This window comes from Meriones unguiculatus, chromosome 3, assembly GCF_030254825.1.
Source record: "Meriones unguiculatus strain TT.TT164.6M chromosome 3, Bangor_MerUng_6.1, whole genome shotgun sequence".
Lineage (NCBI taxonomy): Eukaryota > Metazoa > Chordata > Mammalia > Rodentia > Muridae > Meriones > Meriones unguiculatus.
This window is the reverse complement of record NC_083351.1, coordinates 179598132-179742310: the sequence shown is the minus strand read 5'-3', so window position 1 is coordinate 179742310 and position 144179 is coordinate 179598132. Positions and strand designations below refer to the sequence as shown.

At 40.6% G+C, this 144179-nt stretch overlaps 1 protein-coding gene across 1 annotated transcript; it reads left to right on the top strand.

Moving 5' to 3' along the window:
* Nucleotides 1-66575: 66575 nt before the first annotated feature.
* On the top strand, nt 66576-143193 carry Shoc1 (shortage in chiasmata 1). Its single transcript, XM_060381134.1, has 27 exons — nt 66576-66641; nt 69372-69483; nt 72571-72652; nt 78681-78856; nt 82743-82896; nt 83080-83164; nt 84243-84387; nt 89166-89258; nt 91308-91416; nt 99603-99697; nt 101483-101725; nt 103153-103554; nt 108700-108825; nt 109735-109911; nt 112321-112425; nt 115214-115392; nt 116602-116674; nt 118974-119043; nt 120494-120672; nt 120882-120999; nt 121919-122030; nt 124801-124922; nt 130332-130425; nt 136313-136444; nt 136666-136815; nt 138194-139112; nt 143077-143193. Exons 1-27 carry the CDS (start codon nt 66576-66578, stop codon nt 143175-143177), a joined length of 4419 nt encoding a protein of 1472 aa, XP_060237117.1. The 3' UTR covers nt 143178-143193.
* Nucleotides 143194-144179: the final 986 nt, after the last annotated feature.

Sequence of the window (144179 nt, the reverse complement as noted above, 5' to 3'; positions counted from 1 at the left end):
TATTCCATTGTGTAGATGTACCACAGTTTCTGCATCCATTCTTCAGTTGAGGGGCATCTGGGCTGTTTCCAGCTTCTGGCTATTACAAATAAAGCTGCTACAAACATGGTTGAACAAATGTCCTTTTTGTGTACTTGAGCCTCTTTTGGATATATGCCTAGGAGCGGTATGGCTGGATCTTGAGGAAGCACTATTCCTAGTTGTCTGAGAAAGCACCAGATTGATTTCCAGAGTGGTTGTACGAGTTTACATTCCCACCAGCAGTGGAGGAGGGTTCCCTTTTCTCCACAACCTCTCCAGCATGTGTTGTCACTTGAGTTTTTGATCTTGGCCATTCTGATGGGTATAAGGTGAAATCTCAGGGTTGTTTTGATTTGCATTTCCCTAATGGCTAATGAGGTTGAGCATTTCTTTAAATGCTTCTCTGCCATTCGATATTCCTCTACAGAGAATTCTCTGTTTAGCTCTGTTCCCCATCTTTTAATTGGATTACTTGGTTTGCTGCTTTTCAGCTTCTTTAGTTCTTTATATATACTGGATATGAGTCCTCTGTCAGAAAAAGGGTTGGTGAAGATTCTTTCCCAATCTGTAGGCAGTCGCTTTGTTTTGATGACAGTATCCTTTGCTTTACAGCAGCTTTTCAGTTTCATGAGGTCCCATTTATTGATTGTTGCTCTCAGAGCCTGTGCTGTTGGTGTTCTGTTCAGGAAGTTTTCCCCTGTACCAATGAGTTCTAGGGTATTTCCCACTTTTTTTTCTAGCCGATTTAATGTGTCTGGTTTTATGTTGAGATCTTTGATCCACTTGGACTTCAGTTTTGTGCAGGGTGATAAGTATGGATCTATTTTCATTTTTCTACATGTAGACATCCAGTTAGACCAGCACCATTTGTTGAAGATGCTATCTTTTTTCCATTGTATGGTTTTGGCATCTTTGTCAAAAATCAGGTGTCCATAAGTGTGTGGGTTTATTCCTGGGTCTTCTGTTTAGTTCCATTGATCCACCATTCTGTTTCTATGCCGGTACCATGCAGTTTTTATAACTGTTGCTTTATAGTGCAGCTTGAGATCAGGGATGGAGACACCTCCAGAAGATCTTTTATTGTAGAGGATTGTTTTAGCAATTCTGGGTTTCTTAGTATTCCATACGAAGTTGAGAATTTTTCTTTCCAGGTCTGTAAAGAATTGTGTTGGCAATTTGATGGGAATTGCATTAAATCTGTAGATTGCTTTTGGTAAGATGGCCATTTTTACTATGTTAATCCTGCCAAGCCATGAGCATGGGAGATCTTTCCATCTTCTCATATCTTCTTCTAATTCTTTCTTCAGAGACTTGAAATTTTTTTCATACAAGTCTTTGACTTGCTTGGTTAGGGTTACACCAAGGTACTTTATGTCATTGTGGCTATTGTGAAGGGTGTTGTTTCCCTAATTTCTTTCTCAGCCCTTTTGTCTTTTGTATACAGGAGTGCTACTGATTTTTTTGAGTTAATTTTGTATCCGGCCACTTTGCTGAAGGTGTTTATCAGCTGTAGGAGTTCTCTGGTAAAGTTTTTGGGGTCACTCACGTATACTATCATATCATGTGCAAATAGTGATAATTTGACTTCTTCCTTTCCAATCTGTATCCCCTTGATCTCCTTCAACTGTTTTATTGCTCTAGCAAGGACTTCCAGCACTATGTTGAAGAGATATGGAGAGAGTGGGCAGCCTTGTCTTGTCCCTGATTTTAGTTGGATTGCTTTAAGTTTCTCTCCGTTCAGTTTGATGTTGGCTATAGGCTTGCTGTATATCGCCTTTACTATGTTTAGATATGTGCCTTGTATCCCTGATCTCTCCAATACTTTAAACATGAATGGATGTTGGATTTTGTCAAATGCTTTTTCAGCATCTAGGGAGATTATGAAATGGTTTTTTTCTTTAAGTTTGTTAATATGGTGGATCACATTGATGGATTTCCGTATATTGAACCACCCCTGCATACCTGGGATGAAGCCTACTTGGTCATAGTGGATAATATCTTTGATGTGTTCTTGGATTCGGTTTGCAAGTATTTTATTAAGTATTTTTGCTTCAATGTTCATAAGGGAGATTGGCCTGAAATTCTCTTTCTTTGTTGAGTCTTTGTGAGGTTTAGGTACCAAGGTGACTGTGGCTTCATAGAATGAGTTTGGTAATGTTCCTTCTGTTTCTATTTTGTGGAATAGTTTGAAGAGAATTGGTGTTAGCTCTTCTTTGAAGGTCTGGTAGAATTCTGCGCTGAAGCCATCTGGTCCTGGGCTTTTTTTGGATGGGAGACTTTTGATGACCGCTCCTATTTCTTTGGGGGATATAGGACTATTTAGTTGATTTACCTGGTCCTGATTCAGCTTTGGTAAGTCAAATCGATCAAGAAAATTGTCCATTTCATTTAGATTTTCAAATTTTGTGGCATATAGACTTTTGAAGTAAGTCCTAATGATTGTTTGGATTTCCTCAGTGTCTGTAGTTATGTCCCCCTTTTCAATTCTGATTTTGTTGATTTGGGTGGTGTCTCTCTGCCTTTTAGTTAGCTTGGCTAAGGGTTTGTCGATCTTGTTGATTTTCTCAAAGAACCAGCTCTTGGTTTCATTGATTCTTTGAATTGTTTATTTGTTTCCAATTGATTGATTTCAGCCCTGAGTTTGATTATTTCCAGCCGTCTACTCCTTCTTGGTGTGTCTGCTTCTTCTTTTTCTAGGGTTTTTAAGTGAGACATTAAGTTGCTTGAATGAACTGTCTCGAATTTCTTCTTGAAGGCACTTAGTGCTATGAACTTTCCTCTTAGCACTGTTTTCATTGTGTCTCACAAGTTTGGGTATGTTGTGTCTTCATTTTCATTGATTTCTAGAAAGACTTTAATTTCTTTCTTTATTTCTTCCCTGACCCAGCTGTCATTTAGTAACAAGTTGTTCAGTTTCCATGTGTGTGTATGCTTTTTGCTATTTCTGTTATTGTTGAGGTCCAGCTTTATTCCATGGTGATCAGACAAGATACAAGGGATTATTTCAATGTTCTTGTATCTGTTGAGGCTTGCTTTGTGACCAACTATATGGTCTATTTTGGAGAAGGTTCCATGAGGTGCTGAGAAGAAGGTAAATTCTTTTGTGTTTGGGTGTAAAGTTCTGTAAATGTCTGTTAGGTCCATTTGATTCATGACCTCTGTCAGAGACATTGTTTCTTTGTTTAATCTCTATTTTGTTGACCTGTCCTTTGTTGAGAGTGGGGTGTTGAAGTCTCCCACTATTAATGTGTGGGGATCTATATGTGGTTTAAATTTTATCAAAGTTTCTTTAACAAATGTGGGTGCTCTTGTATTTGGGGCATAGATGTTCAGGATTGTGATGTCTTCCTGGTGGAATTTTCCTTTGATGAGTATGAAGTGTCCTTCCCCATCTCTTTTTATTAATTTTGGTTGAAAGTCTATTTTATCAGATATTAGAATGGCTACTCCTGCTTGCTTCTTGGGTCCGTTTGCTTGGAAAGTCGTCTTCCAACCCTTTACCCTTAGGTAATGTCTATTTTTGTGCCTTAGGTATGTTTCTTGTATGCAACAGATTGCTGGGTTTTGTTTACGTATCCATTCTGTTAATCTGTGTCTTTTTATTGGAGAGTTGAGTCCATTGATGTTGAGAGAGATTAATGACCAGTGGCTGCTAGATCCCTTGATTTTGATGTTGGCTGTGGTCATCAGGTTGTGTGCTTGGTTGCTTTTTGTTTTACTGTAGTAAGGTTATTTCCTGTGTTTTCTTGAAAGAACCTAATTTTTTGGGGTTGTATTTTCCCTTCCAGTGTCTTCTGTAATGCTGAATTTGTGTGTAGGTATTGTTGAAATTTGTTTTTGTCATTGAATATCTTGTTTTCTTCGTCTATGAGGACTGAGAGCTTTGTAGGGTATAGTAGCCTGGGCTGACATCTATGTTCTCTTAGGGTCTGCATGATATCCGTCCAGGCCCTTCTGGCTTTCATAGTCTCTGTTGAAAAATCATAGTCTCTGTGATTCTAATGGGTTTGCCATTATATGTTACTCGGCCTTTTTCCCTTGCGGCTTTTAGTATTTTTTCTTTGTTCTGTATACTTACTGTTTTGATTATTATGTGGCGGGAGGATTTTCTTTTCTGGTCAAATTTGTTGGGTGTTCTGTAGGCCTCATGTATTCTTATTGGCCTCTCCTTTAACTTGAGGTAATTTTCTTCAATGATTTTGTTGAAAATATTTTCTGGGCCTTGGAGAAGGAAGTCTTCTTTTTCCTCTATACCTATTATTCTTAGGTTTTGTCTTTTCATATTGTCTTGGACTTCTTGGACGGTCTGTGTCAGGAATTTTTTGGATTTAACATTTTCTTTGACAGATACATCGATTTCTTCCAATGTATTTTCTACACCTGAGATTCTTTCTTCCATCTCTTGTAGTCTGTTGGTTATGCTTACCTCTGTAGTTCCTGTTTTCTTCCCTAGATTCTTCCTCTCCATTATTTCCTCCATTTGTGTTTTCTTTAATTTTTCCAATTCTATCTTCAGGTCTTGAGTTGTTTTGTTTACTTCCTTCACCTGTCTGATTGTACTTTCCTGTTTTTTTTTTCCTGTTTTTCTTTTAGTTCCTTCAACTCTGTTTCTTTTATTTCATTCAGTGCTTTAAGTATTTCCTTTCTAAAGGCCATAAACTGTTTGGCTGCAGCTTTCTCTATTTCTTTACGGATGGCAATATTCTGTTTGAGTTTATCTTCCTCTATGTCTTTACGTATCTTATTTGTTTCCTCTGTTATCATCTTCATGAGCATAGTTGTTAGGTCATCTTCTTGGATTTCAGTTATGCTGGGGTGTCCAGGGCTACTTGCCCCTGGGTAACTGGGTTCTGGAGATGCCATATTGCTCTGTCTTTTGTTGCTTGAGTTTTTATGCTGGCTTCTACCCATTGTGCTATCTTAGGTGTTTGGGGTTATTTTCTGGTGGTTCCTGGGGATCCTGTGGTGGAGAAAATCCCCTTGGCAGAAAGCTGGTTTTTCTTGAAGAAGGTCTTCTCAGCTTTTTGGGTATAGTCCCTGGATAGCTGGCATTTTTTCAGGAGTTGCTGCTGCTCACCACAGGGATAGAGACCTGAGTAGTAACTGTGGCCTTTGTTAGTCGAGAGGGTTCTCCTCTCACCCAGGGAAGTCCTGAAGACAGCTGCCCTGTTTCTGGGTTTCTTGCTGTAAATTTAATGATCAGCTGCTGTGACCCAGTTGGACATCTGGCGCACAGCAACTGTTTGTGCCTGTGTCTGGAGCACAGCTGAGTGATGGCGGCTCGGCTCTGCCGGTCTGCTAGACTTTTCCAGGGAAGGACTGGGTGATTTAAGTCAGTACAGTTTCCTTCCTTCCCTGTGGATTCTCTGGAGACAGGAACTCCCAGTCTCTTTTTTGCCCCGGTGTGCACTGCACAGACACTGGTTTGTGGCTCTGGGCTGGCGCTGGGGCTGGCGGCCGGCAGCCAAGTGTCTGGTGGAACAGGGATCTCTTCCTCGGTTTAGCCGGGTGAGTTAAAAGCTGATTGAATCCCCCACTGTGGGGTATCCTCTCACCTGGGAAACACAATCACTGTGTTTATGGCCAAGAGTTCTGATTGCTGGTCACTGTGCTGATCCTGCTGTACTGCTGGTCAGAATGAGAGTCCTCCCGGCACCGCCATCTTGCCCCCCCTCGAAAAGTCATGGTTTTACCACTGCCAGCCATTTTCAATACCTCCTTTACATCCCGTGTTCAGAGATGCAGTCTCTTGTAGACCCTGAAGAGTCACCACGCCCCTTCCTACCTCCACCCTAAAGCTGCCCGTCTCCGTCCCCTCCTGCAGATGGGGTCCTGTTACCAGAGTTCAGCCTTCTTCCTTGCCTTCTGGCTTCTACAAAAATTGCTGGTACCAAATGCTGACTCTTCTTGGGCTTAGCCAGGCTTAACCGATTAACAAACTGCTAAATGCTTGTGTCTGCCCCTGGTCCCCTCAGTCCGGGGACTCCCTCAACACTTAGGCTGCAGAAACGGTGAGTTCACGTTCTCTCCCACTGGATAAACCTCTGACCTCTACACCAAAATTTGACCTAAGGCTGCATTATTCAGTAACACTGAGAGGTTGATTAAAAAAAAAATAATAATTCCCTATTTCTCTTTTCTCAAAGTCCTGTCCGTTTCTCTACCATGTTATGTTATGTTCACAGAGGGTCAAACTATCAAAAATTGTTGTAATATGTGCATCTTCATCCTTATACTTTATTGTAACTCCAACTTCTTAATCATAATTAACAATTTTAGACTAAGAAAGCAACAAGTCTCATGTTAAATTGGTATAGATTTTTACAATGTAATGTATATTGCATCCTGGTTCAAAATGTTCTTTATATGATGATAAACTTTTAAGGCTTTAAAGGTAAAAAGTTCCCATTTTCTTTAGGGACTGTGTTTGTGGATTAAAAGCTCTATTTCAATGATAAATGAGCTCCAATTCAGAATTATTATTTCTAAGGCTCCAACTTGACAGGGATAGGACCTTAAGTCCTTGTCTTTAATTGGTGATTAACAAAAGCAACTTAGTAGTCAGTCATCTTAGTAGTCAGTCATCGAGTCCTCTAACGTGTCCAAAAATATATTTCTAGTCCTACAGATACAGACATGGTCTCACTGCCATCTTACCTACACAGGTGAGGCCAGCCCTGAGCCCCACACAGGAGTTGGTAAAGATGCTTTTTAAAGTCTAAAGCCTGAGAGGAGGCGGCCAAGTCTTCCCAGCAGGCTCAGCTATAGCAAAAACTATGCTCCAGGCCTCGGATGCTGCCCTGAGGCTGTGGGTGTTCCTGCAGAGGAAATAAGGTCTGTGATGCCCCTTCCTGGAGGTGTCCAGCCTAAGTCTACTCTGCCAGGGACCTGTTTCAAATGCAACCAGTAGGAGACTGGTCCCGCAGCTGCCTCCACAGGCCATGGAACTGGCCTCTGGAAGTCAAAATGCTCCCAAGCAGGCTTGTCCTCTGCCCAGCCAGGGAGGCTCAGCCAGTACAAGCTCTGCAGACACTTCCAGCCTTCTAGCTCCTTGGCCTGGCATAGAACAGATAGCCCTTAGAGTCACCGACCTCCACCACCCTCACCTAGCCCAGGGTAACGCTGCAGGTCTGCTCTAACCTCACACTTGGGTCCCACGGTCACACTGCCAACCTCTGCTGCGGGAGGGCTTCAGCTGCCTTCTCAGGTGTCCCTATATGCAGGGGACCAGACTTTAAGCCTCACTCTTAGAGCTGTTACTGTCAGGTCTAGACACAGTCTACCTTGTTACCAGACTCAAAAGGCACGGCTCAGATGTAACCTTTTACCATTCCTTCAGCTAAAGGAACAATTTCACAGCAACTTCACCTGTGCCCCATGGTAAATAACTGGATACAAGGCCTAAGGACACAGAAGTTTAAGTTAAGGTATCCAAATAAATAAATAAATGTTTCAGATTTCTTCCCGCTGCTATGCTACTCTGGCATTAAGACTGTTCAGAGCTTTGACATTAATCACTGGAATTTATTAACCTAACTCTGATTAAAAAAAAAAAAAAAAACATTCCACTATACAATCTACTATCATAGTTCCAAGCTCAAGATTTAAAATTCTTTTTAGTTTGTCTTTTAAGTTATAAACTTGAAAGTTGTTCACCATTGTGCTAGATTTATATCCATCCAGTCTTCTGGAGAGAGGGAAAAGCCCCTCTTTCCCAGAGCTCACCGTAAAGAGTGTTTTTGCTGTTAACGCAAAGATGACTATCTACTGCCTTTTCCTTTTTCTTGATTTTTGTTTGTTTTTATTGTTTGAGACAGGGTTTCTCTGTGTAGATTTTGCCGTCCTGGACTCTCTTTGTAGACCTGGCCTTGAACTCACAGTGATCACCTGCTTCTGCCTCCCAAGTGCTGGGATTACAGGTGTGAGCCACCACACCCGGTGCCTTTTTCTTTTCTTTCTTTGTCAGTGCCTTTTTCTTTTCTTTCTTTGTATTGTTTCTTTCTTTGTACTCTTTCTTTCTTTGTATTGTTTTCTTTTTTTTTTTTTTTTTTTTTTCTTCCCAAGCCAGGGATTCTGTCCTGATACAATTTATGTGTTGGCTGTCCTGGACTTACTTTGTAGACCAGGCTGGCCTTGAACTCACAAAGATTGGCCTGCCCCTGCCTCTGCCTCTGCCTCCCTGAGTGCTGGGACTGCAGGTGCACCACCACGCCCAGCTCTACTGCCTTTTCTACAATGTACATTTCACTGCAGATTACAATGGTGACACTAACCTGTTTAAAACTTCTTTGTAAAATTAAAAAAAAAAAATCTTGTAAGCTACAGGAAATTCCCCTGAATCCGCTTCTCAGGTCAAAAGAAATACAGATAAGTACTGCACCTATTGCCAATTTAAGAGGATGGGATTCCTCCCCCTTCCCCTAGTTTTGGGACTCTCCTTCTCAAACTACCAAAGCCTGGGTCCAAAAGTTTCAAATGTGCTGCCCACTCGTGGGTTGAAATCACACCACTGGGCCCTGTTCCTGGTCTGCTTCTGGCTACCTGATCTCTACATTCCTGTAGCCATCACCAGCTGATTGGTGAGTCTTCCCTTCTGGTTGGTGCAAATGCTTCCTTCTGCTCTCACCAACCTGCATCCAAACCCTTCCTCTAGGACTTTCTCCTTTCAGTGGGAGCTTCCCTCTACCAGCACAGTTTCATCTATCCCTCCCCATCTTGTACACTGCCAAAAATCCTAGCATTAGGTAATCTGTGTCTTCCCCGGGCTATGCCTGGATCTCTGACCAGTGCTGACCAGATGCTGGAACAGATTGTACCAATCTCCTCGAGTCAAACCTTGCCCTTGGGGCACTTTGGACGGGTCAACTGACTTCTATCTCCCCAGTAGGAACAGTCCATCCACCCATTTCCAGGTTTCTCTCTGGGATGCCTTCTGGAGAAATTCAGATTCTTATGCCTAGTGCCTGCTTTAAGAACTTCTAAACTTACACACCTCTGCGACCAAACTTGACCTCAATATCCCATAGATGACAGATCCAAAACAGGACCTTTTTAATTACTGCCAGCAATCGGGTAAATGGAAAGAGGTTCTCTATGTTCAAGCTTTTTCTCTTCTTTACTCCAAACCTTCCCTCTCTGCTCACTCTTCCAAAATATCTCAAATGTACACTTAAAAGAATTTTCTCCCTAACCTACTTAACTTTGTCTTCTGCCCATACATATGTTCCAGAATTCCCCCAGACTTCCTACACCCAAGACAGTGGCAAAGCACGTACCCACAGGGCTCCCGTCTAAGCTTACAGATTGTGCCAGCTGGACCTGTATTTTTCCTCCTAGACACAGATATTCTCACAGGCTGGTCAGCAAATACAATAGCCTGCTCTTCTCAGACCTGGGCAACATTTCGGCCTTTTGCTACCCCAATGTCAGCAGGAAGTAGGCAAAGATGATTGATTTCTTCACCCCTTATCCATTTATTATTTTTTTAAAAATGTTGGAATGGTGTACTTCAGACCCTGGAGACAAACAGATCCAAGTTCTCCCAGCATTCCTCGCTCCCTATCTGCTGCTCAGCGTGCTGACATACCCTGCCCTCTACCCCCAACTTTCCAGGTAAGGGGCTTCCCCTTCCCCATATAATCTGGATATTTGGTGCTCTTGCTTTCTCACTCCATCTTTCTCTCATTCCCTGGCATGTCGGCCAAGAGCTGCTTCCAATGAACCTACATTTATATACTTTAACTTGTCTTTCACGAGAAGCAGTCCGACATCCTCCTTCCCACCTTGCCGCCCCTCCCTAGTTCCTCATTTTTTAATTAAATAAGAAGGGAGTAATGTCTTGCAGGCAATTCAACTGGCTTGCCCTCAGGGGCCTTCAGGATCCTGACAGTGTCTTACATTACTCAGCTGGGTCCTATGTCACCGCCTGTGCCAGGTGTTCTGGACATAACCCACCTGCCACCTCACCGTCTCTCGTTTCTTCTCCCTTCCTCTTTTCTCTGCCTGTCCCTCTGATGCCCTGTCTGTCTCCCTCCACACTTTGTATGTTTGTCTCTAGAATGGCTCACTCAGTCTACATCTTCACTCCCCCTCTCTCCTGGCCTTCACAATAAACTTCCTTGTACCACACCTGTTGGGCACTGTGTAGAATTTATGTCATAACAACTTCTTTGGTAAAGGTCGTAAGATTCGTTCCCAAGGCCTGATTGCCAGTCTGTAAACACAATTAGGTATCAGCTTTTCAGCCACTTGTTTTCTGAGACAGTCTCTTGTAATCCAGGCTGGCCTCAAGCTCCATGTGTACCCAAGGGACTTGAATTCTAATCATTATCTTCCAGGGGCTGGAATTACTGCATGTGCTACCATGCCAGGCCCATTAGGCATCATTTCCCCCCTTGCTTAAACAGTTTGGAGGCCTTTCCTTCCCAAAGTATATTTAAGTCTTGCTGGGCTGTGGTGGCACACTCGGGAGGCAGAGGCAGGTGGACCTCTGTGAGTCTGAGGGCAGCCTGGTCTACAGAGTGAGTTCCAGGACACCCGAGAAAGCCTGTCTCGAAAGCCCAAAACCAAACTCCAAAACAAGCGTGTAAGTTATAAGCAGTGTAAGCAGTAAGCAGTGTTTTCTTTTGAAAAGTAAAATCCTCTCCTGAAACAAACATGAAAGCTTTGCCTTCCTCATTCAGAGCAAGCTCAGCCACTAACCCCCTTACTCACCCTCCACTGTGAACCGGAAACAAAAGAGAAGAAAGGGAAGGAAGAGTATGGGTAGAGCCGTTAAGAGATGCATCCAGAGGAAGCTGTTGCTCAAGCGTGGGAAGTTAAATAAAACTCAAGACAGGAAGTGTAAGTACAATGGTCCTCCTGCCAGGTGAGGCTTCTCTCCCCACTTCCTCCTGCCCCCACCGTGAGTGGCTCAGGCACCACCCGTGTTCCTCACATGCAGAATTTGGCCACTGGGAAAGTTCTGACCCAATCCTCATTTTCATCGTCAATTTGATTTTTTTCCATTATATTTTCATATTGCATGTTATAAAAATTTTATTGAGATCTAATTCACATTCTGTAAATCCCATATTTTTAAAGTACACAATTCTGTAGTTTTCAGTTTATTCCAAAGTTGTACAATCATTGTCACAAGGTAAATTTAAAGTAAGTCAGGCATAGGGGTGCAAGCCTTTAATCCCAGCACTCCAGAGGCAGAGACAGGCTGCTTTCTAAGAGCTCAAGGCCAGCCTGTGCACATAGGCATCAGAGCTTTGCAGTAAGACTCAAAACAAAACAAAAGTTTAAAACATGTTTATTCAGCCAGGCATGTTGGCACACGCCTGTAATCTCCGCACTGTGGGAGGTAGAGGCAGGCAGATTGCTATGAGTTCAAGACTAGCCTGGTCTACTAAGTAAGTCTAGGACAGCCAAGGCTACACAGAGAAATTCTTTCATGAAAAACCAAAACCAACCAAACAAACAAAAAACCATGTTTATTCTTCTGGAACATTAATTTTATTTGAAAAGGTGCATTAAATTTCATTCATGTTGATTACTAAGATTGTGGATATGTTTTTGTCTTCGTATGCGGAGGAAGGCAAAGGGACGGCAGATCCCCGGGAGCTGGAGATACAGGCTGTTAGTATTTAGATGAGGGACAGATATTAGATGAGGGAGATTTATTGGATGGAGGCGGAGAGATAGAGAGGAAACGGAAAGAGAGAGACGTGGTGGGTCCCCAGGAAAGAAAGCGAGGCTGAGAGAGAGAAAGACAGCAGAGGAAGAGAAGCGGAGCGGCGGGTCAGTCTTCTCAGAGCTTGTGCATGCGCAGTTGAACTGTGTCTACCATACGCCTGGTGGACAACGCATCACGACATCACAGGTTACTAGGCAACCCAGAAGCAGGCTGCCTATACACGAACACAGGCAGTTGTGAGTGGCCAGATGTGGGTGCTGGGAACTGAACTCGGGTCTCTTGCAAAAATGACCATCACTTCAACCCCAGAGGATTTTTAAATCCTATGCCTCAGGAAAGTACCTCACTCATTTTACCGTAGACTGTCCTGGACAGATGGTAGTTAGCACAATAGGTGAAAGATTTAAAAAAAAAAAAAAAACCCGCAGAAAAAGAAGGAGAACTCATTTTTGCTTCGTGTTTCCTCTGAACACATTTAGTATATACAGAGCATTTACTGGAGCTTGTACAGTATATACAGAGCATTTACTGGAGCTTGTATAGTAATCAATGTTTTACGTTTTATGAATGCAGAAATGAGAATCATTATTTTAGCAATTTGCCTGTTTCTTGATTTGTTTCGTAAATCATGTGTCCATTTTCATTGTTTGACTTATTTTTTTGAACAGTAGAAGAAGTGACCTTGTGATCAAAGAAAGCAGAAAGGAAATGACAGATAAATTATCTCTGAGATCTAAGTGAAGGCCTTGCAAGGGCTGAGGCCTGTTCCTGGGAGCAGGAAGGGGCAGTCATTCAAGGTCACTCTTAGTTGCATAGTAAGTTTGAGAACAGTCTGAGAAAAATGAGGGGTTTTTTGTTTTTGGCTTTTCTGGAACTTGATCTGTAGACCAGACCTATATACAGAGATTAGCCTGCCTCTGCCTCCTTAGTACTGAGATTAAAGGCATGTGCCACAAGTCTGATCTTTTTTATTTTTTAAAGAGAGGGCAGATTGCAGAGGCAAAGATGCTAGGCTGGTTAAGCTTAATCAACTTGACATGCAAACTAGAGTTATCTGAAAGGAAGAAAGCTCAATTGAGAAAATGTGAGAAATCCTAATTTCTATTTTCCTATTTCTTCTAGGGCCTCACTTCAATTTTGGATGATCAGAGCCTCTTTCTAGAACACATATGCTGCTTGAATAAATTTCTTTAAAAAATAACTTATTTAATTTTATTCTTTGTGCATTGGTATCAGAATCCATGGAACTGGAGTTATAGACAGCTGTGAGCTACCATGTGGGTTCTGGGAATTGAATCCAGGTCCTTTGGAAGAGTAGACAGACCTGTACTCTTAACCACTGAGCCATTTCTCCAGTGGACAAATTTCTTTATGAGCCACTTGGTTTTCTTTATGGATGGGTGTGTCAAAACCAGGACTCAGCATCTTTTGGTTCTTACTGAAACAGGCCCCGACCCCGCTCTCAACCAGAATCTCTACCACTCCACATTTCTTTTCTTCCACTAATGTATGAATGACTTGCCCCTCCTCTACATCATGCTGGGGCAGGTAATTACCTTTGTCTAATTAACCTTACAAAGAATGTTTACTCGGCTCTGATGCTATTTCAGGGTTGAACAAACTAAGCTGAAAAAAATTAAGTAACTGAAGACTATTAAGTCTATAGCTCAGCAAAGCTTAAGTTGGCAAAAACAACAACAACAAAAACAAACCAAGACAAAACAAAAACAAAGACAAAACCCCCTTACTGCATGATGTCATTTCATCTTGAATACAAAACTCATCCATTCTGGGTCTCAGTTTTGCATTCGTAGATAAGCAGGGTTTGGACTAGGCAGACATTCTCAGAGGAGTGACAAAGGTCACAGAAATGAACCAGTACGTGCCTTGAAACTCTGGAGGCAGAGGCAGACTCAGGTGAATCTCTGAGAATTTTTGGCCAGCTTAGTCTATATAGTGAGACTATTTCAAAAACCTCAAACAATTAAAAACAAACAAACAAAACTCCCAAACAAAACAACAAAAGGCCAGAAACGGTTCCTGCAACCTCGGTCACCCTCCCGTGCCTTTCCCAATCAAGATCTCGGACGGTCACAGTGACTGTCCCTCCTCCACAGCTCTCACGGAGAACCGCTGGACAGAGCACCTCAGCCTCTCCCAGTCCCCGCGCTCCACAAGGGAAGGAAATAGCACTATGTGTTGTTCTTGGAGATTTTGCATCATGTGGTTCAGACTTGGATACGACAAAAGCCACCACAAAACCATATGACGGTAACAGCATAAATTACCCTTTCACCTGGCTTTCCGCACAAAGAAAGCCATCGCCAGGATAAAACCAAGGGCCACTGAGTTAGACTCTCACTGCCCATGTTTTTCAGGCATGACTGAACAGTCCATTGTAAGCTAGAGGTCTTTTATTGATGCTTACCCTTAAAACAAACACACACAGGACTAGAAGGTCAGAAAGAAATCTGCACACAGGTGATTTGCCCGTCCTTCTTGTAGGATCCCGTGATCATTACTTCGGGGCCCACACAACACACACAGTTACCAGACACACTCACTTGTCTTCCACATGTGCATGTTGGTCCACCATCACCAATACGTCAGGGCTCCACGCTAACAGTCGTGCATGAGCCTGCATGCACCCTGCCCCGACTCTGTTCCTCATATCGTCCAGACATGATCATATAACTACACACAGAAAATGTTTTACAGAGCCTTCCTATAAATAGGCACATATGTCTCAATGCTAGCCCTCGATTGCTCACTTCTCTATACATCCATATACATACCACAATCAATTATAATTCATGTGATAAATGAATATGCCATATTCATTCAGATTTTCCTCAATGCTTTATTCATATCTCACACTTATCTGCTGCGAACAATTTATTACCCCAAAACACAAGCAAATTGATACTCAGTCCGTTTACACAGACTTACTTCTCTTCTATATTACACAGCATACTTACTTATAAACTCAGATTACATACATCATTGTGTTCACAACCAATGTTGACTTTACACAATCCATTATTATTCTTGTACATTCATACATGTATATGTTTTTACACAAGTACAAACCACACACAGAGAAAGAGAGAGAGAGAGAGTCAGTCTTCTAACATCCTGGGCTACCACAAGTTTCCGTCCTGGTCCTGTGACATCAGACTTGTATTATATGTGCTGCCCCCGCACCCCTTGAGGATTTATTTCTGCTCACCACGTGCACTGCTCTAACATGCATAAAACTCTACATGTCACTTCCCTTCATATAAAACAATGCTAAAAGAATGGTGTGTATATGGGATCCCGGGTTATTGGGGTGATGGCGCTCATCGCACCCACAGCTCTGTCTTTCTGTGTTAAAGGACTAGTTTGCACTCGACTGTAACTGCATTTTGTAACGTCTCCTCCACAGTCACCACACAGTTTCAACTGTTACACCATATTTGTTCTGAAAAGGCCAAGGAAAGCTTGGCCACACACAAAGAAACATATCAACTAAAGAAAACTGGAAAATTGAGACCTTTTACTTTACACCAACAGGAACCATTTTCTTGTTTTTGTGCTCTGTCTGGTGTGAAGCCAAGGTGGTTGGCACGTCATCAATATGTACACACATATACACATTTACATAGACACACACTGCATCCTTTGGAAGAGCAGGTCTGTGACATGCGCAGCGCGGAAGCCCAGGGAAGTAATAGTCATGCACCTTCATGACACCTAGGGGCAATCTAACAGTGGAGCCTTAGTGTGCCCAGTCTATTTGGTCAACATGATTTTCCTAGAAAGAAAGACAGAAAGAAAGAGAGAAAAAGAAACGAAAAGGAAATCAGGGAGCTGGAGGGATGGTTTAGCAAGGAACTAATTTGGATGGCGGGAAACCACGGGAAAATGCCAGCCGTGTAGTAGCACGTCCCGGTCTGTAATCACAGTGCTGGCGGTCAGCGATAGGATTCCCGGGGCTCTTTCATCAGCCAGCCTAGCTCCAGTGAGCTCCAGGCAACGGGAGACCTGCTACAAAGGAGGTGGATGGCATCGTAAGGCCGGCCTGAGGTAGTCCTCCAGCCTGCATACAATTGCACACACGTGTAACTCATCTCCTACACATTCACACACACGTGTGTAACAATCATTTTCCTAGAGTACTGATGTTAATGACCTTGGGCCTTTCATCTCTTTCCTGTGGAACCCAATAGAACTCTGTGATCCATCAATCCCAACAAACAGCCTAGAGGGTACTTTTTGATGATCTCATTCAACAATTGAACAACTCAGCTGAATGCCATCCGCTGTGGGGGGTACTTTGGATGTAAAGGGGGAGGGAAAGATAGACTCTGTTGCTAAATTTAGTAGCCATGATGTCAAAGCTGTCAAACCAAAATGACTTGGACCTAGGATTAGAATTATGAAAAAGAAATTGAGTAAATGGAAAGGATTGGCAATGTGAATTAGGGAAGAGACAAAAGTTGTCAGTCCACTCAGCATCTGCCAGCCATTCTCCTACCTTCTCAGAAGCTAAACTAGAGGGATGGTAGTACCAGCAGGATTTGATATTAGTGACTCTATGAGGAATAGATGCCAATAAGGCTATAAGGCAGGTATCTCTGGAGCGTTTGGGGTCCCTGTAATGCTGACTTCCCAAGATAAAGAATAGAAGTTCAAAACTGAATTTTTAGGCAAATAATTTTTAGTATAAATATGCAGCACAGAATATTTGTAATATGCTTAAAAACATTATCTATTGTTTATACCAGATTTAGATAAGACCTATTTACATATGAAAGTAACATGCTTTCAGGATGACAACGCTGGGTAAGAAAGGCAGCAGCCTCAAGTTTGTGTAATGGCTTCTTCAACTGTGTAGAAAATAAATATAAAGGAAGCGGAGTCACAGGAGAGAAGCTATATAGCCTCACAGATTCCCCAGTGAGTAAAGAGAAGCAGATGGAGGCCAGGGACAGGAAATGGACAAGAGCTGACTGACCAGTGAGTGACCGTGGCCCATTCCTTGCATGAATCCCATGCTATTGAGCCTATGTCCACACCAAAATCCAACTGTGTACATCCATTTTGGTGTGTGTGTATTGCACATACACGACAGAAGACAACCACGAAAGTCATTCTTTAGGAGCTATCCATCTTGTTTTCTCAGACAAAAGGTTTCTCACTGGCCTCTAGCTCACCAAATAGGCTAATTTGGCTGGCCAGTGACTCCTGTCTCTACTTTTCCAGCATGGGATTGGAAGTATGTGTCACCATAGCTGTGGATCTGGGGACTGAATTCAGGTAGTCATGCTGGTATCACACCAAGCTGTTTTTCCTACTGATCCATCTTCTTCTGCATAATCTTTTAAATTTTTTTAATTTAAAAATGATTTTATTTTTATTTTATGTATTGGTGTTTTGCCTCCATGTATGTCAGGTCTCCTGGAACTGGAGTTAAATACAGTTGTGAGCTGCCATATGGGTGCTAGGAATTGAACCTGGGTCCTCTAGACAAGCAGCCAGTGCTCTTAACCCCTGAGCCATCTCTCCAGCCATATATATATATAAATTTACTGTTTTAGAGGCTAAAGGTGACAGACGGGGTTGGGAAGATGGCTCAGCGGGTAAAGGTGTTTGCTGTACAAGTGTGAGGACTGAGTGAAACCCCAGAGCCCACGTACAAGCCAGACGTACATTGCAAGCATCTCCAGCAGCTGCTCTGGGGTCTTATATTAAACTAACAGTCTGTTAAAAAGCCACCATCCTAGTCCATATAGAAACTGAATTTCCTTAGATTCTTCTTGAGTGAGACATACTTCTTTGTACAGGAGTGTTGGTTTCAAAGCAGCATTCCACCCGGTTGAAATCATCTTGAAAACTGATTCTGTCATGCTAGGCATCTTCACTGGCTTTGAGTCACCTATAGACTTTGTAATTCTGCTACCTGTGTCTTCATCTATCTTCCTGTTCTTAAGATGCAAACCAGGGCAGGGCCAGGGACCTGCAGCCGGATGACACAGTGATTCCATCACTCCAGGTGTGCCTCTGGCTTGTCTAGGAATATGTTCGAAATCAGTAGGGGAAGTCACAACGTTTCCTGTGAAGTGAAAAACCTGGAGAATTATTTAAAACTGTTTCTAGGGTATATTTTACCTATCCGAATATGACTATCAGAAACATTTAAATCGACGTAATAAGTTAAGAAGAATAGTGGCACACTCTCACAAAAGATGGGCAGAGAGAGAAAGACGAAAAGAAAGTTCAGAAATCAAGAGAGATGGAGCAAGACTGGCGTTGGCATCTGCTCTGAAAGTCATGTGACCTTCTTTTAAGATTTATCACTTCCTGTCCCAGAATACAAAATGAGGCTAACGGCCAGGCCTTAAAGCGCCTTTCTTGTAACAAAAATAAAATGGCCTGAGGAGCCACATCAGATTGGAATTCTTTGAGGCTTGGTTTCTACTTGACACAACTGGCCACATTCCTTATTTTTGGGGAGAAAAATGAAAATAACTTCAGATTTGAATAAAATGCTCCCAAGAAAATCAGCTGAGGATAATCAAGAAATGATTCTCTTGACTATTCTGTTAAGAACTGCCCCCAGCAAATCACAAAAGTAACTACTAAAACAAACTATGGATAAACAATTTTCTTGAAGGTTTTTTTTTTTTTTCTTCCTGAACGTAGTACTAACATGCTTGTAGCTAAATGACATAGATTCTGGCTTTAGTCTCCTCAGCTTTTGAAACATTCTAAGACATTTAAAACTGAGGTATAATTTCACTTAGCTCAAAAGTTTTCAGATTGCACGACTACTGCTCTCTGTTTTCATACAGCGTCTTCCCACTGTGCAGTTCATTAACAGTTTTAGCAAGTTCTGTAGACTGTCTCTACTGCCTCAGTGCTCATTTGCCCTCCCCTGCTTGGGTAATTACTCATGGTTGAAGTAATGAGTTCAAGCATCTCCTCTGTAAAACTATTTTCCCAGTACCTGAATTAGAGCTAACAGGAGGACACGAGGGATCCTGGCTTCCTGAATGCCTACATGTTTCTGTAGTAGGCAGAGCCAAAGGCTGAAGTTAGTTCTTGTGACTTACTCTTTACAGAACCTGCTATACTGTGGGTGCTTAGAAAGGGTTTGTGCAGTCCGGAGGGAAAAGGAGAAGAGAGAAGAAAGGGAAGGGGATGGAAGTAGCTGCTAGTTAGTCGCCAGTCTCATAATTCTAGCCTATCTTTTTATTTATAGCTTTTCGTCTATTAAGGTTTTTTTTTATTACCTATGATTCAAGATCCAAATTTCTGTCTCTGTCTCTCTGTTCTTATCTCTCTGTCTTTCTGTCTCTGTCTCTCTCTTTCTCTTTGTTGGTTCTCCCAGACAGGATTTCTGTGTGTAACAGCCTTGGCTGTCCTGGATCTCCTTTGTAGTCTAGTTTGGCCTGAAACTCACAGATATCTGTGCCTCTGTGCCATCACACCCAGCTACTATCAAAGTATATTATGAAAAAAATATGTTGACTATGGCTTTAAAGTAATGTAAAATAATTTCAGTGTGTATAATGAATCTATTGTGCCTTATCAAGCAATTATCTATCCAAGAAATACGGGTCAATTTTATCAGAGAGGATTAAGAATATAATAAAAGTCCTAGAAGTCCTTTCACCCAAGGGCACACTACCCATGAATACACCGGCTTCTAGGTCTCCCTGTGACAAAGTGGCATGCACCTTGTGATAGGTGCCACTCAGAGAGAGAAGTGAAGCATCTATTGAACAAATTACTTTGTTTATGGAGAAATGATAAAGTAATTCTCTAACAAGACTTTAGGGAGCCTTTAAAAATACAGCTATGGTATCCAGGCAGTAGTGGCGCATACCTGTAATCTCAGTTGGGAGGTAGAGGCACGCGAATCTGTGAGTTTGAGGCCAGCGTGGTCTGGAAAGTGAGTCTAGGACAGCTAAGGCTGTACAGAGAAACCCTGTATCAAAACAACAAAACAAAACAAAAAGAAAAGAAAAGAGAAAAGCAGGGATATCCTACATAATGCCTGGTTACATGCTTATATCAGAATTCAACTGGATGAATGCTCAAGATTGACAGTGCTCCTAACATAGGTATATATCTTAGGACCTCCTTCTTGGCATTTCCACCTGTGAGGCCCTAGAAATCATGCATTTAAAAAGCCCATTCCCACTTCTTAATTATTATCTCTAAAATTCATTTCTCTTTTCTGGGTTTCTTTTGTCAATGGTGCTCTTGAAGAAATGCTCCAGGATCATACTTCCCAGGCATGGAGAAGGCCTTGTGAGCAGAGATTTGCCCAGCACCAAAGCTTCTGAAACATAAATCAAGAGAGAGAAATAAACAATAAAATAAATTAGTTAATGCCGTTGGACTCATGAGGAAAGACATAGGCAAGGACAAAACTTGGAGGGCAGAGGTTTAGATAAGTCTTTGTCTAGAAAGGAGGAAAGGATTTGAATGCATTAAGATAATTTCATATATCACTCTAGATGCTTGGTAGAGACTCACTGTCTTTCACAGGTTTTTTTTTGCTTCCTCTGTAAGTTACTAAATGAGGACATTTGTTTATTTATTTGTTTGTTTGTTTGGTAGGTTGGTTGGTTGATTGGTTGGTTTTTCGAGACAGGGTTTCTCTGTGTAGCATTGGCTGTCCTGGATTCAATCTGTAGACCGGGCTGTCCTTGAACTCACAGTGATCTGCCTGCTTCTGCTTCCATGAGTGCTGAGATTACAGGCCTGCACCACCATGCCAGGTTAAATGACAGCATTTGTATTAGGGCCAAGTTAAATGAGGACATTTGGTAATAGGAATTAAGATAAGCCACTGAACGAGGAACCTGGAATAAAAAAGAAAAGTTTCTAATAATTGCCATGGGACATTTAGACAGAGAGTGTCCAGTGATCTTTATGAAGGCCCAGATATGTTTGCAAATGGATTAGATGAAAGGGTAAGGTGAAAAAATAATAGTGTTTTGCCAATACTATAATTGGTATGAAGAGCTAGGAGTTCACACTGGATCAGGGAGAGACAAGTAGAGTGGAAGAAAATGAAAAACAACAACAACAAATACAAAGGTTGAAAAATGTTAAGATAAACAATCAGGTTTCAAAGGAAGAAAAAGTGAGAGACATAGAAGATTGAAGGCAGAGAAGAGGAGGCCACACTTTAAGCGTCTAGAGGTGAAGGCCTAGAAATGTCCAGGTATCCACCTGGACATTGTCATAGATCCTGGTGATTGTGAGGTTAGAAGTGAATCAGGGATTGGAGGGCCATTGGGGAGGGGCCAGTAAGAGGGCAGTCATCATAAAAGAATGTAGCAGTAGGCTGAATGTAACCCAGTGGCCTACAGTTCAGAGTGAAAGTACTTGCAGGCATAGGATCAGTGGTCTACAGAAGGAATCAGGATATTGAAAGAAAATACCTTTTTTGTGCATCTGTAGTAGATGGAATATGGAAGAATTAGTAGGTAAAGACTGTATGTCAGTTATGCAGGAAGGAAAGGCTGAAGCTGTAAAGGGCTCTAGTTATCACGGCCTGAGTAGCTTAGAAGGAAAGGGAAAGTAGGAAGCTGGCCTCAGGTGCAGGGGCGTATGGACCACTTGCTTCCCTTTCTTCTCTACTCTATCTGGTCTCTCTTTAGCTCTTTATTCTCATTTTATTCTAAAAATTAACATCTTCAAGTGCACAAACTGAATGGCATCCCTTGGTCAGACTGTCGGAGTCATAGTCGTGTGGTACCCTTCTGACATCATAGGGAGAGTTCAGGAAAGGCTCATGACTCTCTGACTTCAGCTGGTCCAGCGCGTTGGAAGAGAACAGGACTGGGCAGCGGTCGCATGCTCTGATGGCCGCGAAGCTTCAGTAATCCTAACTCCTTCTGACTTTTGCTTTCCCCTTTTCTTTTTCTTTGAGCATGACACGGTAACCCAAAGTCCATAGGAATCTTTGTAACAGATTCTCTGCTGTCCTCTCTGAGAACTCAAGCATTCAATACCAAAAGTTGAGTGTATTCCTGGGAATGCTAAAAAGGTTCACCTCCATTTCTGTCTCCCGTTTCCTGTATCAAACTTTGCATTCCTTTGGTGCTCCAATCTTTTCTTCTTCCTCCTCTTGTTTCTTCTTTTGGCAGAATGTTTTCATTTACTATCTCACAAAGCAAATAGGTGATATTAAGAAGTAAAAAGTCACTGCCATTTATCTCTAGCACAAAATCAATGTACCCAAATGTTTCCACGCACTTTTGTTGTAAACCGAATCTAAAGCTAAAGCTACTTGTACTCCAAGTTTAGTGCCTAGGATTTACGGCTGGGACTAGGACAGCTCTTTTACCTTCTCCTCTGAGACTTTCTTTCCACTAGGCACCCCACACCCCGGAAGATCTCATTTGCCGCTGAGTCAACCTTTATATACTCTCCACATCCACAGGTTGAGGCAAAAGACGGTGGTTTAGAGGTTATTGAGGAAGGCTGAGTCATGGCTATCCAGCCAGCAGAGCAAACATGGCTGACAATGAGAAACGGACTCCCTTTCTGAGCTTGCTCTGGTATCCATCAGGAAGAGAGGCCTGGGCCTTATGACATGATGAGGCAGATTAGTAGGCAGAATGCTGCCCTTGACAATGACTAGTCTATCCTCCACCTGCTGTCTAGGTGTCCTCCCATTTATGATGGATGCCGAGGTTTTTAGGATCAATAGCTGGATATACCTCAGAAATGAGCAACTTTCATTCTAGGTGCTGGTTCCTCTTTACCTACCCTGTTCTTCTGTGGTTAACTCTATATAGTTATTAAATCTTCAAAACAAACTCACCAAGTCGGTGGCATTTTTTCAAAATGAGAAAATGGAGACATTAGTTTACTTAGTATCACAAAGCTGGTAAACAGACAAGCCAGCCTGAATTTGAAGGCTTTGCTCCAAGAGTGTCTTTTACTGACATTTTTGCTTTACACTGACGGCAGTTTATGTTTGCTGCAGATTGTATTTCAGGAAGAGAAAACTTGCCACAGATGGAACAGTGCAGGTGGGACCTGGGGAAACAGCTTGTCAGGACAAGATAGAGCCTGTCAGTGAACACTGAAGGGACTTCCTAACACCCCTGAGGGGCACATTGTATGCTGGTCCCTTCCCTAGTCACACATGCAGGCTTATCAGATCCAGTGTAGCTGGAGGCCCTTACCACTTGAGAAGGTTTTTTTTTCATTCTGATGAGACATTGTTTTATATGAAACTCATAACGAAAGAATGTCAGATGTTTCAAACCACAGTCAGCTGGGTTCACGCTTGTGTCATGCCTGAGCCTGTGTCATTAGCCAGTTCATCCATTCCAGTGTGCAAAATGGTAATGGTTTCTACCGACCCGTATACGCACAGGCACGCTCTGCGCAGGCGAGGGAGGGAGCAGGAGGAAAGAAAGGGGATCAACATGATCAGCTGGGTCTGTTACTCCGTGCCTCTTAAACAGAATCTGAATTAATCCTCAACTCTATGACATAAGGGCCATCGCAAGTGCTGTGACCGCCTCTCTACAGATTAGGAGAATAAAAGCAACCTTATTACGAAGAAAAGAGTGAAACCAGGACTTCAAAACTGCTTTGCCCTGCGTACCCATGGAACAGGGAGGGATGGCAACTCCCACAAAGGCTTGAAGAACAGGAGAGGCTGTAGCTAAGGACGATAGTGTTCGGTATGCCAAGTCAATAACACCCTTGATAAACTTAGCAATAATAAACAGAGAGTGGCTCATCGAGCTCTTGGCCCTGGTTGGCTCAGCTGTGATGTTCCCAAACACAACTTTCTTCTAGATGCAGACGAAATGCTTCCAACCTCTGGAAACCAGGGGGGTATGATCCTGCCCAGATGAGAGGCCTTTTGGTACAGTCAAGAGAATAAAGCCCAGAGACATGTGAGGACTTATTTAGAGCAGATCAAGTCGATATCAAAATCAAACCTTGAACCTAGGCCTTCTTCCTCAGGCTGTTTTTCAGATGACAGGGTGGAGCCCAGGAAATCAGCATTTCCATGCCCCCCTCCTTAAGTGTTTAGTGTAGTGCTCCGGCTGTCTCTCTTGAGGTTCTCTAAGCATTTTCCACATGAAAATGTCAATGAGGATGAAGAAAGTAATGGAAGGCATCAGAAAAGCCTTAAAAACAAACATGATTTTGTTTCTAAGGAGACCTAGCATCGATGGCCATCTCCACCTTCTTCCTTTTTTTGACTCTTCTCAGCGTTTCCACTCTGCTTTGTAAATTCCCTGATCTGCTCTCTAAATTACCATTATCAGAGAACAGGGTTATGCTTCCCAGAACAGAAATGACCATTGAGGGAATAAGAACATTGCTCCTGTCCTCTGAGGCCTTAGCCTCATGGCAGCCTATGTTCTATGTTTTGCCCTGGCTCATCCCTTTGTGTGGCCCCCTGTACAACTGCAGTGACTCTTTTTACTTTTCTGTCGAAGAGCACAGTTAAACCAGGAGGACGTATCCATTTGCTGTGCTGTAACTCCCCATAGAAACCTATCGACCAAATCAGGTGCAGGAGAGACAATTGCTCAAGCAGATGCAGCTCTGCTTATTCAGTTTTAATTAGTATTTGTTCCACTTGCTCCTGTGGCAGAGTCTGATTAAAAAAAAAAACAAACCTTATCTTCTGCTGTTGGAGTCGTTCCTACGTTTAATATTGGCACAGATTCTTGACCTCTTTTTGGAACAGTGTTTGGCCCACAGAGCTTAAAGAGTGTCTGACAAGTAAAGGGAGGATAAATGGAAGACAAAAGAGAAGGAAGGGAAAGTGGAGCAATGCTAGAGAGCCCTTTGTGACAAGGACCATGTCTACAGAATAAAGTAGGGCTGCATTTATGCTGGTGACACACAATTAATTAGCTAAATGGTGTGTCTCAGTGCCATCGATTCCCATGTGTCAGCCACCAGCTTCAGGTCTGTAATCACCAGGAAATGCCAGGAAATCAGTGGACCTGTTTGACATCTGAGAGATAAGAGCGCATCATTTACTAACGGGTTTTCTGCACATGATGTTTTGCTTGACTCGTGAGTCTTTATAGCTTCCAGAGATGAGCACACACACACACACACACACACACACACGCACCCCGCCAACACACAGTTCATTCAACCACAGCACCATGACCAAGTGAGAAAGACCGGCTTGGGGCCACCAAGTCTGAAGATAGGGTCTCTACATCACCCTCTTTTGGAGACTGAAAGAGGTTGGCAAGTAACTGCAAGGCTGCCCTCAGCCGCCATGGGAGCTGGGAGTGGGGGTGCTCACACACCACCCTGCAGAAACCAGGGCGTCAGCGCCATAAGACTTCATTGCTTCTGCTGGTAGGGTGATGGAATGGGCTGCTCATATCTCCTCCTCCTCAGCAACAGCACCATCAGCAAATATGGACTGGATTCCTTCCCTACGTGTTTTCAATGAGATCTTTGAGTTAGACTCTGAAAAACCTCCTTCTCTTCAAAAATCCTTATCTGCAATTGACTTGCAAAGGAGAAATTTATTTTCTTCAATAGAGGCTTGCTGGGTATATTGACCACATTTAAGGGCAAACCCCAAACCCAGCAGCAGATGGCCAACACAAAATCAACTCGATGATATTTTGTCTTCTATTGCTTTGTTTGGGCATTTTTTGTCTTACTGGCCTTTTGCTTATATATTATGGTTTTCAATTTTTATAGGTACTGATTTTGTGTGTGTGTGTGTTTCTAGTGTTTTTTGTTTTTTTTTTTTTTTCATTCTGGGTTTTTTGGTTGTTTTTTTTTCCCCCTCAGGAGATTAAGAAAGGGTATGGAGTTGAATGGGTGGGGAGGTGAGAAGGATCTGGGAGGAACTGGAGGAGGAGAAGGTGTGATCAGAATATATTGTATGAAAACTAATTTTTTTTTCAATTAAAGAATTTTAAAGAAAGAACCTTAAACACTAGTGGTCTGTCCTTTCTGACTCAGGGGCAAGTAGTTCTTCAAGGAATTGTTGACTAAAAAATAAACCCTGTATCTCAAGTTTGCAAATTCCAAAGTACATAAAGATAAGCAAATCTCTGATAGCTCAGTCACACTCCTTCAAATTTAGGTATACTCTTTCTGGGAAACCCTGTCTAAAGGGAAGAACAGGGCTCTATCTGACCAATGGAAACACTTCCTAAAGTCTTTGCTGGCCATCTTACCTGTTTTTTTGGCCAAGCTTCTTCAAGTTCATGAATAAAACCTAGCCAGGCTCAGTGGTACATGCCTGTAATCCCAGCACTCTGGGAGGCAGAGGCAGGCAGAACTCTGTGAGTTCAAGGCCATCCTATCTACAAAGCAAGTTCAGGACAGCCAAGGCTTCACAGGGAAACCCTGTCTCAAAAAATTCAACATAGATAGATAGATAGATAGATAGATAGATAGATAGATAGATAGATAGATAGATAGATAAAAACCTAATGACTGCTCACTGCTGCCCCCTAGCAGGGGAACTGAAACGTAGCAGCACCAAGCAGGAGAGAAGGTCCTCCCTGTTAAAGCTGTAAGAATTATGGCCAACATTCCAGTGTCAAAGGTAATTTTTTTTAAGTTACAGAAATCCCATGGAGATGTAGCTCCTTCATTCCATACATACCCGGTAGTTCTGCCCGATGCCAGGGGCAGTTTCTTCAGGCTGCATGTGATCCTCCTAATGGGAAAATGAAAAGCAGTCTAAGCCCAAAGAGTAAGAGTCCTGCTATATTTAAATTTTATGTTAATTTTGTTTTCATGATGTCATCATGAGTATGCTAATTAAATAGTTCTGCATATGATAAGCACCGTTACCTCCCTACTTCATCCTAGTTTAGTCCTTTAAGGAAGAGTTCAATATTTCCTTCATGGTCTCTGCCATACATATTATCTTTTTTACTTATGAATTTTAGACATGTTAATTGACTTTCATTTATATTCATAGTAATTAGCCGCAGTTTCTTCTCCCTTCTGTTTTTACACTCTTCATTAACATATATATTTTGGAACTGGAAAAGATCATCCTGAGTGAGGTATCCCAGAAGCAGAAAGACACACAGGGTATATACTCAGTCATAAGTGGATATTAGACATATAATATAGGATAAACATACTAAAATCTGTACACCTAAGGAAGCTAATAAAGAAGGAGGACCCTGGGTAAGATGTTCAATCCCCACTCAGAAAGGCAAAGAGGATGGACATCAGAAAAGGGAGAAAACAGGGAACAGGACAGGAGCCTACCACAGAGGGCCTCTACCCTGCAGGGTATTGAGGCAGATGCTGAGACTTACAGCCAAACTTTGGGCAGAGTGCAGGGAATCTTATGAAAGAAGTGGGGATAGTAACTCCACAAGGAGAGCAACAGATACAAAAAGTCTGGGCCCAGGGGTCATTTCTGGAACTGACACTCCAGCCAAGGACCACTCATGGAAATGGCCTGGAACCCCTGCACAGATGTAGCCCATGGCAGTTCAGTGTCCAAGTGGGTTCATAGTAAGGGACTGTCTCTGACATGAACTCAGTGGCTGGCTCTTTAATCACCTCTCCCTGAGTGGGGAGCAGCCTTACCAGGCCACAGAGGAAGACAATGCAGCCAGTCCTGATGAGACCTGATCGACTAGGGTCAGAAGGAAGGGGAGGAGGACCTCCTTTATCAGTGGACTGGGAGAGGGACACAGGTGGGGAAGAGGGAGGAAAGGTAAGGTTGGGAGGGGATGGGGAGGGAGCTACAGGAGAGATACAAAGTGAATAAACTGTAATTAATAAAAAATAATTTTAAAAATATACACATTTTGCTTGCAACTGAGTGACAATCTTTGAACTGAAGTATGTTTTCCTTCTTTCCCTAAAACACTGCTAAAAGTCACAAGCCAATCAACATTATCATTAGTATAACCATATAAATATTGTCTAATGTTGAGCCAGGTGGCATGTTAGGATCATATTTTTCTCTCCAATGTCCCTAAGCTACATAAAAGAAATGGTTGCTAGTTTTATCATGGCCAAGGACATCGCCATCATGGTCAGTGGCGTGGAAGTTCTTTAAGTATCTTCAATTAAAGTGTCATATTTCAGTTGGTTGCTTTGTTCATTGTCCTGGCCAGTATTTAATAAAGTTTGCTTCAAATTTGGCTCAAAAATTGTGATAATAGTCTTATTCTCTCCTGGTAGAATTAACTTAACAGGTATAGCCAGTGTTTGCTACTTTGTGGGGTTTTGTTTTGTTGGTTTCTCTGTGTGTAGCTTGAATGCATACTGTAGACCAGTCTGGCCTCAAACTCAGAGATCCACTTGCCTCTGCCTCTCTCTGCCTCTCTGCCTCTGCCTCTGCCTCTGCCTCTGCCTCTGCCTCCAGGCTGCTGGGATTAAAAGGCCTGCACAGCCACCACCTGGCATGGGTTCTTTTTTCTTGCACCCTTTGACTCTCTAACAATAGATAGGAGAGAGAGGGAAAAAAAAGGATAAGAGGGAAAAGGGGGCAACGTTACTTAGACTACTTTCAGGTGCCAAGCTTCTTGGGGCAAATTTGATCTTCACTGGCAGGATATCTAATTTCTTCTTTTTCTTGCTTCTTTTTTTCAAATGACTACTTAACAACCCATAACCAATAGCAACTACCAACCAGCCAACAACCCAGTCTCTTCTCAGAGCCCTAGCATTTATCTACCATCTAAAAAGTACTCAATTCCAAAGGTCCCACAACTGCAGAAACTCCCTGCAGCTGGCAAAATCACACCCCTGCCGGAGCAGGTCATAGTCACCTGCTGTGAAGGAGCCCCATACCTCCACACCTGGGGTTTAAACAAAACATATTCCAACAATATTTCTGTGTTTTTTAAAGAAACTAAAATAAAAAAAAAATTCTCACAAAAAAGTGGCCTATCTCATTTACCAGCCTCTTACCTTTGCGAACAGTTTAGCCTTAGGCATGCCTCTCAGACACAAAGAATACATTTGAAAGAATCAATTTGACATCTTTTTGTTACTTTAAAGGTGGGTTGAACCCATTTATGTATTTTGTGATTGACATACTGCCACAATTCAAGTAACTTGATCGGTGTTACTTTTTCTCTATTTTTCTTGTTTTTCCAACTTGATATTTGATAAATTTTCTGCTGTTTGTCTTTTTCTATCAGTTAATAAAAATATGATTATTTCTACTCATGAACTTTTTATATGGCAAATTTTCTAATAGAGCTTGTAATTCAATGATAATGCTATACTTTTAATTTTGAAAATATTTTTATTTATGTGTGTGTATGTGTGCCTGCTTGTTTGTATGGGCATGGGATATGTGTAGGTGCACACAGAGGCCAGAGATGGCTTCAGATCACTGGAACTGGAGTCACAGGTGGCTGTGAGCCACCTAGGTAGACACTGGGAACCAAACCCAAGTCCTCCGCAAGAGCAGCAAGTGCTCCTAGCTGATGAGCTACATCTCCAGCTCCCAAGACTATACTTCTAACAGATCTTAAGATACTTGAATGACTTACTGAATGCCAAAATCCTTAATTAGAGTTATAGTCTTAACTCTATTTTAAAGTGCTTATTACCTAGTTAGCAGAGTTTGTTCTTTTGTTTTGCAGGAAATAGTTAAACTTAATGATAGTCTGATCTTGTTTATTTTTTAAATATATTTTTTATTTTTAATGATACATAATAACTATACATATTCATGAGACACAGTGTGATGGTCATATAACCTTTTTTTTTTTTTTTTGAGACAGCGTTTCAAAAAATATAGCCCTGGCTGTCCTAGAGCTTGCTGTGTAGACTAGGCCAGGCCTTGAAGTCACAGAAACCTGCCTGCCTCTGCCTCCTGAGTGCTGGGATTAAAGGTGCGTGCCACCATGTCTGGCTCATATGGATTCCTATCTGCATGTCATCATCATTTTTAAACTTGATAATAGCTTTGAGTAGTTCTTTGATTCTGTGGAATATTTTTTTTTTAAATCAGTCTGATGGTATCCTGTTCTCCTTATGCATCATTTATCTGCATAACCATTCTGGGCAGGTGGTTATTTTTCATCAACATTCACACCTTTATTGTTACTTTTGAACATGCACCACTGTTGTTGGTATTCAGTCTGCCACGGATCTGTGATTATTTGGCAGATAATTATCTACTTGCCTATGGCAGATTTTTTGTCCTTATCCTTAATGTTAGGGGCTTGAACTCGAATATTCTAATCTATATCCCCAGTTTCAACTTTTCTTTCTTCTTCTTTTGTTTTACTGAGAGGTCTAGCAGTGTATCCTTAGGTAATCTGGTACTTACTATGTAGCCCAGGCTGGCCATGAACACAGCAATCCTTCTGGCTTAACCCTCGAAGTTCTGAGAATACAGACATGTGCTGCCCTGTGCTAGCTGTTGAAGAGTGTATGTGTGTTCCTGTACCTATTCATATGAACATGAAGGTACAAGTTCATGTGTGTGCACGTGTGTAGAAGCCAGGGGCCGACGTCTGATGTCATCTGAATCACTCTCCACCTTAGTTTTCCAAACAGGGACCCTCACTGAGCCAGGGCTCGCCGACTGAAGTAGGCTGGCGGGCAGTGAGCTCCAGGGAGCGTCCATCTTCTCCTTCCTCCCTCAGCACTCTGGCTACATACACCCCGTGCCCAGCTCTGTGCACCATGCTGGGGCTCTGACCTTAGGTCCTCATGCCTGTGTGGCTGGCGCTTTACTGAGCCATCTTCTCGCAATCTTACATGTATTCGCTTTTTCGCATACCTGTGTGTATGTGCTGAGTGAACGTGCACCTGTTAATGTGTTAGGAGGTCTGAAGTTAATGGCGCATCCTTCTGCTGTCCTTCTCTTGTCCTTCTGGTAGGACAAGAGGACAAGGGCACTTGCTGCTCTTGCGGAGGACTTGGGTTTGGTTCCCAGTGTCTACCTAGGTGGCTCATAGCCACCTGTGACTCCAGTTCCAGTGATCTGAAGCCATCTCTGGCCTCTGTGTGCACCTACACATATCCCATGCCCATACAAACAAGCAGGCACACATACACACACATAAATAAAAATATTTTCAAAATTAAAAGTATAGCATTATCATTGAATTACAAGCTCTATTAGAAAATTTGCCATATAAAAAGTTCATGAGTAGAAATAATCATATTTTTATTAACTGATAGAAAAAGACAAACAGCAGAAAATTTATCAAATATCAAGTTGGAAAAACAAGAAAAATAGAGAAAAAGTAACACCGATCAAGTTACTTGAATTGTGGCAGTATGTCAATCACAAAATACATAAATGGGTTCAACCCACCTTTAAAGTAACAAAAAGATGTCAAATTGATTCTTTCAAATGTATTCTTTGTGTCTGAGAGGCATGCCTAAGGCTAAACTGTTCACAAAGGTAAGAGGCTGGTAAATGAGATAGGCCACTTTTATGTGAGAATTTTTTTTTATTTTAGTTTCTTTAAAAAACACAGAAATATTGTTGGAGGTGTGGAGGTATGGGGCTCCTTCACAGCAGGTGACTATGACAAGGGCCTCTTGTCCTACCAGAACTCACCACTCCTGGCCAGGTTAGCTAGCCAGCTTGCCCTAAGAATCTCATCGTCTGCCCCCAGAACACTGGGATTACAGGACGCTTGCTGCACACGCCTGGCTTTTATGTGGGTTCTGAATTCCAGTCTTCACACTCATCCAGCACTTTTCCCACGATGCCATCTCTCTAATCCTATTTTTCATGTATTTTAATGCTCTTTCATATTTATTCACTGACTTTCTGCATCAAGTTCCCTGTACGGTCTTCAATTTCTAATTTTAATTGTGTCCAATTTAGTATCTTAAATATAATTCTTGCATTCTAATGATACAATTTTAACATCATTTAAACTTTTAAAATTTAATTTTTAAAAATTAATTTTTTTCCTATGATTTTCTTTTTTTTCTTTATTAATTACACTTTATTCACTTTGTATCCCCCCTGTGGTTCTCTCCCTCCTCCCGTCCCAATCCCTCCCTTCCTCCACCCTCTGCATGCATGCCCCTCCCCAAGTCCACTGATAGGGGAGGACTTCTTTTCCTTTCTTCTGATCCTAGTCAATTAGGTCTCATCAGGAGTGGCTGCATTGTCTTCTTCTGTGGCCTGGTAATGCTGCTCCCCCCTCAGGGGGAGGTGATTAAAGAGCAGGCCAATCAGTTCATGTCAGAGACAGTCCCTGTTCCTATTACAATGGAACCCACTTGGATACTGAACTGCCATGGGCTACATCTGTGCAGGGGTCTTAGGTTATCTCCATGCATAGTTTAAAAATTAATTTATCCATATATTTTCTGTGGGGTTTTCTCTCAACTGGAAATCCCAGTCTCTGGTGTTGTGGGGCCCACAGTTCAGTCTGGGATGGTGATCAGAACACGCAGGCGTGTGGCTCTGGGCTGGCAACTGAGCTCCTGCCGGGACCCAGGAACTCTTCCGGGGTTTAGCTGAGTGGCCTGAACCAGATTGCTTCCCACACCATGGGGTTTCCTCTCAACTGGGAAACACAATCCCTGGTGTTTAAGAACCCGGAGTTCAATCTGTTGGTCGTTGTGCAGTCACTGCTGTCCTGCTCGACATAGTGTATGCCCAACGCCATCTTGGATCCCTCCCCATGTATTTTCTGTATATGAATTCTCTATCTTCATGCCCAACAGAGGGTGGACTCTGATCTCACTACATATGGTTGTGAGCCACTATGTGGTTTCTGGGAATTGAACTCAGGATCTCTGGACCAGCAGCTAGTGCTCTTAACTACTGACCTGTTTCTCCAGCCTCTAGACTTAATTTATATAGTACTTTCATGCCATAAGTTTACTTAATTTAGGGTTATAATTTGAATATTTTTAGTAAATTTATAAAATTGTGACCCCCACCCACAGTTCAGGTTTAGAATATCTCTAAATTTCCCAAAGATATCATGTTTAATTTCATCAAAAGTGGTTCGATTCCACAGGTTTATGAAATCACTAGCTTACTTGTATGTCTATAGATTTTCTCTTTGAGATAGTTCATATAAATAAACAATATGTTCTTACTTATAATAAATCTGTAATATTTTACAGTTTATTTTACAAATATGTGGTCTTTTTGAGCCCAATGTTTGAGGTCAGCCATGCTATAAAAGGTGTTCATTCATTTCTCAGATGATATTTGGGGGAGGGGAACAGGGTGCTTTGCTTTAGGCTATTTTTAATATTTATTTTGTTTTGCGTTGAGATAGGACCTCCTTATATAGCCCCGTCTGGCCTGGAACTCACAGAGATCTACCCGTGCCTGCCTCCTGAGTGCTGGGACTAAATGCACGCATCACCTTTCCCACTTATTTCTTATTTTTGAGACAAGAGTGTGGTCTAGGCTGACAGCTATGATCCTCCTGCATCAGTTTTCTGAGTGCTGGTTTTGGAGCATATCTACCTTGTACTTGTTATTTCCAGATTTTTGAGTTGTCTCTTTTTAGATATGTACCTGTTCTAGACCCATTTGTACCTATTTTATTTTTATTTATTCATTTTACATCCCAGTCACAGGTCCCTCTCTCCCTCCCTGTTTCCCCGATCCCCACTTCCTTACTCCTCAGAGAGGAGGAGCTCCCAACCCACCCACCCCAGCATATCAAATCACATCAGGACTGAGCTCATCCTCTTCCCCTGTGGCCTGGAGAGATAGCCACACCGGGGAAAAGTGATCAAAAATGGGAAGAGAGTCCATGCCAGAGTCAGCCTCTATTCCCTTTACTAGGCTGAAGAGGACACCCTCTAACTAGATGCAACTCCTAGTGGAGGGAGGGGAACACCAACCCGCCCACAAAAACCTTGACATAAAATTTACCCTGCTTACAAGATGGACAGGGACAAAACAAAGCAGAGATTACAGGAATGTCCAACCAAAGACTGGCCCAACTTGAGACTCACCCCCGTGGGAGACAGACAACCTCTGAGATGATTAATGATATTCTGCTATGCTTTTAGACAGGTGCCAAGCATAGCTGCCCTCTGAGTGGCTCCACCTGTTTTATCTTATATTTTAAAAAAAAAGTTATGTGCAAATTTATATATTTAAGTATCCTCGCTTTTGTCTGATCTTCTATATGAAATCACTCTGGGTGAATTGCTATTCTGGTGTTGTTACCTGTCTTGATTTGCGGTAAGTTTGTTTTTTGGAATTTAAGTGAAAACTTATTGTTTATTTTATAAATCTTTCTCTGCCCTCTTCACTCTTCCTTACCTATCTGCGTTTTTATTATATTCCCTACACACCCTGGGGTTCTACTTCAGAATTTGGTCCTACAGTAGTAGGCTCCGGATAATATTAAGGATAGGGAAGATCACTTCTGAAATTTATAAATGACTGATCAGCAAATAAAAAGGTACATAGTTAAATAATGCGTCCACTGAAGAACAAGGGCCTTCTAGGCAATTGAAAACTAGTTCGTTGCCCAGAGTGGTGATGCACACCTTTAACCCCAGCTTTAACTCAGGAGGCAGAGGCAGGCAGATCTCTGTGAGTTCGAGGCCGGCCTGGTCTACAGAGTAAGTTCCAGGGCAGCAAGGGCTATACAGAGAAACTCTGTCTCAAGCCCCCCCCCTCCAAAAAAAGGGGAAGGTCTAGATATAGCCAGTAGGTCTGCTGCCTCGTGTCCAGGTTGCAAGGCTGTGATCTGGACCTGACCCTGAGCTCTTTATGCCTACAGCTTGTTCGAATTTCTGAGCCCAAGCACACACTTTCATCTTTTCTTTACAGTGCTTGAAGGTACCCTCAGACTTTGCACTGTGCATTCGGCTCTGCTCTTCTGTCTCATACATGATATTTACAGCCTCTTTCATGATACAAAACCAAACGTCCAGCTTCTGAACTTCCAGCTTCAGCTTCAGCTCCAGTCGCTGGTTCAGTTCTCATTCCTTTATTGGATTTTGGATTTATGTATCTGGTGTTTGAGCATGGTTACATCTTTTTGTTTTCTCCATTTGTACTATATTTAAATGACTGCTGGGGACTGACGAAGCAGTGTGAAAATAAAGGGGAGACTGACCTTAACAGAAGCAGATTGTCCCTAATTAGAAAAATGGGCAGTATTTCCTTGGGAGAGGAAATTATATGCCAAGGGGTGTGTGTGTTGGCGGTTGGTTAAATGCCAGAAAAGGAAACAGCTCCTGGCCCCCATCCACACTTGTCAGAGTTGTAAATAGCCGTAGAGGTTTTGATACGTTGACTTTCTTTCAGAAGCTTGCCAGCTTCTAACTGCCTGCAGATAACCCTGTGCCAGCTTTCCTGTTTCTCCGCTTGCCTGAGGCTTTTGGGCCATTAACCCCTCAATGAATAGATACATAAGGACAAAAGTGATCTTTCTTGTAACTGCACTATGTGCCACCTCAACTTCAAAGTCTGCTTCCCATTGGCTTCTGACTTCACTTAAATACTTCTTAGTATAGTTTCTGGAATTTCTAATGGCTTTTATTGCCTTTGGGAAGTCATTTGCACTTTCCTCAAAATTTCCAGTTTTCAGACTTTCTATGGAAAGATATTTAAGATCAGAATGATCTTAGGTAAAATGCCTTAGGTATTTTGGGGGTCAGGTTTTATGTCTGGTTCAAAAGTCATCAGTGTGTGACAGTAGAAGGTGACAGGGAATGGGAACACACTTCCTTATGGGAAGTGGTCAAGATTTTGCATAAAATCTGCAGAGGTCGACAAGTAGAGTGTGGAGCATCTGACTATTGCTTGTATATTTGTTTCCAGCCTAGATTTAATTAGCTGTTCCTGAATTTTGCATTCCCTTGAGCCATGGTCAAATAACTGAGGCCATAATAGAGCTCAAGCTAAGGAGCTCTGCATTTGTTCTGTGTGAGACAGAACCAGTGTGCCTCATTTAGGGTGGGCCTGCTGAGATCTCTTTAGGGTGGGATAATGGGGAATAGAGACATGTTTCTATTTTTAATCTCCCTTGTTGGCAATGAGGCATCAGCTCATTGCCCGCTCAGCACTTGTAAGACAAAGACAAAGAAGTTAGGCAATCTTGCATCAGGAGAGGCAAGTGTCTAGGTTAATCTTACCTGTTTTATCATCATCTGACTTCAGGTTTCTAAGGTGATCTGTAAAGCCTAACTCTGAGTCCTCCATGAAACCATATGAAGGTCACAGTTACCTGGTATCTTTATGAAGAGGGTAGCCCCTAAACCATCTTTGCCTCTAGACAAAGCTTCCAATGGAAAGGAGTGGGATGATGGGAGGTTTACATCCTTTGAACCTTTGGGGGAAACAAGTTCACCTCCATGGCTGTCTTGAAGAAGAGAAATTCTAGTCTCCACTGCTTAAGAGGATCGTGAGTCAGCTCAGGAGAATGTCGTTTTGGATACCCTCACTCTGTGGTATTCTTTTCTGAACCCCAGCAATACTCAAAGTGAAGCTGCTAAATCATCTGCTGGGGCTAATTGAAGCGTTTGAGAACCTGCACTCGGAGATTTAGCCTCTCCCACATCAGACACACCGATGTCAGACTGAGAAAGCCCTGCTGATGGCTTCCTGCTCTGATGTGCCTGGCAGAGGCACCTCCTCCATGCCCTTCTTGGGACCTAACTAGAAAAATGCAAAGGATAAACACTACACCTGTACAACCAATCCTTTATGTCTTTTCCTGCCAAGAGGTGGACATTTTAATTCCCCTTGGCTGCACCGGATCACTCTTACCTCATTCCAGAGTCGGATAATTATGGTCTAAGCTCTATATTCAGATTTGGACTTAATATTTTCCTTCTTTCTTCTCTTTCTTTCTTTCCTTTCTTCCTTCCTTCCTTCCTTCCTTCTTTCCTTCCTTCCTTTCTTTCCTTCTTGCTTTGTTTTTTGAGACAGGGTTTCTCTTGTGCAGCTCTGGCTGTCCTGGACCTCACTCTGTAGACCAGGCTGGCCTTGAATTCACAGAGATCTGCCTGCCTCTGCCTTCCAGGCGCTGAGGTTAAAGGCCTGCACCACCACCTCCTGGAAAGCCAAGCTTCTTAACTTAAAAATTCATTCTCTTTCACACAACTGAATGATTGTGATCTAAGGTTTCTACTTTGAAGTCTACTGTCTGCAGTAAGTGTGAAGCGCCTATTTTAGAGCTCAAAGGCAAGAATCTGAGCGTTTGTTCTTGGGTGTATAGGCAGTACCTCTGGAGGTCTCTGGATCCTGCCTTGCTAATCTGGACAGGGTGGTTTATTCAAGAAGGTACAACAATCATAAGGTTTAAAATATCATACAGCTGGGCTGGAGAGATGGCAGAGTGGTTAAGAGGAGTGTCTGCTCTTGCAGAGGTCTTGAGTTCAATTCCCAGCAATCACATGGTGGTTCACAACTAACCATAAAGTGATCTGGTGCCCTCTTTTGACATGCAGGTGTACATGCAGATAGAATATTCATATTCAAAAATCTTTTTAAAAAATTATGTAGCTTCTGATTTGGGTATATTACCACTGATCATGAATAGAAAGTGTTTTAGTATTACTCACAGTAGATGGGCTTCAGATAGTTTCTCAAAACCACAATATAGGGGCTGGAGAGATGGCTCAATGGTTAAGAGCACTGGCTGCTCTTCCAGAGTTCCTGGACTCAAATTTCCAGCACCCATATGGTGGCTTACAATCATTGGTCCCAGGGGATCCAATAACCTTTTCTGGCCTCTGTGGGCACTAGGCATGCATGTGGTGTACAGATATACATGCAAGCAAAACACCAATATGAATAAAAATAATAAAACCACATTATATCTGAGGGCATCACAGAGCTCCAAGAGATGAGAAGGCAATAGGAAAAAAAATTTTTGAAACATGGTTTCTCTGTGTAGCCTTGTCTGCTTGGACTTTCTTTGTAGACCAGGCTGGCCTCCAATTCACAGAGATCCTCCTGCCTCTGCCAAGTGCTCGGATTACAGGTGTGTGTCACCAGAGCCCGGCTGGCAATAGGATCTTAATGAGTTATAACAGAGCACCATAAGCAAATGCCTGCCATGTGGTCACATTATCAGCAGTTAAGAGCTAGTATTGGGGCTGGCTTTGATGTGGGTTCTTGGGCTAGCTAACCTGAAAGGGTCAATACTAGTATAGCACTTGTAGCATGGATGAGACCCACCTTTCTCTCAGTGTTTCTAGTGCCCTTGTGTACAACGTCTACAAATTACTTCAAAGGGAGTGATAAGGGCCACACACTGTGACATAGTCATCCTTTGGTGATCAAAATGTAGTTATTGGTAGTCTCAAATACAATTCAAACTGGCAAAGTGAGAATGATTCTATTTGAGAGCTTAGGGATTGTACTTCATGTATTACGACACTATTCCAAGCAAGGCAGAGAAAGTTGGAAATTTTATGAACTATGGACTATTGAGAAGGAAGAGGAATAATATGATTGACAAAACCTCTAAACAATAGAAATATTCATGAAACAATGAGTGATCTCTTGCTATGCATCTTGAACTTCTGGGAATAATATAATTGTCTGGTCCTTCTAGTCATTCTAGGTCCCTGAGGTTATAGTGTAAAGGTGGCCAGAGTTCTTATTCCTAGATAGAAGCTGGAGTCATGTTCAAGTCTTGCTTCTTAATGTTTTTTTCCCTTAGTTTAGAGAAATGTTTTCATCAGTGTTTCTCCCTTCTTTTTAATACATCCACCCCCTTTTGATCATGATCTCTTTCAATGAAGAGCATTCTTGTTCAGTGTTTGGACTGGTTCCTTGGCACGAGAAAAGTCATTCCCAAGGAGTCATTATGTCCTACAGAGAAAAGAAAATGACTGTGGGTGGAGAGTTTCACATTTGAGTGAGAAGATGAGAGGGATGTAGAGGATGGTTCAGTGGTCATGCACACTGGCTGCTCTTCTAGAGGACTCTGGTTTGGTTCCCGGAAGCATGGCGGCTCACCACTATCTGTAAGTCCAGTTCCCGAGGATTCTACTCCCTCTTCTGGCCTCTGCAGGCAGCACAGGCACATGGTGTGCAGCATACATGCCTGCAAAGCACTCAGCCACGTAAAAAGAAAATAAGTATTTAAAAAGCGGGTTGTGGACAATGTCATGATGTTTTCCTTCGGAGGACCCCCTAGGAGGATGTGTGCACAGGCATCTGTGTAGTCATTATTTTGAAAGGAGAAATGGCTAAACCTTGATTTAAACAAAACAGCAGAAAGTGGGGCCCATGCTAAAAGTGCATTGAGCATGTACCTATGCTTAGGAAAAACCCACAAGACAAACTTCTTTCCAACCTGGGGGTCAGGATGGGATTCAGAATTCAAAGAGCCATTAGGTTGTATTAGATGTTGCTTAGTAAATGTTAGATCATGACTCTCAATTAGTTTCAAACCAATCAGAGAGAGCTTTTAAAGTTGTAGAGGTGAGTAGGAATGGGCAACACTCAGGTTATGTTGCTTGATTAATTTATTTTAGTATAATGACATTGTTTCTAACATAAGGGAGCCTTAACTTAAGGAAAGAAGCCTAACCTGGGACTGAACCTGAGAAATGGGAAAGGCATGTTTGTTTGTTTGTTTTTCAGTCCTAGAGGAGTTAAGAACAATATGGCTGCCAGTCATGATGGTGTGTGCCTTTAATCCCAGCACTTGGGAGGCAGAGAGAGTCTGGTCTACAAAGGAAGTCCAGGTCAGCCAGAGCTGCACAGAAAAACCCTGTCTTGAAAAACAAAAACAAAAGCAAGCAAACAAACAGCAATATGGCTGCCAGTCTTGGCAGCATACACCTTTAATCCCAGCACTTGGGAGGCAGAGGTCTCTTTGAGTTTATAAATGGCCAATACTGTCTCAAAATAACCAACCAAAACAAAAACAAACAAAAAACGTAAGGTTGCTTTTACATCAGTCACAATTCTACTAATCTTATTACCAATTATTAAACTTGTTTTCTCTAGAGTTTGTTGCAAAGATTGGGCAAGTCCCCTATAGTAGGGTTTTTGTTTGTTTTGTTGCAGTTTTGCAAGACAGGCTTTCTCTGTATAGTCTTGGCTGTACTGGACTTGCCCTATAGACCAGGCTGGCCTCGAACTCATAGAGCCTGACTCTGTCTCCCTGAATGCTGGGACAAGAGGTCTGCACCAAGGGTTGTTTATTAAAGCCCTACCTATTCTTGGCACTTTATAGAATCCATATGAAAATGGCCAATAGTTTCTTGTTGCTAGAGACTTTGAGTACCTTTTAAGATTTTGGTGTAATAGATAATTACTTTTTAAGGTTTGTGGGTTAAGTGATCTCATTATGATAGTCTAACTTCTACTGAAGCTTTTGAGAAAATGCTTGGGTCAGTTGCTCAGCTAGAGTAGATAACTCATGAGGCCTTTATCAGCCAAAGTCAGGGAAAAATGTTTAAGCAGTTCTCAGAAGATGGAATGGAAGAGGTTATTAATTTCACTTATTAGATGTTTAGAAGTTATCTCACGTCAGGCAGAAGAGTAAAAAAGGCATTTAGTCATCTGGCTATTGAATGCAGTGTTCAGTAGTGTGCTATTGAGACATTCCGGAAATAGACTAAGGACTTGTTTATAAAATCTGGGGTAAGTTTTGCGGTCCATTTTAGAAGTAGGCTATAAGATCCATTCTCGGTCCAAAACACCTCCAACAAACAGATTAATTTCTACTAATCTGAAAAGCTATACTGATGGGTTTTAGTTAAAAGATCAAGTTGCTTAGATGGGTGTAATAGTGCACACCTACAATCCTAGAACTTGGGAGGCTGAGGCAGAAGAGAAAAGTGAGAGGGGGGAAGGAAGGAAGAGGGGGAAGTGTTGGGTAAATTTAAGTTCTTTAACACTTCAGAAATGGCATACAATTTAGGCTTTGTCCAAAGGTCATGGTAAGTTTTAACATTATCTTCATTAGAATTTGTTTTCAAGAGGCCATTAAATAAAACAAATAGGGTCCCATTGATTAGGTTTTGGGAAAACTGAGTTTTACTATTATAAAGAAATAGAAGGAGAACGAAGCAGGAGAGGGGCAGTTTACTGAGCAAGAACTAGAAAGTGACAGACGTCACAAGACTGTTAAGACGGAAGCGCCCTGGGATAACTGACGTTTCCTAATGGTAGAGTTTTTAAAGTTAGTTGCCTAACAAACCCAATTTAAAGCATGCTTTTCAGTTGACTTGTTTAATTTTGTGAGCTTTTTCTATAACTGAACATTCAGATAAACCAGTTTTAAAAATATCAGGAGCAAGTCAAATGGACCAACATTGTTTCATTTCAGTCCGGCGTGACAGAAATTACGAAGAGCGCCCATAGGAAAAACAGAGTTGTGTAGATGATGGTTGCCTGCCAATCACACTTATAGAAAAAGAATGCCCCCAAATTGCCTGTGTTCAAAATGAAAGTTACTTTTCCAAACACTTGAGTACTTAAAGTACTTAAAGGAGCCTTCTATGCAGCCAGCAGCAAAAGGACACTTGAGCCAAGTTTCAAAACCCGGATAAAAAAGACAAGGTGTTTAGACACTGAGACTATCTCTAGTCTCAAATGTGTGGAGAGATGGTGGCCTACAAAAGTGCTCTGTTTGATCCACAGCAGCACCAAAAGTGGACACCACTTTGGATCCCACAAAGGATATTTGCTAACAACTATCATTACCCCTGACAGAGAAAATGAAAAGGTAGAAAAGATCAGTAGAGGTTTCAGGAGACATAACTGAGGAAATATAGAAACAATAAAAATGAGAACAATAGAAAAGATTAGAGTTTCTGTTAACTACTGTTCAGAACAAGGGTTACATGACTATTAGGAGATAAAGACTACATAAACAGAATTAAAATGTCCATCGACCAGGAGTCTGATAATCCCTCAACATGCAGCTTGAGTTCTGGATTTAATATAACTGTCAGGTGTTCTGGTTGTGTTACATGCCTTAAGTCAAAAGGGTTGTGACAACCAAGGTTCACATTTCTAGGCAAAAGCTGGAATTGGCAGTCTGGCCTCCAAAACAGTCCCCCAGTTCCAATTCAAGAGGTTCTTTCAATGTTGCCTTCATTGTGGTTTTCTTTTTACTTTCACAGCAGAGGGCCGTGTGTGACCTTGTGTGTGTGTCTCTGTGTGTATGAATATGCATGTCTGAAAATGTGTGTAATTTTAAAAAACTACTTTCTTTGCTTTGTTAATTATATAATACCAAGGGAAAACAAAACAAAATCTCTACTTCTGAACCCCACAAACACAAGCACAGAAAGAGTCTTAAAATTGGGGCCTGGAGAGATGGCTCAGATTAAGAGCATTGGCTATTCTTCCAAAGGTCCTGAGTTCAATTTCCAGCAACCACATGGTGGCTCACAACCATCTGTAATGAGATCTGGTGCCCTCTTCTGGTGTGCAGGCACACATGCAGACAGAATACTGTATAAATAAATTTTTAAAGAATCTTAAAATTATTAAAGACTACCAGGTGGTGGCCTTTAATCCTAGCATTCAGGAGGCAGAGGCAGGCAGATCTCTGTTCCAGGTCAGCCAGGGCTACGCAAAGAAAACCTGTCTCAAAACAACAACAAAAAGTGACTGAAAATTGACAAAAGTTTACTGACCAAGGTTTTATGATTTAGATTCAGGGTTTGCTGATTCTAGTCATTATCTCTGCCCTTGACTAGCTGTGGCTCTGATTGGGTCGTGGGTTTTCCTTCCCTGACAAAATCAGGCTTACACGGACCATCCTCAAGTGTAGATTGGTTTCCTGATTGTTTACTTATTGCTTAATGAGACTTTCAGCATAACCACCTGTACTCTATTTGTGATGGGTCAATTTACACTTATTGCATGGTTGACGTTTTTGGCAAAAGGAGCACTTTAATCAGCCTCATTCATGAGAAGTAAAGACTTCTGATGGTGCAGCTCAGGCATTTAGAGTCCTCTACATAAATGTTCTGAGAAAATGAAATTGTAATTCTCAGGACGCATAAGAGAAAGGCAAATTTGCTCTTGCTGGATTCTTCTTCATACATAAGTCTATGTCATCAGCAGCATATATATATATATATATATATATTTTTTTTTTTGAGACAGTGTTTCTCTGTGTAGCCTTGGCTGTTGGCTGTCCTGGAACTCACGCTGTAGACCAGGCTGGCCTTGAACTCACAGAGATCCACCTGCCTCTGCCTCCCAAGTGCTTGGATTAAAGGTGTGCACACTACGCTTGGCCACATCTTCTTTAAAATATGTTTTAGATTTATTTACCTATTGTATTGTGCATGCATACATGTGATTGTGACACAGCATGCCTGTGGAGGTCAGAGAATGAAGAGCTGGAGTCAGCTCTCTTCCTACACCATATGGGTTGTGCGGATGAAGCAGTGCTCATCAGTGGCAAGTACCCCTATTCAGAGTCATCTCAATGGCCCAGAAATACACAATCATCTTCCTCTCCTCCTCCCTCTGTCCTTCCATCTCTTCCTTCTTGAGATGAACTCCTGCTATGTAGCCTTGGTTCTGTACAGCAGACTGGCCTCAGACTCACAGAGATACACCCATTTCTGCCTCCCCAGTGCTGGGATTTAAGGGGTGTACCATCTCACCCAGTCTCGCTATCTTCTTAGAGTGAGCGGACATTCATGGGAATGTCTCCTATCATTTGATGACTACATGATGACCTCAGACTACCTCTGTCAAGTACTTAGCAATGTCCAATACCAGAGGAAAAGGACAAGTGTGTGCCTGTAACCCGCTGGTATCTGTGTACACCTGGTCCAATTTGTTTCTAGAAAAGGCTTAAAAGTATTTTACACTTGAAGAAATTTAAGTGATTAAGTTGCTTCTTCCTGTGACTTCGAAGTCATAAAGTGATGGAACCTGCACCAATTCAGGCCTGTAGGAGCTCACATAGAAACAGTCCCAGAGCATGTAAACCCACAGGGATTTTCATTGCTGGCCATTCTTTAAATCATTATTCCCTTATTCCCCCGTATGTCCCCTCCGACAGGGGTTCCTGTGTGACAAAGGTGGCAATACTATTTAAGGTTGATTTGTTTCCAGATACCATTTCCACAGAAGCTAGAGGACAAGAGTTTGTCTAAAGTGTAAAGACATACTCTACCTCACTGTAAAAGCCACTCTTTAAACGTTATTTGAAATCACATCTTTCCCCACCACACACCTCTTCCCTGACCTTTATGAGACTTTTTTTTTTTTCTCCTGAGATCTCTGGCACTGGGCCATCAGTTATAAGAACGTCTCTTTCTTTAGCCTTGGGAAGGCATGACTATGTCTTGTGACCGCATTGTGCCTGCATCTCAGGCATTCACCACAGATACACTAATTTGTGAATAAGGCAAATTTGTTCTCCTATTTGCTAGGGGAAGATATGAGAAGTCCTGTGAATGCCACGTAGACCCAGAACTAGCTTGTTGGTTTACGAGCCTCTCTGCAGCAAACCCCATTCAATGTCCAGTTAGCCGTACCCGGAAGAGGAAAGAACAGATCTTCTTTTTAAGCAGCAATGCTGAAGACCCGCCAACCACACTCTAGTCACTCTGGAATCATGCCCCACCCCGTGTTACCCAATGTTACTTGTTTGGCTCCTATGCATAGATATCAGCTGACATTTAAGTATATGTGAAATTCATTTTTAGTGTTTTATTTTTATGTTGCTTTCAGCTCACATTCTAATGGCTAAAAACAACCTTCTAAAACATAAAAATTTTTAAAAACATAAAATCTACTCCTGTGGGCCACATCAAAAATAAAAAATAAAATAAAATTTAAAAGGTGTCAAATAGATGTAGTCTATAAGTCACAGCTGACTGTGGGGCATCTGGATTAGTCCCTCAGAGAGCCCGCACTGCACTCAACTAACTCATCTGGAAAATACCAATGTCAGAGGCTTGAGGGAGGTTGATCTAAAGAGGGTTCTAAGCCAGAGCGCCTGAGTCACGTGCCTTGCTTTCTCAAGGCCTGGTGACTTTGAGATGGTCAGGCTTCTCTCGTGCCTCAGAGCTGTGTGCTCAGCCCCAGACACTCCACAGCATCGTTTTCTAGGCTGCTCTTATTAGAGAAATAGCATATTTGCCCACATCCACAGAGAAGCCGGTCACAGTGGTGGTGGGTTTTGAGTTTGAATCCTGCCTGTGCTATGTAGTGAAAACCTGTCTCGAAAACGGTAACAGCAACAACAAACAAGGGTGCACAGACGCTGCCCCACGTGAGGGATAATGAAGCATTTGGGGACAAGTTTTTAAGCTTTTGCAAAACCATTTCTAACCTATTTTTTTTTTTTTGGACTTGGTGGCCTCTGAGCATCCCAAACTCATTAACATCAGTTCATAGCTTTTCTGACAGCTTTTCACACTGCTGTGGCCAAACACCTGATTGAAGTAACTCACAGGAGGACTTAGTTTGGCTCACAGTTTGAGAGAGGACAGTCCATCATGGTAGAGACGGGAGTATCTCGGTGCGTGGTACATTTAGGATACTGTTTGATTAAAAACTATAGTTTTCTTTCTTATTTTTCTGCCTGTTAATAGTACAGTACTGAACGCTCTACTATGACTGCATCTTACTATTGTTGTCTGTTTCTCCCTTTAGTTCTAGGAATATTTAGGTCATTTAGGGACCTCCGTGCTCAGTGAATATGCATTTACTCTTATTATATTTACTGGATTATCTGTTCTCTTTATCATTCCATACTGACTCTTTCAACTGTTAGATTTGAATGATAATTTTTGTGTGTGTGATGAGATAGTCACCCTGCTCTTGTTTGGTTATTGCTTGCAGCTATCATCCTTGATGATGTGTTGTTGTTGGTTTGGTTTGGTTTTTCAAGACAGTTTCTCTGTGTATACCTGGTTGTCCTCTCCGTAGACTAGGCTGGCCTTGAACTCACGGAGATCTGCCTGCCTCTGCCTCCCAGGTTCCAGGATTAAAGGCATACACTACCACTTCCTGGTGCTTCTTGAGACTTTTTATTTGTGGTTATTGAGGGCTTATTATAGTATTTTATGACTACAATAGGCCATTTTAGCCCAGTAACATTAAAACTTCAACCATATAAAATTTTTACATTTGCCTCTCTCTTCTGACAGGTTTTAGATATTACTCTTTCCATTGTTTTATGGTGTGTATACATTAAGAAACTGCTATTATATTGTTTGCTATAGTTATTTTTAGTATCAATGCCTATGAACTTTGTTCTAAAATTAAAGATGATTTATATGCCACCATTATACAAACAGAATCAAACAGGCATTGTGGTGCACTCCTTTAATCTCAGAACTAAGTAGACAGAGGCAGATGGATCTGTATGATTTTGGTATACACAGTGAGTTGCAGGACAGCCAGAGCTTACACAGTGAGACCTTGTCTCAAAAAAGACAAAAATAAATAGTAGAATCTTCTAAATTTGACTGTTTCCTTTTAGCAGTGGAACTACCAGGGATTTTTCAGGTTTTTGAGACAAGGTCTCACTATGCAGCTGTAGCTGTCCTAGAACTCACGAAGTAGGCCAGGCTGGCCTTGAGCTTACAGGGCTCTAGTGCGTCTGTCCTGAGTGCTGGGGGGTGGCAGGAGCATCCTGTCCAGCTCTCTCTCTTCTAAATTCTTTTATGAAAAACCCACTCTCCCCATCCAAGAGCATTCTTAACTTGAACTTCCCTCACTGTTTCAAAATTAGTTTCTCTGAGGAGAGCTTAGCAGTTTATCCTTTGTTCTCTTCTTGGGCAAAATGTCTGAGCCACTGGACTAGGTACAAAGGGTAGTTTTGGAGCGCCCCCTTTACTTTATGGTCAGGGTACTCTGAGGAAGCAGCAGCTTCTGGCCTCCTCTGCTTCCTTCTTCCCAGATAGAACAAAGCGGGGCAAGAATGACTGGGGTCCCGGTGTTCCTGGGTTGCCACGCTTGGGTAGTCTTTAGAAGGAGGGAGAGGTGAGCATAGGGGCATCATCTGCCAGAGTTGACCACCTATGATTCAAAGCTGGGCTGTGGGCTGAGAAATGCAGGCTGCTTTCTTCTGATGGGATGTTCCTGACTGGGAGATGAGGGGAGAAGCAACCCCATTTTCTTGACCATACCCACCCAAAGGGGACATGTTGTTTTAGACTCTGGGGAAAAAGAGAAGAGAGAAAGCACATCATGGTTCATACCACAGACTCTTGCTCCCCTTATGTAAACAAAAATACATTAAAATTTCATAAATAGATGTTTCTTTACTTTCTAGAGTTCTTAGCACAACTTTCAGATACTGAATATTGGCTGATTTAAAAACAATATTCCCGAGGGACTGCCTCTGACATAATCTGATTGGCCTACTCTTTGATCACCTCCCCCTGAGGGGAGAGCAGCCTTACCAGGCCACAGAAGATGACAATGCAGCCACTCCTGATGAGATCTGATAGACTAAGATCAGAAAGCAGGAGAGGAGGACCTCCCCTATCAGTGGACTTGGGGAGGGGCATGCATGAAGAAGGGGGTGGGAGGGTGGGATCAGGAGGGGGGCGCTTATGGGGGGCTACAAAGTGAATAAAGTGTAATTAATAAATAATTTAAAAAAAGAAAAAACAAACAAACACAATATTCCCAGCTACAGGTACCTCTGGAGAGTAGGTACATGAACCCACTCACACTGCCAGTCTGGAAATGGGACAGATGATTGGCAAACTTTGTTACATGTCAGATAGTAAACATTTTTCTTTATGAGAAAAATGATATTTTGCATCCATTCAAATATGCCATTGTACTACAAAAGTAGCCACAGACAATACATAAATAAAGGGCTGTGGCTGTTTCCCAGTAAAATTTTCCTTATAAAACAGATTTGGTCCATACGCCATAAGGTGCCAGCTCCTGCTACATACCAGAACATAGCATAGGTAATTTGACCATGACAACATAATGATCAGTTTTTCTCCTATGAGCCAGGGACAGGGGCACACACCTGTAGTCCCAGGACTTGGGGAGGCAGAGGCAGGCAGATCTCTGTGAGTTCAAGGCCGGCCTGGTCTACAAAGTGAGCTCCAGGACAGCCATGGCTACGCAGAGAAACCCTGTCTAGAAAAACAAAAACAAAAACAAAAAAAGAAGAGAGAGAGAGAGAGAGAGAATGAAAGAGAGAGAAAGAAAGAGAGGGAGAAAGAAAGAGAGAGAGAGAAAGAAAGAAAGAAAGAAAGAAAGAAAGAAAGAAAGAAAGAAAGAAAGGAAGAAAGGAAGGAAGGAAGGAAGGAAGGAAGAAAGGAAGGAAGAAAGGAAGAAAGGAAGGAAGAAAGGAAGAGAGAGAGAAAGAAAGAAAGAGAAAGAGAAAGAAAGAGAGAGAAAGAAAAAAAGAAAGAAAAAGAGAGAAGAGAAAGACAGAGAAAGAAAGAAAAAGAGAGAAAGAGAAAGAGAAAGAAAGAAAGAGAAAAAGATAAAAGAAATATTAACAAAACCTCTAAAAGGTGAAGAGAAATAACCAACCTAGAACCACCTTCAGGACGGAGGGAAGAGCAAGAGAAATGGTAGACTTGTTGGGAGACAGAGGCAGGAGTTCATCAGGAGTTCAAAGACAGCTTGGGCTACCTGGAGAGTTTGAGGACTGTCTGGGCTACAAGAGACCCTGTCTCATAAAACAAAATAACACAACAACAACAACAAAAATCCCAAAACAACAAAAGAAATGCTAGAGATGGACAGATATATATACCATTTCCCCCTCGTTTCTTAAAATCTCTATATAGTGTTTCAGGTAAAATTATAACACTGCCTGGTGAAATTCACAAGGAATATAATAAATATACTAATTGTTAGTATAACAATTAGTGAATAATGGAATAGTGAAAGATTCATAAAGTTATCATAGTCTACATTTTGCTTAAATTCATGTTAATCTAACTAGGTTATGAAAAGTTGGTTATATATATTATAATCATGCCCACTAAAAAGTAAAAAAAAAAAAAAAAATGCAAAAAGAAATAGCCCAAGCCAATCAAAACATTAAAAATAGTCCCAAAGAAGGCAAGATACAATAAGAAAGGAATAAAAAGGAGCATAAATGAAAATACATAATAAAGTAATAGACTTAAATTTAACCTTACCAATCATTATGATAATTAAAGGACAAGACTGACAAAATAGTTTTAAAGAAAAAGCAGGAGGGGAACTGAGGAGACGGCTCAGTGGTAAGAGTGTGGGAGCCTGTGCAGGAAAGCTGTGAACTTACTGTAAACCAGGACAGGGCAGGCTGCACACTGTTCTTCCCACAGGCTGGCCTTCTAGAAAGAGTTGCATAAACTATGACGACTAGAAAACGAGGACATGAAGGGAATGTCCTGGCATGACCATGTTATCTCTGTAGGAAGAGCAAAAGGAATTTTTTGGCTCTTCTTAAAAGACCAAAGAAGATAAGGCATAACACCGGGGGTATTCCCTCACTGCACTTGTGCTTACTTAAGCTAACAGCAAACGTCCACCTTGGGTTTTGTTAGCTTTAATAATAAATGAGAAGGGCTTTGTTTGCACTGCTCTTGAGCTCAAATCCCAAGAGTTCCCTGGTTTCCCCCCATTCAGATCTTTGTACTATTCGTTGATCCTTGGAGACTTAGCCTTGCTGGTCATGGCGAGGGTCTGTTGACAGGAATGTTCACTTTGCAAGTGTGAGGAACTGAGTTTGAATCCCCAGCACTAACACAAAAGCTATGCATGTCTGCAGCCTTACTACTGAGGGCAGAAGCTGGCTGGCCAACCAGCCTAGTGAAGCAGTGAGCTGGTTCAGCGAGAGACTGTCTCAGGCAGTAAGGCCAAGAATGAAAGAGAAAGACACTGACCACAAGTCTGGCACATGAATCTGCACATTCACACACACAGCAAGATCTGACTACATGTTCCATGTAAGAGATACACTGTAAGTATAACACACGTGAGTTGAAAGGAAATGCTCAAGAAAGCAAATAGTAAGTCTCAGAAGACTGAATGGCTGTTTTAGTATCAGAGAGAACCAATTTTAAGTTTGAAAGTATTATTATTTATAGGTTAGAAGGATCAAAATTATTAAGTGAAAATTCTCCTCACTTGATCTATAGATTCAATACAATCTCAATTAAGATTCTATTGGCTTCAAAAAATGGCAAAATAATTGTGAACATTTATTGGTTACACCCCGTCATTTCAGCACATGTATTCCATGTATAATGACTGAGTCAGGGTAACTAAAATGATTCAACCATTTACCACTTTTTCGTGTTGTGGAGATTCAAAATGCTTTCTTTAGCTACTTTAAGATCTACAATAAATTAACTAGAGCCACTCTACTGTGCTCTCTACTATAACTTATTCCTTCTAACTCTTGTATCCGACAACACTCTTCTCATCTCCATCCAAGCCTCTGCTAGTTGATATTCTACTCCTTACTTCTGTGTGATCAAATTTGAAAACTTCTGTATAGGAGTAAAAACATGTAGTATTTTCTTTCTGGACCTGGCTCATTTCACTTGCCATAGTTCTCCAATTCTATTGGAGTGGGTCTTTAGTTCTAGTGTAAATTTGACATGCTAATTTTAATATTTATACGAAATGCATGCAAAGGGTTTAACATGATTTTGAGAAAAGAACACCAAAACTATAATAATTACTCTGCTTTCAAGACTTGCTGTAAAGTGTGTGTGTGTGTGTGTGTGTGTGTGTGTGTGTGTACTAATGATCCTGCTTCAGCCTCTGGAAGGCTGGCCATACTGGAATATGGGGAATACAGAGGCATTTAGCATCATGCCAACAACATGATACTTTTTATATTTGTTTTAAAGGCTAACTATTAGTGAGTAGCCAGGACACTTTTTAAACAGAAGAATACATCAAATTATCACACCAGAAATTAAAACTTTAGTCCCAATTAAAACATAGTCCCAACAGTGATTTTATTTCAGAATTAACCCATCAGTAGAACAAGTAAAAAAAAAAAAAAACTACATATAGATGAATTTAGCACATGCAAGTATATGATAATGACATAATTTAAAAATCAAAAGGGTAAATTAATAGTTGAATAACAAATTAAGATATCCAACTATCAGAAGGGTAAATAGTTGGATAACTTAACATGTAAAAACATTAAATTATAAATATCTTTCATATCTTACATGCATGTGCACATACAACCCTAGAGCCTCTAAACATAATAAAAACAAGATAAAATATATTGAATATTTAAATAATCTTTTGGATTACAATGGCTTTTCTAAACATGGCTCTCAAAGGAGAAACAGCAAGAAAGAGAATGATAAATTTTTTCATAAAATTAACAGAAAATGAAACTTTAACCTGCAACTTTTTATCTGCCTATTGATTTTAAATAAAAAACAAAGCATCTGTTAAAGGTGTATTATCAAGTGTATAATGAAGACTTCAACACATTGCCGCCTAAGACATTTTATCAGAATGGGAGGGTTTGTTTTCCTTCCATTTAAATGAATGATGAATGCTACACATGAAGATGAGTCACAGCTTGAGTACTCTTTTTTTATGACCAATGCATCTCTCATGATTCTCTATCTGCAGTAATATGTTCTTAACACACATTTACTCATTGGCTCAACACTTACTAAGTGGCTACTAAGAGAAAGGCGTGTGCTGGGACATACAGTCTAGGAGCACCCACACTCTGAAGTCACAGGTAGTATCAGGCTTGAGCAGTTTTGGAGTACCTGTACAACTGGGCAGGCCACTTAACTCTTGAGCCTCCGCTTCCTTGTTTGTTAGTAAAGTCTGCTAATATCTTGGAGAAATGCTGTGAACATTAGAAGCAACCAAACATTTATGAGCATCTACTCTTTCCTAAGTTCTTTTTTAAAAATAATTTTATGGACCACCATGTGGCTGCTGGGAATTGAACTCAGGACCTTTGGAAGAGCAACCAGTGCTCTTCACCTCTGGGCCCCACCATTCAATAAGGACATTTGCTCAACTATGTTCATAGAAGCTTTATTTGTAATAGCTAAAATTTGGAAACAACCTAGATGTCCCCCAATGGAGGAATGGATACAGGAAGTGTGGTACATTTACACAATGGAATACTACTCAGCAATTAAAAACAAGGAAATCATGAAAATTTCAGGCAAATGGTGGGAACTAGAAAAGATCATCCTGAGTGAGGTAACCCAGAAGAAGGAAGACATATATGGTATATACTCACTTATAAGGGATATTAGCCATATAATATAGGATAAACATATTAAAGTCTATAGCCCTAAAGAAGCTAAACAACATGAAGGACCAAAGAAGCTAAACAACATGGAGGACCCTAGAGAAGATGCTTAATCCTTATTTAGAAGGGCAAACAGGATAGACATTGGAAGTAGGAGAAGACAAGGAACAGGACAGGAGCCTTCCTCAGAAGACTTCTGAAAGACTCTACACAGCAGGGGATTGAAGCAGATACTGAAACTCATAGCCAAACTTTGAGCAGAGTGACAGAATCCTTATGGAAGAAGAGGGAGATAAAAAGACCTGGAGGGGACAGGAACTCCACAAAGAGAACAATTGAGCAAAAAACCTGGGCCCGGGGCGGGGGGTGGGGGGAGCTACAGAGACTGATACTCCAACCAAGGTCCATGCATGGAGAACACCTAGACCCCCTGTTCAAACGAAGCCAATAGGTTGCTCAGTTTCCAAGTGGGTTCCCTAGTAAGAGGAACAGGGGTTATCTCTGACATGAACTCAGTAGCTGGCTCTTTGATCACCTTCTCCTGGGGAGTGCAATCTTTCCAGGCCACAGAGGATGATGATGCAGCCAGATGAGACCTGATAGGCTAGGGTCAGATAGAAGGGGAGGAGGACCTCCCCTATCAGGGTACTAGGGAAAGGGCATAGGGGAAGAAGAGGGAAGGTGGGTACAACTGGCTGCAGTGGGGGTACAGGGTGAATAAATTATAATAAATAACTAATTAAATTAAATTTAAAAAATAATTCTTATGTATTTGCAGTTTTCTGCATGTATGTCTACACACTACATATATGTGTGTATGGTGCCCACAGAGGCCAGAAGATGACATCAAACACTCTATGACTCATAGAGATGGTTGAGAGCTGTCACATGGGCACTGGAAATTGAACTTGGGTCCTCTGAAAGAGCTTTCCCAGAAAATTAGGTATCCAAAAGGTGCTCAACCATACCACAAGGACATTTGTTCAACTATGTTCATAGAAGCTTTATTCATCATAGCCAGAATCTGGAAACAATCTAGATGTCCCTCAACCAAAGAATGGATATAGAAATTGTGGTGCATTTACACAGTGGAATACTACTCAGCAATTAAAAACAAGGAAATTTGCAGGCAAACTAGAAAAGATCATCCTGAGTGAGGTAACCTGGTTTTTATTTTTTATCCTTTTATATAGAATGCATTTGTATGCATGGTATAATTTGTGAAACAATGTGGAATATAAATATTAAAGAACTGACTTAAAAGGGATAAAAAAGTATTTAGCCACAGAAAGATAATGCCAAATAAGCCTAGATAGACATTTTGAGAAAACTGAAGAAATACAACTTTTCTCTTAAGCAGGATGTGAAGTCACTGCAGGCAATGAGTCAGATTTCATATATGAGTAGAAGAGTTGGGGAGACTACAAATCCAGATCTATCAGTGTTGGCACTAGTTCTACCTTGAGATGGATAATGCTTTCTTGGAGCAGTGAGGGTGAGAACTGAGTTGCCCATTGTAGGATATTTAGTAGCATTTCTGTTATTTTTTACATGCCAGTCTTGGCCCCAAATTTGACACGAAGTTTTATCTGCAAATGTTTTCTAAGGGGACAAAATCATTTCCAACTGAGAACCGCTGGAGTCAACTGTTTGGTATGGAAGGGGCACATTTAGAAGTACAGATGTGCAGTGTCTGATCTGAGAGCATCTCTTACCCACAACAATGCCAGCATATACTAACACTAGTTCTTCCTCTATATTGAACGACCTGATGATCATTGCTTTACATGACCTTTACATTTGTAGAGAAAGGACTACACTCGGCTTATCATAAAATTATTTCTCCTGGATATGAAATTACTAATGTAATGTCGTCCTTCCAAATGTGGCACAGTGCCTCATCGCCTTTTTAAACATAACAAGGCAGTCAAGGACACCTCAAAAAATACTACGGAGAGAAAAAGAAATATATAGGTTTTCTACATTTTACAGATATGATATAGAATTCTCTGGATTTTAGAGGCATTTGTTATAACTTATTCTAGCCTAAGCTTCCACGTTTAGGGGCTGGAGAGATGGAGGATTCAGTTCCAAGCACCCATATGGCATCTCACAACTGTCTGTAACTCCAGTTCCGAGCGACTGGATACCTTCTTCTGGCCTCATACCTGCTGGTAAAATACCCACATATATAAAATAAAAATAAACAATTTTTAAATAAAATTTAAAATAAAAATATTTTAGTTGTATTATTTTTAATGTTTGTGAATGTTTTGCTTGCATGTGAGTATGTATACCATGTACATGCTTGGTACCTGTGGAAGTCAGAGGACCTCCATGCTTGCTGCCTGCTGGATCCCCTGGAAGTGGAGTTACAGAGGACTGTGAGCCACTGTGTGGCTGCTGGGAACAGCACTCAGGTCCCCTGCAAGAACAAATGCTCTTAACCATCTGAGCCATCTCTCCAGGTCCTCGTTCATTTTTGAGACAGGGTCTTTGCTGCAGAGCTCAGGCTGACCTTGAAAGTACAACCTCAGCTTCCCAAATGCTGGGATTACAGGTATGTCTCATCACACTCAGCTAAATTTACAAGTCTAGCTGGTGGTGGTGCGCACCATTAATCTCAGCAGTAGAGAGGCAGAGGCAGGCTACATAGTCCATTTTTATATACCGAGCTCCAGAATAGCCAAGCTACCTGTCACAATAAATGATTCATAGATAGATGGATGGATGGATGGATGGATGGATTAGGTAGATAGATAGATAGATAGATAGATAGATAGATAGATAGATAGATAGATGAATGAATGTGTAAGTCTAGCAATTGGTTCCATTTTTTTTAAAGCTGATTCACTTTTCATTAGGTACATAGTGGTACTATGTTATGGTTCCTGTGCTCTAAATGGCTAGAATTCCCATAGGTGTGGTTAATCTTGTGCAACATTAGTTATCTAATCAATTATTCTTTTGTATCTCTACAACTTATCTGTTGAAATAATAGGTCATTATTTCCTTGTTATACTTCCATACTCTCATGACACTAATTTCCTTGGGGAATGACAGTTTTTATGTGAAGGTGCTAATTCCCTCGACGCTTGGCAGCTCTTACCAATTAGCATAGTTCCTTGCATATGGTAGGTGCTTAAAATAATCTACGAGGGCTGGCCATCAGCTCAGTGAGTAAAGGCAGTTGCTGCCAACTCTGATGACCTTAGTTCAATACCTGGAGCCCACAGAGTAGAAGAAAGAACTGACTCCCCTTAAGTTGTCTGCTGACCTCCACACAAGTGCCATACACACACCCACACCCACACACCAAACAAACAAATAAATAAATAAATGTAATAAAATAGCTGATGTATGAATAGGCAACAAAATGTGAGGTATTTTAGGGGAATGTTACTCAAGGAAATGTTAAATTGTAGTTAACTTTTCCATTTGTCTCAAGGAAATAGTGACCCAATTATTTTCATTTATTCCAACCAATATACTCCTGAGTTACACACTCAAGTGGAAAATGTCTGTCCTGGTCAGAATCTAACCTTACATGAATTCTTTGATGTATATAAAAGGCCCAATGTCATGGGAAATGGCTCATAAAAAAAAGGGGGGGGGGTTGAACATGTGACAGAAGGTATTCATGTTTACAAAGGTGGATACTGCAAAAGCCAGGCTAATATGTGTGAGTTCTTGCATTTGATGAAATATAAGTACACCAATATGAAATGTTAGGTTTCTCTTCTGCATCGCAGAGTTTTCTTTATGCTGATGTCACCACAGCCACAGCTCTCTTTCAGCACTTATTATCTACTTTAATAATGCTGAATGTGTTGTGCAAAAATATTTCTTCTTGGTCTACTAATTGTGCAAAAAAGTTCCTTCAGGATGATCAAAAGATAGTACAAGAGGCCACACCTATAAATTAGTTCTCACAAGACAATAAATTACATATGTAACACATTTATGTAACACTCCTTTCATTCCATAGATCCAGACTTTCTGCATGTTCTTGTTTGAGCTGATGTGCAATTCTATCTCAAGAAGCCATTTGCCATATCCATGCCATGCATACTTAGCATGCATGTGCTCATGCTTGTGGATAACTTTATACTAATATCCATGTAAGAATACTGAAATCCTACATTTAACAGAAATGCAAAAATGGACTATTTGTTATTTCAAAGGACTTTTAAAAGAAAAGAATTATATTTTAATTTCAGTGATTGCCTTGGATAAGGCATAAAAATAATTAAGGTACTGCCCATGAACCATGACCTCAGGAAAATTGTGGTCTGATGGGTGAGGCAGACATGAGCAAAACAATTATTATTTTTTTTAAGCACTGTCCAACAGACTCAAGGGGAGAAAAATCTGAGAAATGTTTAGAGAATGGCCAGTGGTTCAGAGTTCCATAGTAAATAGGGCTTAGGGCTGTTCTATAATAAGGATTTCAGACTATATGTTGTAGGTGACAGCACTCTGAGAGCTTGAACATAGTGCTGAGATCTTCTACAAGTCATATTAGAAATAGCATCCTGGCAGCAATCTTAAACTTATTTGAAGGGACTTTTTAATATTATTATTATTTTACACTTTATTCACTTTGTATCCCCCCATAAGCCCCTCCCTCCTTCCCTCCCAAACCTACCCTCCCTCCCTCTTCTTCACCCATGCCCCTTCCCAAGTCCACTGATAGGGGAGGTCTTCCTCTCCTTCCTTCTGATCTTAGTCTATCAGATCACATCCAGAGTGGCTGCATTGTCATCTTCTGTGTCCTGGTAAGACTGCTCTCCCCAGAGGGGGAAGTGATCAAAGAGCAGGCCAATCAGTTCATGTCAGAGACAGTCCTGAAGGGACTTTTTTTAAAGAACAACTTCAAAGATTTGTGATCTTCTTTCTTTCTTAGCATCATCAGTGTCTGATGAAAAGTATGTTTTTAATTAGCATTAAACATTTTCATCATGGCTACAGTAGCACAGCTTGTGAACAAAACAGTGAACCCTGTATTATTACAATGGATTTTCTCCCTTCCCCCTTCCATGATGATTCTTGAGCTTAGTTTATATTCAAGTATGTGTCTGAACTTGTCTTATTTACATTTAGATTTAAAATAACTATGGTGCAAAATGACGAAACAGAATTTACAGAGAAAAGTAGTTGTTCAGGCTAGAGTGGTTTTGTGGTTTAACTGAAGATATGATTCAATTTCCAGCACCCACATCAGGCAGCTTAAAACAGCCTGTAACTTTAGCTTGAGGAGGATCCAAGACCTCTAACCTTGTAGAGGCACTGGCCTTACATACGCACAAAGAAACACTTAAAAGTAAAAGAAAGAGCCAGGCATGGTGGCACATGCCTTTAATCTCAGTACTGGGGACGCTGAGGCAGGTGATCTCTGTGAGTTCGAAACCAGCCTGTTCTACAAAGTAGGTCCAGGATAGTCAGAGCTACACAGAGAAACCCTGTCTCGAAAAACCAAGAATGGGGGGAGAGGAAGACTGAGAAGGAGAATAAAAGAAAGAAAAGTAATTGCTACAAAATTGCAAAATTTTAAAAATAATGATTAAGTTACATCATTTGCAGTAGGGGGAAAAGGTGATTTAAGGAAGGTAAATTTTCCTGGAGATACATTTTAAAAATCACTTGAAGTAACTTATAAAATATATAGAGAAAGTATGTATAAAACAAATAGCAAACTGAAGGCAAACATCATCTTTTAGATGATGTGTGGCCTGACTAAGATGGATGCTAACTGAAGCCAGGCTACCAGGGTTTACAATTCAGTATCATACTTTCTAGCTAATCCTGAGTAAGATACTTAGGCATTCAATGCCCACATTTTCTTATTTACAAATTGGAGCTCATTATATCATATCTTATCTAGTACTGATGTGTGGCCAAGTGTTTAGAATGGAATTCAGCATATATCACGTTCTAAATAAAACTCAGCATTTTAAAACTTTTTATCATTAGCACAGCAGAGACTGCTATGTATTTCCCTACACCTGGTCTCCCTTATATTAACAGGATCTCCATGTAACTACGCGTGTAACTGTCTGGTATAAACACTGTATGTGTATAGTTTTTATTACAACCACATGTGATCATGTATTTAGGGACTCATCAGTGATATGTTAGCATTACTACAATGTGGTAGCTGATGAGATTCTTCCTCAAAAGACAGCTGGATGTCTTACCAACGTCTCAAAATTTATTAAGTATGAAATTATTAAAATTTAGTATATACACAGAACAAAAAGAACTGCCACTGTTGAAAACAAGTTGATATTTATGAGCAAATTCTGAAAAATTTCCTAAATTTCTAGTCTAGAAAAACGTACACGTGTCCTAGGGTACATACACAAGAGATCAATGGGGGCATATAATAGCCCTGGGTTATAATTTTGTGGAAAACTGACGCAGGAGTTCATGAGTCCAGGCCAGCCTGGACTACCTAGTAAAACTTTATCTAAAGGTGCGGGTAGTGGCAGAAAGAGGGAAAGAGGAAAGAAGGGAAAGGGGGCGGGGTAAGGGTAGGTTGGTTGGTCATTTTTGGCTTTTGTCTTGAATGTTTCTGTCCAAGTCTAGTTGGCACAGTAACTGTTGGGCCTGTAATGAGACAGCATATTACAAGAGGAAGTGTGTGATCAAAGTTTTCATTTTACTGCTGAAGAGAAAGGGACTGGACAAGGGTTCCAACCTTTCTCTAAGGTTATGACTCTAGTTATCTGAGTTTCTTCCATTAGGCCCCATTTCTAAAAGACTGTATCTAGTGCCTTCCAGTAGTGGAAGCTAGGGGAGCAAGCCTGTATTTTAACACATGGGCTTTTGAAAGACAGTTTGGATCTCAACTATGGTACCAGTGGATAAATAAAATGAGGTGTATTTATAAAACATTACTCAGCAGGGAAAGGAAATCAACATAAGCACTCTCAATAATATCCATTGCACAGAAGAATTAAGGACTAAAGTAACACAAAACATAAATTGGCAAACTGTCATTTAGACTTGGGCAGAACATTTTGAGCAAAAGCAAGGCAATGATTAGTGTAAGTTGAGATTATAGTAATTTTAGGTAGAGAGAGACATCCTCTAGGGAAAAGTTGTAATTTCAAAAGGAAACACCGATTTCTGAACTTCTTACATGTTCGGTTCCTTACCTGAAGTAGAGTTTTCACGGATGTTTCTTAAGATATCTTTAAAATTATATGTCATCTTATGTACTTTTGTATATGAATATCATATTTCACAATTTAAATGCAGACACACACACAAAAAAAAACATGGATCTTTTAGCCTGTACTTCATTCTTTCCTCCTAAATACTGCCTCTCTAAGATGATGAGAATAAAGACCACAATACATCTATCAGAGTAACGAGACAGAAGAAAGAGAAGCCACCAGAGGACTTGGTGACAGGTGAGAAGGTGGACTTTTTTTTACCTTATTTTGAACTATCCTGTTATTTTTACAGCTAGATTTTATTTTAACTAATATCCTTATGTAGGCATAACCTCAGTAGGGATGTTGGAACTGCAGTCCAATCCCTTCTTCTTCCAGCCATGAAATGAAGAGCTTTGCTAATCACATGCTCCCTGCTGTGCTATTCTGCCTTGTTACAGGCCCAAGATTTTTAAAAAGACAGACAAATCCACCCAACAGCAAAACTGCCTGATCTCATACATATATACACGCACTTAGAATACGCCAATTCGTGTAAGAGAAAAACCCAAAGGACTATACACACCTAAAAAGCATGTAATTATCAAATAAACATACAGTACTTGATATTGGCAAGATTATTCTGTGTATTCAGAAAAATGACTGGCCCTGCTCTAAATTGCTATACACTTTTAGGAGGTAAACAGGAAGTGCCTATCACAGTTGAAATGCTCTCATGACTTGAAACAACTCAAAAAAACATTCCATAGAAATTATTCAAGCAAATATCCAAGAATCTTACTGTGGCATTATTTGTTCAGGTGAAATCTTGGAAACAGTCACTCACTGTGGCGTATCTGAATCCACTTTTGGCATATAGCTACTATGAGATACCCTGGCAGCTGGCTCTACCTCTAGGCTGTGTGTTGTTATGACATGATAACATGACCATAGCTACTGAGCAGGAGCCGCACCACAGGCGGAAGCCTGAGGGAGGTGTTCCTGACTAGTTGCCAGGAAGAGAAGTTGGAGTATTACACCACAGGTCAGAGCACAGAATGCTAGAACTCATGGAGTCAGGAGGAAGAGTCAATGGTGGCTGGCAGAGAGGCAGAGTTTGCCTGTCAGGAAGAGATGCTGCCCAGGACAGCAGGCAGCAGCATCCAAAGGTAGCCCCCACGTATAACCAGGCTTCATGGCTACTTATTAGGTTCCACCCCAATCCCTCCCGACACCCCAACACTAGGTAGGCGAGAGAGGAGGTTAGAGGGGAAGGGGACATAGACCTCTTTGGACTACTTCCTGCTGATTAGGAGCAGCAAGTTCCTTGGGGTAAATTTGATCTTTGCCGACAGAATAGCTATTTTTTTCTACTAATCTCTTTGCATACAACCAGTTGACAAATTTCAATAAACCACAGCATCAGGGGGAAGCAGCCGCTGCCTCCATGGAGCACCTCCAGCCCCTCTCAGGCATCTGGCATTTATAAGAGTCCCCAGAATTCCAACTGTAAACTATCCTCAGCTGGCAAAATCACACCCCTCCTAGAACATGAGACAAATCATAGTTAGCGGCGGTGAACAATCTGAAGCAGCCCCTTACCCCACATCCCACACCCAGATTAAAACCAAAACATATTCACATAATATAACTGGGCCTTTAAAAGAACCAAAATTCTCACTACATCAACTGTTTTTGTTTTACAGATGGGTTAGGTGGATGGATGCTTACCTGGAAGGCTGTTCACGAGTTATTGTTTAGTGATGAAAGTGAGTTACCTATTTTTATATTTCTGGCCAACTAACTTTGTATATGTCTACCTATACAGGTTTGTAATGACATGCCAAGTATCAAAAACCAAAACCTAGATTTTTTAAAGTTATTTTGTGCATACGGGGAGGGCATGCATGCCTAACCAATGTGTAAAGGCCAGGGGATAACTTACAGGGGTCAGATCTCTCCTTTCACTTTGTGGGTTCCAGGGATTGACCTTGGTCATCAGCCTTGGGGGTAAGAACCTTAACTTGCTTAGACATCTCACTGGGCCAGTGGTTACCTTTCCTGGGAGCCAGGAGAGACATGAAGGGTACTTTTGCACATAGTTTTGGATGATTTTACTCGTTCTACTGAATCTATATTACTTTTCTACTTAGCAAAGTTACATGATTTTGGTTTTAATAAAATGTGTGGAAGAATTCAAAATAATGTACTTCACTGGCAGGTGAACACCTACAAAATTGTTGCTGAATGATAAACCACAGTATTGAAACATATTGCATAAACCTGTACAAAATAGAATGAAGTAAGTGACTTATGGAAATAAAGTGGCTTAAGCCAGTGATGTTTCACAATGAGCATTTCAATATTAACTAGAAAGAAAGATATGAATTGACACACACATAAAATAAACACACATTACTTCCTGCAATTTCCTGGGAAGAAGCTCAGTGCCAAGCTATAGGTGAAAAAAGAAAACAAGAGTTAGAAACACAAAGGAATGAGCTGTTCTTTATCAGGGTAAGGGAGTGGCCATCAATCAACATACAAAATCCACACATCTCCATTCAAAGCCCCACCTCGAGCTTCCTTGTCTGCCCCACCTCAAATGCCCTTCCTCCAGTACTGCACAACCACCTGGCTGCATCCCTGTTTGCCTCCTCCCTTTTGCCCTCCGTCTTTCTCTGAAGCCACTTGATTGCTAAACCTCTCAAAGTTACCTGTGAAAAGCTACCAGCCAAGCGTTGCTCTGGAGACTTTAGTTAATAACTTCCGGTTGGCACGCCTCCCTCACGTCAAACCTCACCCACCCCCACACACACCGGGTGTCACCTCACCCAGCTTTCTAATGCGGGAAGAAGGCTTTCAACTCTAGGACAAACGGGCAGACCACCCTGGACTGCTACATCCGGGCAAGATGAACCAACTGGAGGCGGAGCCTGTCCTGGCCAATGGGAGCGTTGGATTCAGCAGCCGCTGAGGGCACGTGCTCGATGGGCGGGGAAACTGTCGCCTAAGTAACCCAAAGCGGGAGCTTTTACCTCATGGGAGGAGCCGTTGTGAGGGGAAGGAAGGTGTGCGCTGGCTGAGGGTAAGCCAGGCTTTGAGGAGTGTGACAGGTCAGAATTCTCGAGAAAGCAGATTTCCCAGGGGGTTTATGGAGCCCAGCAGGGACGACGTCTCGGGCCCAGCCTCCGCCCGCCCTGATTAAGTGAGAGAGAGCCGGGGTAGGAGCGCCCTGACGGCCCAGCTAGCTGCGCAGGTGATGGGGCGCTCAAGGAAAGGCGCCTCCTCTACAAGTTTACTTTCCCTGCCCCCACCGCACCCCGTAAGGAAAAAAGCTTGTTCACTGGTTTCTGTGAGGGAGCGTGGGAGGAAGTTCCAGAATGCCTTCCTGGAATGGGAGTCAAGATGCATCTTAAACCCAAAGGTTCGGACACCCCTCGGTGTTGACATCGGTAAAACTAACTTCCTCAGCTTTGTTGCCAGGAGCCTGGCCTCATTATTGTGTATGGTTTCATTCTGACCCGTTATTCCAATAGGAGGAAGCAGGGAGGGAGAAAAAAATCTTTAGAAATAGAGTTTAAAATAAACCTGGGAAATTGCCACTATTTAAAAGTTAACCTTTTGAAAAATTATTTCTGAGCCAGGCAGGATTGGCGCACGTCCGTGATCGCAGCACTCAGGGAGGCAGAGGCAGGCCGATCTCCTCTGTGAGTTCGAGGCCACCCTGGTCGACAGAGAGAGTTCTAGGGCAGCCATGATGACTACACAGAGAAACCCTGCCTCGAAAAAAACCTAATTAATTAATTAAAAATAAAAATTATCTCTGGCCAGTGTGGTGGCACACACCTTTGGTCCCAGCCCTCAAGAGGCTGATTCTGAAGTCAAGGGCTACTCTGGTTCGACTTTGTCTCAGAAATCAACAAACTAATCTTGATGGTGATTATGCTTGTCTCCTGTTTGCTTGACCTTTAAATATAACGCCAATTTATCTTTTAATTTCCCATTCGCCCAACACACTAAGGTGGATTCAGCTGTTATTCGATGCAGTAACTCAGCAGATGAAATTCTGATAGGGGATGTAATGTATGATATATTCAGCACATCAGAGTGTGACTATCAATTATCGATGTCAATTAAAAAAAAACTTTCTTCAAAGTAGTTGATGAGAGTGATGAATCAATCTAGAGCTGATAGAAATACTAGGCTTTCCGTGGAAGGGGGAAAAATTGACAATGACTATAAACTGAGCGGGTAGGCTAAGTAGAGTCGTGCTTGCTTTCAGCCTATAAACCCACTTCTAAAATGATACACAGTCATCATTTTTTGAGAAAATGTAACTTTAAGGCACAAAACTTTGGGGCTACAGCGATGACTCAGTGGGTGGGAGCACTGCCTGCTTTTTCAGAGGGTCAGGACTTGATGCCCAGCACTCAACTGGCATCTCTCAACATCAGTGACCCCAGGAGATCCAGGAGCACCAGACATGCATATGGTACACAGACACACATGCATGATCTTCTCCGTTAATTATTTAATCACTTTACCATCTGAGTGCAATCCCCTCCCTCCTCTCCTTCTACTTCCACCCTCCCACCCCACTCCCCTCCCCTTCTTCTCAGAGAAGGGGAGCCCCTCCCACCCATGTGTACCATCCCACCCTGGCACATCAAGTTACAGCAGGACTAAGCAATTTCTCTCCCACTGAGGCCAGACAAGGCAGCCCAGCTAGGGGAAAGGGATCCAAAGGCAGGCAGCAGAGTCAGAGACAGCCCCTACCCCCACATGTTGACCAAGCTGCACATTTGCTACATATGTGTAGGAGTCTAGGTCCAGCCCATGTATGCTCCTTGGTTGGTGGTTCAGTCTCTGTGAGCCCCCATGGGCCCAGGTTAGTTTACTCTGTAGGTCTTCTTGTGGTGTCTTTGGCCCCTCCGACTCCCTCAATCTGCCCTCCTACTTTTCCACAAGACTCCCTGAGTTCAGCCTGTTGTTTGGTGTGGGTCTCTGTATCTGTTTCCATCAGCTGCTGGATGAAGCCTTTCAGAGGACACTTATGCTAGGCTCCTGTCTGCAAACATAGCAGAGTATCATTAATAGTGTCAGGGGTTGGCTCTCCCATGGGATGGGTCTCAAATTGGGCCAGTCATTGGGTTGCCGTTCCCTCAGTCTCTGCTCCATCTTTATCCCTATACTTCTGGTAGGCAGGACCAATTTTGGATCAAAGGTTTTATGAGTGTGTTGGTGCCTCCTTCCTCCACTGAAAGTCCCATGTGGCTACAGGAGGTGAAAACTTCAGGATTCATATCCCCTGTTGCTAGGAGTGTCAACTAGGGTCACCCCCATAGACTCCCAGGAGCCTCCCTGTCCCAGAAATGTATCCCCACACTGATTTTCATCTCTCTCCTGGTCCTCCCCCCACCCTACTCACCCCATACCTGATCCCCACCCCAGTTACTGTCCTCATCCCTTCTTCTATCTAGTTCCCTCCCCTCATCTACTTCAGATAGATGTCTTTTCCCTCATAAATAATTTTTAAAGACATGAAAATTCTAGAATCAATGCTTGCTTCAAAAATTGTAATGCAGTGTGTAGAAAGGCATAAATGTAATGATTATAAATATTCTTAGATAATCACCAGTAAAAAATGCTATGGTGGCATTACAATGGACCTAGTACACAACTGGCACCATGCTTAAGATCCTGTTAATATCAGAACTGCTCTGGACTATGTATTTGCTCAGTTTAGTTTAATTGAAAGACATCATAGTATCTAAATTTTTCTGTTATTAATCAAAATAATTATGTTTGTGGATTTTTTTAGAAGTCTATTTGCTTTTAAAATTTCAGCAAGTTGAGTAGTTAAGGAGTTCACTCTGGGCCAGTGAACTGTGTAAAAGCCAGTAGGCCTGAGGATCTGGGTTTGATCCCTAGGCCCCTCATAGTAGAAGGAGAGAACAGCATTCCACAAGTTGTCCCTTGACTTCTGTGCACACCATGTCACGCACACACACACACACACGTGTGCACATGGAAATAAATAGAAATGCAACAAAAGTCTTATGAAAAGAATATTTACTTGATGATAACTGAAAACAGGAATAGATTGTAGCCCTCTCCTGTGGATAGTATCTTTCAGGTCTTTGTTTGTTTGCTTGATTGTTTGTTTGTTTGGGGGGAGGGACAGAGTTTCTCTTCTTATCCCTGGCTGTACTAGAACTCACTCTGTAGACCAGGCTGGCCTGGAACTCAGAGATCCGCCTGCCTCTGCCTTCTGCGTGCTGGGATTAAAGTCATGTGCCACTACTACCCAGGCTATATCTTCAGGTCTTCAGATTTCAGTACTTCATATTATATAAGACACCAGGTAAGCCACAAAAAAAAGAGAAAGATAAATAATAATTGCACTAGGCCAAGACCATTTGTATTAAAATATGTATTCAATAAAACATTATTAATAAACTATTATATAAAAGTGTCTGACTGACATCTGAATTCCTTGTAACATTTTGGTTGTTTTTGCAAGGATAGGGATTAGCCAAGTCCTTTATCACTGAGCTATCTCACCATCCCACAGACTGTTTATTTAGAGAGTGCCTCACTACATGATGTAGCCCAAACTGGCTTTGAAGTCTAAACTGGCTTGCCTTCTCGTTCTTGGTGCTTGGTACTAGCACGCCTCATGGCGTCACACTCTTTCCAGACATTTCAAATGGCAAAAATACTAAGAACTATTTGGTAAACTGAGTAACTTCTGAGTAATTTCTCACATGAGGGCCATCCTGGCCTAACTCATAGTTCTAATTACTTATTATGTTATTAAGTAGGTTTGATTTTCCAATAGTCTGTTGGCCTGGTTGCTTCATCATACCATAATCACTTATTCCCAATGAGCTAGCTATTTTAGAGAATTCTAAGTTTAGGCCTTGATTTTCTAAGTAAGAGAATGAATATAATTTACCAAATCTAACTCTATTTCTTTTAGAAATAACCACTATGTTATTACTTTTAAAGATTCACTTATTTTTACTTTATGCATGTAGGTGTTTTGCTTGCATGCCTATCTGCATACCACATATGGTGCAGTGCCTTTGGAGGACAAAAGAGGGCTTCAGAGCCCTTGGAAGTGGAGTTACAGACAGTTGTGAGTGCTGGTACTTAAATCTGGATCCTTGGCAAGAGCAGCCAGTGGTCTTAACCACTGAACTATCTCTCCAGTCCTGTATTTCCTTATTATAGAGTTTTGACCTTGTTTATTTAATTTCAAAATCACTTGAGAAACACAATTACCCTGGGTAAAATACTATTTTCATGTCTGCCACTCCAGCCTCTTTTCAAGAAAATTATCATATTAAACATTTTAAGTCACTAACTTGTATGGATTAAATGATAAGAGAAAATATAGAGAAATGTATAATAATGCACATTATTTTCCGTATTAGATTTTCAATCACAAAAATAAAAGTTGGTTTATAGTTAACTTTTATCACTAAGGGCCTTTTGAAAATTAAGTGAACAAAACTCTTGTGGTTAAGATAGATTTTTCTTCTCTTGGCTTTGCTATTTTACCAACATTTAACTTTTATGTTTCTAGATATTGAACTTTGTATGGCTTTGAAGGGAAGAGCTATGTTTTCAGCATTCAAATATTATGCAATAGACTATATACATGAGGTATGATGTTATTAGCTTACTATCCATTTACGAAGATTTATTCTTGAAAACATGTTATGTATACTTGGCATATAATTTTCAGTAATCCATAGGTGAATCTGTAGTTGTTTTCAGAGTCATTAAAATTACCTTAGGTTTTTTTTTTTATAGCAGTTAAAAAATATTTGTGTGTATGTGTGTGCATGTGTGTTTGTACATACTCTTGCCACGGCATGCATGTCGGGGTTGAGAGGATAGCTTGCAAGAGCTGATTCTGGCTTTTTGCTGTGTGGGCCCTGAAGTCAAACCCAGGTCATCAGCCTTGGTGTCAAGTGCCTTCAGAAGCCATCTCACCAGCCATCTCAACCTTTAATATTTCTTTAAGAAGTTCACTTCTGTAAGAGACTTCTGTAAATTTAACTAAAACAATTCCATAGCATCGAAGTCTGAGCTATCTGAAGAAAACTGGCAAGTGTGGAGCATGAATTAACATTCGGAATGACCTTCCTTTAAGAGACGTGGGGAATGGTGGGGCATGCCTGTAATCCCAGCACTTGGAAAGCTAAAACAGCAGAACAAGTTTCAGGCCACCCAGGGCTGTGCAGTGATACCCATCTTGGGAAAAGAAAGAAAGAAAGAATGGGCACAAAAGTAATCCTAGTCATTGTTATTGGGACAATAACAGTGTGTCACAATGAACCAGATACTTTGTCATTCTAGCAGATTATGTCATTTGACCAATGTAAGTACTCAGGTGTCAGGTTTTATAGGTTCACAGTTAGCAAAGTAATGTCCAGAGAAGCTAAGTAGCTTGTGGAAAATGTCAGAGATGGATTTCAAGTCTAGCTATATTGTTAATAATGTGTTGTAGTAGAAAGTCATGTAATAGTTCATTGTTCTTATGAAGCTAACTGACAAGTTAAAATTTCATTTTTATTATTGTATCAACCTGCCCTGTTTACCAGGACAAAAATATTCCAGTAAATTAAAACTTTGTTACATTTTATAGGATCAAGAAATATACGTAGTCAGCCAAGCGATGGTGGCACACACCTTTACTCCCAGCACTCGGGAGGGAGAGGCAGGCAGATCTCTGAGTTCTAGGCCAGCCTGGCCTACAGAATGAGTTCCAGGACAGCCAGGGCTACACAGAGAAATCCTGTCTTGAACGACAAACAGACAAACAAACAAATAAAACAAAAAAGGAAAGAAAAAAAGAAAGGAAAACATAGTCCTCTTCAGGTTTTATTTATTCTCTTGTAACTGAGAGACTCAAATATGTAGCTTTAACATATGTTTGGGTGGGAATTAGAGGTCAATGTAACATTTATTAATGTATTGATAACTTGCAAAAATGCAGATACTAAAAAGTCCTCAAAGATTTGTCCTTACTCATGGTGCTTTAGTTTCTTACTGATGTACCGCACTTCATGATATAATCTGGATGTGATGCTGAGAAACGTCAAATCCTGTAAAGGTTGTGAGGCTTTATAGAGTCAATGAAGGAGCAGTAAAAGCCACTCAAATAACAACTAAGACTTGAATAAAGTAAGATTTCTTAACAGAGAAGAGAAAGAAACTGATCTGAATATCCAAGGAGTCATAAATATTTTGCTAATTCAAATTTTTTCACAAGTTATCCCTTTTATGATCAAAGAAGAAAACTAATGTCATCTGTATCATCAAATATAGTTTATGAGAAAATTATTCTAAAAGCTATTACAAACAAAATTTCTTAAATATAAGTTATTTCTTATAATTTTATTACATGAAATACTAGTCGAGGTTTTTTTCCTGTTTACATGTGTCTTTGGTCCTTATTTTATATAGACCAGAGTAAATGATCTTATTCCACTTATTCTTGGGTAATGATAATCTCTTATTTAACACCTTCAGCAACATAAAACATAAACAATTACAAAACAAAAAACCCAACCATTTTTTTGCTGGTAAAGAGAATAATGAATTGCAAGGGAAGTCAGAGTCACTGGAGAAGGCTTCATAGAGGAGATATTTCTTAACCTGAGAGTGATAGCTGTGGAACAGCAGCACTTTTTCCACAGAGTAGACTGTGGTATTGTGACCTCTGTGGGAGATGGGAAGTGGGATGGCTATAAGAGGGACTAGTCTATTGCCACAAAGTAATGGGAGTTAAAGTTGGGACATTGAGGCAGAGCCAAGTAGAACTTGAGCTAAGCCACAGGTTTACTCCTTTCTGTGTTGTTTGTTTGAGCCAGGATCTTGCTCTGTACTCCTAGCTGGCCTCAAACTAGTAATCCCCCTGTCTCAGCCTCCCAGGGGCTAAGATTAAAGCTGCACCTCCGTGACCACCTTTAATGTCCATTTAAAGGAAGAGTTTCCTTTCTTAGGTTTATTTTTGAAATTAGAAGCCAATGTTCAGGTTTTAGCATAGAGAACAAAAGTTAAGACAGTGGCATTATACTGGTTAATGGAAGAAAACCATATTGCTAAATGATGTAATACTTTTTGTTGTTGTTGTTGTTAAGCACACATGTAGTTTAGCCTGTTATAGAAAAAAAAAAAACTTTTGTAAGACAACTTGCTGATACTACTCTGTTATAGAAAAAAAAAAAAACTTTTGTAAGACAACTTGCTGATATTACTGTTATGTGGTTCTTTAATTTGACATCTTTATGACAAATGTATCTCTTTTAAATAAAAATTATATCAGCTTATGACAATATTCTGAATGTTGGTAAATAGTTAAGATTAGTGTACCTTTTCATGCAGAACACAGTTAAAGAAAGGCTTTACCGAGATGCTTTATTGCTTCAGATCTCTTCATGTTTAAATCAAGATGAAAATGTTACTGATGATAAATATAGGAGTCCATGGACAAGCGGTATGTTTGTTTTTATTTCTTAAAAGTTAGTTCTGAGTTCAATGTGGTAAATTAAGAAAACTAGACCATATGACTATGTAAGGAAAAGGAGATCTGAGATATGAGCAAATTTTGTGTTATCTAAGGCTTTATAGAACATAACATGGACTTTTCTTGTCTATTTTCATAAAAACAATAGCCTGAATGTCCATGTGCCCTTGAAACCTTATGTTCAAATTAAATCACCATTGTGATTGTATTTGAGAAAAGGGTCACGAGGCTTCAGATTAGTGCTCTGTATAAGATCCAAAGAAACCCCATTTTCCTTTCCATCTTGAGGACATAGCTAGATGAAGAGAAGAGAATCTCCATCAGATTCTGAATTTGCTGCAATTTTGTTATTGGACTTTCTAACTTATAATACTATGAAAAACAAATGTTCTTAGTTCAAGTCACCTAGTCTATACATTTTTGAGGTATAGAAGCTCAAATTGGCTAATAAACTTGCAAATATGAGAAACCGTTGGACAGTTTTAAGAAAAAAGAATGGGAGAACCCAAATCATATTTTAGAAAAGACAATTCTGGTTGTCTTAAAAATGGGAAGGGTAGGGGCTAGGAGTCAAAAGTAGAGGCATGGGGCATAGGAAGACAGCTCAGTGAGTAAGGATGCTTGCTGCCAAACCTGACAGCCAGAATTCAAACTTGGACCCCACGGGATGGGAGGTGAGAACTGACTCTCACCTCGACACACAGGTTGTAACCTTGGAGTTCACTGAAAAGAGAATGGGAAGTGGGTTTGGGCAACACTTAAGAAATGACTGTATGATGTAAAACCTTTACATTTACTTTTCTTTTTAAAGAAAAGTTTATTGAGTACCCTGCAAGGAGCAGTAGGACTTCCAGGAGCAAAAGTACTGACTGTTTGTAGTAAAATTTACAAATGAAGCAGTAGCTCCAAGGAAATGGGCTAAAAGTTATTTTTTTATTCTCTTCCTCCCTTCCTTATTTCTTTCCTTCCTTCCTTTTCTTTCTTCCTTTTTTTTCTTTCTTTCTCTCTCACCCTTCCTCTCTTTCTTTTTGTTTGTTTTTTGAGACAAGGTCTCATGTTGCTCTGGCTATCCTAGAACTTGCTATGTAGACCAGGTTGGCCTTGAACTCAGACATCCACCTCCCTCTGTCTCCTGAATGCTTGGATTAAAAGTGTATGTCACCATGCCCAGCTAAGAGTTATTTTGCTAATATGATTTATTTTCAATATATAATTTAAAAAGGACAGCTTAGAGTGTTTGTTTGCAGGAAAGGAAAAAAAAACAGATTAAAGAGGAATAGTACCAAGAGCACAGTTAGAAAAATTGATATTCAATAGGAGCCACAAGTCTTTTTCTTTTCATAGATAGGGCAAAAGAGATCATAAAGACTCATAACCGTAGGTTGGTAAAATTGGTGCTAGGAAATGATTAATTCTATTTTATATCAACCTAATATGTAAAGGCAAAATCATAGACAGGACATAGGGGAGTACACCTTAGATATTGGAGGGAAGAGGGTGTGAGATAACAAGTGACAGAAGCACTTGTAGTAGAAGATGTGTTATTACTCCTTGTCAGTGTTGTTGCAGCCGTTTGAAGTCACTTACTTAGAATGAGATAATTCAACATGGCTCCATGGTTTTTCTCACTACACATAGAAATTTGATGATAGGGTTTTCCTAAGTTAGGCAGGGAAAGGGGGGCAAGGGAATCAAGTCTTTATAAGGTGTGGATTATACAGAACAACATGGATGAGAAAGAAAGTAACAAGAAACCATGTTGAATATTATGCAAATGGGAAGGTTGGTGGGTTGTAGGTCATAATCATGTTGGAGATGCAGAGTAGCTCTTTTTTTTTTGAGATTTTTAATTTTATTTTATGTGTGTGAGCATTTTGCCTGCGTGCTCAGATATGTGCATCACAGCCATTCCTGATGCAATGGATCCCCTGAAACTGGAATTACACACAGTTGTGAGCTGACATGTGGGTGCTGGGAATTGAACCAGGGTCCTCTAGAGTAGAAGCCAGTGCTTTTAACTGCTGAGCCACCTCTTTGGCTCTGCAGAGTAGCTTTCATCAGGCTGTTGCTCTGAAAGCAAAGGAGGAGAAAGTTAATCATTTCTTCTTTTAAAAAAAAAGTAAAAACAAAACAAAAACAGAAGAAAATTTAAGTAACAGCCACATTTTACTGGGAACTTGCAATATTTCTGGCATCCCTCCAATTAATTTGTGTATCTCATCATGTTAAATCTTTACACTAATACTATAAAGTAGCTATTGTTCCTAGTTCATGCTTAAGGAAACAGATATGTAATGGTTGTCAGATTTACTCAAGATCATGAAGTTAATAAGTAGCACAAGGATTACAGTCCAGGCTGAGCGATTTCCAGATGTATTCTCTGAAATACTATGATATTTTCCGTGAGCTATGGATGAGGGTGTTAACTAACATCTTCAAGGCAACAAACCTCGGCAGAAGTAACGTTGAGAGAAACTGACCAGGACACTATCGTGACAGAACATGCAGTTGCATATCCTGGCACAAGACTAGGATGTGGTCTCTCTCCTTAAGGACTCAGGGATCTAATCTGAGAACTGATCTATAGATGCATAGAAGTTTCATTTAAAGCTGTTTATGATTAAGTACGAGAGTTCTACTAGCTATATTATGGGCCTTTGAGGGAAGCACATCAGAATGAACTAGAATGCTTAATGAAGGTCTTATGAGGCCTTCAGCAGAAACTGTTGACCAGGGTTATCTGGGAGCATAGTCGTATTTAGGCAAAGAGAAGCTGTGAAAAGGAGCATGTTATTGGTACATTCAGATGATGTTCTCTTGACCGAGTTTGAAGGAAGCAGATTCTAAAGAATCAGCTATCACTTTGGAAAAGTAGTGTGTGAACAAGTAAAGATAACCCCATAATGAAAAAGATGGATATTTGGCTTTCTTAAGTGTAAGGGGACATTTTAGAAACAAATGATGACTGTTCCTTTTTGGCCTCAGCTATTCCAGTTCCAGAAGTGACAGATAATTCAGTCCTGGATCAGGGAACAACAAAGTTCTGTGTGGCCTCAGCTATTCCAGTTCCAGAAGTGACAGATAATTCAGTCCTGGATCAGGGAACAACAAAGTTCTGTGCGGAGGATTTTCCTGAGAAGTATGTATCCTTAATCTCAAATTCCCTTTATCAATAGAAGACAAACAGTAAGTTTTGCAGATACCTGAATATCCCTTTACCTTCTCACACATTTTCTTCGTTAGTCTGAAAAGAATCCCTGATTTCAGGCACAAAGAAGAGGCTAATTGGAAGTTATTTGTAACCTCTTTTTATCCTTCCCTCATTTACCATATTTCAATTATTGTTCTCTTCATTTATGTTACAAAAGATACTCAGAAATTAGCCAGTGCTATTATACTTTTCATCAATGTGTCAATCTTATGAACAAAGCTCTTTATATTAATATTAAACTTCCTTTAGTAAAAATGCAGCTTAAGACCATTTTTAATGTATGCTATCAATGTTATTATTAATTCAGTCATCCTTCAAATATTTGCATATTTTGTGTATATACAGGATATAAAACAAAAAAGTATAATTATGTCTTCAAGAAACAAAGTGGAGCAGAAACTTACAAGAAAATCATCACCATCGCTGTGTAAACACATGGCCTCTCACACACACCTCTTCTCCATTCTCCCCTCTCCTTTTCTTCAAAGAAGGGGGAGGTCCCCATGGGTACCAACTCTCACTGGCACATTAAGTCCCTGCTGGACTAGCCGCATCCTCTCCTGCTGAGGCTACACAAGACCAATCCTGGGACTGGAAACTTGCTTCATTTGGTGACAAGAGATGGCCAGTTGGGGCAATTTCATTTAGATCACTCTAATATATTTATATTTTAGGAAACTTCTACCATATTAAATTTCCATACTACCCCTCAAATGACCTTCTCTCTTCATATTATCTCCCTCATTCCTCTCTCTGCCCTTCCCGTTCCCACTTGACCTTCCCATTCCAGATCCCACCCCACCATCCATAATCATCTATTTCTTTTTCCTAAGGAAATCAATCTATCCCCTCAAGTCTCTTACTTTATACTCAATCTCTGTGGTTCTACAGATTGGCTTAGTTATCACTGACTTAGCTAATATTCACATGTAAGTGAATATACACATATTTGTCTTTCTGAGTCCAGGTTACCTCACTTAGGATGATTTTTTTTCCCTAGTCCATCCATTTATCTGTGAATTTCACATTTTAAAACAACCGAGTAATACTCCATTGTGTAAATGTATCACATTTTATTTGTCCATTCTTCTAGTGGGACATCTAGGTGGTTTCCAACTTCTGGCTATTGTGCATAGAGCAGCAATAAACATGGTTGAGAAAGTATCTGTATGGTAGGATGAAGTGTCCTTTTGGTATATGCCTAAGAGTGGTGTAGCTGGATCTTGAGGTTCATCCATCTTCCTGAGAAGTTATGACACTGATTTCCATTGTATCTGTAAAAGGTTACATTCCCACCAGCAACAGATGATTATTTCCCTTATCCTCACCAACGTGAGCTGTCACTTGTTTTATTGACCTTAGCCATCCTGATTGGTGTAAGATTAAACCTCCAAGTAGTTTTGACTTACATTGCAAGTATGTCCTTTTTATCCTCTGGATCTCCTCAGTGTCTGTTGTTATGCCCCCCTTTTCATTTCTAATTTTGTTAATTTAGATATTCTCTCTCCTCCTTTTAGTTAATTTGGATAATGGTTTGTCACTATTAATGAATTTCTTAAAGAACCAATTCTTTGTATTGTTTTTTATTTATTTGTTTATTTGATTATTTGATTATTTCTCACTGTCTACTCATTTTGGGTGTGATTTCTTTTTTGTCCCAGATCTTTCAGGGGACAACTTACTAGTAAGTTGTTAACTTACTAGGTAGTAGTTCTTGCCTCTTAAAGCTGCCTTCATTGCATCCTATCAGTTTTGGTATGTTGTGTATTAATTTTCATTCAATTCTAGAAAGGTTTTAATTTCTCAATTTCTGTCTTGACCCATTTTTCACTCAGTAATGAGTTATTCCATTGCCATGACTTTGTAAGTGTTCTGTTGTTTCTTTTGTTGTTGATATGCAGCTTGACATTCAGTACATGTGTTCAGTTTTGGAGAAAGTTTCATGAAGTGTTGAGAAGAAGGTGCATTCTTTTATGTTGGGGTAAAATATTATGTAAATTTCCGTTTATTTGGTTTAGAACATACATTAGCTCCAGCATTTCTCTGTTCAGCTCTGTCTGAATGACCTGTCTATTTATTGATAAGAATGGGCTATAAAGTCTTCCACTATCAGTGTGTGAGGGGCAATAAATATGTAATTTAAACTATAGTAGTTTGGTTTTTTTTTTTTTTTTTTTTTTTTTTTAGTGAACTTGGATGCCTTTGTATTTGTGGCATAGAGTTACAATGTTTCCAGACATGATGGTGTACACCTTTCACCCCAGCACTTGGAAGGCAGAGGCAGGTGGATCTCTGTGAGTTCGTAGAGTTACAATGTTTCCAGACATGATGGTGTATACCTTTCACCCCAGCACTTGGAAGGCAGAGGCAGGTGGATCTCTGTGAGTTCGAGGCTGTCTGGGCTATAGCAGAAAAAAAAATAAAAAGAATTGCAATGATGAGTATGTAGTGTCCTTTCCCATCTCTTCTGATTAATTTTGGTTTAGAGTCTGTTTTGTCAGATACTAAGATGGCTGGCTGTACAGGCTTGCTTCTTAGGTATAAAAAGGTAGAATCTCTTTTTCTATCCTTTTACCCTTAGGTTGATATCTGTCCTTGATGAGAAGGTGTGTTTCTTGGTGCAGCAGAAGGGTAGATCCTGGTTTTGTATACACACTGTTAATCTGTCTTTTTTAAAAATTTTTACTTATTTATTCACTTTACATCTGAATCATAGCTCCCCCCTCCTCACCTCCCAGTCCCATGTTCCCTCCCTCTCTTCCCCTCCCCCCTTCCCTACCCCTCAGAAAAGGGGAGCACCAGCACCCAGCACATGAAGTCACATCCTCTTTCACAGTAGCCTGGCAAGTCAGCCCCACCAGGAGGAAGTGATTGAAAAGCAGGCAAGAGTTCATGGCAGAGACAGCCCCCGCACCCCTCCCCTTACTAGGGAACCCACATGAAGACCAAGCTGCCTATCTGGTACATATGTGTAAGGGACCTAGGTACAGTCCATGCATGGTCCTTGGTTGGTGCTTCAGTCTCTGCAAGCCCCCCTGGGCCTAGGTTAGTTGGCTTGGTTAGTCTTCTTGTGGAGATCCTGTCCCCTCTGGGTCCATCTATCCTTCCCCTGACTCTTCCACAAGGCTCCCCACCTAATTAGTTTGTATTTTTATTGGGAAATTGAGACCATTGGTGTTGAGATACATCAATTTTCAGTGTTTGTCAGTTTCTTTTACTTTGCTCTTGTGTGTGTGTGTGTGTGTGTGTGTGTGTGTGTGTATTTGATTTGATTTGATTTGATGGTCTGGGATTACTTATTTTCTTTCTAGCACCTTCTGTAGGGCTGAATTTGTAGATAAGTATTGCTTAAATTTGGTTTTATCGTGGAATGTTTTATTTTCTCCATCTATTGTGATTGAAGGTTTTGCTGAATATAGTGGGTCTGGGATGGCATCTGTGGTCTCTTAGAGTCTGTAGAACGTCTGTCCAGGCTTCTGGGTTTCCGAGTCTCCATTGAGGAATTAGGTGTTACTCTACCAGGTCTGCCTTTCTGTTACTTGGTCTTTTCCCCTTTCAGCTTTGATATTCTCTTTATTCTGTGTGTTCAGTGTTTTGGTGGGTGTGTGCCAAGGGGACTTCTTTTCTGCTTCAGTCTGCTTGGTGTTCCGTATGTTCCTTCCACTTTGATAGACATTCTTGCTCTTTAGGACATTTTCCTTCTAAGATTTTGCTGAAAATGTTTTCTGTGCCTTTGACCTTTCTTTTTCTATTCCTATTTTTTTCATAGTGTCCCCTATTTTCTGGATGTATTGTGGCAGGATTTTCTTTTTTAAACTTAACATTTTCTTTTACCGAGGTTCCCATTTCTTCTAGCATGTCTTCAGTGCCTGCGAGTATCTTCCATCCTATATTCTGTTCGTGAGGTATGCCTCTTGCAGTTCCTTTCTTTTCTTTCTTTCTTTCTTTCTTTCTTTTTTTTTTTTCTTGTTTTGTTTTGTTTTTCAAGACAGGGTTTCTCTGTGTAACAGCCCTGGCTGTCCTAGAAATTGCTTTATAGACCAGGCTGGCCTTGAACTCACAAAGATCCACCTGCCTGTGCCTCCCTGGGTGCTGACATTAAAGGTGTGCACCACCATGCTCTGCTTGAGGTTGCTAAAGTTTTCTTTTCAAGATTTCCTTAAATTTCTTTTTTTTTCTGCTTCCAGTTTTAGGTCTTGAACTGTTTTGTTTGTATTTTTATAAAATTCCCTAAGGGATTTATTCCTTTCCTTTTAAAGTGCTCTATCACATTCATAAAGGATATTTTAAGGTCTTTTTCTGGTGCTTCAGCTATGTTGCAATACTTGGGGCCTACTGGGCTCTAGTGGAGACATATTGTCCTGGCTGTTATTGTGTTTTTATGCTGGTGTCTAGGCATATGGATTTGGGAAGATCGGAATTCTAAGTGCTGATATCTAGTCTTGTCTATGTTGGGTGGTTGTGTTTTGTTCCTGGGTTTCTGTTGCCCTCTTTGGTTCTTAGGAGAGTGTGGCTGGTGGCTGTGTGCTGTCTGGTAGGAAATTCTTCTGGGATCCTGATAGGTGTGGCCACTAGGGGTTCCAGGTCAAACATGTATCTAGGAATTGGGAGCTGACACGAAGGACTGTAGACGGGGTAGGAGGAGGGTGGGGCTGAGGGGGTCTACAGGAGGGAGGAAAGCAGAGTGTTCCACCAGGATCTGCCTCATTCCCTGGGAATAGGAGCAGAAACTGAGGAGAGGCCCCAGCAGGTGAGGCTGACAGAGCTGGGGACGACACTGGGGGACTGGCCTTGGAGGGGTGGAGGGAGAGGTGAGGATCTGCAGTCAGCCTACCTGCTCCCCTGGCCTGAGTAGCTTGGGGTCCTAGGGAGGGCCTGCTGGGGTTGGGGGCTGGGCTCAGCAGGTGGCCTGCTGCAGGGCTGGGAATAAAACTGGGTGATTGGATAGAAGGAACTGAGGAAGAGGTGAAGATAAGCAGTTTTGGAGTGGCCTGTGGTCTCCCTGGGGTGGGGGAATAGTGGTTCCTGCTTGGGGTTAGAGGCTAGAATAAAGCAATGGGGAAAGGGAATTAGGAGGGGAAGATCCTGTGATATTGAAGAACAGACACTGAATATAAAATATAATGGAAATCTGGCAATGAGTGGCAAAAATTGCCAATAAATAAGTAAAAGTAAATCTGTGAAACGTCTCCAAAACTTCTGTTTTCAGGAAATGAATTTTGAGAAAGTGGCTGAATAGGCATACAAAACTGGTCCTTGCATTGTTGCTCATAATAACAGTCACAAGAAACATAAATTTCTAGTAAGGGGAACAGGTCAACGAAACGTCAGTTTATTAAATATGGTAGCTTTCAATCACTCTAACAGAGTACTTGAAATAATTAACTTAGAAAATGTTTATTTTGGTTTGTAGTTTTGGAGTTCCTGGCATGTGATCAATTGACTTGGGCCTGGGAGGAGCTAGCATATAACAGCAGGAGCACATGGCAAAGCAATAGTGCTCCTAAGAGAGGGCCAGAGTCCAGTGTCCCGCTTAAGTACTTACTCCCAGTGTTCCAGACACCTGCCAACCAATCCCATGTTTTACAAGCTCTCCTGGCTCCCCATGTGCCACGCAGTGAACCAAGCCTTTCATCCAAAATATAGCAGTGATGAATGGAATTCTCTTGTTCTTCCACTCAAATATAAAGTCAGTGATGAACATGTAAATAGGCCCATTATTCATAGCGCAGTAGAAAAAAACAGGTTATGGAATTACTATTGTGTAATTTTGTTTAAAATTATTCACAAATACTTAATGAATTTGCATAATTTTACATTCAAGTGGTGGGGTTACAGATAATTTTTTCTTAGTATCCATTGGAATTGGGCAAATTTTCTTTGATTACCACATACTGTTTATTAATAAAAATGTTTTAGGATAGACACTGATAAAATCAATAATTTTATATCACAGAAAGACAGTTACAGGAATGATGATTAATGGTATATTTGAGGAAATTGTCCCAAGTTCCAATCCAAACTCTCCAACTGGAATAGGGAATATCAGCTCATACCTCAGTGAGGACTACAGAGAAGACTTCATACCTGTCGAGTACTCGCACTGCGCAGGAGTGAGAGCAGAGTCCCAAGGTAGGAAAGGAGAAAATGTTTCCTGCTAAAAGCTACAACCTCATTTCTCTGAGCTTTTACTCAACTGTATCTTAAATATCTTTATTTTATTAAAAATATCTAGCTACATGACTGTAAGTCTAGCTTTTGTCATGCTAACAGTATTTTCTCTTCCTTATTAATATATTTTTTCACAAATGGATTTCTTTTAGTTTAAGTTAGCTGAAACTCAAAATAACCTCTACACTTTTGATCCGGGGATGTTCTAGCATGTTCCAGTAAGTTCCTGTAATGTCATTGGCTCTGGGTCTAGATTTTGTGATGCGGAAGTGTAATGGGATATTATATTTTGGATTCTGAAGTTATGCCTGTATGTTATTTCTCAAAATGCCCTAACGATGCTCAGTCTTACCTAATATATGTGAAAGCAAACCTTACATCAGAGATGGAGTTGTAGTCATATTATGCTAAGAAATGTGTCAATATCAACTAAAATAATGTTTTATCCAAACCATTCTCCGAAACGCTCTAGCTGACTGAGTTCTTCAAACCTTGCTGAGAACTGGCTTTCTTGTAATATATAATGGCCTATTCTGTGTTTAATGATAAAACTTGAAGGTCTGTTATATAATCGATCCTGCTATTTAAGAAATGCTGTAGCTGGAAGTACAAACCTTATATCTAGTACCTTTAATTTCAAAGGTAGGCGGATCTCTGTGAGTTGGAGGCCAGCCTGGTCTACCTAGTGAGTTGAAGGCCAGCATGGGCTGCATAGTGAGTTCCAGGACAGCCAGGGCTACACAGAGAAACCCTGTCTTGGGGGGGTAAAATAAAGCTACAGCCAAGTTATTTTACTGCTCCTTTCATGTGATGCAGTTTGGAAAGTTGCCATGGAGGCTTGGGGATAAATTGTGGTTTTAGTTTTCTTTTATAATTATTTTTCCTGGTTTATTATTAAAACTTCTTGTAAAATTTTATGAAGATGAAAATATTTTATATTATATATATGTGGATGATTTATTTTAAAAAAAACTAGCAGGATCCACACAGAGAGTTGTTGTTAATCTGTGGCACTACAAGCCATTGTTGGATGAAATCAATTCACTAAGGGAAAATAATGCTTAACTTGATTTTCTTTGGTGTCCCGTATCACAGACATCACTTTATCATCTTTGTAATCTGTTTTCTTTGTAGTTTTAAATGTTATTAATTTCAAACACATACATGGATATATACTCTCATTTCTAGTTCTTTCACTGAGGTTAATCTTGGAGATGGAAGTATTTTACATGATTTTGTTCTTAGCATTAATACCACGGGTATAGTATGAGAATAATTTATTCATGCCAGCTGTGTCGCCACTGCATACATTGCTGCTGATATTATGGTGATACACATAAACAACTGTATATTTCATTTGCATTTTTAAAAGTTATTAATGTGTATTAGCTATTTGTATATTTTTATTTTATAAAAATCATCATTTTTATTTGCATGTGTTTTTATATGTAAAGACAACAGTAATTCCAAATGCATTTAACTTTAATCTGTTCTGTTGATGTTTTACTGTATAGATTCTTGAATTGCATTTATCCTTAGAAAAATGTTCCCTTATTGTATAACGTTTCCATTGATTTGTTTGTTTTGAGACAGGGTCTTGTGGTGTAACTCTAGCTGGTCCAAAACTCACTTTGTAGACCAGGCTGGCTTTAAACTCACAGAAATCTACCCGCCTCTACCTCCTGGGTACTGGAATTCTAGGTGTGTGCCGTGGCACACCATTAATTTTGTAATGTTTTATATAATTTTATTTCAACTTTTATGTTTAAAACTAGGAACATTTTAAAAATATTTCGACATTTGTCCCAATATCATTTAGTTAAGAGCCTTTCCCACTATCATAAATGCTGCTTATATTAAATGCTAAGTTCTTACCCATTTCCAGTTTAATTCTAGGTTTTCTATTGTTTTGTCTATTATGTCAGTGTCACATAATTTGAGCTCTAAGCCTATGACATATGTTTAGTCTCTTGTTTTTCTCCCTGACTTCATGCATTTATTTGTCTATATTTGCTTTGTAGTCACTTTCCCCAAAAGTTCTAAAATCACACCTCTTGGAAAATCTGTGTTAGATCCTTTAAAACATTTCGATAGTTTTCCTAGCTGGGGGATGGGGATGGGGAATGGTTTGTCTTGCTTTTTTATTCAATGTAAGTTTGTTGTTGTTGTTTTGTTTTCTAAGATTCTCAACAGTATTCATTAGGAAATCATTACTTTAATAATTTATACACACATCTTAAGGAACTCTGTTTTCATCTAGTTGACTTGGGTTTTCTAAGTGAACAGAAGTAACTTTTGCCAAGTTTCCTGTCACTAAAGCTGTTTTTCCTGCTTCTTTCATAACTGAGCTTTGCATTTACTGCTTATCAGCCGTCTACACAGCGTGATACAGTGAGGAGCACACATGATTGCTCTGAAGTAAGAGTGGCAGGGCACACAGGACAGCTGTAGTTGTGCACGGAGGCCACCGCGTGCCTGGGGAAAACAGCCTTCCCTGACAGCCTTGGTTGTGGTGACAGCCTGACCTCTAGTGGCTGCATCAAAAATGGAAGTTGACTCTTGGGGACTGACTTCATGAGGGACATGAGGTGTCCACTGCAGTAGAAATCAGAATGTGGCTTTATTTGGGGTGACAGCCTCGGAGCTTGTGTTTGGAAGACTAACGGGGCAGGGTATAACTAATGCCTTTTTCACTCTTGACTTCATCAGCATTTGCACAACGGCACATTATATGGATAAATTGCCCTTAATTTTCTCAGCTTAGTCCTGCTTCGGTGGACTTGGCTGATGAGCTTTCATCAGTGTCTCACAGGGAATTTCTAGTCAGGAGATAAGCAGGGACTTAAATGATTTGGTTGGTCACTTATGAAGTTGGTTTGTATGGCAAGTTTTCCTTTGATACATATTTAGCACAGGAAGGGATGCTCCTGGATGCTTGCATTCTGTCACATTACTTATGTAGTTGTCCAGAAGAGACATCACTGCCTGAAAACATTGTTCCTCTCCTGACACCTGCTACCTGCACTTGGCCGAAATGCTACTGCCCAGCACAAGAGACTTGTCCATTCTCCACACTCAAGGCAGCTTTCAGATTGGAGATTTTGGCTTCCTGGGTGTTTCCTTCTCTAAGTGTACATTTTCTTTTCTTTTTCACTAAGAAATTTATTGAAAAGGGGGGGAGCTAATTTAATGTTTACATCCGTGGATCGGAAGATCACTAGTCAACAACTAGCCAAGATTCTAAAGTAACCCAAACATAAAAGGTTATGATAGAGAGGGAAATCACTGCTTAATATTATCAGTGGTGCTTTTAATATGTAAAGTATATCATACTTTCCAAGTAGATGTTCCAGTATACAGTTTTCATTATAATTTTCATTATAATTAGGTAAGTGCCAGCCTTGTTTGGATAACTTTGTAATGATGGAGCCAGTAATTTCATACTTAGGCTCTCTAGATCATATCCATTCATTGTATGTCCTTACAGATTAAATAATGCAGAGAACGGAGAAGCAGACTCAACCGGAGTATAACATTTTTATTTCTTTAAACTTTTGGTGCTATTTTGAAGTAGAAAATATTTCCCTCCAGTAATTAAGCCAGTCTTTGCTGATAAAGTATGTCACTATAATGCAACTCTTTTAGAACATTTGTCTTTATTTCCATATGCTGAATAATACCACATTTTTTGAGCTCTTTCTTTGGTCTGGGTACTACAATCTGTGTTTCATATACATAGTAAAATGGAGAACTAGATTATTTTGGTGTGTTTGAAAAATCCATTAATATTTAATGTCTATATATCTCTTGTATAACTATTAGATTCTTAATTCCTTATTTTTTTCAGGATTACTTATTGATGAGGAAATGATTTTTATAAATGAAACAGTGGACAATTATCTACCCACTGTGGATACTCTCTGGAGCAGACTAAAGCTCCCTCTGGTGAAGGACCCACTTCCAGATTCCAAAGAACACCTCTCCGGGAAGGAGAATCTCCCGTATGTAGTTGCCTGCTACTGTAATTGCTTTTATTTGAGAGAACATTCTTTGTGTAGCCACAGGTTTAGACACTGTTCCATTGCTTCAGCTCAGCTTGCATGATAGTCTTTGTATTTTGATTGGCAATATTTGTTACAGGTTTTAGTAAGTATTAATTAATCTTGTTTAATTTTTGATTCAAGGGAATGTTTCTCTGTTGAAGAACGTTTGGAACCTTTTGTGAGAGATTTTCATATGGCTGAGGAGACCTTTTGTAAGAAGACACTAGTATGTTTCAAATAGAATCATAACACTTGCTTTCAGTAATGTATTTCCAGAAGTAAGAGTGCATGCGTTTATAAATTTTAGCAGTTTACTTTAACTGTTTGCAACTGTCATGCTAAATTTTTTGATACCAAGTTGAATATGTGACAATTATGGAGCCAAATTTACTCTAAGTAGTGATTTTCAGCTGTAGCTGAGGTTGACATTGGATCCTACCCAGTTATATTCTGATTTAATTGTCTAGTGGGCAGTCCAGGTACAGAGAATTTTCAAACCTCTTTTATCACTATACTTGATATAGAAATGTAAGTAGTTAAGTTTAAAAATTATAAGGTAAATTCTATGGACATTCTAATTTAAAGACATGTTTTTATGGACAACTGAAATATTTTATATATTGGGGCTTTTCTTAATACCAAAGGACACACACACAATGCAGTAAAGGCACTTCAAGGGTTTCCTTACAGATAAAATGTGAACAAGTTGGTGAAGGTATTAATTTGTTTATTGACCTGCTGACTCCAGCCCCTCCCCCTTCCCCTTCCCACGTTATTTCTGAGTGGTACAGTCTCACCTGTTGAGGAATATTGTCTGTGAGGATGAGAGAAAAATATAGCCCATGGGATGCAGTAGAGACGAACTCTATTCCATCACACCTATTCAGGTTTTGGTACTTTTAAAACTAATTTATTTATTCGCTTTACATCCCAATCATAGCCCCTCCCACCTCTCCTCCCAGTTCCACCCTTTGCTACTTTTCTATCTCTCAATTTCTTTAACTCTTTTTAATGTAGAATTTCTAAATTTTTTTTAGCCAAAAAGAAGCTACATACGCATTTACTGTGTGTCACTTAGGGGATGGGGATTATAAAAGGGATTAATCAAGAAAGGCATTGCTTGTAAGAAGAACCTATTTCTGACTACTAAACCTCTTTTTTTTTTTAAGTCTGTATAGCAGTTAAGACAGAACCTGACTTAAGTTTGAGTTTTAGTGTGCCATTTAAACAAACATCCATTTAGGAATCAAATATATTTACTTGGAAATGTCTCTTAAATTTTTCAAAATGTTATATTATTTCAGCCATCAGTTTTTCCTTCTGAGTTTGAATTCTTAATCTCTACAAACCCCAAACAAGAAATTCCTGCTCTACCACCATCAGAACTGAAGGAGTCATTAAACCTAATACCTGAAATAATGGCTGATGGAGATGAAAATGAACAAAGAGGTGAGAATCCGCGTAGAGATGTGTTCCTTTAAAAACTGCTGTGCTAGGTGAGGTGGTGCACACCTTTAATTCCAGCATTTGGGAGGCAGAGGCAGACAGATCTCTGAGTTCAAGGTCAGCCTTGTTTACAGAGCGGCTACACATAGAAACCCCATCTATGAGTTCAAGACCAGCCTGTTCTACAAATCGAGTTCCAGGATACCCAGGGTGGTTACACAGAGAAACCCAATCTTGAAAAACAAAGCAAACAAACAAGCAAACAAGCAAATCTACTTGTTATCTGAATTCTTATTTGTTAAAATACTTTGCAGAGACGTTCTGTAAGTTACGTGTTGGAGTCTCAGGATTGTTGCTATTAGACCTTTGACCTATTATCACTTTTTCTGGTGTCTGAGTCTGACTCAGAGCCTTTGTGTGCTTGGCAACCACTGTTACATTCCTGAGAATCCAACGCAGAGTTGCTCATTCTGGACACTCAGTGAAGCTCCGACCATACGGTAGGTGATCTCCCTGGGCTGCCCTCATCTGCTTACCATGATTCTTCAAACTTAGCAGTACTTTATTGATTGTTATAGCCAAATAACATCTCATTGTAGAGATGTTTTCTCACATTTTAATTATCCACACATCTGTTGATAGACAGTTGAATTATTTTATGTTTTAGCTGTTACAAATAAGCCTGCTATAAATATTTATTTAGAAGTTTTTTGCATGTGTACATTTATTTTCTTAATTTTTCTATTTAATTTGTTACTGGGTTTCATCTTTTTTGTTGGTCTTCCCTTCTCTCCTCCAGACTTCTGCCCTGCTCCTGCTAGTCCCCCTCCTTCTTTTTCTGTTTTCATGTCACATTATTCTCTTACCTTTTTTGTTCTCCTCTTAAAACTGTACTTTAATACTTTTCTCCCTTCTAGTTGTGTGACCTATACCTCCCCAGAACACATATACATCTGTGTAAAAATTAAAAGCCAGGATATGCATTAGAGAGAAAATGTGAGTCTGTAATGCTTTTTATAATACTTTCTAGTTCCTCTCATATTTCTGCAAGTGTCATAATTTCTTCTTTATGGCTGAGTAAAATTCCATAGGTATATGTCCTATGCTATCTACTGATCTTTGATGAGCATCTCTGCTAGTTCCATCCCATAGCTATTGTGATAGTGCAGCAGTAAACATGGAGTGCCAATGTCTCTGTGATAGCCCTTAGAGTCCTTTTGATATGTACCCAGGAGTTATCTAACTGTGTGCTGTCGTAGTTCTGTCTTTAACTTACTGAGAAACCTTCATACCTAGTTCCTTAGTGAATTCCCAAGTTTGTATTCCCACCACAACTAGGTAAAAGTTCTCCCCATATCCTCAGCAGCATTTGTTCTTTTTTTCCTGATGATAACCCTTCCAACTGGGGTAACTAGAATCTCAGAGCACTTTTAAATTGCCTTTCCCTAATATATAGCCAAGGATATGTAGCACTCTTCCAAGTATTTATTAGCTATTTGTATTTCTTCTTTTGAAAACTATCCAGTTAATTAGCCCATTTATTGACCAAAAGATTTGTGAATTTGCTGTTATTTGATTTTTGCTATTCCTTATATATTCTAGATATGAGTCCCTACTTTTGGGGGGTTCCCAACTCTTTTTTTTTCCAAAAATTTTAATATATTAATTACAGTTTATTCACTTTGTATCCCAGCCATAGCCCCCTTCTTTATTCCCTCCCAATTCCACCCTCTCTCCCTCTTCTCCTTCCTGCCCCTCTCCAAGTCCACTGATAGGGGAGGTCCTCCTCCCCTTCCATCTGCCCCTAGCTTATCAGGTCTCATCAGGACTGGCTACATTATCCTCCTCTGTGGCCCTGGCAAGGCTACTCCCCCCTCATGGGGATGTGGTCAAAGAGCCAGCCCCTAAGTTGTCAGAGACAGTTCCAGTTCCCCTTACTAGGGAACCCATGTGGATACTGAGCTGCCATGGGCTACATCTGAGCAGGGATTCTAGGTTATATCCATTAATGGTCTTTGGTTGGGGTATCAGTCTCAGAAAAGACTCCTGTGCCCAGATATTTTGGTTTTGTTGCTCTCCTTGTGGAGCTCCTGTCCTCTCCTGGTCTTACTGTCTCCCCCTTCTTTCATACGATTCCCTGCACTCTACCCAAAGTTTGGTTATGAGTCTCAGCATCTGCTTTGATACACTGCTGGGTAGAGTCTTTCAGAGGCCCTCTGTGGTAGGATACAGAGACTTCTTATTTCATATAATTCCATTTGTTATTTCTTGGGTATCTGTTATTCTAGCATTTCCGTGTGTGTGTGTGTGTGTGTGTGTGTGTGTGTGTGTGTGAGAGAGAGAGAGAGAGAGAGAGAGAGAGAGAGAGAGAGATTGAGAGAGAGAGAGTTGCTTAACTGCCTGAGGAGCTGCTAGGATTTTCAGGATTCTGATTGTCTCCTATGTGTATGACCCAGGGCGTCCCCACATTTTAGCTTCTGTCAGAGAAGCTGCAATGGACATGGATTTGCAGGTATTGCTCTGAGATACTGTTTGTGTTAATTGTTTTATCGCCCAGCCGCAGGCTTGCCAGACTGTGTGTATACTCGCTCTGGTTTTTTCTGTATTAGTTCGCATTTCTAGCCACAGTGTATGATGATTTTTGCATAGTGTATAAAATGAGGACATGACTGCTCCAAGGAATAATTGAGGAGAAGGTTTTTGTTGTAGATATGAGGGAGAGTACAACCAGAGACCTGTAGAAGAGTCCGGAGCAGGAAAAGAAAGTAGTAGACTAAACATGGCCAGCAGAATGAACTGGGCCATGAGAAGAGAGAGGCAGGTAGAGAGGAGAGAGAACAAGAAGAAAGGGAGAACAAAGAGAAGAGTGGGCAAAGATAGAGAGGACAAAGAGGCTACAATGACAGGAAAACTGGGTTAAGGGAATCCCTTGAGCTGGAGTTTAGGGTAGTAGGCAGGGTGAGAAGAGCCAAGATGTCAGCATGGATTCTCATAGGTGCTTGTGATGCCGAGGGAGCCTGGAGGACAGCATGCATTTTGGTATGCTAAGAGGCATTTGTCCCCAGTTTCTTTTGGACCTGATGGATAGTTTATCAGTAGCATCCTGCAAATTTCTTTACTCCAGGTTTTATTTTGCCAGAGGCTTACATCTTTATGTATAATATCACAATATTTGCAAACAGACATAATTTGACTACCTCCTTTCCAGTTTGGATACTTTTTATTTCTCTTTATTGCTGTACTGTCCTATTAGGACTTTTAGTGCAGTGGTGAACAGTAATGGTGAAAGTGGACATCCTCATCTGTTTTCTTGTCTTAAGAAGCCTTGACATTTGAAGGTCAGGATGAAGTTAGCTGTATTATCCTTCTGTGGCTTTTAGTTAAGTTCTGCTCTGTCCCACTAATGAGAGTTGGTTTTTGTTTATTTAACAGTAAATTGTCAGCTTTGCTCAAAAAGCTTTTCACCCCTACGGCAGGAATAAGTTGAAGTCTCTGTTAAGTATTTTTTTTTATGGACACCACACCAAACATGTAGTTCAGGAGTTAAAGATTTAGACAGAGAGTATTTATATATTAGAGTTTGGGCCTTCTCTGTGGCTCTCTCCTTTCCTGAATTCACTTTCTAGCCACTATATTAGCCCTGAACTCTAGTAAAGATAGATTTGTCTTAAAAATTTTATCTACATTCTGTTTGCCCCAGCACCTAGTAAAAACTGTAGCATGGGAAAGTGCCTCAGGGCCAGTTTACTCCAGTTTCCTCACTGCTTTTTCTTTCTGACAATAATTTTACATATTTTGTGATTCTAAGAACCCACCAACTATAAGACTCATTATCAACTTAATAAAAGTATGTAGAGGAAAGGTGTGCATACCAGTTATAAGATGAATAATTTCGTAAACAAATAGATAAATCTGTGTTGCACTCAAGGAGTTAATGTGTATACTGTTTATAAGAGTTGTGTGTCACAGAGGATGAGTTAAAATGAATAGTACGTGACAGGGCTGGAGAGAGGGCTGGGTCAGTAAGAAGCTCGCCACTGGAACACGAGGACCTACAGTCAGTTCTCGGGACCCACTGAGCAGGCATGAGTGCGCATGCTGTGACCCCAGTGCCGAGAAGGCTGAAACATTCTAGCTTTAAATCAGATCGGTGAGCTCTGGCTCACTGAGAGACTGAAAAGTAATGTGGAGAGTAACCGAGGGAGATTGCCCTGTGGCCTCCACATGCACATATGCGTTGGTGCACACACACATACGTAAGCATGTGTAAATAATAATAAAGTAATTGGCACAATATACCAAGCAACTGGAAAGAGAAGTAATCATTAACACCAGCGCCAGTGAGTGTAGTTCTGTGGCAGAGTGCCCAGCACACCAAGGCTTGGTTTTAGTCTCCAGAACCACAGGAGAGTCCCAGTTAAATTGAGTTTAGAAAGTCACATTGATGGGTGAAGATTATGTTTCAAAGCATTTGCTCCATCTTAGCTTCCAATTGTTATGCTGATTTTTGCATTTTTATATTCCTTTGATTATTTTAATTGATAGATGAGGAGGGAAGGGCATGTGCATTGGAGAATAGAATTTATCAATTATGTCAGCATTTTTTTCCAGAATATCCAGCCCTCTCTAAAAGAAAAAAATTTGTCTACAGTAAGGCGATAAAGATACTTTAAATTTTAAAGTTTCCTCTTAAAGTTTGAAAGGAAAAAGCCATGGAATAGTGTTATAAGACATAATTTTAATGGTACTTTGTTGCTAGAATTTCTTCTATTTCCTTTCAGGTCTTATTACCAAGCATGAATTTGATATAAAATGCAACTCCACAGAAAGCTTAACTATTGCAAGCCCACATGAACCAGAGCCCAGTAAACCAGGTAAAGACTTTGCCCAAGTCATTGGCCTACCAAGTTTTACCTATATGATATGGAAGAACACTAAATCTGCATTTATAGTCTACTGTGAATCAGTTTTTGTGTTCAAAAACTTGATCATTATCATTATCTTACTTGTCATCTTTTTCTTTTTTCTGCCCCTTTATATTTGCCCTATCAGAATCTTGTCAGCCACAAGAGCGAGTCATATATACAACAGAGTTACAAACATTTGAGAAGATGAATGGAGGAAATACTGCAAATCTTGGGGCTTGGGGGAAGACTTAGTCAGTAAAGTGCATGCTATACAAGTATGAGTTCTGAGTGTGAGCTCCCCAGCAGCTAGTAGCTGAGTTGGCCGACTGTAGGTTCAGGGACAGACCTGGTACCAAAAATTATGGCAGAGAGTGATTGTGTAAGACACCCAGCTTTGACTTCTGGCCTCACCCTGATGTGCATGCATAAACACCCACACACCCCACACACAGATATAATCTCAAATTATAACTGAGTACTTTAACTTTATTTTTTATTATTTTACTTTATATGTGTATGTCTGAGTATGTGTGTGCGCTGTGTGCATACACTTGCTATCTGAGGGCAAAAAAGAGCATTAGATGCCCTGAAACCATGCTGTAAAACACCCAGCGTGGATGCTGAGACTCAAACCTGGGTTCTCTGTAAGAGTGGCAAGTGCTGCCAACTACAAAGCCATCACTTTAGCTCCAAAACCTTATGTTTCCTTTTGGTGTTAGTAATCTTATTGATCTTTGTTATAATCGAAAACAGAGCTTTCAATTACACATTTATTTATTGAGTGGAGTGGTGCCATGGTGTGTGTATAAAGGTCAGAAGGCAGCTAATGGGAGTCGGTTCTCTCCGTCCACCATGTGGATTCCGGGGCTTGAACTCAGGTCGTCAGGGTTGGTGGCAAGCACTCTTACATACTAAGCCATCTTGCCAACGCTTCAAAGGTAGCGCTCTTAATCCCTTACAGCAGCATATCATTCTCTGCTGTATCATTATTTTATCATTATCATATCAGATTTGGGAACTGCATCATGTTTTGTTCCAGAATAAAGCCAAATTGTGTTCTTTTAAAATTATATTGATGAGATTGTTACTTAGAACATTTATACTCAAAGCACATGTATATCTATGAGGGTGTTTACTGCTTTATACTGTACTGCTTTTCAATAAAGGCAGATCTAGTTTTCAGGCCCATTCTATTAATTTATAATTCCGACAAAGACATCTAGAGTCCTGACTCATTAAAGTGAAGAATTACTCTTATATAGAAAATAGTGCTGTCTCCTAAGTATGGACAACATTAGCCTCCAGAACTAAAACTCTTCTTATACACAAAGCTCTTAGGGTTTATCTTAGATAGCTAACTCCGTCAAATTCAGCTGTCACTGTCATTTTTAAAAGTCACCACTATCATAATTGAGATACCAAGTAATAATTTGTAGTTCATTATATAGATATAAATTTAGGACTGTTATTTCTTAGCTCAAGGAGTCTAAATTTCTTGTGTTCTGTATGTGTGCATATATGTGAGTGGAAGCCAGAGGTCAAGCTCGGGCACCATTCCTTAGGAGCCTTCCACTTCGTTTTCTGAGACAGGCTTTCCCACTGAGACTTTGGGCTCATGGACAAAGGATAGGCTGGGATTTCAAGGGCAAGCCCTCATGCCCAGCTTCTCACATGGGTACTAGGACTGAACTAAGGTTCTAATGCTTTAGCAACTGAGCTATATCTCTAGCTCCACCCCCAAATTTCTTCTTACTGAACATCAAAAAGTCTGTGAGCAGCACAAATTGGACTTGATGGCAGAAAAAAAAAAAAGAGGACACAAAGTTGGGTTGGATGTGTGGATCTGGGAGGAGTTGAGGAAAAGAGGTGAATGTGATAAAATGCATCATACTAAATTCTCAAAAAACTAATACGAACATTTTGTTGCAGCAAGTTGACCCAGTAATTATTTACAAGAGTTCTAAAAGTTATCTTATTTTTACAGTATTATATAACTTTAATTTTCATATATTTCAGGAGAATTAGAAATGCCACCAATACATCTAAGCTTACCAAGGCAACATTCTTCAGTGAGTTTATTACATGCAAGATTTCAGACATTTCCATTTTCTGCTGTGTGTAAAATGTAAGTAAAGATTATATCTAGAACCCAAGCTGCAGTTCAGGACAAGCATTTTTTAATGAAATATCTCCATTTAAAGACAACTTCCAAGAAGCTTTAATGAAAAATTATGAGACTGTGTATATATTATATGTATATATATTACATATATTTATATATAATATATTTATATATTTTATATATATATAAAGCTGGGGAGAGGCTATGACTATATATGCACACATCTCTGATTTTTTTTTATAGAATATTGTTAGATGGTGACACAGAAACACATAAGAATGACTTTGCCTAGAAGGAAACTAGGTAATATGACAATATGGTAGGATATTTTTCACAATGTCATCTTTTACAGTTTTCAGAATTTTGAGTATATTACTATTACAATAATTACTAGTGAAAGTAAGTAACTTTTAATAAGTAAGTTTCAGGATCCTGACAGAAATAGAATGATTCGGAAGTTGCCCCTGAACGCTTGCTGGTGACACTCATGCCATGGAAGGCACGCTCTGTGGGTTCCATAAGAAATTGCACGGACTAGCTGGCATGAACAATAACGTCTTACTTCCTCAGGGTCCTGGAGCCTACTGAGTAAGGTGTTTGCTGGGCTGGTGTGGTTGTGTAGGATTAAGATCTACTCTACTGATCTCATTGCCTAATTTCCTCTTTATTAAAAGGTACTAGTCATTGTCTCATGTTCTGAGACTAAGATTTCAGTGTATACATTTGGGGAGTCACAGTGTACCCCAGAATAAGTGTCTTAAAACTCTGCATTAAAGTTAAATGTCCTGGCTCCATCACTTGCTCCTAATTTCTCTGGCCTCAGTCTCTCTGTGATGCTGGGTGTCTGCTTCAAAGACTCATTATGAGGTCTTCTAAAAGATGATACATCTGTGGCCGGAGTAGGCAAGGGTTCCAGCATAGTGTGTTCATCAACTTATTTCCCAACTTAGTTTTTATCAGTGTATGTTCTTTGACCTGTCATTATGGCCTCAGTATTGAGAATATCAGATATATAGAACTAGGGGTTGGTCCATAAATCTGTTCAGCATCCATTGTTATGGTAGAGAATGGTCTGCCATCTTAGAGTTGCTACTACAAGGCTAAATATTCATATTCCAGTTGGATCCAATTTGTTTTGTTTTTCTTTTCTTTTAGTTGTTTTATTGTGCATGTGTGGGTATTTTACCTGCATGTGTGTCTGTATAAATGTGTGCGTGGTACCCAGGGAGGCCAGAATAGTGTCTGGAATTAGAGTTACAGAAGGTCGTGAGCCACTATATGGGTGCTGGTAGTTGAACCCAGGTCCTGTGGAAAAGCAGTGGTACTCTTAACTGCTGAGCCATCTCTCCTATCCCTTGTTTTGTTTTTCAAGACAAGCTTTCTCTATGTAGACCAGGCTGGTCTTGAACTCAGAGTTCCACCTGCCTCTGCCTCACAAGTGCTGGGATTAAAGGCCAAAATGGTGTATCTTAGAAGCCCAGCATATATGATTGCCTGACAGAGTCTGAGGTAGCTTTGGATGCTATCTTTTATTAGGCAGCATACATAAATGTAGTGTTTTCCAAAGTAAGTTTAGTCTATCATCTTGAAATAAAGCCATCAATTTTGCTTCTTATTCAAGTTACAAAACTAGGAACTTAGTACAATCTTCATTCCCATTATAAACTGGAATGCGTCCTAAATCACACACCTCCAGGAGAATTAGAAATGCCTTCGAGTCCCTCGTGAATGATTCCTGGGCTGCTCCTGCCAGGAGAGCTAGAAGCAGCAGTAGCCAAGGACCCAGAACTCATTACAGGTTCTGTTCGCATCTTTAATGGTCTGTTTGGTGTCTAACTGAGACATGGAGGAGCCAGCATTGAGTACCCTAAGTATATCTTCACATTCTATTTAAGAATTATTTGCAGCTAGGTGCACGCCTTTAATCCTAACACTAGGGAGGTACAGGCAGGTGGATCTCTGTGAGTTCGAGGCCAGCCTCTTCTACAAAGCAGGTTCCAGGACAGCCAGGACTACACCTAGAAACCCTGAGCTTGGCATGTCTGTGGCATGCGTGAGCTCTGGAACAGCATGGCATAAGCATGCAATCACATACTTTAGTGCCTCTGCTAAGGCGAAACAGAGTTGTTTTTATTAGACTCTTTCACACTCTCATTTCTCTATATTTCCTAATCTGTCTGAGGAAGCAAGTTGGCAATCAAAAACAAATCAATATACATTAATATAAACTTAAATTTTAGTTAGCATTCAAATATTAATCATTGTAACTTTTTTTAAATTTTTATTTCATGTGTATTGGTGGTTTTTGCTTGCATGAATGTCTGTGTGAGGGTGATAGATCCTGGAGTTATAGACAGTTCTGACAGGGCTGGAAATTGAACCGGGGTTCTCTGGAAGAGCATTCAGTGCTCTTAACTGCTGAGCTATCTCTCCAGCCCCTGTAGTAACTCTTTAATCACACAGGACTATTTTCTATTTATTGTTGTAACTCAAATAGCTAATGAGAGTTTATAAAACAAGTCTTAACTGATGCATTATGATTTGGCAAAATTAAAACAAAATGGCTTTTGGGGGTGGGAGGTAGGGGTTGCTTTTGAGACGGGATTTCTCTGTGCAGTCCTGGCTATCCTGGACTCACTCTGTAGATTAGGTTGGCCTCAAACTCACAAAGATCCGCCTGCCCCTGCCTCTTAAGCGCTGAGATCAAAGATGTGTGCCACCAGGGGTTGGGGATTTAGCTCAGTGATAGAGCGCTTGCCTAGCAAGCACATAGGCCCTGGGTTCTGTCCTCAGCAATGGAAAAACCAACCAAACAAACAAACAAACAAAAGGTGTGTGCCACCACTCCTGGCTTCAAAATAGCTTTTAAAACAGTTAATGGATCTAGCGTCATTTGAAACAGCTGAAAGGTACTCATCACATCAAGAGATAAGTCACTTCCATCTGGCTAATGACTAAAACCTTTAAAGTTCCTATTTTTAAAAATGGTCTTAAATCTAGGTATTGCAATTATTCCTATTATTTCAGTGTTTGGCGGCCTGAGCAGTAAAGTTATGAATTTTAGACCAACTTGGTCTACATGTTGGTTACCTGTATTTAAAAAAAGAAGAATTGTACCTCAATTGTAAGGCTAAAAAATGTTAAAAGACAATGAGTACTGCTGCTATACCCTTGACTTCCTTGTAGTGCCTTCCACATATAAGAACCGTGTTAGGTTTTAGGGAGAGAGAACAAAAGTCTGGATGAAGTAAGAGTGTATTTCCATGCCAACTGACATGGGAAACATGTCTTCAAAACACTTCATTAAAAGCAAAAATATTTGCTTTTATTGGGCATGGCTGGCTGAAGCAATTCTTCTTATTTCTACTTCAGGATAATTACCTACAATCTGAAGTGTATTATCAAAAAAAAAAAAAAAAAAAGCCCTTGGTAAATTTCAAGAATTTTTCAGATTCTCAAGTTTTTTATCAAATGAGCAGGGTTTTAGACTGTGTAGATGAACTATGTAGTTTAGAACTAAAAAAAACTAGCTTACAAGTACCACTTATTGTCAACTTAGAATCTAGAAATACCTGTTATTGCCATCCTCAAATATGTTCCATATGAACTGAGAAACAGAATGCAATTCGTTCCCCATTTCAATAAAGTGGGAGGTGTGGCATATGAAGCGTGTGACTCACCAGGGCCCATAGCTTCATAGCTATTAATGAGCTGTGGTTGACGTTAACGCTCATATATATTTCCTCCTTCTTCCCCTCTGAACCCTCCATACCTACCAAGATTTAGGAACTTGATCTAAACTTAGGACCTTGTCACCTCTGGCAAAAGTAGGGACAATAAGACTTTTGCATAGTTCTAACAACGAAAAGACTAGAATTTCTATATAAAATGAGCCCAAGGTAAAGTTTATATAAAGTATTGTTGAATACTTTATATAAACTTTAATATAATATAAAGTTTGAATATAAACTTTATTGTGTAAATAGTAAACACAATAATTTTACTTATTGGTTTTATTTCACATAGCTTACAGTGTTGGTATTGTAATTTTTTTATGCAGAAAAGTACTAAAATTATTCCAAGGGAGCCATGTGGCTCCAGTCAGTACTGAGGGAGATAAAAGTAGTTGTGATTAAAAATCCTTATTTCTAACTAGATGTAGAATCACTAGATGTAGAGGATTAATGAAGCATACCCATGGGTGTAACTGGGGCCAGAGAGCATTGGCTGAACAGGAGGCAGGCCCACCATGAGAAACTTGGGATACTGACACAATAAGGGAAGGAGAAGAGGTCAAATAAGCACCAGAATTCCCTGCCTCTGCTTCCTGGTCAGCCATCAAGGGAACAGCTCTCTTCTGCCTACAGCTCCTACCACCACGATGTCTGCCCAGGCTCACAGGACTAAGCTCATGGACTGAACCCTCTGAACGAAAAACCAAATAAATTCTTTCACTCTTATTTCTATTAGGCATTTGGCTACAGTGATAAAAAATTTACCAAGATAGAAAATATTCTACCTACCATCAGCTTCACACACAGAAACATCACTTTAAATACCATTCCATTCTTTGTCCCCAAAGGTTTTTGTCCAAATGTATTCAGCCTGTCTCCTTGAGTCCTAGAGGCTTAAAAGTTTTACACTGTTTGAAAGTTCAAATTCAGAATCTCCACTGAGAGTCAAGGCAATCTCTTACTTGAACCTCTGTAAAATTAGAAAGAAAATCACATACTGCCCATATACAACAGGAGTGAATATTCCTATTCTGAAATGGAAGAATATAGAAAGGAAAGATGAAACCAAAATACAGCCAAAGCCTAGCAGTGCAGTCATCAAGTCCTGTAGTTTCAGGCTCAGCCTCTGAAGCATGTGGTGTTCTGATGTATACTGCAAGGGGCTGGGACTCCCCAGCCGGCATAACCTTGCCATTTTCAACTCGCATGACTCCTCTCTTTCTAAGTTGGGATTTCTGTTGCTGTGATGGAGCACCATCGCCAAGAATAACCTGGGAATGAAAGGTTTTACTTCGCTTACACTTTCACATCGCTGCCCACCATGGAAAGCAGGACAGGAACTCAAACAGGGAAGAAGCCAGGAGGCAGGAGCTGATGCAGAGGCCATGGAGGGTGGAGGGGTGTCTGCTTTCTTATAGAACCCAGGACTACAAGCCCATGGATGGCTCCACCCACAATGGACTAGGCCCTCTTCCATCACTCATTAATTTTAAACGTAATCCCAGCACCCAGAGAGGCAGAGGCAGGTGGATCCCTGTGAGTTCAAGGCCAGCCTGGTGTACAGAGTGAGTCCAGGACAGCCAGGGCTAAAACAGAGAAACCCTCTTTTGAAAAAAAAAACAAACAAAAAAAAACGCAAAGAAACAAAAATGTCTTACAGTCTTGCCTAATGCCCCATCTTAAGGAGGCATTCTCTTAAATTGAGGTTCCCTCTTCTCCTGCTCAGAGGCTCCATGCAGGAAATCCAACCCTGTTTGTTACACATTTCCTGGCCTTCCAGATTTTCTTTTAAAAATGTGGGTTCTAACCTGCTTTAGCCTGCATGAAACCACGGTTTTTCTATTCTGTATGCCTGGAAATGTGGCTGATGGCCAAGGTCTGCGGCCAGTTAAAGCAGTAGTCAGGCTTCCTTGGACCATGGGAACAAGGTGCCCCATTGCTCACTTCTCAAAGGAGAGTCTTTCAGATGAGTTTTACACCTTAAAGCCTGTGATATTTGCTGTTGATTCAATTCCTGAGCTGCCCACAGGTATCTTTCTTAGGGGCACAGTGCAAAGTGTTAGCTTCTCTCTAGTGGTGCTGGTCCCTTTAACAACTCCATCCTAATTATTAAAAATTTAAATTAACCCCTTTCTAGCCAAATTACATGGTTGTTGGGTTTTTTTGTTTTTTGTTTTTGCATCTTCCCACTCAGCTTTTTTATCCCAATTTTTACTGTAAACCTGGTTAAAAGAAGCCACCAGTAATCAGCCTCTGTATTATTTACATTTGTTGTTGCTACAATCAATTATCTGGCAGAAACAGCTTAAGTGAAGAAAGCTTTATCTTGGTTCATAGTTTCAGAGGGTTTAGTCCATAGTTGCTTTGGCAACATGTCATTATAGGGGTAGGAGAACAGCTGTTTATTTCATGGTTGGCAAAGAAGCAGAGCCAGGAAATCTAATGCTCATTTGCTTTCTCAGTCTCTCCCTTTGTCCTTCCCTTTGATCCCAGCCATGGGATGGTACCACCCCAACAGCCCTCAACACACAGAAATGCCCTTGCTGATACACCCTCCCTGTGCCTTGCTAATCCCCTCATGGTTCTGAGTCACTCACACTAATGATGAAGCTTGAACACCACAATAATTTTAGGCATGCAGGCCTAATAGAGAAATTTATTAATAACAATTTCTTTTTGTTTTTTCAAGACAGGGTTTCTCTGTGTAGCCCTGGCTGTCCTGGAACTCACTCTATAGACCAGGCTGACCTCGAACTCAGAGATCTGCCTGCCTTTTGCCTCTTGAGTGCTGGATTACAAGCGTGTGCCACCACCACCCAGCTAACACCAAATCTTTAAGGGAAGGAAAAAGTAATTAGAAATTTGGTTTATACAGTTCAACTTCAGTTTATACATTTACAAAATACAGGGTTTTTTTTTTACTTGCATTTACATATAAAAAAAACTTAGAACGACTGCCTACAGATTGGGAAAGAATCTTCACCAACCCTTTATCTGACAGAGGGATAATATCCAATATATATAAAGAACTAAAGAAGCAGAAAAGCAACAAACCAAGTAATCCAATTAAAAAATGGGGAATAGAGTTAAACAGAGAATTCTCGATAGAGGAACATCGAATGGCAGAGAAACACTTAAAGAAATGTTCAACCTCATTAGCCATTAGGGAAATGCAAATCAAAATGACCCTGAGATTTCACCTTACACCCATCAGAATGGCCAAGATCAAAAACTCAAGTGACAACACATGCTGGAGAGGTTGTCGAGAAAGGGGAACCCTCCTCCATTGCTGGTGGGAATGTAAACTGGTACAACCACTTTGGAAGTCAATCTGGCGCTTTCTCAGACAATTAGGAATAGTGCTACCTCAAGACCCAGCTATACCACTCCTAGTACACAACAAGGACATTTGTTCAACCATGTTTGTAGCAGCTTTATTTGTAATAGCCAGAACCTGGAAAAAACCCAGATGTCCATCAACGGAGGAATGGATACAGAAATTGTGGTATTTTTACACAATGGAATACTACTCAGCAATCAAAAAGGAGGAAATCATGAAATTTGCAGGCCAATGGTGAGATCTAGAAAAGATCGTTCTGAGTGAAGTATCTCAGAAGCAAAAAGACAAACGTGGTATATACTCGCTTATATAGACCTATAAGGTATGATAAACATAATGAAATCTACACACCTAAAGAAGATATTCAAGAAAGTGGACAAGGGCAAAGATGATCAATCCTCATTTAGAAAGACAAATGGGATGTGCATTGAACGTATGACAGGAGTCTACCGCAGAAGGCATCTGAAAGACTCTACCTAGCAGTGTTTCAAAGCAGACACTAAGACTCATAACCAAACCCTCGGCAGAGTGCAGGGAATCATATGAAAGAAGGGGAGTTAGTATGATATGGAAAGGATAGGAGCTCTACAAGGACCAAATATATCTGGGCACAGGGGTCTTCTCTGAGACTGACACTCAACCAAAGATCATCTATGGATATAACCTAGAACTTCTGCTCGGATGTGGCCCGTGGTAGCTCAGTAACCAAGTAGTTTCCCAAAGTAAGGGGAACAAGGACCATTTCTAACAGGCTCTCAAGGGCAGGCTCTTTGACCCCCCACCCCACCCCAGGGGAGGAGCAGTCCTGTTAGGCCACAGAGGAGGACTTTGCAGCCAGCCCTGAAGATACCTGATAAAACAGGGTCAAATGAAAGGGGAGGAGGTCCTCCCCAATCAGTGGACTTGGAAAGGGGCAGGGAGGAGACCAGGGAGGGAGTGTGGGGTTGGGGAGGGAATGAGGGAGCGGGATACAGCTGGGACACAGAGTTAACAAAATGTAACTAATAAGGAAAATAAAATTAAAAAAAAAAACTTAGGAAAGTACTTCTCTTAAAATTTTGTTATAGAAAACAGCCAATACTATTAGTAAATAATCTTTGATTTTTCTTTGACAGCAATTTGCTTAGTGCTGGAGAATCAGCTAATAAATATTGTATGCTGTGGCAACTGGGAAGCTGCAGAAACTCCTGGGTCTCATTCTTGCTTACAGGTACAGAATGCTCGCTACTGAAAGGCAAATAGAATCAAAGAGCACAAATCTCAGATATTGTCTTTAATTGAATCATAACATGAGATATGTGACATGACACAAAGTCCAGTTATCTTCTAGAGGCTCATTAGATAAAAGTCTCAGCCTTGCTGATTTTCCCATAACTCTTATCTATGAACTAAAGAAAAGCAGACAATCTAACAATACATTTACATGTGTATCTATGTAAATACTTTGTAGTTCTTAGACTGACTATACAGCTAATGTGAAAAGTAATATAAAAGTTTTCCATTTTTAAAGCTTTTCAAGAATGCTTTAACACCTTTAACAAAATCCATTTACAATTTAATAAGATAATTTTGAGTTGAATAAACCCCTCCAGGACTCTCTCTGTATCCAATGAGAATAATAATGAAGATGTTGTGTGTTTTCTAAAAATGTGTGTCTATACAAAGATATATACAAGCTGGATGGTGGTGGCGCCTTTAATCCCAGCACTTGGGAGGCAAGGGCAGGAAGACATTGAGTTTGAGCTAGCCTAGTCTACAGAGCAAGTTCCAGGACAGACAGCTAGGGCTATAGAGAGAGACTCTGTCTCAAAAAAAAAAGAAAGGTTAAAATAATGTGAAAGTCCATGTTAACCAGAAAAATAGAAATCACACAAATAGTTTTTCTTTGGTTTTTCAAAAGACAATGGCTCATATAGTCTGGGCTATGCAGCTCAGAATAAATAACCTTGAGTTGTTAAGCCTCCTGCCTCTGGGCAGAGATACTAATTTTCTTGTCTGTGATAATGAATCAATGATCCATTTTTTTTTCTTCTAAAAACATTTATTTCTTTGCTTACTGGTCATAAGTCAATAAAACTACTAAAATAATATCTACTTCATAGGATTCTTCCATGGATTACTTAGAAATGATGCATGGAAAATACTTAGTATAATGTCATGTTTTTGGTAATTGCTAATATTAATACTGGTACTTATCTGTTTTAAGTTATTATTAGTATTGTAAAAAATGCATCATTCCAAAGTTACAATTTCAAATTTTATAATTTTAATTTGGGGTGGATGCTTATAATACAGGCAGTATTATTAAGTAATTGTGCCAATCCATTTCTTCTGTATGTTGTGATTTCACCTATTTAGGCTAAAAGTCCTGACATAATAAGGTCTGTACCACAATGTCTAAGATGACATTCACCCTAAAATCTGAAGATGTCTTATTAAGGTTCACTATAATGAGTTAGAATTTGAGACTTAATAAATCTTCTATTCTTCTAAAGCATATCAAGTATATTAGTTTAGTAATTTTTAAACAATCAGAATATAGTTTCTTTTGTTTCAGCCCATACTAAATATGGACTGATTTTTAACTTCTTGATATTTCCAAAGACTGAATAACTTGAGGGCTGGGGATTTACGTTGGTTGATAGAGCTGGGTTCAGACCCCAGCACTGTATGAGCTGGGCATGTTAACACTCACCTGTCAGTGCCAGAGCGCTGGAGGTGGAGGCAGAGAAGGATCATTAGGTCAGAGTCATTCTCAACCACGTTGAAAATTCAAGAGCAGCTGTGCTTTATGAAACTCTCAAAAACAAAAGAAGGAATTATTTGTGCGATTATGTGGACTTATATGAATGCTAACATTTTGAAAATTATATACCAGATATAATTTCAAATTTCACCTTTTCCTAATATGTGAAAATACATTTTATTGTGAACATCCAGTATGTCTGTTTATTGTTTTTCATTCACTTTTTTTCTGTATTTGTATGTTCTCAAGTTCCAAGATTTCAGGAGCCCAGCAGTCAGTATTCACTTGCAGATATGAAGAATATCTTTTCTATCAAAGAAGACAGCCTTGTGATTAGCTCTGCAAAAGCCAAGGGGTGGAGACAAGCAAGACTAAATCCAATAATGGCTGAAACTTTGGAGCATCTGAAGTCATATTTGTGTCATCATGGTCTGTCCTCTACGGAGACTAAGCTGGAGATTTTCCTGCCTACAAAAGTATTTCAGCTGGAATGTAAGTATAGACCAGTAAGTCAGCTTGTGTGACCATTTCATTTCACGGGAGCTGTCTGACACTAGGTTTCTCCTCAATGATTAGGAAAATATTAACTAAGGCTTAACATTCTCATGCCTTGGTTCTGCCAGCTTATGACTTTTGACCTTCCTAGGCTCTACTTTCTTCTCAGAAAAAAATATGGCAACTTAATTATGTAAACGTAAAGTCCTATTCTGCCTAAAATTCTACAGTCTTTTAAATTTTTAGCCATTTTAATAATAAATGTGTGTGCATACTTTCAAAAATTAGTTTCTACAGTAAGTAGTAAGTTTCAGATGTAAAAAGTCTGAGAAACAGTTTGAGGAAAGTAGTTTGTTATAGAAAATATCTTTAAAGTGAGCCTTAGGTGTTACCATCACTCAGGAAACTGGAAGAGTGCAGAGCTCTTCTGGGAGGAAGGCCTCAGCAGCCACCTGAGTCCATCCCAGGCTTAGATGGACTCATGGTGCAATAGAGTGTTCAAAGATTAGCCCCTCATCAAAGAAAGTCTTCTTGACCGACACAAAACAATGATCAGAGTGCAGAGAGCAAGTGACTGTATGGTGCCCAGTCCCGACCAGCAGGCTCGGGGATCACAGTGGAAGAGGACGGGATATGGCAGAAAGATTGTAAGAGCCAAAAGAGCAAGAAGTTTGCTGTGAGACTGTGTCTCTAAGCAACGTGAGGAAAACTGTCCATGAAGTATCATCAGTATGGCTGCTTAAGCAAAACCTGAAAAAAGATGACACCAACAGCATGCCTACATGGAAGGGGGAAATCTTCCAGGGCCTCAACCCTACACACAGAACTCAAGGAACTAAGGAATGCTGACAGCAGGAGAAATAGTCTTCCTCAGGGAAGAGCTCCCTCCCCCGAATTGGTTCTAGAATACCAAGTGGTCACCCATGAAATCATATATAGAGAAGTAAAATAATATGGATTGAGCAGGTTGTGTCTGTCTTTAGGAGGGGCCAACCTGGTCTAAAAAGAGACTTCCAGAGCTGTTACACAGAGACCCTGTCTCAGAAAGAGGGAGAGAAGAAAGTAAACTTTTGTTTTATTTTGTGTTTTGTTTTGTTTTGTTTTGTTTCTTCAGACAGGATCTGTGTAGGTTTGGCTGTCTTGGACTTACTTTGTAGACCAGGCTGTCCTGGAACTTACAGAGATCAGCTTGCTTCTGCCTCCCTGAGTGCTGGGATTAAAGTCATGCACATCCACACCCTGTAACTTTTATTCTTTTAAAAGCTTATTTTATTTAGACTAAAAAATGGATTTTCCAAACAGTAAATAAACTACCCCTAAGGACCCTAAAGACATAATTATGGTAACAGGAAATTACAGCCTAACTAAAAGTTATCATTTAGACATGGAAGTCATTTTGGTGCCTTTTATTTTCTTGTTTCCAGCCTGGCTAGAACATAGGCGTTGTCTCTCGCCCACTGTGGCTATCAGTGAGAAGTCTGCAAATGTGCACACATTACATCCAGAGAAGAGACCATCTTCAGAAAAGGAAGTGCCGCATCTTTGTTTGTCTGGTGAATGTGTCACCGTCAATAAAACCAAAAGAGAAGAAAATCCAAAGAGTGACCAAGAGCGGGCTGCTGGACTGCTGCGGAGGACGGGCAGCACTTGTGTTGGACTTGGCAACCCTATGCCATCTGTTGAATTATCTTCCTCTTCACAAACCAAGCCATCTTACAATAAGAAACGGGGAGATTTGGATCTCTTGAGTGAGTTTATTATTCTGAGAACTAAACACAGGACTTTGACTTCAGACGCGGAAGTCACAGGCCATGACCAAAACAATGGTGGGTAACTCAGTAAAATTTTGGCATAGACACGTGGCCTGTAGGACTGGGCACTGTCTATTATACAATGAAAGAAAATGAAGGCTCTTTTAGAGAAATTGTATTGTATCTCATAGTCAAGGAAAATGCCATTGATACTTCTTATAAATGGAGATAGAGACTGGTACATGGATATACATTTAGATATGGCTATAAATAGGCTTTCAAAGATTAAAAGGCATATTTTAATTTGTAGAAAAATTGTTATTTATAAAATGTGCTTTCTGTAACTTGGATATATAAACCTAGTATTCCTAACTTCATCATTTTTTATTAGCTTATAGTACTAGCTCAATATTTTTAAACACAGTTTTATTAGTTCAAGAATTCAAAACATTTTTAACATTATCATTTCCCCCATCTCCTCTCAGATCCACCCTCTAATTCATACCTACCCGACTTTATGTCCTCATTTTTTACAGATTATGTTATTTTAGGTGAGTATTTTGCTTGCATGTATGCATGTGCGCGGTGCATGTGCCTAATGCCAATGGAAGCTAGCAGAGGGCGTTAGGCCACCTGGAATTGGAGTTACAGACGATTTTGAGCTGCCATTTGGGTGCTGCCAACTGAACCTGGGTCCTCTGCAAGAGCAGTAAGCACCCTTAGCCTCTGAGCCATCTCTCCACCTTTTCTTTAAAACAAAAAACAAAACAAAACAAAAAAATCTCGTTAGTGCTGCCCGTGTCCTCCTTAGGTTGTAGCTGTCCATTGGGGCAGTTAGACCTCTCGGGGGCTGCTCTCTTAGAGGAGACTCACAGCCCCTGTCCCCGCAGCTGTCAGTCACCGCTGGTCCCTTAGCTGGGGGTTATCTAGTGGTTTACTATTTCATATATACGCACACATTTTCTAATTTAATGGTTTATATTTTATACTATTATCAAAGAGTTTCCATTTGCAATTGTCCTATATTTCCTGCTTCTAACCACCTCAGGAGTAGTACAGTGTGTCATATAATTTCACTCTGCTTTTAAAAAAAAAACTCTAGAATAATATTTTCTTTTCACACAGGATCTCACTATATAGCTCTGGCTGTCTAGGAACTCACTATGTAGACCAGGCTGGCCTCAGACTCACAGAGATCCTCCTGCCTCTGCCTTCCAAGTGCTTGGATTAAAGTTGTTTGCCACCACCACCGGGTACATTCTAGAATAATTTTGACAGACTTCATCTTGGTGAAATTGACACAAGAAGTGTTTGTGTTACTTAGAGCATAATTTGATCTTGCAATCCCATGTTCTATCTGTGGAGACAAGATTGGGTTCTCGGTGTCAAAGCAGTTATGTATAATTCTCCAAAAGGAGAGACAACCATTTATAGATATGCTGAAGCTCATTACTGCTTTAGGACATGTCCACAGTGAGAATCGTGGTGAAATTTCAGAGTAGGATTCAATGATTTTAGAACTCTGTGATTGGTTATGCATCTATGATTCACTGAAGTTCCCCGATAGTTTAGCCAGGTGCCAGTTCTGTAAGTAGCTGTGATCACTCTCACCAACATTCTCCCCACAGTTCAAACACACCCTGAGCAAAAGATGCAAAGAAGGGGCTGGGGGGTTGGATCAGTCAGCTTGCCCTAAAAGCACAAGGACCCCAGAACCGTGTTAAGAGAAAGCTGGGTGTGGCGGCCTGCACTTGTAACCCCGTACTAAGAGGGTGGGACAAGAGCATGCCTGGGATGTGCTGGCCAGCCAGGCTGACCTGCGTGGCAAACCCCAGGCCAGGCTCAAAAAACAGTAAATAGCAGCCAAAGAACAGCAACAGAGGTTGTCTTCTGTGCGTGCACATGTGCATGCTCATACGTACGTGCACTTGCATACACACAAACCTGCACACACAGGACAGCACGGGAGTGAGCACACACACACACACACACACATGCATGAGGAAAAGAAAATTTGTTAATTTTAGATTTGCTTCCAAATTGTACCTCTTTGGGTTGAGAAGGGATCCTGTGTTAACACTGGCACTCTCTTCTGCTTGTTACACTTGTGAGAATAGCTTATAAAGGTACATGTCAGCATCATAAAACAAGGAGTCACAGCAAGAATGTTGAGAGATTTTAGTATGTTTATACTATATATGTCTAATATCCACTTATGAGTGACTATATACCATGTGTGTCTTTCTGCTTCTGGGATACCTCATTCAGGATGATCTTTTCTAGTTCCCACCATTTGCCTACAAATTTCATTATTTCCTTATTTTTAATTGCTGAATAGTATTCCATTGTGTAGATGTACCACAATTTCTGTATCCATTCCTCCGTTGATGGACATCTGGCTTGTTTCTAGCTTCTGGCTATTACAAATAACGCTGCTACAAACATGGTTGAGCAAATGTCCTTGTTGTATACTTGAGCATCTTTTGGATATATGCCCAGGAGTGGTATAGCTGGATCTTGAGGTAGCACGATTCCTAATTGTCTGAGAAAACACCAGATTGGTTTCCAAAGTGGTTGCACAAATTTACATTCCCATCAGCAATGAAGGCGGGTTCCCCTTTCTCCACATGCTCTCCAGCATGTGTTCTCACTTGAGTTGATCTTAGTCATTCTGATGGGTGTAAGGTGAAATCTCAGGGTCATTTTGATTTCATTTTCCTGATAGCTAAGGATGTTGAGCATTTCTTTAAGTGTTTCTCTGCCATTTGACATTCCTCTATTGAGAATTCTCTGTTTAGCTCTGTACCCCCTTTTTTAAATTGGATTACTTGATTTGGTGCTGTTTAACTTCTTGAGTTCTTTATATATTCTGGATATTAGCCCTCTGTCAGATGTAGGGTTGGTGAAGATCCTTTCCCAATCTATAGGCTGTCACTTTGTTCTGAGGACAGTGTCCTTTGCTTTATAGAAGCTTTTCAGTTTCATGAGGTCCCAAAGTGAATATTAGACATATAATATAGGATAATCATACAAAAATCTGTACACCTAAAGAAGCTAATCAAGAAGGAGGACCCTGGGTAAAATGTTCAATCTTCATTCAAAAAGGCAAATTGAATAAACATCAGAAGAGGGACAAAACAGGAAACAGGACAGGAGCCTACCACAGAGGGCCTCAGCAGGGTATCAAAGCAGATGCTGAGACTCAGCCAAACTTTGGGCAGAGTAAAAGGAATCTTATGAAAGAAGGGGGAGATAGAAAGACCTAGAAGGAACAGGAGCTCCACAAGGAGAACAACAGAACCAAAAAATGTGGGCACAGGGATCTTTTCTGAGACTGATACTCCAAAAAAGGACAATGCATGGAGATAACCTAGAACCCCTGCACAGATGTAGCCCATGGCAGCTCAGTGTCCAGGAGGGCTTCCTAGTAATGGGAACAGGGACTGTCTCTGACATGAACTCAATGGCTGGCTCTTTGATCACCTCTGCCTGGGGGTTGGGGGAGGGGGAGCAGCCTTACCAGGCCACAGAGGAAGACAATGCAGCCAGTCCTGATGAGACCTGATAGACTAGGGTCAGATGGAAGGGGAGGAGGACCTCCACTATCAGTGGACTGGGGGAGGGGCATGGGAGAAGAAGAAAGAGGGATGGTGGGATTGGCAGGGGATGAGGAATGAGGCTATAGCTGTGAAACAAAGTAAATAAACTTTAATTAATTAATTAATTTTAAAAAGAATGTTGAGAGAGAGAAAAAAAATTCTTGTTAAAAAAAAAATTGATTTAAAAGGGAATGCCAGGCTGGAGAGGTGGCTCAGAGGTTAAGAACACTAGCTGCTCTTCCAGAGGTCCTGAGTTCAAGTCCCAGCAACCACATGGTGGCTCACAACCATCTAGATCTGGTGCCCTCTTCTGGCACACAGGTGTACATGCAGACAAAACACTGTATTCATAATAAATAAATATTAAAAAAAAAAAAAAAGGAGGGAATGCCTCTGCACTCCTATAGCTTCTCTGTTTGTGTGACGCTCCTGGCCTCTTGTCTGTGCTTTCCTGTAGGTTGTGAATCTGGGGAAATGGGTATACACTTACGGAAACGATCTTCCCCAAAGGGAGAAGTATTCCCAGCCTCTAATGTCTTGGCTCCGTCCTGCCAGAGGCTCCGGCTGAGCTTAGCAGAGGACCGAGTGGGGTTGCTGTCTCACTCGAGTATTGTTACCAAGCCCGCTTGTCTCTCAAATCAAGCCCTGTTCTCCAACTTACAATAAAGGGAATATTTTGCCTTATTTTACAGTTTATTGGGTACAAGAAATATTATGGCTTGAGCCCTCTCAAAATTTTCAATAATTAGTATCACTTGAGTGAACCTACTCAGATTATTTAAAATTAATTGGATATTTTCTATCATTATACTTGTGGTTCTTTCATTTTTATTTAAGTGGGGTCTTTTCTGTGTGGCCATGGCTGGCCTTGAACTTGTGATCCTCCTGCCTTAGCCTTCCAAGTGCTGGGATTATAGGCAAAAAAATCACCATGTCCCATTCTATTATCATACTTTTAACCTCACATAAAAGTATCTTATAATCATATTATTGGTGGGTGACATTAGTATTTAAATAGCCGTCTCTATGCATATATAAATTTTCTATAATACCTAGAAAAGAAAAAAATCCAACATTTATTTAAACACTGTATCAGGTACTAAATTGCATATTAAAGGAGGGATTTTTTTTTTTTTTTTTGCCTGGAAGTAAGGTAGGTAGTTACATAACACTTCCTGTAGAAAATGAGTGAATTGAAGATTGAGGAGTAAAAGTTAGTATACACGGAAAAAAAATTAGGAACATTAGAAGGCTTGGAACAAAGAAGAAAGGTGGAAATAGACAGAAGACTGTGGAAGGGGTGAGGTAGAATGCTGCCGTCTTTCATGTGTCGGGAGCTGGGACGGTGTTTGGTCTCTGTATTGAAGGTAGGCATCCTAGGCCATAGGTCACCCGTGAGGGAGCTGGGGCTGCCATCGGAGCCGTGGGAGACCCTGGCCGGACGCCAGAGCTTGTTCCACCTCTGTCGTCCTCCTTGCTGCTCAGCGCAGTGTTGGGTCCACTGATCTGGGTAATGCATTTAACGTAGTCTCAGGGTGTTAACATATGTAACAACTACAGTTTTGAAGACAGTATTAAAATAAAACATCATTTCTCCTCAACAATTTGATGTTTTTGCTAGAAATTCAAGATGAAGAAAAAGATAGAGAAAACCGTTCTTTGACTCTCCAAGAAGAAAGTCCTGTTGTCTCTAATGACACAGCCCCGGAGGAGAGAGCGGACGGTGTTATCGAGATTCAGGCTGCAGGTGTGCAGGGCGCTTTCTCTTCTCCTCGATCCAGAAGTCCTCTCCCAGATTTCCAGAACATACCTTATTTTCTGAGTAATTGTTTTTACTTGTTTCAGAAACTTCTTTTTTTTTTTAAATAATTTATCTAATTTTATTTTACGTGCATTAGTCTGAAGGTGTCAGATCCCACGGAATTTGGCAGTATAGACAGTTGTGAGCTGCCACGTGAGTGCTGGGAATTGAACCCGGGTCCTTTAGGAAGGACAGAGAGTACTCATAACCACTGAGCCATCTCTCCAGCCCTCAGAAACTTCTAAATTCTGTTTCTACCATCAGGTTACTTCCATACTTGGAGGGCCCTGTATGCTGCCCCTGTCTTTTTCCCATTGCCTTGCTCCAGCCTAATTGTTATTTCTGTCTTCAGTAAAACTGAAACCATGCCAGGTGTGGTGGCACATGCCTTTAATCCCAGTGCCTGAGAGGCAGAGGCAGGCAGATCTCTATGAGTTAGAGGCCAGTCTGGTCTACAAAGTGAGTCCAGGACAGCCAAGGCTATACAGAGGAATCCTGCTTCGGAAAACAAACAAATAAACAAACAAAAAACTGAAGCCATTTCCCTACACTCATGTAAAAAGAGTGAACTGCAGGAGTCCTCAGTCTCCTCGTCTGTGTTTGGGAAATGTGTTGTTAGTGATCTCTCCTGTTCCTTCCTTTCCCAGAACCACAATGTTAGAGGTCAGCAACAACAACAGTAATTACTGGAAATGGTTATCTGTCAGGTGCCTAACACCCTTCTGAATACGCAGGAAACAGTTACAGTGAGAACTCTCTCTGCTTTCTCACCCTCAGTCAGGGGATGTAAGTGGGTATCAAAAGCAGCACACCGTTCCTTTTGCAAGCACTGATTTTAGTGCTGTTATTTTCCAGACACCCAGTGCCAAGCATACAGTCTCCTGGAAGCAGCAGCCACTCCTGTCTTGGAAAAGCTTGTTTGCCTCTGTACTTACCCTGCTGCTAATTGGAAATTTGCCACTGTCATTTTTGACCAAACAAGATTCTTCCTGAAAGAACAAGAAAAAATGATAAATGATGCTATTCACCAAGGTGAGTACAAATCAGATTCAAATGCTACCCAAAGGATATATACTAGTAGATAACTGTAGCAATGCAGACCTCAGACCCAGCAGAAACCGTAACTGTAATTTAGCATGTAGCACCTGTATCTAGGCCAAGCCCAGAAGATTCTCAGTGAATCTCCTAATTGGTCTGTGTTATTTAATAGATCCCCATTGCAAAAAACAAGGTTAACCTGGTAACCATTCACACTGGAGCCAGTGCTTGGCCCTGCTCTGGCCCTGCCCAAACAAAATGTGAAAGCAAGATCCAAAGGATAAACTTATTTCCAGTGAACTTAACTGCATCCTACAATGAAACATAAGATATATACAAACACAAAAATACCCAGCACCCAACAACATAAAACTGGTCTCTAGTGTAAAGTCATATTACCAGACATACAAAGAGACAGGAAATACAATCCATAATGAGAATAATCTGTTGAAACAAACCTAAATCAAAGATACTAGAGTTTTCAGAATTTGCTGAAGCTCACTATAACTGTTTCCTGTGTATCCAGAAGGGTGTTAGGCACCTGATAAATAACCATTTCCAGTAATTACTGTTGTCATTGCTGACCTCCAACACTGTGGTTCTGGGAAAGGAGAGAACAGAAAAAAAGATGTTAAAACAAGGCTACTCTTTATTCATATGAGCCCCCTTCCCCCACTCAGACCATGGATTGAGAATTCCCTTAGAGTTATTTCTGTCCCTGCTGTGGCACGCACTTTGCAGTTCATAGCTGCCTGTAGTACAGGCCAGGACATACTAATAGAACTTTGCCGTTTGTTGAATGACCATCTTCGTCAGTGTGCCTGCTACCATTTGTTTTTAAGTGTTGGGTGGCGTACCATGTACTCTGTCTTGTGCTTAGAGTTGAATCAGTGGAAGAGACCCAATGCACTGTGCTTGCTACATGTTATCTGGATCTAGTGTGTTAGGAAAGTCAACTTTCTAAGTTCATAAATTATACATACGTTAAAATTTTGCAGCTTCTTCAAAAAATAAAATAGGTGGGCTAGAGAGACAGCTCAGTTGTTTTAAGACTATTTCCTTCTCTCACAGAGGACCTCGGTTCACTTATCACATGCTGGTTCATACCTCCTGTAACTCCAGGTTCTAGGTAACCTGTAACCTTCACGTGGTACAAACACACACACACACACACACACACACACACACACACACAAGTAAAAAATAGATACATCTTTGCTGGACATGATGGTTCACACCTTTAATTGTATAACTCAGGATGCAGATGCAGGGGAATCTCTCCATTTGAGACCATCCAAGGTTACATAGTAAGACCCTGCAACAAAACAATAACAACAAAAATAAAGTAAAATAGGACCAGCAAGGTGGCCTAGCAGATAAAGGCACTTGCTGCCAGGCCTGATGGCCAGAGCTTGAACCTACACGGTAGAAGGAGAGACAGACTCTTGTAAGTTGTCTTCTGACCTCCGCATTTGTGTACAGCCTGTGCGTGCCTTCTCCTCATCACACACTTGCACATGCACGGGAGTCCAGAAAGTTCTGGAAGTGCATAGAACACGTTAAGTAGGCAATTGGCTTGTTCCTGTGAATAACTCTTTCATGTGAGTCTTAATCTCTGAGCTGAGCTAACATTTTCAGATAACATCTCCATTTCAAAGTATTTCTTCATTTACAAATGTCTAGTTCTAGCTTTAAAAATTGGAACACTGGAGAGATGGCTCAGAGGTTAAGAGCACTGGCTGCTCAGAGGTCATGAGTTCAATTCCCAGCAACCACATCTCACAACCATGTGAAATCTGGTTGCCCTATAATGAAATCTGGCGCCCCCTTCTGGCGTGCAGGTGTACATGCAGACATAACATTGTATACATAATAAATAATTTTTTAAAAAATGGGCAAGTTACACCAGGTATGGAGGTGACACACCTCTTTAAAATCTCAGCACTCAGGAGACAGAGGCAGGTGTATCTCTGTGAGTTTGAGGCCAGCCTGGTCTTCAAAGTGAGTCCAGGACAGCCAAGGATATACTACAGAAAAGCCCTGTCTCAAAAAAAAAATTTTTTTTTACAAGTTAGTTACTAATTTAATTTTCCTCTCGGTTAGAGTTTTTTTTTCCTGCAAAAGTAAACTTAATTTAATATTCCCTACATTGGGGGATGAGTTCTGGAGTTAGCTGTCTGAGTTATTGCTATCTTGAGCATCACTTCTCATCACTAAAGCTGTGTCCTCTTCTATAAATGAGGACCACATTAATCCTGAGAGGATTGTTAGAGTCGATGAAATAACCTGCTTATACACAGCCTAGCAAGAGTAAGCACTCGCTAGATGTTAACTGTTGTTGTTGAACAAATCTGATACATATTCTAAAACTCTAATGTGTTACTTATGCTTTTGCTTGTACAGGTAAAAATGATGGCAGGAAAATGACATTCAAATATGCTGCTCTCTTACATCTCCTGGTAACAATTAGAGATGTCCTTTTAACATGCAGCTTGGATACAGCATTAGGTTGGTAGAGAAATTTTTATTTCTTGCTTTTTTTCTTATTGAATATTCCATCTGGAATAACTTACTTTTCTGAAAAAGATAACAGCTCTTGATAAATTGTGTAGCCGGGAGAGGCAGAGGAAGGCAGATCTCTGTGAGTTAGAGGCCAGCCTGGTTACAAAGTCAAGGCTGTCAGAAAAACCCTGTCTCAAAAAAAAAAAAAAAAAAATTATGTAGCTTTCTCTCATATTACACTGATCAACATACGTCTTGTCACAATTACTAATGGGATGTCTGTAGTGTATATTATATGTATTTCAGCATTGGGGATCAAACTCAGGGCCTTTCTACATTAATGCTAAACAAGCAGTCCGCATTGAGCCACACTCTCAGCCCAGAATGGAGCTGTATATATTCCAGTTACGCTGCTTGACCTAGGTCTGAACTGCAGAGGTTCTGATGGCCTTACACAGATTTGAACGTATAATCATTATTATGCACTAGGTTTTAATGTGAGAGTTGGCATTTTGATATACATTTTAGTCTTTTAATGCATGTTTGGAACTTTGCCTTAAAAAGTAAAAACTAGCTACTGCTGCACAAAATAGTTTAGCCCCTACTGCACAGGGGTAGGGAGCCACTGAAAAGAGATGCTGCTGGCTTAGGTTTGCTTTGTAAGTTGATTCTGGGGCTGGAAGGGTGGCTCAGTGGTTAAGAATGCTCATGCAGTGGACCCCACTTTAGTTTCCAGCAACCCATGCTGAGCAGCTCCAGTAGATCTGTTCCTCTGCCCTCCACAACTCCTGCCCTTGTGTGCACTTACCCCGGCCATACATACAGATAACTAAAAATACAATAATTGGGGCGGAGGGTTAAGGTTCTCTGTGTAGCACTAGCCATCCTGGAACTTGCTGTGTGGACCAGACTGGCCTCAAATTCAGAGATCCGCCTGCCTGTGGAGTGCTAAGATTAAAGATATGTGCCACCATGCCTGGCCTACAAGAAATCTTTTTAAGCAGCATTGGGAATCAAGTTTGAAAAGCTTAAGAGGTAAAATGAAAGTCAATCTCTAAGTTACTGTCAGCCTAGCAGCACTAATGTAAGAATTAACATGCATGTGCATGTAAAAACATACGGAATAAACTAAATATTTTAAGTTATATCATTAATTACCCAAATATTTTTCAACACCTGATCTATAGAAGCTCTGTGGCAAAAACTCACAAAACCCAATGGGCCCCAAGTTCTTGTGGAGATTTAGTCATAAAGAAATTCTTGGGACAAAAATCTAGATTTACAAGCCCAGTGTGGTGTTGCACTCCTGTAATCCCAGCACTCAGGAAAGCAGAGGCAGACGGATCTCTGTGAGTTCAAGGCCAGTCTGGTCTACAAAGTGAGTCCAGGACAGCCAAAGCTACACAGAGAAACCCTGTCTTGCGAAAAACCAAAAAGAACCAACCAACCAAACAAACAAACAAAATATAGATTTACTAAATATGAACCTTTGTGGACAAGATTTAGGATCTTTCATGTTTAAGTTGCCGTTAGTAGACAGGTTTTACAAGCTAGCTTTTGGGGAGGCTAACAGGAGTCCTGGAATCTGAGACCATCCTGCAGAACATAGTCTTCCCTGCTTATGTGCATGATTTAGACCTCTGTGTTTTAGCAGATGCACAAATTAATTATTAATAAATACCATTTTTTACCCTGAGTTTATATTCTAATAAGGTTGCCATGTACATTTATAAAAAAACAAAATTTAGGTACAAAGTTGCATAAGTTAAATAAGGAAACTCCAATGTGGCAATATTTCAAAAGGAATTCCATGTAAGTGAAGGTTCAGAGATTTACAGGAAGAGTGAATTAATAGTCAATAAGCAGGAAGTAAGTGAGCATAGGATATATTCAAAGTATAGAGATATGTACAAGTAAATTAATGTTATATAACTTAAAAAGAGACATATGATATTGGTTTTTAGCTTCACTCAATTTTAAAGACATTGTATGTTTGAAGAGGAACATATGTTTAACCTGATATAAACTGTGTTGTACTGGTTAATCTGAGTATTTGGGAGGCAAAGGCAGGTGAATCTCTGTGAGTTTGAGGCAAGCATGGTCTACATGACAAATTCCAGGCATACACTGGTACCCTGCCTCAAAAAAAAAACAAAAAGAGAATATACCCAGCATGTGCATGTAGCAAAATGTCACAAAATATTCTATAAGCATGTACAGTTTGTAATAGTGTTTACTGTAACCATATGTATTGGATATAAATTTAAATTAAAACATCAATATATTTTATTAAATCAGAATAGGACTAAATGAAATGTTAATCATTTTTTGTTTACATTTTGTTTATTTTGTTGTTTTTTTCCTGTTTGGGTGTTTTGCATTGCCTGTAGGGACCAGAAGAGGGCATCAGATCTTCTAGAACTAACGTTACAGACAGTTGTTATCTATCATGTAGGTGCTGGGAACTAAACCCCAGTCCTCTGGAAGAGCAGCCAGTGCTTTTAACCACTGAGGCATTTCTCTAGACTTAACTGATACTTAAGATTTATTTTCTAGCCAAGAATGGTGATGCATGCGTTTAATCCCAGCATTAAGTAGGCAGAGGCAAAGGCAGGAGTATCTCTGTGAATTTAGTCTAGCCTGGTTTATATAGGGAGTTCCAGGACAGCCAGAGCTACATAGTGAGACCCTATCTCAAAAACCAAAACACAAAAATATTTATTTTTTTCTTAGTGATTTTTGCCATGGAGTTATACTCAAAAACATTAAAAGACTTAATATTTTTCTTTAACAGGATATTTGTCGAATGCAAAAGATATCTACAAAAGCATGTTAGACCCCTATTTGGATAACATTTGGAGACAGCTGAAAATTTTACAGTTTATAAAGAAAAAAAGGCCTAAAACCAACTATAAGATCCAAGAATTGCAGTGTCAGATACTAAACAGGTTGCAGAATCAACAACAAATAAAGGTTGAGTATTGGGATAGAACAGATAAAGTAATTGGTATAAAGAAGGGGGTGTAATGTGACTTTATGCATTTAACTTTGAGGTTATAAAATAGGCTAAGTTTGGCCTTTGACAGTTTTCTCTTTAAGTAAGATAACAGTAGTCTCAGGCCCAGAGAGAGGGGGAGTTGTGTCATTACTCACTGCCTTCAAATTTAAATGCTTTAATTTCTGTTGTAAGCTGTTGCTGTGGGTTGGTTCTCCACGCCTGGGATTTGAATAAGAGCATGGAGATTTGCATCATACTACAACTGCAATAATTTATTTTTTGGGGTAGTGAGCCAAAATCTCATCTGACACAATAATGTAAAAAATACTCTGTCTTGGCTTGTATTAGAAATTATTTTCTCACCCACCTTACATCATTATATGAAAGCTGAATTAATAAAGTTTTAAGGTAAAGAGCCCCTTTAAACTAATCTAGCAGAAAACCATTACAAGTGGCCATACCAGATCTGAACACAAACTTATACAGGCATTCTTCTTTTCCATGCTGTAACTCCCTTATCTTCAACTTAGAGTTTCTTAATGACTTTCAAATGTCATTAAATTAGTAAGTGAGAAATTTACCACTGAGCCTGATTGACTGCTCCTTTCCGGAAAAGAAACTGCATGATGAGTAGGAGAATGCAGCAGTTACTCCCTTTTGCCTATGATGTCAGACTTATGGGGGTTGAAATTAACAAAAACAAAACAGGCTGAGATGGTTTGTGCACAGATGTTGTAGACAGAGGCTAAAACTGCCTCAGAACACTTCCCTCGTTGACATTTGATGTTACCAGAATTTAGAACAGATTGTTTACTTTGTAACCTGTGTGTTCTCTTTTTGCTTTTAAGACAAGGTTCTCTTGTTTTGCAGTAGAGGCTGCCCTTGACCTCCAGCTTCTCCTGCCCAAGCATCCGGAGTGCTGGGATCACAGGCTACCCCACCTGGCATCTCTACCCTCATTGCCATTATTTTTATCCGACCCATTAAATTTGCTTTTAAATTAGTTTTATCACTGTAGCAAAACTGTGAAAAAGAACAATCCATCTGGGGATACACTCCAGTGCAGAGCACTAGGTTTAATCTCTAGCATCACACACACACACACACACACAAAAAAAAAAAAAAAAAACATAAGCAAAGAATAATAATTCATCAATACATATGGAATTCTTATTTTTGACTAGGTACTGGTTATAATAAGAATGGACTCAGATGGAGAAAAGCATTTGCTTGTTAAAACCCTTAAGAAAATAGAAGGTAGGGGCATTTAACTTATGCTTTATTTAGTAAATGTTTTGTTACAGAAATGTATTCACCTAACTGGCACTGACATTAAAATAACATAAATTTGTCTTCTCAAAATCTAGGACTCAGTGGGCTTTTTCCAATGGTTTGATTCTACAGTTGCTCAAACTTTCATCAGTATTTACTGGATGATTTTTAAATCAATGTAGACTATACTATACTTATATCTATATATCTATAATGTACTTATATGTATTTTTATTAAGAATTGATGTGTTTTGTAGACTGCTTCCTAGTTGCTACATTAATACTGCTTGCTTACAACTCAGTTTTATAAGCAAAGAAAAATTTCATGAAGGTTATGTAACATAATAGATCTTATAGGCACTACTGAGTTAGACTCTAACCCAGTGTTCTGTTCAGTGTATGCTCCAGCTCTGCCCACTGAGAACTCCTCTGTTGGCCCTTTCTCCTGAGCTTTGGAACCGCTGCTTACATGCAGTCTCTCTTGTACTCAAACTGAAATGCGACTTTCTCCCTCAAGTCTTTGCTCCCTCTGTAGCCCTCTCATATGAAAGCCCTCTCATATTTTCCTTTCCTTTCCTTTCCGTGTGTGTGTGTGTGTGTGTGTGTGTGTGTATTTACTCCTCCCTACATGAAGGAAGGAGAGAACCAGCTCCTGACAGTTGTCTTCTGGTCTACACATACACACTAAATAATAAGTCAGGCAAGTGCTGCGTAACATTAGCATGGGCTGTGGAGGTGAGGAGTCCCTGCTACAAAGGAAAGACACCTAGACGGCTTCCTGAAACACCTCCTCCTTCAATGCAATTTAAGATGATGACAGTCGCAGACCTTATCTGGGCTTCAGGCTGACCTCCTAGTTGCTTTTGGAACTTGTGTTCATTTCAGCATTGTCTGCTGATATAAAAACCTTGACTGTGGGGCTGGAGGAGTGGCCAGTGGTTAAGAGCACTGGCCGCCCTTCAGTTCATTGTCAGCACACACATGGCAGCTCACAACTGTCTGTAACTCCAATTCCAGGGAATCCAACACCCATACACAGACATACATGCAGACAAACACCAATCAGTGCACATAAAATAAATAAATGATATAAAACAGGCTTTACTATACAAACTGGAAGTGTCTTGAGTCTTTCAGACTGACAACTATCCTCAGCAGGGAGCTAACTAGGTCTTTTTTCTAGCTTATGATAGGAAAAAAAAAATCTGGTTTCATTTTCCACATGTTTAAAGATCTAGAAAGGCACTATCATGTCATGAACTTGTTTTTGGGATCAAGCTTAATTAGACTTTAGATGATATGAGCCACCTTATGAACTAAATAAGGAAATAATACTCATCCTTACTGCTACCAAAGCTTGTGTTTTCAAGAACTATTATACATCATGGTTACCATTACTGTGACATTATTGCATAGCTGGGAATTTACAACTGACAGGAGTGTACTAACAGATTACAGAACTAATTTAGACTTGGTTTAATTTTTCTTTATGTTCTATATGTAAATTATGCCAACTAATGTAAGGATTCAGTGTTTGAAATTTATATTTTGTTTATAAACACTAGTAAGAAATTAAAATTAAAAATTATGAGCTGGGCATGGTGGTACATGCCTGTAATCCCAGCACTCAGGGAGGCAATGGCAGACGGATCTCTGTGAGTTCGAGGCCAGCCTGGTCTACAAAGTGAGTCTAGGACAGCCAAGGCTGTCAAGACAGAGAAACCCTGTCTCAAAAAAACAAAATTAATTGATTGATTGATTGATTGATTGATTGTTAAATTGATTAATTAATTAAAATTATTAATGAATGGTACACATTAGATCTGGTTTTTCATATAGAGAGTAGACAAATGCATACACACGCATGTTCACATATCACATTGAAATACACACCCTTGTTGATTTTGTTAGATGCTTACATTTTTGGCTAGAGAAAAAGAGAATCTCCTATGATTTGTGGCAAAATAGTATTAAATTCACAACTAGTGAGTGTTTCATATGGCTATTTTTAAATTAAATATTTGACCACTTTTGTGTGGCATAAAAATTTTAAATTGACATGATCTCTGTGTATATACACCGGAAATATTACTTACATTTTAAGCTTTCTGATAAACTAGACTTAGAAATATAATCTGGGAAATCATATTTCACATAATTTTCTTGTTTACAGATTTTTAGTTCATTTTAATGAGTGAAATTTGTGATGGTAGAAAAAAATTATGAACAAAACTGAAAAAGAAAAATCTTGTTGAAAGAAAACTCCCTTTTTTTCCCCAAACAGGTTTAACAATGACTGTTTTACATTCAAATGAGAGAAAAGATTTTCTGGAAACTACTGGTGTTTTAAATGGGTAAAGTATTTTTTAATATACAGTATAGGTCCATAGGAAAGGGAGAATTCTTCCTGGTGTTTGTGCTGTATGTAGATCACAGTCCAGGAGTCGGGCTTTGGGTTTGATCCCTAATACCTAGAAAGGTGATTGTTCTCAGAGTTCTGATCTCCACAACTTTACTCTCCTCATGAAAACTGCCTTACACAGAGCACTTTAGCTCTCAACATAGCCTTGAATGTTTAGTATAATTAGCATCCAGGGGTTTAGTTCAATCTTATTTTAATATACTAAAATTATTATCATCATTGTTGTTAAAATAGAAGTACAACCATCAGTGGGTGGCACATGCCTTTAACCCCAGCACTGGGGAGTCAAGGCAGGTGGATCTCTGAGTTCAAGCCTAGGCTGAACTAAAGAACAATTCCAGGACAGCCAGGGCTATACAGAGAAACCCTGTCAGGGAGCAGGGAGGAAAGAAGGAAGGAAGGAAGGAAGGAAGGAAGGAAGGAAGGAAGGAAGGAAGGAAGGAAGAAAGGAAGGAAGGAAGGAAGGCAAACCTTTAAAAACACCTTGTTTTTCTTCAGTTTCTTGGCTTGTCACACCTCCCTTCTTTCTCAGGAGTGCCTGCTGATAACAGACCTGGCGTTGCATTTTTAAATGCCTTTATCTTGCTTTATTTCACATAGAAATTATTTCTAATTTTGGGATCCAAACAATTAAAAAATATAAGGTAGAAGCTCACAAAAGCTAGACATAACACTTTTAAGTTCCACACTGTCAGGAGAGACTGGAGTAGAGCAGGTTTGATGACAGCGGGTCTTTGTTACAGGAAGATGAGAGAAGGCGACACTCACACCACTGTCCAGTGTTTTTGGTTTGTGAATGTTTATAAAGCCCATTGAGAAGAAACTGTTCCCTCTGGCAGTTGTCTGAACATACCCCCGTATGCAGAGTCTCAAAATTAAAACTTGACTTTGGTGAGATGAGGCAGTTTTTTTTATGTTGATATCTATTATTGATGGTACTCAGAAAATAAAATCGGTTATATTTGGGATATGAGCATATGAAATAGTATATGTTCTAGTTTGTTTGTTTGTTTGTTTGTTTGTTTGTTTTTTTAAGTATGATCATCAGAGAGAAAGATAAAATGGTGATGCATGCCTTTAATCCCAGCACTCTGGAGGCAGACAGGCAAAGCTCTGAGTTTGAGGTCAGCCTAGTTTACATAGCAAGTTCCAGACAGCCAGGACTACATAAGAGAGACTCTGTCTCAAGAAACAAAACAAGACAACAACAAAAGAAAGATAAAATGAGATTAACACAGTCAGAAGAAATGAGTAGAAAGTGTGCCAGTGTTTTCCCAGTTGAATAGGCAGAGGTCAGGAGAGCACAGGAAGCCATCTTTTACTGCTCCAGCTAAGGGATGGCACAGTGTAATTCTATTGTCTTGGCCTGCTTTTGTCTCCAGGACACGTTCCTGTGTGATTGTACATAATCACAGTATCGGAGCAGATTTCCCCTGGAGCAGCTTCTCTCTGGTTGTGGAGTACAACCACGTGGGACACTCTTGCTGGGCCAAGCACTGCCAACAGTTAAATATACCTTTCCTGGCCTTTAAAGTCATTCTTCCAGACACAGCTCTGAAGAGTAAGACACAAGCCAGCATCCTACTCTGCATTAGGGTAGAATTGTCCTGTTTAAAGAGATACTTTTCTTTGTTCCGATTGCTACTTATAAAGTAAACATTGTGTTTCTATAACTTCTGCATTACTGTAACACCTGCATTACTATTGTTTAATAAAAAAGAGAAAGGTATGGCAGAAGAAAAAGTAAGCATTTGTAATTCTCTTGCTTAGGAAACATCGTGCTGGATCCATTTGGTGGGTTTCTCTTGGAAATTCTGATTCCATATGTATTTTTTGCATCTGAAGGACTTCTTAATACTCCAGAAATACTCCGGCTGCTGGAGTCTAAGTAAGCCACTGCTTTTAGGTGTTGGTTTTTCATGTGTTGTTCCAATAAGCGAAATGTTGTGCTTTATGTGTTATATCTCATCTATCTGATCCAAGACTAGAATATATAAGAACTGCTTTCTGAAGAGTATATCAATTTATATTTTAATCCCTAACCTATAGCTATTAAATAATATCTTTTTATAATATTTACTAGTTTTATGAACAAAACGAAATTTAATTTTTCATTTTACTTAAATTTCTCTTGTTACCAGTACATAAAAACGTCTTTATGAGTTATTTTTCTGTGAATTACATGTTCAAGAATTTGAGCCATTTGTGATATTAAGAATGAGAATTTTTGCTTAAAAACTGCATGGAAAACAGGATGAAGAAGTTCTGAATGAACACACAGGCACACACACACATGTATTCATATACATGAGAATAAAAATAAATCTTAATAAATAAATAAAGATTTAAAAAGAGATTCGCACAACTCAATAGAAGCCAGTAGAAAACGCACCAGAGCCTTTCCAAGTGAGCAGGCATAGATGAGAGGAGAAAGGTTTCTAGCTTCTCTTAGATACTAAATAAATCACAATTTTCCTCCCCAAAAAAATTTTTAGGTTTCAGAAATAAACAAAGGTTTAATGTAATATAGCATTATAAATTGAGTGTATATACGTTTTTTAATTAATTTGTTTTTTATATTAATCACAGGTTATTTACTTTCTATCCCAGCCGTAGCCCCCTCCCTCATTCCCTCCCAACCCTCCCAAAATTTAAAGAGTAACTTGAATTATGAAAGAAAACAGCAATTCACGTAATTTAATGTTCAGAAACTAATTCACAAAACTCAGTATTCAGGAGAAGAGCATGGCACTCTGAAGCGCATCCTTGGCCATGGCCCGTTTTCACTGAAGATCTGTCTTTTGCAGCTATGACATCACACTAGTGGAGAGGTGCTGCTGTGCGTCCCTGAAACTCTTTGGAAGTACAGAGCACTATGTAGTGGTGACCATTGATGAACACACTGCTGTAGTTGTGCAGGTAACACTATGCAATAAAAAATAGAGACTAGGGCGGGAAGTGGACCGGGAGTGATTAGCATTAAGGAATAGGTAATGAATGTGTTCGAAGGTATAGAATTATCATGTACTAATAAGATATATTAACAAAGGAAATCAATCATTAAAATACATACAACTATGTAATTTCTTTTCTATATGGAGCTTAACTGTAATCTGTGATTTCTTCTAAATTTTTCTAATGGGCACAGTGCTAACTATGGGTGATAGTGCTAACTATCACCATGAAAAATGACTACCAGTCTTCCTGGATGCCATCTACAACTTAACATACTTAAAGCAGATAAAGACAAGACAAGCATGGTCTTGTATGTCTGCAGTCCTGGCATTTGAGACAGGACGATTGCAAGATTGAGGAAAGCTGAGTTACATGTAACAAGATCCTACCTCAAAACAAATAAGAAGAGAAAGTAAATAAAGAATCTTCAGGTGTCCATCGAAGACCCCTTTGACCAGGACGCCTGGGAAATGTGGCAGAACTTCACAGCTACTGCAGGCGGGGAGGGGGGACGATCTCACAGTGACCAACCCTAAGCACATGGCCAGGACTGTGGCTGGGAAGTCCTGCAACGGCCTCCTGTTCAAAGTGAACCAGATCGGCTCTGTGACCAAAACTCTTCAGCGTGTAAGCTGTCCCGGTCCAGTGGCTGGGGTGTCATGGTGTCCCTTCGCTCTGGGGACACTGAGGACACTTTCATCGCTGATGTGGTGGTGGGGCTCTGCCCTGGGCAGATGAAGACGGGTGCCTCTCGCCGATTTGAGCGCCTGGCCAAGTACAACCAGCTCCTTAACACTGAGGAAGAGCGGGGCAGCAAGACCAACTTTGCTGGCAGGTCCTTCAGGAACAGTAAAGTGTGAGCTGCAGATCCCTGGAGCTGCTTCCATCCTCCCTGTCCCTGATGTCATCAAGGCCGGCTAATGCTTGCCCTTTCCACGTCACCGCTTCCTTAGAAGTCATGCCTGACCACCTGGAGACCTGCTGGAAACCCCAGCTTTGTAATCATATGATTGGTCCAAATCATTGTTCCTGTCACCTCACTTCCCAGCTAGTGTCTGGAGTCCTCGTGACTCCAGTGTAATCTCTAGGGTGGCCACAGGTCAGACCCCCAGTGTTTCTACATACAAAATAAAAGCCACAGTAACCATGAGAAAAAAAAAAAAAAAAAAAAAAAACTTTAGTGTGCACAAAGGCCTAAGTGTGATCATCAGCTATGAAATAAAGTGAGACAAAGAAAACCAAAAACCACCACCCTCCTTCACATAAGCTGGATAGTTCGTTCTTCGTTTTTGTTTTGTTTACTTGATGTGTATATGTGTGTTTATGTGCACCATGCGGTCACAGGTGCTCACGGAGCCAGAGGGCATTGGATCCCCCGGAATTGGAATCACTGGCTACTGTAACCTGAAGAATCCGAGTTCTGGGAACTGAATGAATCTAAACTCTCTATAAGAGTAGTAATTGGTCTTACTTGCTGAGCCATCTTTCCAGTCCCAAGAAAGTATATTAATTGATGGAAACAAATGCAGAATTTCCTCTAAGGCAAATAGGGATTGCTTCAAATTGTTTTTTTAAAGAGAGAGGCAGAGACAGAGACAGAAAAAGAATCTCCAAAAATACCCAGAATTGGACCTGCCTCCTCACCTGTAACACTACCATCCAGCTGGCATATTACCTATACCACTGTGAGACTCACAGATTCACAGGTCCCTTAAAATGCAGACTTTGGGACTTAAGATGTATAAATGTTTGGAATATTCTTGTTTTATTGAAGTTTCAAAGAAATGGAGATCAGAAATCAGGTTTGATAATAAAGTATAAATTATTGGTAAATGTGGTGAGATGAGCAAAAATTACAATATAAGAATGATATAAGCCAGGCATGGTGGTACACACCTTCAAACCCAATACTCAGAGAGACAGAGGCAGGCAGATTTCTGTGAGTGAGAGGGCAGACTGATCTACAAAACAAGTCTGGAATAGCCAGGGCTACAAGTCTCAAAAATAAAATAAAATAAAAAGAATGACCTAATGAAAAAGTTTAAGTCCTGGATCTTTAAAGAGACTATGCATCCTTCAACACTTAAAGTTCTTAGAAGGACATGTCTTGAACTGCACACTTTTTCTAACTGCTATTGTAAAGGAGAAGAGGACCCGGACATGGGGCCCAGGAAGTTTACTAAGCCCGCCCTTTCAGGCGTGCAGTGCAGGGCTCCAAGGTGTGAGCTGAGGCCACCATGCTCGCATGCACGCGCTTTTTCCAGTTGCACCACCAACATGTTATTCTATAGGTTTTAAAATGTCTTCTCTAAGCTGGGCGAGGTCACAGGGAGACAGAGGCAGGAGGATCGCTGTAAGTTAGGGCCAGCCTAGTCTACAAAGTCCAGGACAATCAGGGCTACACAGAGAAACCCTGTCTCGAAAAGCCAACCTCCCACCCCCAAAATGTACTGTCTGTTGCCTTGGAGTACCAGATCCTAGTTCACAAAGAACTCACTGATTAAGCCATTTTATTCATATTTGGGGCTATGGAAGACTCATGAAGCTTCCTTGTTGGCACTGTCAGCAGTTACGTTTTATGTCTACTGTAGCTTCCCCTGTTGTGTGATTTTAATTTTTACATGAAATTGGAAACCACACGCATGACTCTTAAGTTATCATTTATATGCCGTGGACTACTGACGTTTTCTAACAATAGTCAACCTAACGTATCTTTTCATTTTCTTTATTATAGGACTTAGAAGAATTACATTATGAGAAGGCATCAGACAATATAATTATGAGATTAATGGCATTGTCATTCCAGTATAGCTGTTGTTGGATAATACTTTATTCCAAGGAAACATTAAATTCAGAGTAGGTAAACATTTCTTCATCTAAAGTCATGTTCATAGTCTTCGTAGTCAGTCCTCTAGGCATGAATGTTCTTGTCAAGTCCCACTTCCTCGTCTAGTGTACTTTTAGTGAGGGGTTCTAGGGATGGAGGCATGAGTCTGGGCACAAACATTGTCCTGGACATTCTGTTTGGATCATCTCCTCCTGCCCTCATCTCATTAAGAGTTATTATTTTAAGTGCTTTATTTCATTGTAATCCTGGGTTTCTTTGCTAAAAGATAAATCATTCTGAAACTACATCTAAAATCATGTTAATACACCGAACACCTAATTTCTTCCTGTCCTTATGTCCTTGAGGTTCTTAACCAAAACACTGGAAAATGCCATGTCCAGACAATGGCTTGAGTCATCACAGTAGTTCTCCTTTCCTTTACTGATAAGCATAACAACAGTTTCTCCTTTGCCCTCTGCCAGCTGGCTTTTCTCCCTGCCTCTGCACCAGTCTTTGTTTGTGGAGGTCACTGTCTCAAGAGAGTCAACAACGCTTTTATCTTCACTGCTCTGAAGTGAAGGCTGTTGCCAGTGATCTGTCACCCCAAACTCTCCAGTTCCATGACCCTCCAACATCTTTGATTGTCCCCTTTTCTAAGTACTTTTCCTGTCTTTATATCTTCTTTGTGTTACTCTCTAAATATATTTCTCATGAGTCCTCTCTCTTCTGTTTTATTCATTATACATTTTACATGTTTCAGCTTTCATCAGTATCTATTGATATATAATTACATTTCATCAGTATCTGTTGGTATATAATTACATTTCTTTCTGCAGCTGCAAGTCTCTCGGGAACTCCTGGCATAAATCTCTTAAGGTTTTTTTTTTTTTTTTTGTGGGGGGGGGTTGGTTTTTCAAGGCAAACTTTCTCTGTGTAGCCCTGGCTGTCCTGGAACTCAATCTGTAGACCAGACTGGCCTCAAACACAGAGATCTGCCCGCCTCTGCCTCATGAGTGCTGGGACTAAAGGTGTGTGCCACCATGCCCCACTAAATCTCTAATTTATTTAATATTTCCACCCTCATATTCCTCCAACTCTCAAAGTTAACATGTTCAGATATCAACTGACTATATATCCTCTATCCCCTCCAAACCTGCATTTCTTCTTATCCATGCATTAGCAATTCTTTTACATCGCCTTCTATTCATTTATCCTGCATTTATATTACCTTAGCTTAGTCCTCACTATTTCATGTGGACTATCACACTACACGTTTTTCTATCTCCAGATCATTCTTAATGTTCCTTTAAGTGGTGTGTCATATACTCAGTTGATGCCCCTAAAACCAAGCTCTGATTATTCTACTCTTATGAAAAGCTTTTACTGAGGGCCTGGGAAGATAATTCAGTCAGCAAAGTGCTTGGCACAAGGACGTGAATTTGAACCTGAAGGCTTCAGTTCAAATCCCAGAGCCCATGTTGAAGAGAAAAATTTAGGCCTGGTGGTGTGCATTTTATTTTGCTTTGTTGTTTTATGAGACAGGGTTTCTCTTGCAGCCTTGGCTCTCCTGAAACTCTCTCTGTAGACCAGGCTGGCCTTGAGCTCACATAGATCCTCCTGCCTCTGCCTCTGCCTCCCGAGTGCTGGGAGTAAAGGAGTATGCCACCACTGCCTGATGGTGGTGCACATTCTAATCCCGGTGTTGGTGAGGCAAAAACAGATGGATCCTTGGTGCTCATTGGCTAGCCGGCCCAGCCTAGTTGGCAAGTTCCAGGCCAATTACAGACCAGCACCTGAGAAATGACACTTGCGATGTTGACTTCTGGCTCTAAGCAGGGCTCGGTAGTGAACACCTTTAATCCCAGACAGAAGCAAGTTCCAGAGCAGCCACTACAGAGTACAATAGAAACCATGGCCCGGATGTGTGAGGTGCTGGGAGTAGGACGCACCTGTGTCTGCAGGCTGCTGCTTCACTGCCTCCAGGTTAGCCGTGTGCTGTTCACCTTCGCCAGTTTCTCCTCTACCTCCTCAGCTGTTTCCTGTGCTGAGACTGCACTCAGTCGTTTAGGACTTGTCCCTAGGCACTGCGTTTCCTACTCCGTCTTTTCTGAGAGCTCCCTCACGCACACCTTTCCATCCGTGAACAGCTTTGCTTCTTCTGTCTGGACTCAGGAGCACCTGTTCTAAAGCATGAGAGCACTACTTCTTTCTGATGGCGCTCAGAAGCTGTTCACTGAGTGAGTCATCTTTCCTACCAAATTACCAACCAGTCTGACTCACTTTTATCACTGCGGTACTACATCCCACCTCACAGTTGTTACACCCTTTTAAAACTATTTTATTTGGGTTTCTAATGCCTCTTTCTCTCTTCTCCACCCCAGTCCCTCCCAACACCCCAACACCATGTAGGAGAAAGGGTTAGTGGGGAGAAGGCAGAGTTCTCTTAGCTGCTTCCTGCTGGTTAGGGTTGGCAGGTTCCTTGAGGCAAGTCCAATCTTCGTTTTAGGATATCTCCAACTTCTCATCCGACTGCATCAGCAGCAGCAGAAGCAGCAGAAGAGAGCACCAGCAGCCGCCTTCTTGCTTGGAGCCCCCTTTCTCTTTCTGGGCTATGGCTTCTATTCCTTCTCAGAGTTTTCAGAATTAAACTATCCGCAGCTGGCAAAGAGCCCCACTCAGAGCCCACATGAGGCAAATAATTTGCTGCTGTGGACAGTCTGAATCAGTTCCACATCCCACAACACAAAGCAGGCTTTACCTGTTCTTTAAATTGGTTGTTCAAGAAGGTATCAATATACTTGCCATTACCGGATGTAGTGGTGCACGCCTTTAATTCCAGCACTTAGGGAACAGAAGCAGGTGGATCTCTGAGTGTAAGGCCAGCCTGGCCTACAAAGCAAGCCCAAGACAGCCAAGGCCATACAAAGAAACCTTGTGTCGAAAAACCAGTATGTATGTATGTATGTATGTATGTGTGTGTGTGTATGTATATGTATATATGTATATATTTGACATATACATATATATTTGACATTGCCTGTGATTTCCTGACATTTTAGTTTTTTTATTTGTTTGTTTTGCTTTTGTGTTTTTGATTTTTCAAGATAGGGTTTTGTTTTGTTTTGTTTTTTAAATTACTGCCTCTGCTTCCTGAGTGCTGGGATTAAAGGCATGCACCATCACCACCACTTTGCTCTTTTTTTATGATGAGGGGGGACAGTTTTTTTACACTCCTCTTATTTAGTAGTTTACCAAACTCTTTCTGTATAATTGCTATCTTGTGAGGACAGATACAGACTGGTATCTAAGAGTTAAACACCTTGGATCTTAACTTCTTTTCTATTAACAAACAGCCCCAGCAAGTTATTTAACATAGCTATCCCTTTCTACCTTAGCTACAAAGTTAAGAGCTGTGGTTCATGCTCTAACACCATCACTTTGAAGGTGAATAAGGCCTATGAAATACTTTAGGCTTCCTGCCTCCTTATAAATCATTGTAAGCCTCATCCAAAGGTTTCAGCTTTTTAGATAAATTACTTATTTGGAAGTTTTCTAAGGTTGTTTTTAGATTGCTGTTTTTATATAGTTTTGTGGTTCAGTTGAAATACAGCAGAGAATATCAGAAGAACCCTGTCATGTAATATTCTTAGATATCTTTATTTTTATCAGAATATGCAGTGTGATCATTTATTAATTATATATCATAAATATAATTTTCAGAATTCCAAGTTTCATAGTTCTGTATTATTAGATAATTGAAACCTTTAAGTAATATCTCAATAAGCTGACCAAATCAAAGAAATTGAAAATGCAGAAGAAATGGTTTGAATTATCATAGTTATTCAGGCTGATAGTTCCTGTATAAGGAAGAGCATCAGCAGCCTTTGAAAACCTTTTGGTTTGATGTTTGCCAGAAAGAGGCATCATATAGTTGTACTTGCGGCTATGATTTATTACAGTCTAAGTTAACAACCTATAATGCAAAATTATCAAGAAAAGGAATTCATTGGCCAAAGCCCTGAGGAAGCTTCCAAGAGTCTTTTCCTAGTTTGCACACAGAGTACTTAATTTTCTCAGCAACTACTTGTGGCAACACTTAAAAACCTTTATCCTGCCAGGAAGCTTGTTAGAGACACATGACCGAGTTTAGCATGAGTCGGGGGTTCTGATGCTCAGGAGTTAAGAAAATGTTCAGCAGAACTCTTGTTGTTTGTAAGAACAGCCTGGGCACAGAAAGTTACTCTATTAACCTATTACTCTGCGGGACTAATGGGTCTGGGTACTGTGTGATGCCGTTCATGGGGAGAGGCAAACATGTTTACTCACCTAGACAGGGAACCAATGACCAAGTAGGGACACCACCGCAGCCAGCTTGGTGAGGCAGGGTTTGCTGGGTTCCTCACAGGAGAGTGGGTGAAGGGTTACCTGCAAGAGCAGATCACCAAAAGCCCACCCCCCGTGTGGGTGATGCTCGCCAAAGCTGCAAACCTGCAACTGACTGCACCGCCCACAGGCAGCTTGACGGGTTGCAGAGAGCCTTTTCCAGGCGGCTCAGTTGGAAGAGGCTCAGACCGCTGAAGCTGCCTGCAAGAGGCCAATCAGCCAAGCTGTCTGAAGAAAACAGCGACCAGCTGAGCCGCCTGAAGAAGCTCTGACCAATGGAACTGTCTGGACAAAAGAAGAAAGAACTTTAAACAAGAGCTGCCTGCACATTGCGGAGGAAGCTCCCGGTTCCCAGCTTTCTGAGCTGTCACCATGCGGGGGTGGGCTGGGTGACGCAGCTGTCCTTGAGTCCTTCCTGTGCCCGTGAGTGACCCTCACCCGCAGTGTGTAACCACAGTAAAACACATGGGGCTCCCAGCTGGACTTTGCTGGTTTCCTTACTGGTTCCCTATCTGGAACAGGAGACGTTTGTTCACCTCGCCCCAGGAACAGTGCTAGAGCACACAGAGGAAGAAGCTAACATGCAAGACAAAGCCAAGAAATGCCTACACATAACAATACTCGCCATGGAGTCCTTAGTAGTAAGACGGCACTCTCCTCACCGTTGCTTAGAATATATAAAAAGAGCAGGTAAAGGTAGAAATATCCACTCACAGGCCAACACTGACCTCTGACCTGGTCCGTACTATCAAAAGGGGAATAGTGCCTATGAAAGGTGGTAAGGTCCTGCTACTTTGACCCAGAGATGGGGTATTTTTTGTGTCTAACTTTAGTTCATACAGTCATCCCTGGTGATAAGAATGGAGTGGGTCAGATTTTCCTCCTCACCCCTCATCCTCCTCCATACACATCCTCTGCATCCCTAGATTTAATAGCTTGGTTAAAGACAGGAGGTGGAAGTGTCTTTTCCAGAGAGGGGAGAGTAAGTGCAAGGAGAGGTGGGACATGCCTGAAACTAAATGTCTACTCAGTAAACATAACGTCATTCTTCTTAGGTACCATCTTACAGAAAAGACACTCCATCACCTTGCACAGATCTATGCAGCTTTGGTCTCCTCTGCTCTTAAATCGGAAGAACTGGATGTAAAGGTATTTTTTTCTATATATGTATAGTATTGTTCATAAACTAAAATTAGACTTGAACTCAAGTGCCCAGTGGAAGAAGTATTAGACAGACACAATTCCTTAAAAACCAATAAAGAGCAGTGTCAAGGGCTGGAGAGATGGCTAAGCAGTTAGGAAAAGTGTCTGCTCTTCCAGAAGTCCTGAGTTCAATTCCTGACAACCACATGGTGGCTCACAACCGTCTATAATGTGAACTGATTCTGTCTTCTAGCATGCAGGCATAAATGCAGATAGAACACTCATATGCATTAAATAAATAAATCTTTAAAAATTTACAATTAAAAAAGGAGCAGGTCAAAAGATTAAATTCATTTACCTCTGCACTTCTGTATTAAAAGCTTTTATGTGTGTTTTACATTCATACACACATAAATACACACTAAATAAATAAATAAGCATGATATGTAATCTCAGCAGTTAGGAGGGTGAGGCAGAAAGATCATGAGTTCAAAGCCAGTTAGGGAGCCATACATAGTAAAACTGTGACATCCCTGTTCAGTGGCGTGGTCCACTTGATACAGCTGCAGTGTCTCAGAAATAAGACCCTGCTTCTCTAAGTTCAGGCATCTGTCACTTCTCCTGCAAATCTTTAAAATGACTTCCTAACTGATTACATTTTTCTGCCTTTTCCCTATTCCACCATATGCTGAGACCAATTCCACTGCTAAGATGCCGCTGTGAGAATCCACTCCCTAGATAGTATGCTTCTGAATGTGTGGAAGCTTGTCTGTTCACATCCGTATCCTGGGTACCCAGTAGGAGGCTATTGAAAAGCACTCACTGATAAGCTGTCTTGCTCACAAGCCTTCCATGCCTTTCATTCAGAATAGAGTCAAGTTCAGGTGGATTCCAAAGTTAGTCCTCAGGTAATCATTTTCTCCATAAATCCCTACACACCCATACTTAGGCAACGAAGAGATGTCATCTGGCCTTCTCTCCCAGGAGTGCTGCTGTCCATCTCTTGGAGTTAGATTTCAAACCCTGTCTCTGAGGAAACCTGTCCCAGCCACCCCCCTTGCACCTTACATCTTTGTTGTGGTGTGAGCTGTTTATTGTTGGTTGTTTTCCTCTTGTTTTGTTTTTGTTTTTGAGACAGCAGGTCACTGTGTCCTGGCTGGCCTTGAACTCAGAGATCTACCTGCCTCTCAAATGCTGGGATTAAAGGTGTGCACCACTCTTAAAGCTAAGAACTAAGTCTTTTGTAAACCTGTGGCAGCTAGCACAGTGCTTCATACAGAGAAAATATCTTTAACAAACATGTGCTAAGTAGAGTTAAGTCAAACCACAACCTGTTAAGAATATCAAGAAGTGATCTTTTCTGACATTCAACCAAGGACCATGTATGGATATAACCTAGAACCTCCACTCAGATGTAGCCTGTGGTAGCTCAGTAACCAATTGGTTTCCCAAAGTGAGGGGAACAGGGACTATTTCTAACAGGAACTCAATGACTGGCTCTTTGGTCTCCCCACCCCCGAAGGGAGGAGCAGTCCTGTTAGGCCACAGAGGAGGGCTTTGCAGCCAGTCCTGAAGATACCTAATAAAACAGGATCAGATGAATGGGGAGGAGGTCCCCCCATCAGTGGACTTGGAAAGGGGCACAGTGGAGATGAGGGAGGGAGGGAGGGACTGGGAGGGAATGAGGGATCGGGACACGGCTGGGATACAGAGTTAATAAAATATAACTGATAAAAAAAAAAAAAGAAGAAGTGATCTTTTTAAAAACTACCATCTCATGATACATACTCCACACGAAAGTAAAATTCTTAGAAAATTTATTTTTAAATAAATGAGTGACAAATATAAATGTGGCTTATTTTTATTCAAATGAGGATTCTCTGCTTGGTTAGCCTTTTCCCAGAATATGGTAAACAAGTAATGTAAGATTTTCATATCAGTGAAGTTGCACAGTGTTCAGATACAGGGACACAGTCCAGAGAAGGTATGCCTGCAGGAAAGCATTTGAGGAGAAAATAGAAGTAGCAAACAATCATTCCAAACAAAAGTCTGTTTCTGCCCAGATAAAAACTACTACAGATGGTTTTTAGGTCCATTCTAAAAGTATTCCTGTTTTTTTTATTTTATTTTTATTTATTTTTTGGTTTGGTTTGGGTTGGGTTTGTTTGTTTGTGTTGCAAGTTATTTGATCCCATTGTGAACCCTGAGATTGTGAACTGTAAAAACTTGTCTTTTGTTCAGTATGGTTCAGCCCTAACACACACCTCTAATCCAAGAGCTTCCTGTACACAAGATTTAATAAAATTTATACTAGGTCAAGAGTCAAGCAAAAAACCAGCTGACAGGGAGTAAACAAACAGAAAGGAGGGACACTGAGTTGAAGGGTATTATTAAGACAGCGTGGACAAGAAGGGGCTCTTCAGCTCCTTGGCCTTTCCCTCCTGGGCTGTCAGGTGAGCTTGCAGGCCTTTCCCTCCTGAGCCAGCAGGCTTTGGGCTTTTTCCTCTGGAATGTGAGCTGAGTAGGAAGGTCACCTGGGTGCTTTCTCTGTCACTCTGAGCTAGCAGGTTTTCGCCCCAGCATCTGGCTCCTGAGTCTTCATTGGTAAAAATCAAACAATTTGGGGTTTTCTTTTTTTTTTTATAATTTTTTTATATTAATCACAGGTTATTTACTTTGTATCCCAGCCGTAGCCCCCTCCCTCATTCCCTCCCTGTCCCTTTCCAAGTCCACCTCCCCTTCCATCTGACCCTAGCTTATCAGGTATCTTCAGGACTGGCTACAATGTCCTCCTCTGTGGCCTAGCAAGGCTGCTCCTCCCTTGGGGGTGGGGGAGTAGGTCAAAGAGCCAGCCATTGAGTTCATGTCAGAAATAGTCCCTGTTCCCCTTACTGGGGGACCCATTTGGATGCTGAACTACCATGGCCTACATCTGAGCAGGGGTTCTAGGTTATATCCGTATATGGTCCTTGGTTGCAGAAACAGGCTCATAAAAGACCCCTGTGCCCTGATATATTTGGTCGTTGTGGAGCTCCTGTCCTTTCCAGGTCATACTAACTCCCCCTTCTTTCACATGATTCCCTGCCCTCTGCCAAAGGTTTGGTTGAGTCTCAGCATCTGCTTTAAAACACTGCTAGGTAGAGTCTTTCAGAGGCTCTCTGTGATAGTCCCCTGTCCTGTTACTTGTTTTCTCCTACTTCCAATGTCCATCCCACTTGTCTTTCTGAGTGAGGATTGATCTCTTACCTAGGGTCCTCCTTCTTGATTAGCCCTTAGGTGTACAGACTTTAGTATGTTTATCCTATCTTATAGGTCTAGTACCCACTGATAAGTGAGTGTATACCATGTGTGTCTTTCTGCTCCTGGGATACCTCATTCAGGATGATCTTTTCTAGATCCCACCATTTGCCTGCAAATTTCATGATTTCCTTGTTTTGCTGAATAGTATTCCATTGTGTAAAAGTGCCATAATTTTATTCATTTTAACAGCATGTTTGTTTTTTAATGAACTTTGAGGTTTGTTATTACTCTGTCTTTCATATGCATAGGTGACTCACTGTTCTGACTTGGTGTCATTATTAAAATAGGTCTGAGAAAGCTGGAGATGTGGCTTGGTGGGTCGAGTGCTTGCCTAGTGTCGCTAGTGCCGTGGGTTCAGCCTCCAGTACCACATAAAACTGGGCATGGCAGCACACACCTATAACACCGATGCACTTGGGAGGTGGCAGGAGAATCAGAAATTCACCTACATATGAGCCATGTAGTCAAAGACAGCCTGGACTACATGAAACCCTGACTCAAAACCAGAAACAACTAGGAGCTCCTACGCCCATGTGTATTACATTTTATGTATGTGTTAGGATGTATTGCTACTTTATTTAATTGCCATGAAGTAAAGGTGTGCTTAAACAATATATTTCTACACTGTCTATATAAACTTAGGAAGAATCTTTTACAATATATGCACTCCGAAAAAGCATGTACTGACAATTTTGTACTTAATATTCTGAAAGAAATTAGCTGATGTTTATTTTGTGAAATTGTACCCTTTTATTGTGTGTAAGACTAAAGCCTAAAGTGTTATGTACCCCAGGCACCTCAGCTCTATCTCCAGCCCTTGTCCGTCTCTTGAATCCCATCCTAACACAGGTTTTCACTTTCTTTCGCACGTGGTTCTGGCTCTGTTGTAAGGCTACCATCACCATCACAGGTGCAGGGAGTGAGTTTCGGGTGGTTGTGAGCCACCATATGGGTGCTGGAAACTGCACTTTTAGAGCCATCCTGCCCCTCAGAAACTACTTTTTAGAGTTAGCTCTATCTCATTCTCACACATATACACACATACAATTTACAATTTTGGCAAGAGTATCTTAGAATCAAGTAAGCTAAGGTTAAATGAACAATTACCAACTAGAATGACTACTGAAAATCAAAACATTTTAAATTCATTTTTAGTTATTAATTTTTGAGAATATTATGTCTGCATAGAATTCACTCCTCCTCACCAGGTCTGACTTGTGCTGCTACATATCACGTGTGGCCATCCACTGGGAGCATGGTGGACCGGGTGGAGACCACATTCTTAAGGGAAACTGGTTCTCCCTTCCCGAGAAGCACCAGTTATCAGTAGCTCCTCAGCGAGGGCGGGGCTTGTGAGCCTCTCTGCCCCGTGCCTTGATCTTGTGCAGCTGACAACAGCTCCTGTGAGGAGATGACGGCAGCAAGCCTGGCATGCCCAGAAGATACAGTGCTGCCCAGTCTTGCCTGACCCCAGCCCCTGGGTGGGGAGAGGGACTCACATGCCCCAGTGGTGGCTCAGCGCTCACTCCACAGATACTTATTCTCACTCCCTAACCAGATTCCTGTTTCTGCATTTCCCACTGTCCACTACAGACACTTCTGAGGTCTGAGCAGGGCTAATCTACGGGTATGGAGACAGGATTTTAGAGGGCACTTTGATATTACATGTACTTAACAAAATAATAACAAGTAGGTTCAGCCTGGAGCCTAGATTTCCCCAACCTTGGGCCCTTGTCCACATTGATAGTCCTAGGCATGTTCCTGTAAGCAGGGCTTCTGTTTCATTTTTTTAACAACACCAAATTAATTTAGAAGTATCTTTCATGTTTAAGATTGTTTCTGAAAACTATTATACTGTATTTTTATTCTCATTTGCAGTTGATAACTACTAGCAAAAGCAAAATATTAAATATTAGCAGGGACTTTAAAATTGCTCTTAATTTTATAAGTGAAATAACACTAAATAAATTTTAAAAGACTTTGTAACCAAACGCAAAATGAAAGTAAAGAAAAATGGATTCCAAAAATTAAAAAAAAAAAAAAATAAGAGTACACTATTAAAAGAAAGAAGGGCCAGGAGTGGTGTCACATGCTTTAATCCTAACACTCAGGAGGCAGAGGCAGGTGGATCTCTGTAGCTCTCAGTCCCTCATCGTCTACATAGCAAGTTTCAGGACAGTCAGGGCTTCATAAAGAAACTTTCGCTTGCTGTCAGGTGGTAGTGCACACCTTTAATCCCAGCACCTGGGAGGCAAAAGCAGGCAGATCTCTATGAGTCTGAGGATAGCCTGGTCTACAGAGTTCCAAGACAGCCAAGGCTACACAGAGAAATGCTATCTCAATCAAACAAAACAAAGCAACCCTCCCCCCCTCCAAAAAAGGGGACCTTCTCTTCAGAAAGAAAGAAAGAAAATTGATTTGGTTAATCTCACAAATAAAAGATCTTGAGGTTCACAAATGCACAGTAATAAAGTATATATAGGATGATAAGTAAAAATTCACTACTTAGATTTTTTTCCTTTATCTCAAAATATTTCTGCATGCTACATCTTGCTTCCTAATACAGTCTAACATGTGAAATTTTTGTTTTTAGCTTATACTTGCCCCAGGAGTAGAAGAGACGGCTTTACTAATTCGACAAATTGCAGACCACAATTTAATGACATCGGAGAGAGATCCTCATGAATGGTTGGATAAATCCTGGGTTAAAGTTTCGCCATCTGAGGTTGCTTTTTCTAAATGTGTAATTGAGACATTGGTGAAGCAAACAAATACAAATACCCTAACCCTTCCTGATAACTTCCCACACTCCCCAAACTGAGTCATAAAATACTTCCCACACTCCCCAAACTGGGTCATAAACTCAATGTTTTAGCACAGTCTACAGGCTAAAACAGCTCACTCTCAAAAGATCACTGACTGACGAGGCCCCACCCTGTCTTGTAGGAAGAGATGAGCCTCCTTGACTTTCCATGTGTTAACCCACTGGTAGCTCAGCTCATGCTGCACCGCGCACCTTCCCTGCACTGGCTGTTGAGCTCAGCTCCCGCTGAGCTTCAGGAGCTCCTGCCTCAGGTCCCAGACAAAGTCCTGAAGGTGGGTGAGTGCACAGGCTCCCGGAGCCACCTGTTTTCACTGGAGCCAATTCTAAAGGAAGCTCTCTGGCTTTTCACATCACACAGGAAAGAAATAATTTACTTGAACTAACTTTCATATGGAATTGTCATTAGCTGCCAACCACATTATACAATTTAGAGCTATCATAGATAATTCAGTACAGTTGATCACATTTAAGGCATTTTGAAATATCATTGTTCATAAATTATAAAAGGAAGTTTTATTTGTCTGTTTTAATTGTCATCTTGGACGCTTATTGCCTCAGTCTAACCCAGGCCTACTTAGTCCTGTAAGCTTTTAGCCATTGTACAATCTAACCTAGGCCTAGAATGTTTTCAGCCTCTGAGACTTACTGCTATGGCTCAGAGGTTAAGAGCACTAGCTGTTCTTCCAGTAGGTCCTGAGTTCAATTCCCAACAACCACATGGTGGTTCACAACCATCTATAATGGGATCTAGTGCCCTCTTCTGGTGTGCAGGCATACACGCAGGCAGAACACGATACATAATAAATAAATAAATCTTATAAAAAAAAAAAAGGAAAAAGCTCACCCTACTTGTTCTTTCTCTAGTTGATTCGATTCAGCTGTTTGGTTCAGACTCCTCTCCCAGCTGACTAATTCAATATGGCTTCTCTTGGCCCTTGAATTGCTCTACTTGGCCTCAAACTATCTCAAACAATCTTTTCTAACCTTCTGGCTCCTCTTGTTCTCTGGTTTGTTCTGCCTTCACCTGTGTCTAGCTTGTTCTCTCATTCGATCCTTCTCTGTAGACCTCTCCTGGTAAAGCTGCCTCCACTTAAGTAGCTTCCTTGCCCTGAAGTAGCTTCCCTTTCCTCTCTCCTCGTGACAGCTGGGCGCATCCTATTCTTTCAAGTCTTTCTCTGATTCGTCACTGTTTCTGCCACTCAGTTAGACATCATTTCCAAACATGGCTGCTTCCTTCTACAAACTATCTTTACCCTCATTGTTTGGGATTAAAGGCATGTACCACCACACCTGGACCTACTAAGCTTTTCTTTACCTGACTCTGGTTGCCTCTGTTTCCTGGTGCCGGAGCAGCCATTTTCTACAATAAATATTCAGTTAAAACATGTTTACATTACCCCTTCAAAGAACTTTTACCATAACAGGGAAGAGAGCTTTAGTGTTATTAGTGATATTTTAAAATTCTTAGCAAAAAATAGTATTCACCTATAAATTATATAATTAAAAATTCATTGTATTTGTTGTGAACCTTAAACTTTTCTAAAAACAGTATAAAATTCCATTACAAGCTAAAAATAACATGTAAATTACAATGTTCTCTTTTAATTACATTATTTTTAATTAATTACATTATTATTTTTAATTTTTCAGCATTTTTGTAGCATCACTTCCTTGTTCAAGATTAATTCTTTCTCCATGACAATCTCGTCTCAAATTTCATCACTTCAGGAAGATATGAATCAAACTGGTCCCTTTATTTCTCAGAGTTCAGCTCCTATCATTCAAGAACACGGTGAATATTATTCCTATGAAGACTCTGAAGAGACAGTGTTAAAAAGCACAAGCGCTTCTGCTCTGGAGCTGAGAGAAACACCATGCACGTTGCCATCTGCAGCACCGCACAGGCAGACCAGCTCCTGGGAAGACACCAGTTGTCGCCCTAACACAGTGCCAAACAACCCTTTCCTAATGAATACGGAATCAAAGAAAGTGAGGTGGCGCTCCTTCCCGAGCCAGAGCGCCTCAGACTCAGATGTCTTTTCTTTGGGCCTCACACAAATAAGTTGTGAACCCAAAAGGCTACCAACTGACACTCAGAGGAGAGTTGCTCATAATTTTGTAAATTATCCTGAAGCAGAAGGAACCAGAAATATGCAAGCGTCCACCCTGGTCTTTTTACCAGAGGTCTCTCAATCCCACCTCCCCCACCTCCCCTGGGACTTTAAGAAAAACAGTGGTAGAAAACAGATTTATACCTTCAACCCAAGCTGTGGGGCAGAGCAGACTACCCACCGCAAATGGTTCTCTCAGAAAGATGGCTTCTGCAGGAATCAGCCAGAGTGTCTGCAGGACGAGTTGGAAGACCCCACATGCAGAAATTCAAACGCTGGGACTTTTGGGGAAGAGCTGCCATCTATTCCCAGTTGGGGTTCATTCTTTGTTTGTGACTCTAATGTGAATCACAGAGGATTCAATGGCCTTCATTTCTCCCAAGGGGCTGGAAACTACCTAGGACAGAGAAGGCTCCCTGTTTCATCGCCTAACTGGGGAGAGTATGAAACACCAACAGGTAACACTAATAGTTGATACAGCTACGTGCAGTTAGAATTTTAAAAGCTAAAGCTGGGGGCGAGAAGATGGCCCAGGGGTTAATAGCTCTCGCAGGGGACCCACATTCGGTTCCCAGCACCCACTGTGAGTCACAATACTTGTAACTCCAGCTCCCAAGGACCCAATACCTCTGGCCTCCTTGGATACCTGCACACATACACACACACACACACAAAACTAAAAATAATTAAAATGTTTTTAAATAACTCTGTATTCAATTTTAATGAATTTTTGTTTTAATTGACACAATGTTCTCTTAACTTTGCATTAAAGAGAAAAATCAAACTTAGTGGGCTAACAAAATATTTCAAACTCTTGTAGTATCAAACAAACCATACAGTCAGCTTAAGTTTAAAATAGCACTCAGGAGGCAGAGGAAGGAGGAGCTCTGTGAATTCAAGGCAAGACTGATCTACATTGCGAGTTCTAGGACAGCCAGGGTTACAGAGAAACCCTGTTACAAAACAAACAATATTAGAGAAAAAAAAAAGGAATTTAAAATAAAAATAGCAGATGATCATGATTAAACTGAGGAATCAGCCTCTTTGTTGAGTGCGCACATTTATTTGGCTAATATTTGTTAAGATATTAGGGGCTGGTGATAGCTCAAGCGCTAAGGTGCTCACTGTGAAAGCAAAGGAACTAAGTTTGAAACCCTGAACCCATATCCATTGTGGCCATGGTCTGCAATCCCAGCACTTGGGAGAAACAGGTGGATCGTGGAGCTCCCTGCCAGCCAGCCCAGCATATTTGGCAACTCTGGGCCAGTAGGAGATTCTGTCTCAAAAAAATCAGGATGGATGGATCAACACCTGAGTTTGTCCTCCAGCCTTCACATGCACTGCATTCATGTGTAGCACACACACACACACACACACACACACACACACACACACAATGCCAGAACCTAGGTAAACCTTTTCAATGAATTGTTTAACTTCACCTTGAAGGATGTTTTGGACTTGTCTAAACATTTTATCATACTACCTTTTAAAAAGGACAATTTTATTTTCTCATTTCTAGCCATTATGCTTTTATTTCTGTATAATTTCTTATTGCATTGTCCTGAACATATAGAACAAACTGTTAAGATCTCTGAAGGCATATGAATGTAGCTTTAGCCATATCAGGAAGTTGGAAGTAAGAAGGAAATTTAAGCTTCAAAATTTCTCTTTTCAGCTGGATGTGGTGGCACACGCCTTTAATCCTAGCATTTGTGGGTTAGAGGCAAGCAGATCTCTGTGTGTTCAAGGCCAGCCTGGTCTACAAAGTCCAGGATAGCAAAGGCTACACAGAGAAACCCTGTCTGAAAAAACAAAACAAACAAAAAACCCTTCCCTCCTTTTCATATGCTCCTTCATAAGATCAGAGAAGGGTCCAGAAAAACACCTTATATTGTGTAAGTTGTTAAAAGAGGGCCTCTTAATTGGCACTGTTGATCATCCTCTCCTGCTCCCCTGCCCTGCCCCTTGCCTCCTCCTGATGGTTCCCTTCTGTTGTTCCCTGTCTAGTAGCTTCCTTCTGTTTCATGTCACATGTATTGTATTTCTTTTATCCCCATCCCTTGACCCTCATGGTCCATTTTGTAATGATCCATTTCCATGGTCCATTTGATGACCTATAGTAACCCTGTACAGACATGCACAAATTACAATCTGAGCACCTGATGAAAGAAAAATCTGCATGGTTGTCTTTCATCACTTAAAGTACTTTCAGTTCTACCCATTGTTGCAAATGTTACGATTTCATTTTTCGTTAAAGCTGAACAAAATCCTGTTGTGTATATGCACAGGGACGCTGTTAGTTTGGTTCCTGCTGTTTGGTTCTGATGTTCATAACAAGAGCCATGCACTTAACTGATGGTCTTCTTTGTGCTTTGTTACAGCTGTTCCATAAATGAGCCAGCTCAAACCCCACCCTTCTGCTCTAGAACAAATTATGCATGTGAACGCTATAGGTTCTTGAACATGGACCATTTCCCTATATAATCCTCCCATTTTCTCCACGTGAAAATTCCATGCTGTTTCTAAGTTTTGGAGCATATAGAGATGTGAAAGGTTCGCGTGTCCGTGCACAGACTGCTGTGTGTGCACATGTATGTGGAAGCTGCTGTCCAGTGAGGCAGCCTCTCAACTAAGCCTGGAGCTCCCTGAGGATACAGCTCATCTAGCCAGCTTGGCCAGGAGCCTGGCTCTGCTTGCAGAACTGCCATGCTCACCAAGTGTTGACATGGATGCTAGAACTCAGGTCCAGACATTGCACAGCAGATGTGAAATTGGCTTATTTAATGTGCTTTCCCATGGCACACCATAATGTCCAAATACTATGTTTAAGATACATCATTTCTTAAATCAGTACTGGTAGTCTTGGGAAGTTTATCCAAAGGCCCTAAGATAATTTTCCACTTGTCCTGTATATCTGTACTTGTGATCTTTTTGATATAACTACCTACTACATTGCTTTTTAAACTTATTTATAACGGCACCTAGCTCATGAAGTTCTGCCATAACACTCTGAGGAACAGTTACTAAATTTTTAAAATTTTGCCTTCTTTTTAAAAACTAATCTAGTCAACCAACTTCCATAGGGTTAAAATCTAGGGCATTTAAGGTTAATATCAAGTTAATATCATATGTTGTAGGTATTGTTAATATTTACTATTGATATATCTTCTGGTAACGCTGCTGTTAATCCTAAAGGGCTGTATAACCAAATCACCACACAGAGACTAAGTTTATTTAGTTAACCTAGAACACAATGCTGGGCAATAGTTACTCCCTCCTAAACCTCCAAGACCTCATAGTTTCCTAACATTTAGATTGTGCCCATTATGCTTGCTTTTTGTGAAATCTTAGGTCTGGTTCATTCTCTCCACGCTGTTTCAAGATCTCTCCTCCAGCTCTGTTCTCCAAGCTCTCTCTCGCCCTTTCTCCCCCCACTCATTTCCTGTCCTCTGGTTCCTCCCCTCTCCTTGCTCAACATTGTGGCTAGTTGCTTTATTTTGGCCTGTTTACACAAAGTTGAGACAGGATGCTTAGAATAAGTATCAATGCAATATCCGGATTGAAACCAGAGAGTCGGGGCGGGGAGAAACCAACATTTGAATGAACAAGGATAAGATGTATACATTTCAAAAGAATATTATACCAACAATCAGATATAATAAATTCATATAAAGTGAGTCATTCCAGGTCACCTGCTATCATACATTGGGACTGAGGACGATTTTCCCAGAACCAAGAACAAACTTATAGCTTACAAGCAGTAATCTTTTTAAAACAGCATCCTAGAAATGCTGGGGTGCTGGAGAGATGGCTCAGCACATGAAGCGCTTACCACCGAAGCTGCTGGGCTGAGTTCAACCCCTGGAGCCTAAATGCTGATAGGAATACAGATGCTAAATGTGGAGGTCCTCAAAGCCCTCACCCTACACACACACACACACACACACACACACACACACAAGTTCACATGTAGAAATTAATTTAAAAAGTTAAATGAAGATGGTGAAGTGAAAGCTAAACAGCTAATAAATGTAAACATATTAAACACAGTATGAACAACATGAATGCTATACAGAGACAAGGAGCAGAGCATGCGTGAGCTTGAAATCCTTCAGAGTGAGCCCCAGACATTTCCACTCTCAAGCATGTTGCTAACCTTCAGGAATTAGCAAGTCTGCCTGAGCTATTTCCAATGACTTTATTTAAAAGGCTTAGAGCCAGGAGAGACTTTAGAGATCTTAAAACTTTACAGAAGAGGACAGTAGAGTCTGCGATAATGAAAGATTCACACATTCTGTGTGCACACTGATTTTAAACAGAAGCCATAGGGTACAGGCACATAAACGTTTTAAAAACATAAACCATTTTTCATAGCTACTTATCCCAATAAAATGTTTTTCCTTTTTCTCCCTTTGGCAGGCTTAATGTACTCACAAGTACCACAACCCAAAAAGCGACGTCTAATGTACGAAAAAGTCCCTGGAAGAATGGACGGACAAACCCAGCTGAAGTTTTCTTAAAGAACAGGAAGGACAATGCCACATGCCAGGTTCTACATTCTTATGATGATCCAGTAACAAAATTATTTAGGTTTGACTATACATCAAAGAAAGTACCATTGTTTCCACATGTCCTCAGTGTTTCTATCACATAATCAACTTTCATAAAATACATTCTATGCTGTAACTTGCATATGTCTCTTTGTCTGATTTATCAGTCAGTATAAGAAGCACAAGACCCCAAAAGTATTAAGATTCATGTGTACCTCGAAAGCCTTGTCTTTTAGAAATTTAATTTTCACTTCTGTGAAAAATATGTGTGTGCAGGGTGTGTGCATGAGTGCGGCGCCCTCAGAGGCCACAGTGTCCTAAGTCCCCATCACAGTCTCTTCTTTCTGTTAAGATTTACTTTTTTCATTTTTAAATTGTGTACCTGCATGTTGGTATGTGTATTGAGTTGTATTGCCTGATATCCTACTGGATCTGACTTGCTTCCACTTAGGACATTTATATCTGTATAATGTCTGTAGTTTCCCCAAGCTGTATCGCGACTGAAGGAGAAAGTAGATCCAAAGATAACTTATCCTTTAACTTTCATTGGTTGTGAATTTGGCATCATGCACTCCAATCCCACTCATCTCCCCTACCCTCGTGCCCACCCTCCACCCCTGCAACCTCTCCCCTAACAGAGGAAAAACAATCTTGTGGATGCTGAAGAATGTCACAGTGTCCCATAGTATATCTTTTGTCCATACTTCTTTGCTTGCAAATGTTCACTGCAGTGAGTCAGTCTGGATGGGGCCTCTGGCTTCTCTACACTATAATACTGGGACTCCTCTCAGACATCCTGTTGTCCTGTGCCATGAAGAGCCTGTAGTCTTGGATGTGTAGAAACACCCTTTCACACACTTCAGGGTGGACTAACTCAAAGCCCCCGATCCAGGCCCGAGAGGGATCTCAGCCGGCCAGCCCACCAGCTATTCCGTAACCACAGCGCCGGGCGAGGTCTCCTGCCCTGCCCTG

Bases quoted from the DNA above. Each gene is read 5' to 3' on its own strand.
- Shoc1 (XM_060381134.1), top strand. From the start codon at position 66,576: ATGGCTTTGAAGGGAAGAGCTATGTTTTCAGCATTCAAATATTATGCA. The intron at 91,417-99,602 runs GTAAGTAAAGAT...TTTCTTTGACAG, and splicing joins TTTTCTGCTGTGTGTAAAAT to CAATTTGCTTAGTGCTGGAG. The intron at 108,826-109,734 runs GTGTGCAGGGCG...GTTATTTTCCAG, and splicing joins TATCGAGATTCAGGCTGCAG to ACACCCAGTGCCAAGCATAC.